This window comes from Amblyomma americanum, chromosome 5 (assembly GCF_052857255.1).
Source record: "Amblyomma americanum isolate KBUSLIRL-KWMA chromosome 5, ASM5285725v1, whole genome shotgun sequence".
NCBI classification, from domain to species: domain Eukaryota; kingdom Metazoa; phylum Arthropoda; class Arachnida; order Ixodida; family Ixodidae; genus Amblyomma; species Amblyomma americanum.
This window is the reverse complement of record NC_135501.1, coordinates 199,042,785-199,184,107: the sequence shown is the minus strand read 5'-3', so window position 1 is coordinate 199,184,107 and position 141,323 is coordinate 199,042,785. Positions and strand designations below refer to the sequence as shown.

Here is a 141,323-nt window from a genome sequence, read left to right as displayed (position 1 = left end):
TGGGCCATGAGGGAAGGGATGAAGGAGGCAGTGAAAGACCGCATAGTGGAGGGCTCTGGATGGATTTTAACCAATAGGGGTTCTTACACCGATATCGTGTAGCTGTTTTGCATTTCGCTAATGCTTGTGGAACATTTACTGAGGTTAGCCATTGGGTAAAAGCGTAGCAGAGTAATGTTTCACAACTGGCAAAACTTACACAATGAATAAACCATGTTTAGGATGGCCATGCACAGTTGCCATAATGAAAGATGAAGTGAGTCTCAGCCACCGCATTTGCCCACAGTGGTTGATGATTTCTTGAGGACTGTGTGTGCAACTTGATATCAGCATTATTGTGCTGGAAACAATCTGAGCATTGTCATGAAGGCCACTTTGTTCTATTTTGTTCTACTTTGTGAAAGTTTGCTTGCACCTAATGGGCGAGTTTGAGGCAAAAGGTGGAAATTGTGTAGATACCACTGGTAACGAAACATAGGTCACTTCTACAAGCAGTTAAATTGCCAGTGTGTGCAGTGACTACGCATGAGTGTGTCTTCACAGAAAATAATTCCAGCTGCTGCTTTCAGCAGGCAAAGTGATTCCCATTTTTCTTAGGCACAAGAAATGGGTGAGCCTTCTGAATTTCTTGGAACCCAGGAGAGTGTGTCCTGTCTGAACTCTGCCTCACAGCAACAGTTTATCTATGATGTATCGCTTCTCTTTCCATGAGCTTTCAGCAGTGTAGAACGGAGGTTTATGTGCACTGGTGGAAAAGTCATGTGTCAGTGTTGGCGACCATGTTGCAGGAATAAGGTGTTGCAGGTATCCCGGTGTGTTGTGCGGAGGTATTGTAGCACTGTTTGTCTCTGTAAGTTTCCGAGAGCATAAACAGGACACCTTACTCATAGGCGTACAGTGCTATGCTAGAGAGGTGCTTTGGGAAGCATAGAAAGAGGGTTTTGATCAATATGACAAGGCCTTTGTGGTGTGTAAGACCTCCAAAAAATTCTAATTTTTTTGCAGCATACTCATGAAATGTGTAACAGAAGATGAACATTGCCCATGTTCTGCTTTGAAACCATAGTAGTGCAACTTTTGATACCACGTTGCATGCCTGAGCCACACAGAAAGTTGCTGTATCTGCATGACTCTCATGGCTTTTTTCATCATTAACTTCTACAGTCGATGGTAGGTCAGGTCTGTCTTATTCACTCTCTCTGCACGTTTAATGAGTTTACAACTCAGAGTAAGGTGTACTGTGTCATACTACACAAATTTAATTACACTTCTTTCGTGATGCTTGAAGTAAACAGGCCGGTTTATTTTCGTTAGCTGTCGACAACAGAGGCAGACCTATGGGCAACCCATGGAGGGGGCGGTTAGGGGTGGGGTCCTATTTGCGCACTGCATGTTTTCAACTTTTTTTTTTATCGGAAAACTGGGTGCCATTGTAGTTTTTCCGTAAATAGAGTTTTGCTTACGGGAGGCAGTCCTCCTTAACATGCCCCTGTTTTGCAACGATGACAAAGGCTTTGATGGGGCAAATATTGTAAATTGTTGTGAAAATGGATGGTTGAAAAATTACATGTGCATGCAGTGCATGGATGCATGCACATGTAATCGAGCTATTTTAAATTTACGTTATTTCTTATGACCCCTGTGGCCACGGTATCTGAAGTGCTTAAAATGGCTGCAGCTTATATATCTGGAATATTTTGTGATGGCCTTGTGGCATCATTTGAAGACACGTGCAAAATGAAAGTAGTAAACCATTTTAGTGCTCACTAGATGCCTTGCTAGCAAAAAAGTCGTCCTGTCTGGAGGTGAAGCCTCAGAGCAACTCGGGTAAGCTTGGAGGAACATCATGCCAGCTGCAACCAAAGGTAGAAAGCTCGGGAAAGCTCTGGGGAGTCTTACCTCAAGCCAGCTGCAGCCAGTGGGAAGAAAGATGACGATGATGAAGAAGAAGATGAAGGAAGCAGACGAAGAGCGAGAAATGCATATTCAGGTGACAGTAAGAAGAGGCGAAGGATGTAGTTGCCGGAGGAATCTGCAGTGCAGTAGACAGTAAATCGCAGTGTTGGCGGTAACGCGTTACAAGTAACGGCGTTACCGGTAGCGCGTTACTTTTTTTGGTAACTTTGTAACGTACTCGTTACCATTTCGGAACTGTAACGGGTAACGTACTTACATAAACATTTTTCGGTAACGTGAGGTGTACACGTTACTAGTTACTTTTTTTTCCAATTGTAACCCACTCTGCCCCCTTTTTTAGAAAAAAAAAAGCGCAGAGCGCCTAACGTGATGTTGTAAATAAACAAAATATGCAGGTGCTCTCAACGATGAAAACACGTGCCCTTGACGACGCACCAAGCTAAAAAAAAAACAGAAAAACAGAATACCCATAAAGCACGAAACACGTGCACCAACACGCATTCACACACTTGCCTTCACCTACCTCCCCTTCCCGAACCACTCACACACACAACTCTCTAAAGAGTGGAAGCATGCGGAGCATTTTGGAATATCATATTTTTCAGAATTACCTTAAGTTTGTTGAGAGTTCAGCGATGTTTTCTTTGTGAAGTTAGAATTCATGATGAAATGTCATTTTGCGTTTAATGTCACATTCAGAAAATGGCTTCACCATGTGCCATAGTGCGGTGGAAACACTAGAGCACCTGCTTCTTCACTGTGCCGTGTAAGCCGATGCTCGTCGTGATATGCTTGCGGACTACAGGGCGCTGGGCGTACTATCAGACTCCATCAAGACGCTGTTGTAGCCGCAGGGCAGTGCGCGCACTTGTGAGCGAACCTTGGTGAGCCTCTGTGCGTTCCTCGAACAGAAGTGCTTGATGTCCTGTCTGTTCTTCGCCAGGTGGTTACACGCAGTGACCGAACGCTCCGCGAGTTCTACCTTGGACGATTAACAACTGGACGCCCCACTCCAGTTGTAGTCAACATAGTGCTGTGCGCTTGTGTTTTTATTGCTCCATCATTAACTAATCACGCGCACAACCTGGACGCATTTCTTATTGTGTAAATAGTTTGTACATATGACTTCTCCCCCTGTCCTCTATTCCTGTCCCCTCACCTCTTTCATTTCATTTCTCCATTCTGCCTGCTATCCTTTATTTCCGCTGCCCCAGCTCAGGTGCTTCAGTATTGATGGCAGATGCCAGAGCTAACAGAAATCTTTTCCTTCCTTTTTTATTATCATTTTAATAAAAACCACTTACCTACCATGTGCCATAGAGTTAGAAGCCACAACATGTATCCATACAGGGACCTTTAGGCCACTATAACATCTGTTTCGCGTTTTTTGGGTGCCGTTTGTAGATGGCGCTTTAACATTGCTAAGCTCCTGCACATTTGTGCAAAGTATTCTCGTAAAATCTGGATTTTGCGTAAAATCATTATTTGGGCTAGAAGTTTCATGTGAAATATGAGCTTTATAAAATTGTTTTCGTGAGTTCTTAAGGCGAAGACGCATTAATTAAAATTTATGCCCATGAAGTAACAGCAAAGTAACGTGCGGTACTTTATTTCGGTAACGGTAACGATAACGTGTTACCTTTTTTTGTAGGTAACGTAGGGCGGTAACGCGTTCCTTTTTTTTTTAGCGTAACGAGTAACATATTTAGTTACTTTTTTTCGGTAACACCTACAGCACTGGTAAATCATGTATGAAGCAAGTCCTTCGAGAGATTTCAATGTTGGACAATGCGCGGCGAGAACGTAACAGAAGAGAGTGCCAACGTGAGTTAGCCGATCCAGTGGATACAGCGAGGTGACAAGCCACAGAAGGTGAAGAAGAACGAGAAAGAGGAGGCTAATAATGAAGTCTCCCAGAGGAACGTGCACTTGAGCGGCATGTACAATGGGCTTCAGAGACTACCGAACAGAAGGAATGGCGACTCGAATTGCTACGAGCAGCTCAGGCGGCTTAATGCAAGAGAAAAGCAGAAGAACGACTGCAAGACCATTTGAGTGCAACTAGATTTTTTGAGCTTACAGAAAACAGAACTAAGTTACACAAAGCTAAACAAGAGCAAACATGCTAGCGCGCTGAAGTCGCATTTAGCTTAACCAGGTAGACTTTTTTTTTTTGAAGCGGCCTTTCCTGCACTGTATGGGAGCTCCAGAGGGTGTCTGTGTGTTCGTTTTCTTGTTTTGCAGGCCTGATATGCTTAAAAGGCTTAGAATCTGTTGATTTGTTTGCATAATGCCTTCTCATAAACTGAAGGGGATAAATACTGTGTTCACGCTGAAACTGCTGGCCATCTGAAAAGTTATCTTAACCAAGGAGTCACAAACTTCATGCTTTTGTGGCATTTCTCAAATAATCATTTCACAAATACACTTCACACGGCAGCTTGAAGGACTCAAATATCTTCAGCTTTGAAGGCTTGTTCAAGTTTGATGAAAAACTTCTTTAACGCGGATGCATGCGCTCTGTATTTTCTGAAAATGGAAGCAGAGGTGGTTTCTTCTTGGAGGAAAAAAACTGGATAGCTCTTGTCTAAAACAAAGCTTGAGCATTTTTCACCGTGTAATGAGCGTAAAGCATCTTTGAGTGTGCTCAAAAGGTTCGTGGAAGTGTGTGCCACATAGTTTCGGTTCTGCCTGGTATGCTACATAAAGCCAAAGCTTGTGTGGGGCTCGAGTGGTCACATGGCAATCACTGCAGGACTGAGCTTATTATTTCTTTTTTTGCTTTCCTGGTTTGTGCTTCATATTCCCTTCAGGCACTGTGTCCACATATATAGAGGCGACCTAAACATGCTCATATTTTTGCATACAAGGCAAATTTCCACCCTTGAATTCCGCGCCCTTAACATTTTGACCCTCCTTGTCAGGTTTGTGGCGCCATCTCTTGCAGTCGCAGCGAAATGTGTTTGTAAAAAAAAAAAGTAAAGGTAGACATCACAACATTTTTTGGCGAGAGGAGTAAATAGCTTTTATTTTTGTGTGCTCTCTTTTCAAATTGTAGTGAATGATGCAATTTACTGTTAATGCAGAAACAGCACACGAATTTTCATTGTCATTTTCATTGTCATTTCATTGTCAAAAAGCGCTGCAGTGGGCGTTCAGAGTGGCGCGTCCACAATCATGGACATGGTGCCTTAATGCCGAAAAACATAAGAATGGCGTTTTCCCGCTTCTATGCGTCATTTTTCGGGGCAAGTGTGGTATGAAGTGGGCTTATCGCTTACAGGGGCTGAAAACCACGCTTCTACAAGGGGAACGTTGGACGAGTTTAGAGCTGAAGTGTTGTTCATGAAAATACCCGATGGAGAAGCACCTCCAAAGAAGCGCGGCCGATTGCGCAATGAAGACCCGCAGATGGTTGCAAGGAGCACTCACAATGCTAAGCCGCTGCTGACAAACACAGTGCGCTATGATCAGTTCACAAAGTCAGGGGGGTCTCGGTGTGTCTTAGGCACCCCCCCCCCCAATATAGAAAAGGGATCTGAGACACCCCTGCGCAGAATGTAGACTGCATGAATTCGAAGCAAGCAACCATTTTTTATGTTTCTTGTGAGTGGTGGTCAGAACATTTCTTCTGTAATAAAAGTCATTAACTTGTCTTATTAAACCAGATAGTAAGAAAAATGCATCATGGGGCATTACACAAGAGGCGGATGAAAAAGGGAAACACGTACCTTCATGCCACGAGTCAGTTCAGAGCTGGCCACTTAGCTCCAAGGCTGCACAACAACAACCAGCACGCTGTTAGAGCGTGGGAATTGTTTGTTTAAGGTCCCTGACATAAATTTAGCAAACAACGACCTCTAAAAGTGACTTCACCTCTTTGTAAAAAGCCTGTCTAAAACAGGCTGTAAGCTGCTTTCTCTCTCTCTCCCTCTCCACCTGTGCTTAAGTCATTTGAGACTCCTTCGATGAACCAGACTTTAAGCACTGGCCATGATGAAAGCAACCATTGGCCGTTACTTCTGAACGTGCTAAATACATGATGGTGCAGACGTGAAGGCTGCACATCCAAACGCCACGCTTGGTGCCGGAAGTGCGGAATTTTCCGCTGCCTGTCATCACAGAACAGCTGTTTTTATCTGTTTTATAAATAATAATCCTCTGAAGCTTGTATTCTTGCAGTAAAAAATTTATTCATGTCTAGCAATCGGTTAGAAAAGGCAAGAAAATGCACGTTCATGTAGCAGCTTTGAGCGCTATGTCCACATATGTGAACGCTAATAAAATGCGCTCAAATGTGAAAATTTTCGCATACTTTTTTACGCTTTACTTCCATCTGATCTACTGATTGTTATTCATGCAAAAAAAAGATTTTTCCTTTCAGCAGCTTTAATTGGCGCCTGAAGGTGATATATCTGGTCTGGGCCTCAAGGAAGTACCTGATGAAAAGCGCATGTCCCGGCACGCCTGTGTTTTACTCCCACATGGTGATGGTACACAAGATATGTCCCAAGGACTTGCAGTGTCTATTGAAAGGGACTTGAAGTGAACGCACTTCTTTCATTGCTGATCCCTTATTGGCGAGTGGCGTAACCTGGAGATGTACCCTTGCACTGGTGCGAAAGCACACAAAGCTTCTCTGCGCTTGGGCTCTCACTTCCCTTTTAACAAGCATGACCCCATTGCAGAGGTTGAGGCAGGTGCAGGAAAACTGCATTGTTTGCCTGCTGTGGACGTTGCTACATTTCACGTTGAAGGTTCCGAAACATAACCTGGGGACACACTTATAGTGAGCGGAAAAAATGTGTGCACATATTGCTTGTCACAGCAAGATACCATTTTTCAGGTCCAGAATGTAGTTACGGAACCCAGATGCAACAGTTGCTTTTTAATGAAAGACTAAATGACGTTAATCAGGGGTTAGATGCCTTTGTCCTGCTGTGGAGCTAGTGGAACTTAGATGATGATGATTAAACAAAGTTCCTGGTAAAAGCAGGAACTCACTTTTAGTCCCCACAAGGACTGCATGGCTCTGCACAAGCAGGCTTATTGCTGAATAAATGCTTCTTCACAGTTTCCTGCAGCTTATGAGGAATGATTTACAGGTGCTTTGTTTGAACGTTATGGCTGGTCTGCACATTCATTTCTTTGTGCAACAAAGGTAGTTTTTGGAGTTGGCACATCCATTGTGGTCTGCCTGCCTTGTTCTCTTTTTTGTGTGCGCAACGCACAAACCTCCCATTTGGTTTTCCGATCGAAAATGAATAAAACATGCTTCTTTATTGTTTTTGCATTGAATTGCATTCTGGCTGCATTTAAAAGAGAAAAGAAGGTCCCTGTCTATGTGGGGCGATTTGGAAATCACACCAAAGCTGGGAAAAAGGCTGTGAATGGTCTGTCTCTAAGTGCAACTACATGGAAAAACACCAGTGTATTAACCACTCGTTAGCTTGGCATGACAGTTAATTAGCAGTGATTGTTTTTTGTTTGCAATTTTGCCATCTGTAGGGTGTGGGAATATTTGTACGAAATCATCTGCGTTTTAATTTTTTAACCTTTGCTTTAATGTTGCGTCTGTTACGCCACTCTGTTCCGTTGCACCTCCAAGTCTTGAATATATTCAGAACAAGCTGGCCAAGGAGGATACACATGTAACAGAGCTGTGTGGTGTTGCTATTACTGTACAGTACAAACGCCTGTATTTAACTTTTTAGGGACAGCTTCTAACAGATGCTGTGGGGTGTTGCTATTAGTGTGCAGTACAAATACCTGCATTTCAAATTTTAGGAACAGCTTCTAACACTAACTTGTTTTGATGGTGCAACTTTGTTCCCGCTTGAGTTTCATTCCTTGGTTATCACTTCACAGTCTCACTTACCTGGTGAGGGTAACCTTTTTAGGTGACATACCAACTTCAGCATCGCAAGGCACAGTCAGGTTGTTTTTTTTTATCATCCATTTCCACAACCATGATGCATCTGTGGCCAAAGGCTGGTTGTACTGCAGTACCATTTGCAGTAGTAAAGGAAAGATGTGGAGAACATTTCGCAGCAGTGTGCTTTATGGCCGAGGGTGATCTTGATGCAATGTTTCCGCAGTTGCACAAATGAACTTTGGAACACTCTTGGACCTTGCCACTGCATATGAACATTCCTTACTTGTGAAGTGGGGCGCTTAGGTCCAAAAATTTCAGAGGTGTCATTGCCTTGGACTCTTGTGATATACACCTGCAATCAAGTGTCTGCGTGTGCAGCCCTGACAAAAAGTGTAATTCATTTAAAACCCAAGTGCAGTCTGTGGAGTTTATTGGTGCACTTCGTAGTCACTAAGGCCTTCGGTTCAGCAGTGGAAGAATGATCTTTTCTCGTCTTTCTCGCACGCCATAAAGGTTTGACCACAGGTGCCCATGTTCACCCCGATTGATCAGAGAAAGTTCTCTGCGACTGTTGCTTTTTTTAAACTCTTCTTGTTGATCGCTTTTTCTAACACAGCTGTTTTACTTTTTAATCAAGTGATATTGTTTGTAGCTTTGTGAAAATAGCCGCAGTAAAAAACAAGACATCCTTTGGCGAGTGCATCGACGAAGCTTGGCCTTGTCAGCAAGCTTGAGCGTTCACTTGGCTGTGCAGTGACATCTGCAGTCACTCACACAATGGATCCATTACTACACACAAAACATGCCTTCCTTCAAAGGTAGATGTACTTGAGTGAGCCGGACGCGAGCTTTCATTCGCACACAATGGGCAACTTGGAATGCACGTCATCAACTCGGCCACCTATGGGCACCAAGGGAACTTTTCTAAGCAAGGCGCACCTATGCAAGCCTGGCTGCCTTGCAAAAGTGAATATACTGTGTTTCCCCATTAGCACGCTTCTCTCATTGCTTTTCAGAGAGACGTGCAGCGTAATGTAGTTGCAGGAAAATGTGCCGCGTGAAAATGGTGCCAACTAATATGTATGCGTGTGGCTTGATGCCATTGTTCTCCGAACAAATGCCATGTCGAAGGATTTAGTGTAAAATGTCACGACGTACTTGGCTGGGCTGACTCGCAGTTTTGAGATTACTTCGGTATATAAAATAAAATTTTAAGTAAAGATTGTCAGTAATGTGAGGATGGCAGAGATGTAATGGACGTTACAGGGATGACAAATGATGGTTGAAAAGACGGAACTGGTACCAAATTAACGCTGTTTCTTGCATAAAAATTGTCTGCATTTAAGCATTGAAGTTGTTCATGGCAATGCAATGTTTATCTCTCATGAATCTCGAGTTTTGGTGTTAAAAACCACATGTTGAAGGGTATAGATACCAAACTCTCGAGGAACTTCCATTACTGCTGTAATTGAGGCTGGTGCCATTAAATTTATCTGGGTGTGGGCAACTTGCAGTTTCAGGGTCGCATCACTTTAAACTGTCACATTCACATGCTTGCGTGGATTGACTTTACCGACTTCCACTGCAAGGATCCCCAGCAGGGCTGAGGTACTGGATAAAAATGTAACAATGGTTCCCTTCTCCAGTGTTGAAACATCAATAGCTTGTTGAGGGGTGCAATCATCTTGCTTTAGGAGAGCGGGCCGAGTGCCACAAGGTACAATTCAGTGGACAGGTGCTCTGCTCCGCGTCGTGCAAGCGCAGCTACCATTCATCACAAAATGCATGCTGTGCTGAAGCAGCTCAAACTAACCTCACATGAAGCTGACATTTGTCCATTTTCTGTTCTACAATGCACCCATCAATAGCACTGCTCCGGATTACTGCCCATCACCTTGCAAAGTCTGCACATTGTAATCAAATCCACAAGATTCTATACGCACGCTTCTGAACTTTCACATTGCTAGTAGGATGGGCAAGAACCCTGTGCTTTCTATGTTATGTCCACTCTGGTATGCTTCGTATCTCTCCTGCACATCAGGGGCACAAGAAACAAAGCTTGATAAGCACTAACACCACAGAGATGCTGTGTTATCTGGTATCATGGTGGAAGCTAAAGAGCAGTCAACAGGGACATGATATGCAATCTTTGAACAGATAGCGTGTGGCTCATGCTGGGAACAGGCAAAACCAATGGCAAGAAAATGAGCAATGGCAAAGAATCAGTGAACAACAAGGTTAATTAAATGCCAGTACAGTGGATAGGGTTGGCGCAGGGCACTGCAATAGGGGCTTTTAATTCTCAAACTTTTCAGATGTCCATCACAGGAGCATTAAATGATTGGAGTGTATTATTGAATTGCAGCAGTATGTTCATCCTACAGTGCAGAGCAAAAGTTTTTTTGTAGACCCTCTGAAATCCATGCAGGAACGCAACTCGCATGGCTCCGCAGAGCTGACTCAGTACAAGGCTCAGCTGAAACACCACCTCGACGGCAAGAAGCTTGCGGAGCGATTGACAAGCCTCGCTGAACGCTACCCGGGCTTCTGGCCCTAGTTGCTGCAGGCAGCACAACTAGGAGAGAGGCAGAGACCCTTTTCAGCAGCTTTGCTGCATGCTGGATGTTTTCCCTTTTTTTTCTCTTTATTCTCCATTTTATTAAGTGTTCTAGCAGTGATACAACAGTTTACAACAATAAAAAAAATAATGGTTTGCAGCAGCTCATGTAATTTTTTCCCTGACCCCGCTTGTAGACAAAGAAAAAAAAGGGTGTGGTGGTGGGCCTTGTGGCCAGCTCTGGCACGCCCTTGTTCTCACTTTTGTGCTCCCGTGTGATGAGAAGCGCCCAGGCAACAATGTCTTGTGTTTATTATTTTTTTTCTCTCATTTCTTTGCGGCTCGAGACTAGAGGCTCAAGGGGCACCTAGAGGATCACAGTCCCTGCCCTAAGTACTGCCCTTCCCCGCACCATCTGGCCCGAAAAAGTTGGTGTCCCAGTCAAGAGCCACAATTAGAATATTCCTAGCATAGAATGTGCAAGCAACAACTCGGGGGGGGAAGGGACAAAAAGGGGAAGACAAAAAAAACTGGAGATGCTCACAAAAATGTTCATGCAACCCTTGTTATGTGTTAGGAACAAGTAAACAAAAACATCATGGCAAAAATTGAAAAAACGTGTCTAACAGAAGAAGCACTTGCACCTAGTGATGGCAGCCGGCGGCAGCGGCGGTCACGGTGAACTCATTCGCATCCACGCGCGCGCGGCACACGGCACACCGTGGGTTCAACAGTTTCTCTCTCGCGCATCATCGGGATGCGTACGCACAGAAAGAGTGGCGCCACAAACACACACACACACTGCGGCCGACAGAAGGTGGCAGCGGCGGCATTTTCTTTAAAAAAGTCGAAAGAACAAAAAAATTAAAAGGTGTTGAGGAGGGGGGTGGTGGTGGTGGTGGTTGCCCCCTCGTAGAGCACGGAAAGCGTCATCAAAATTCATCATGTTAGCAGCAGGAAAAGGGCCCCTCTGCACCCGCGCTGAAGGATGAAGAAACAAGAAAAAAAAAACTGCGGCCCTCCCAGCTTCGAGAAAAAAACAAGGCCCCCTCTCTCTCTCAGCAGGCGCAGAGACCCTGCAATGCACACACATACACACATCCATGCACACATACACGAGCACACACACACACGCAGATGCACACGATTGGGAAGAGCAGGGCTTTCAAAATAAATAATGCTATGAGACATGAGCACGCGGGATACATCTCCAGCAGGCCTCTCCCCGAAAGTCCGACTGAGCAAGCACCGACCCCCCCATCCCTGCTGCTGCTGCTTCAGCCGAACGGGGGTCTCTTCTCTTTGTGGAGGGGGGGGGGCCACACACCAGAGGAGGTCTTCTTTCTTGTCTTGCGGCAGACAGGGCGTTGCATAGGTGCTACTGCTTGTTCTCGGGAGGGGGAGGCGCAACAATCCACAGCGGCCGTCAAGAGAGAAACCTTTTTTTTTCCCAAGGCACACTACGACGAAGAGAGAAGAGGAAAACCCAGCGAGGCACGCGCACCCGAGTCCGATGTGGAAAATGGCCCACACTTCTGCACCTGTACACACCCAGACATGCGTGTAGTATATATATATACATTATGTATATCCGTATGTTATATTAACTACTTTTTTATCATCACATTGCAACATCTTCAGAAAGAGAAGGGGGAGGGGGTGGGGAGGGGTCAGCCAAGAGAGAGAGAAAAAAAAAAGACCTGCTACCTAGCGCAGTACCCCGAGTGCATTCTGCTGTGACCTTTTGGCCTCCTCTTCCGCTATCTGTTGCTCAATCAGATACTGGGCCGTGGAGACGGCATTTGGCGTGCCCGTGATGCTGACGATGCGGTTGCGCGTGCCCGGTGCGAATGTGCCCTTCTTGGAGATCTGGATGGCGGCGCCGCTGAAGCGCTGGATCTCGACCAATGACTTGCCCCCCGGCCCCAGGATGGCCCCCACAATGTTCTCCCCCACCTCGAGGTCTCGCTTGACGGCGTCCGAGCACTTGTCGGCCGCGGCTGAAGGCGGCGGTGACTTGCACATAGCCCCTCCCGAAGGGACCAGTGCCGTGCCCAGTCCAAACGAGTTGTTGTTGACCGGCATAGCACCGGCGCCGTTGTTGGCCGCTCCAGGTGAGCCGAGCGCAGGCGAGTTCCGCCGGAACGGGTCAAACACCATGTCGCTATGGTAGCGCTCGGAGCGGGGCGAGCCGAAGCCACCGCTGCCGACAGGGCCGAAGATTCCCGAGCTACTGGCGACCACCGGCGGCGTGGCGTCCATCGGAGATGATGGGTAGACCTGCTGCGGCTGTGGTGGCTGCGGCGGAGGCTGCCCCATCATGGCCCCGTTGGCGCCTGCTAGGAGGGCACCGAGGCTTGATCCCAGCACGCCATACGTTGCCAGCGTCCCCATGGCAGTTGCGATGTCGGCCGTCGCCTGCTCTGTGTATCCGTTGCTGCGCAACACCGCCTTGACGTTCTCCAACAGCTGAGCCACGTTGGCCCCCGGGAACGGGGCAGCCACCATGGATCCCGCAGCGCCGCCGAAGTTGGCTGTTGGGCTGAGGCTGTTGAGGCTGCCGCTCGAGCTGTAGCTGGCCGACGAGTTGTTCACAGTCGAGTGCACGCTCGACGGGTTGGCATAAGGCGAGCCCGTAGGGTTGAAGTTGGCCACGGGCCCGGTCACCTCGGCGTATGAGACATGCAGGCAGCTACCGCTCTGCGGGTCCTCCACGATCTTGGCCAGGATCATATGACAGGCCTTCTTGTTGTTATCCATCTCTCCAATGACGGTGATGCAGCGTTCGGCCAGGGCGTGATCCTTGGACTTCTGTGAGATCTGCACGTAGGCGCCGCTCTCCTCCTTGATCTGCTTGATGTAGCTGCCCCCCTTGCCAATGATCATGCCCGCCGTGCTGTTGGGGACCAGGATCTTCACCTGCAAATGATAGTGCATTGCTATGAGCTCAGCTGCATTTGTTCTCTGGGAGTGTATCTACAAAGCGTTACACTAAGCTGCGCCACCAGACTAACTGAACTAGATCAGCCTCTGTGGCACTTCGCTGTTCATGATGTGCAACAGCAGCCCCCGTTACTCGCACTAGAGCTTGCGCAGTTACTGGCTATGCATGTCCGTGTCACATCCAGCATGCTATACTCCTCTTCATACATAGCAGGCAATGCTGTAGAGGCTGCGGAAGTAGTTCATCTGCAAAACCATGTTACTCCGCCATGTATAATTTGTTCTTCTCGAAGCCTTGGTCAGTGTTTGAATGAAAAGGAAGAGGTATAAAACGAAGTGGCAGCACTGAAAATCATGGTAATAGCTGTGAGCCGCTCTGTGTTTGGGGCCCTCTAACTATAATTTTCACCGAGTGTGGACTACTTTTTAGGCACGGATGGAGTAAGAGCGATTCACCCTATGAGCCGCGTATTATACCGCCACATGTCATTTTTACTTCTTGAAGTCTCGATGAGTTGCAGGACGAAAATGTGGCAAGAGGTAAAACGAAGCGCAGGAGGTTGTCATTCATAATACTTTGAGATTTGCCGCACGAAATATGTCTGTGGTCACTGTGCTCGTATGGCGAACTACTTTTTGGACACAGACTTAGCCTGCGCGAACAGGCATGCTGGCTTTGGCAGCGTTGCCTGCTATATATGAAAGGGAATTATAGTGGCATGGTATGGGACACTGCCGACGGTGAAGGACAGAACACTGGTGCAGCTACGAGACATTCAAGTCAACCATACTGATCAGGGCATTCCTAGTGAAATGAAAGCAGTAAAGAAAGCAACACTTTATCCAGAAGCAGCCATCTACTCAAACGACAAAGCAGACAAGCTAAGGGATAAATGCAGGCAATGAGATGGGCCAAGTCCGGAAACGCAACCCAAAGATGAGGTTTGCAAAAGTTCGCACAAAATACAATGACTGCCTGAACGAGTCGAAACAGCCTCACTTCCGAAGAAGCTGCGACTGCAGCGCACACTTTTGACTGCCTTCATTTTGCCCTCTGGGAGCTTTCCTATTCATCTCTGCTTTGCTACGTTGGGTGCCTACCTGCTTTTCTCTTTCGGCTGGCTGCTTGTGGTCAAAGTCTATGGCAATCTTGGCTGTTGGGTCTGGCTTCTCCTTAATTTTCTCCATGATAAATTCGTGGATGCGTAGAACGCCCTCAACACTGCCCGTGATGAGGCACACCCTCTCGGTGGTTCCTGCGAGTGTGAAACGCCCACAACCTGCTACAAGCGCAACGAGATGCCGGCAGCAGAGCTGTGAAAACTGCACGACCAGGCTGCAAAGCTTGCAACAAATGCAATCTGCATTCACCAATATGCATGTTGTGCATAGTATGCAAATGCGACTGCTATATTTGCAATTACGCACAGGGAACAGCACACGAAGAAATTGCGCAGAAGTAACTGTGGTGATTAAGGCGGAAGGCTGGACGAGTTGAACCGGATTCTCAGTGAAGGCAGCGTGAAAGACGAGGACGAAAGTAGCGCCCCGTGTTGCGTCTCCCTTCAGCCTTGTCTTTCGCGCTATCTCCACCATGAACTGTGTTGACAGCTACTTGTGCTGCTTTTGTATTTTCTGCATCTATTGACAGGGTTTCCTGTTTTTGCTTCAACACATCACAGGGACAGCTTTCATAAGAAGCTTTCATAACAACCTCTTGAAGAGCTTTTATAAGAAGTAGGAAGAGCTTTTGTAAGTGTCACAAACAACGCCAGCATCTACAATAATGCTAGAAAAGCTAGAAAGGAAATGGTGAAAATGCCTGCTATAATACCAACGCACCAACAGCATAAATATAACCACCGATTCCACTCAGTTACCCCGCTGGGTGGCGACACAATGGAGCCTCACCTGGGTAGAAGTCATTCGACTTGGACATTTTCACCCGGGCTCCCGCTTCCTTCTGGAGCAGTGCAATGGTCTCACCGCCTTTGCCAATGATGGCGCCTGCAGCCACTGCAGGCACCAGAATCTTGAAGTGGAACGTCCCATTGCCTGCAATGGAAAAAAATAAAATAATAAAGGCCACTTGGCACACTCGCGTCACATGGACTAGCGGACAGCGCCCGACAGACAATGGCACACACGCACACAAGAGGGGCAAAGACTACCGGTGCATGTATGAGTCATGGAGAAAAAAAGAAGCCATGGCAGTCGGTGAATCCTGAGGCCACGGGAGGTGTGGTCTGGATGAAGAATGATGGCGTGATGGGCGCTACGATGCAGCAACAAGCGGCCAACAGCAGACAAGGAGATGAGGAGGAGGAGAACAAAGGCCGTACCTGACGCTCGTCTTCGTAATTGCTCCATTTGCAAAGCTTTCTTTTGCGGGGGGGTAGTGGGGAAGGGCGCTCCAGGTTCTTTTCCTCTGAAACGTCTGTCTGTGTGCCCCTCCTCTTTTGCTCGCTCGCTCTAACTGCGTTTCTTTCGCCTGAGCATAGCGCACCTTGGCTAGCGGTGCCCGTCAAAAGGGCTGCGAGGCTGAAAACGAGAGAGACACGGTTTGTGGAACCGATTCACGGCCATCAGCCCAGGCAGGCCTTGCGCAGACGGGGTGGGGCAGATGGGCTCTTTAGTTCAGCAAGCCGAACAACTCAAACCCGCGGACCGGAAACACAACCCTGGCGACGCCCTACCAAGTGGGCCCCGTGGGCCCTGAACAAGCAGTCTGTGAGCCAAGCAACAAGCCGCAGGTCGACAGAAGAACTGCTTTTGTTTGCATTGGTATGTTGCAGAAAAAAAAAAAGGGCACAACAACAAAACTTCTCAGAACCCATTGTGACCAAGGATTGAAGGACTGAAAACCAGCTCTGCAATACCAAGTGCTGATGCATGAAAACCAACGAGCAAAAGTAGGTCAGCTTTAACACGTCTCAGCAGATCTTGTTTTGCAAATCAGGAATTTTGTCTACAGACTTAAACAATTCTGTTCTTTTGACTGCAAGCACTTATGTTCAAGGTGCTAAGTCGAAATTAGTATCTGAGTTCGCTTTGCCCATGCATGCCTGCAGTAGGGCCAAAAAGCTCTGCAAATACTGAAGTGTGGGATCCCATGCCTGAATGACACATCTCAAAGTTTCCTATCTTAAATATGCAACATGTCCTAGTATTACCTACAGCCATCAACAAATAAGGGGCCAATTTCAGAATCGCACTAGTTTCAGCTGCTGAATTAAAATTATGGTGCTTTGGCTGTCAGATTAGACCACACGATCAATGGGAGCTTTATGAGCACAATGTTGTGGTGCAGCTCTACATGCCGAATATTTCGTCTCGCATCTGCCACGATGGACCACCGAAAACCCAACCCATGCACAATGTGGAACTGGCCGTCCATATATGGTCCTGACTTGCCCTCTGCCGCAATCACTTTCGGGCAAAACGAATGGCTGCACCACCACGCCACGACAAAAAATAAACAAAGCACGAGGCCGCACGATGTACTACGGCAGGTATCGGTGCCGCGAATGGGGGTGGGGCGGTCACCGACGGAAAGAGAATGCGACCACCGAGGAAACGGGACCAGAACCAAGGTCGTGGCGAACTCCGAGCGACGACGTGCTGACGTTTCGCGAATGACCGGCTCGTATCTGCGCCGCTGGCCCGGCGAGGCCTGCCGACGATCGCGCCGTTCTGGGAGGGCTACACACGAACACACAACAGGGCCAAGCTCGAAAACGTTATCCGAGAAACGCGCAGCTCACACCTGCACCTTTCCTCAACCACGAGGCAAGATCTTTCGCATTTTCCGCAACGGCATGGCCGCTGCACTCGTGCAAGGTGCGGGTTAAAGGGCTACCGACAGGTCTCCCGCAGAGACGATAAATGCGATTACCGCGACGTACTACACGGACCCTCAGCGGCCGGGTCAACGGCAAGGACACGCAGCGGCCGCCGCACAAGTCCAGATCGGTGGCACTGCATTCCGCAGGTCGCGGAGGGCTGGCCGACGACGCGTAGGGCGGAATGGGGGGCAGCTCCGGCAAATGCCCCGACCGGTATGCGCTCGAAAAAACACGCGACTCGACAATTTCTGCCTGCCCCTGCCTCGCGTATCGTTTGGTTTCCGTTCGCCGCTCAAAAGCGTGCTAATGGGATTCGTCGAAATAGCTCGCACGTCGGGCAAAAATTTGCACGATAGGCCTAGGGGCGCCGTCGCGGGGATCGTGCCGGCGCAGTGCCTGGCACCATATGCAAGGTCTCCTTTGCCTGCCAACTCGAAAGTCTGCGGCGCAAGGGCTGAAAGATTCGCTGCATTCCTCCATCGGCGCTTAGCGAGCCTGATCGGGCACCCATCCACCGGAGAGGAAAAAAAAAAGGCAACAAAAGTAAAGGAAAGCACCGCACGAAAACACGATGGCAAGCAGGGGTCCGGGAAGACGGAAAATTTCCGACCAAACACGGGGCCTGCGAGGCGGAAGGTCTCGCTGGCCGGCTCTGCGGCGAGATGCAAGCCGCGGCTAGGAAACCTGTCGGCCACTTGCCTTCGGGGCGGAGAGCAGCATGAGCAGCACGACGCGAAAATGGTCGACCTTGCTCGAGGCCCGGCGCAACACCTCGCTGCAGGTTCGGAAAGAAAAGTCCGCTGTCCCACATATCGGGCCCAGCTAGTCCATCGAGGAAGAAAAGGTCGCGAATTAAGTGGCCGGTCCGTCGGGCGAAAAAGAAATCTCCGTACATATAGGTGTGCTACGACGAGAAAAAAAACAAAAAAGAGACACACTCGCCGGGTCCCTCCCGGCTGCTTGGAGGAAAAAAAGCCTCGGCCAAAGCAGGCAGATCGCACCGCTGTCACCGGTGAATGGACAGTGGTTTCAGGACTGATCCCCGACCGCAATACCATGGCCAAGACAGCAGCGTGCACCGGCTGATGGGACCCAGATAATTCGCCATCTCAGCCGCGATAAAAAAAAAAAAAATCCTCGGGCACCTGACTCGAATCGTTCGGGCTGGCCCAACATAAGAGCGGCTCGAAGACGTGGTTTTTCGCCTGCCAAGTGCGCATTTGTGCCATCACACCGCAGTCCAAGGCGGCTCGCAAAAACCAAGCCCTGCCTGCCTAGGTCCGGCCGCTGTGTCATATGGTGCGACCCACGTCACACCCAGTTGCGCTGGCCGCGCACAAGACGCGAGACGCCCCACGGGACGCAAATGGTACGCTACCTCCGCCATGGTGGGACCTTTTCGTTGCCCCAATATCAAGCTCGGAATCCAGGGGCCTCTTCCTAGAATCTCCAATATCGGGATCAGGACATCCATTCACACCTCCTAAACCCGTCGCCATCTTCAGTGCAGAAACGTCCGGGCTCTGACGTCACTCCCGACGTCAACACGAGGCTCCCGGAAGACGCTGCGGACCATCGTTCTTCCTGTTCCTTCGCGATTCGCGACGCCATCCCTCGTTGAAACGGCGAGCTACGTTGGGAGCCGCGGCGATCGCTCGTGCAACGCGGGCTGTACGCTCGCTGCGTATCTGCCGCTGTGCCGATCGCGGCATTGATGCTGTAGAAAACAGTTCACTGATTTGCCAGAATCCACGTTTGAAAAACCTTTCGTTTGACTAAGCCTTTTGCAGGCCCCCTTAGCTGCAAAGCGAGGCTGCCAGCGCGCGTAATTACGAGTTCGCGTGCCCAGCGCTGCATGCATTCACGCGCGCTGTTACGCTGTTGTACTAGTGATCGCTAGCGTTGTCACTACCGTGAACTGTGTGTTTTTAACCGCGCTTCATGCGAGTACTGCACGTTCATAGACCACACTTTACACTCGAGTGCTAATTAAATGAGATATAATTATCGATCATCGTCTTGTGTGGCGCGTCAGAGTGGTGGATTTTACAAACGTCTTGGTCGTTGGCGGATTGTAGAGATTAGAATCACTTTACTCGCTCAGCTACTTCAGAAATATGGGCATTGCTTTTCTTACTGTACTTGTGGCTAAGTACAGCTTTACCAGCTTCAATTTTAAACCGCCTCAAAGCCACGTGATGGGGGCTTTCCTGCACATTCCGCTTATCGTGCAGGGGAGCGACATTCGCAGAACACGCGGGAGACTCAAATTCGCTCACCTTGTCTTCCGCGCACCATCTGAGCTCCTCCTCTGCATCCAACGTGCTGTTGTTGAACATTTCGCGTTTCATTTTGCCTCTACAAATCGCCAAAAAAGGTTAATTTGGGTAAAGAAATGGTCCACCGACAATGCAGCTGACTGGGAACAGTTGCCAAGCTTTGTCACCAGGGTACGTTACGTGTACCCATCTCTGACAAAATTATTCTTTTTTTTTACGCGTAATTTTGACCGGTTCGCACTTAAAATTTACTGAAAAATTGAAATGAATTGCCAGATGCTAAATTTAATGCCCGGCGCGCACGAAATAATAGTTTGCGAAATACTGCACGCAAATGCGCCGCTGCGGAACTGACCTTCAAAATAAAAATAAAAAATGGTGGGAGAGAAGGGTGCGCCTTCTTGCATGGTGGGAGCGCGCAGTGGCTTCCCCCTGTCTCTTGACAGTTTTTTTATCTTCGGATTTTGTTTATGTCGCTAGGGTCCACCGGAGAGTTATGTCCGATGTAGAGCAGGCTTCAAACCATCGAATGCAGTGAGGGACTGCGCGCTTGCCGTGGAAGCGACGCAACCGAGCTGTCGGAATGATGCGGTAAGCGGCAACTTAGGCCTAGACGGTTTCGCATGGCCTATGAGAGCGCGCGCGCGCGCTCTAGCCGGTGGGCTTCCGTTATTTGCGCGCGCCGAAAATGGAAGATACGGTCACTCCCCATTCGGCAGCAGCAGTTGCAGCTGGCCATCGTGCGTGCATTGCTAGTTCCCTTCGTGTTCCACACGTGGCTGCCGATTATATGCGTGCGCCAAATTACTCGTGAATGTTGCAGCACGAGCCGCGCGCTTTCCACCTGTGTGCACAACTGCCGGAGCGTAGCGCCATGCAAAAACACCGCGTCTTCTTTGTGCCGTGCGCTTCAATATGCGTGGGTTTCGGTCGCAGAGTCTGCAAGAAGCGTGCTGGCTCGCGTATTGTGCCAGTTTTGCAATATGCTAGCCGCTTTATTTAGCGAGTCCGTCGCTGCGTTTGCGCAAACATGCCCGCACATATACGTCCTTATGGCTCGGCTGGACAAAGTTTTGAAGTTAGGTGCAGAACTTCGTGCTCTCGAGGTCGGCGGCCGAATATCTGGCTGCGATGAAGGCCTTCAGTTCCGGTCATGTATAATGCACCTCTCTTTGTCGATGTGTTGCTGCGGGTTTGGCATTACAGTATTCAAGAAAGATCGACAAAACAGCTTGGCTCCACTTTTTAATTGGGCTGTGTGCAAATTGTTTCTAGTAGTTACTGCTCATCAGCTTACCTACAGGTTAAAGTACCCTTTGCACTTTATTCAGCCAGTTGTAGACATTTTTTGAAATGAACATTTGGGTTGGGATTGCAGTCTGAAAAGAGCCATGCACCAAGCTAATCAAGTGTTTTGTAAGTATGTGCAGTAATTTATTTAGCACACTTTTTCATCCTGACATGTGCTTCACTTCTGAGTGCTTAGGTGTCGAAAAAAAAAGAAAATCGATAAAAATTCTGCCTTGTATAGGGTGGAGAGGTTTTATAGAATTTAGGTTCTTTTTTTTTTTTACTTCAAAACAATCATTACAGCCTGCTGTTGCTAATGGCCACAGCCTATGCACCCACTTAAAGCAAAAGCTCTGAGTGCTATGTACCATATTTTTCAGGGACAGCATATTGTCTAGGATGGATGGCTGTGCCTTTGAAGCTAGAGGAATTGTTTATTTGGTGGCATAATGTAGTTAGCGTTTTTGCTGGTGCCATTGGAATTGCTAGTTGCATTTCTTTGGCTAAATGGCCATGTTTTCACCATTTTATCAGGCAGCTATACTGCCACTTGTTGCTGAAACCACGTTTCACTTCGTTTTGAGCTGTACTGTCTGTACAGATCTCAACGGATTCCTACTAGTCCTGGAATCATTTTTCGTAATCCAGTTAAGGAGCATATATACCATATTTTGACCGCATGTTTTCTTCTTTATAATGATGCGTAAGACATTATATACATGAATCACCATGGGGTATTCGTCTATGGCCTCTGAATAATTTATAATTGAATTTCTTCTCTTATCTGTTTCGACTTTGGATTCAACAGCCAAGTGATAGGTTTGATGTCAAAAGTCAGTATAGGTCACATGAGGTGTGAAAAAAACTGCAATATAGTCATTGCTTCTTCACTCGCGATTTCGGCTCCTGAGGCAGGCTGGCTTTAGTGTTGTGGTGAATTAAGTGCTATGTTGCAGTTTTAGTGCGCAGGATTTATGGTGGCCATTCCCCACATTTAGCGGTTGTGTGTTTGTCTGTAGCCTGTTATGTGGCTCACATAACGCTCGGTGGTATATTTATGTACCACCGAGTATATTTATATACCCGGCATATTTATATACCTGGGCAGGTGAGCAGCCTGCCCACCGTGTCAGATGGCAGCTCAATTAATTGCGAGAGGCTGCTTGGGAAGAGCTACCTGGATTGCAACACAACCCAAGTAAACCACATTCCACCAATGGCAGCACCTGCCATAGAAGGGCAATGGCGCATCGCTTGACCTCCGCACCACTGCGCCAGGAGAGGTAGGAAGACTCTTAGGAATCTATGAACGTAGAAAATTACCAATTCCGCATGTATGGACACTAACCCATTATCGCTATCTGAAAAGCTGCCATCCGTGAACACTGCATCTGAACACCGGAACCGAAGGGAAAGGAACTGCAAGTGCACCTAATTTGTATTTGGCCTAACTACGCAAATCGACCATCTTTTTTTTTTTTTTTTCATGCCTACGGAATCTATACTGACCTTTGACGTCATAGGCATCGTTCAGGTGCTGAAACCGAAACAGATGAGAGAAGTGGTTGGATTATAAATTATTTAGTGGTCGTGGGTGAATACCACCTGCTAATTCATACTAATGTCTTAAGCATCATTACAAGAAAACATGCAAGTGAATATTAAGTATTTTATACTTGTCAAACCTGTGAGTAATTTTTCCCGTTTCAGTAGCAAGGTCAAGAGACCAAGGTGAAGTGCGTGCTGCATGGAATCGTGTTTGAAAAAGTACTTCTGTTAACTGTGTGATGAGGTGCCCTAGCAGTTTAGCATTGTTTGCTAACAGCTTTCTAACAGAGTTCTCATCTAGAAGGAATCAACACCAAAATATTGTTTACTTCTTGGAATCACATCTAGAAGGAATCAACACCAAAATATTGTTTACTTCTTGGAATCACATTGTTTGCAATTAGTATCTTAAACTGTAATGCAGAATCCACCATTATAATAGGGCATTCTATATTTCATGTTCATTTTTGTTGACTGCTGTTGGGAGAATGTGGCGAGTGACGAATCAGTCTTTTGCATTGTTTGTGAAGCCTTGCTTTTTTAACGGTTGATCACTAAATGGAACTCTTTTTCTTTTTATGTCTGCGGGAACTGTTAAGACACTTTCTGTGGATTTCAGTTGCATGTGAACAGCACTTCACTTCTTGCTTCATTCAGGCCTAAGGTAGGCAAGAACATGGGTAGGGAGCCACATTAACATTGCACAAGTTGTTGCGGTTTATTTAAAAGCTTGTGAGGGATTTTATCAAATACCCCTGGTAAAAGGTTGGGTGGGCTTGCAAGGCATTCTGAGCAAGTCTAGCGCGCCGGGCAATGGCGTTTGGACGAGAGGGTGTGAGCATTGTGGTGCATAGTCAGAATCAGTATGAAGGTGACCACTTCGGAGTTTAACCCACCAAGAATAAAGTGTTGCACTGAAGATTGTTTTGCAAGAATGCTGTGCAAAAGAAATGAGCTCTGCAAGCTCTTTGAGTCCCCGTGCAGCTTTGTTAGTCATGTGTATTGGAAAGCGAACTGCTGTTCTCACTCCAGGAAAGGGTTATTGGTGTTTGTCAGCTGACGGGAAACTGACCGCCTTCATATTGACCCTTTACTGTACTTGTGCAGTCTTGTGCCATCATCACCTTTCTTCACTCCATTTTTTTTCCCCGTCCCTTTACTCCAGCTAATCTCTATAACCTTCCCTGCATTAAAGCTATCTCTCTCTCTCTCTGTATGTCTTCCTTATGCACTTGAACCTCCACCCTCTTTTTGTTCAGCATTGCCAAACATTTTGGCGACAAAAGTTCAGCGTGTGTGTTTGAATTTTTGTGCAGTGCTTTCACTTTGTGCTTCTTTCGCTGAGACATGGTTGTGATGGCACCTTTGGTACGTGCGGTTCAGGTGATGGCAGCGCCTCCCAAGAAGGGGGGCTACCCTTCTCGGCAGCGGCGCTTCGGGCCGGCGCCCCTGGCCTCTTTCGAAGACCTCCCCACCGATGACCAGGACAGTAGCCCCGAGGCACGCAGCCCCGACACCCTTGTGCCCTCTGAGGTGTCCACACCACAGGTGGGTTGCATAGCAATGTACAGTTGGGCTCATCATGACCCGTAACGACGCTACATAGACAACTAAGTACAATTTGCACTTCCTAGAAATTAGATTTCTCAGTCCTTTTAGTCTTGGAGGAACCCTCACAGTTGAAAAGGGGCTGAGGAAACCCATGTGTGTTGCTTTCCGTCCGTACCTGCCTAACATGCATGAAAAAAAAAGTATGCAGATGCACAGCATCTAAAAATAAGTGCCGGAATTCAATAATAAAGTCATTGGTTATAAGTAAAACAGTCGTTTGTGAGTAGTTGCAGTGTGATTAGTCTCGAAATAATGCTGGTAGAAGAAATGTGATGGTAGAGGCATGCATGCATGGATTTTGGCACTTGGGGAATCCGAAAAGCACTCCGAGGAACCCAAGGGCTGTGTGGAACCCAGTTTGAGAACCTCTGCAGTTCTTAATCACACCATGGTGAACATTGCAGGAAGAACCCACCCTTTTGATGAATAGCAAGGTGCATAACTGGGTACCACCTCTGCGCTCCCCGTTTCATATAGGGAGTGCCGACTACACTTTTTGTTGCACTTCGTACTGAGTGCGAAAGTATCTCTGTTTCAGGGAAGCCACAAGTGAGGCTGTATTGACAGTCAAGAACCACACATACTTGAAAAGTAGTGACACAGATAGAAAAAAAGAACAAAAACAAAATTAGAAGCAGTAGCTGGTGAGCCAATTGCAGCTATGGCAAAGTAGCAGCATAAGGTGACAGGCAACAGATTTTCATGGGACACGCACTTCTGTGAACATCGTCAGGATAGCTGGGACATGTTCTTTGAATGTCTATACTTTGCCTTATTTCGTGCTGCGGCAAGACTTTGCGCCGTCGCTTCCCACAATCATATCCCTGATGGCTGCCATCTTGGTTTTGTATGAAAGCTGCGCCCCTTCCTTTCTTCCTTGTATTACTAACTGCTGTGGAATATTTTTAGAATGTCCGCTTTCTGCTTTTGAGGCCTCTACAAGTACCTCCGAATGGCTGGTGTGCGCACTTAAGATGTGATTTTCTCAGCTTCCTGTTTCTTGCCAACATGACTAGCCTTATGGAAGTTTTTATTATGTTTTGGTGGTGCAATTTCAATTAATCTTAAACCATTTAATTCAGGAAGAAACAAACTGTGGAGCTATGCTGTTTTTGCTTGGCTGAGTCAAACATTTCAGATTTTGTGAGCAATAATGTTACCTAACTATACTTCATACTCAACGTGCTTGGACAAAATTTAACATTTTTATATGATGACGTACTTCAACAACAATATGATTAGCATAGCTCCAGATGACAGGTCTTTGGCTACAGCCCCATTTCAATCGAAGCCAAAGAATGTAGAAAGAAAGTGTCTCAACAACCTTTAAGAATTTAACTAATTAGGTATTAGTTATTTTCTTATAATATGGGAACTAATCTAGGTATACTGAAACTAATTATATTTTTGAAAACAGGAAGAACAAAAACATATCCAAACCTAATTCCATTACGATATATTTAATAATAAAATTGTTAGTTTCAAGATCTGCATCTCCCTTCAATTGCCCCCTCCAATTTTTGTCGTCAATTTCGCTTTAATTTTCGGGCACATAGTTTTATGTTCTGTATTCTACTGAAAAAAATCTCACCTGATTGTCGCCGCAGCATACTTGTGGAAATGGCCGACGTTGGTGGCATCTGTGTATTTGTTGCTCTTTTAATGCATACAAGAATTCTGTCTTCTATGAATGCAGCATCATTGCAATTAGCAAGTGATAAGTCATCTACAAATGCTAGTTTCAAGTGCTCCTTAGCGTCCCCTTTAAAATGCGGCTATTTGCCAGTCTTTGTAGAAGCACGATGTTTGAATGTCAGCATGTACTTGTTTTCTCTCATCACTGTTAACAATTCCTCACTGTTATTCATTTATTTTGCTTTGTGATCAAATGTGCGATATTGGGTGGAAGATGTTTGAACACATCTTTCGTAAGAATAAGCACGAACTTGCAGTAGTAGTGCTCTGTATTTGTATCAGCCTTAAGCATATGGTGGCTTACATAATGTGCACCCATTGGAGCACGTGAATATAAAGAAAGAAGGGAGAAGGGTAAAGGGGACACCCAAAGAGTTGAAATTGACGCTTCTGTACAGAAATTGCTTTCCTTGAGAGTGTTAAAGTAAGGTGTGAAAAGCAAGGCTTGGAGCATCAGGATTGTAACATTGTGTTGTTCTTCCGTGGTTTAGGTGGAAGGGGACGTTGACTCGTTGGTGACGCTGACGCCATGTGGCTCGGTGCTCACTGCCAACGGGTCACCCTCCTCACCCGTGGCGCCACCGCTGTTGGAGCCCCCCACACCCTCTGGTGACTCCCTGACTCCCGAAGAGCCCACACGGCGGAAGGGATCATGGACTGAACTCTTTCTGCGCGGTCGCTCTCCATCGCGCAGCAGTGGGACCAGCCCCGAGCCCAAGGGCTTTTTTTCGTCTCTGCTCAAGCTTGGTGGCCGCAAGTCGCCCCGCAGCCCTTCGCCCCACAGCCCGTCACCTGTGCCTACCGCTCCCCGCCTTTCAGTCACTCTGCACGATGAGCAGCCGGATGGTGTGCCGGTTAGTTTGCTGAATACGCAGCCAGAAAGTGTGCCATATAACCAGCCAGACAGCTTGCCACATAACCTGCCAGACAGCTTGCCACATAACCAGCCGGACAGCTTGCCATGCAGGAAACTTGAGAACGTGCCACACAACAAGCAGCCAGAAAGTTTGCCGGATAGTATGCCGAATAAGCAGCCAGGCAGCTTGCCACACAACCAACCAGAGGGAAATCCGAAGAAGCAGCAAGGTGGTGCTCGAAAGAAGCAGCAGGATGGCGTGCGAGATGAGCCATGTGCAAGGCCACAGGACCTGGACATCAATGACCCCTTTGACCGATCATGCCTGCTTGAACGTGCCTGTCAGTCACTTGCAGACATTCCCAGTGCCAGCCGGCGAGGAAGCAGGGAGTCACCTGAGCAGCTCTCGTCAGAGTCAGAACTTGCGCTGGACGCCGTTCTGGCTAAGCAAAGCAGCCAGGATGAGTTCGAGACCCTGCTTGCCCAAGACTCCGTGGAGTCGGAGGAATTCCTGTCGGTTGCTTCAGCCGTGCTGGCACCACCTCCACCATCGCGCAGCCCCGTGCCTTCTCGGCAGCAGCGGCTCGAGGTAGTGACCATTCCAATAGAACGCCCGCGCAGCACAACTCCCATCAACATTGCTCCTTTGGAGGCATTCCTGCCGGTGTCCCCAGAACCGTGCCCTCCGGACAAGATCCGACTGTTCCTGCCTGGGGAGCAGTTCACAGGTCGCGGACCACGGAGCCCTCGTCGCAGCTCGCTCAAGAGCTGGCTCCACTTCTGCGAGGAAGGCCTGCAGAGTCCGAGGTGCCGAAAGAGGTCTGAGGACAGCCAGGCGGCCAGCTGCTGTGACTGCCCTGGCCGGGAGACCCCACAACCAGACTGCCCCTGCGACTGCCACCAGCAATCTCCTGGGAGCAGCTCCCTGAGCAGCCCCGAGCACGCCTCCTAGAGCACATCCCTCATCCGTGAGTGCCATCCTGGCTTCTTATGTCTGGTGCCAGCAGAGACCCTAGTCAGACCCAGAATTATTCTAATATTATTTATCACAAAATTCCCGATCCAAATTCAGCCATTTTCAGTGGTCAGTGTCCAGTGAGCTGTGTACTCGGCTGTTGGTGGCACCCTGTAACTTTTGTTTCTCCACAATGTTCATGTTTTGGGCAGTGCTGAGCAGTCCTGAATCCTGCAGATTAGGGTGCCTTGATGCCCGCTCGCCTCCGCTTTCAGGGTGGGGACTCCCTTTTGTACCACCCCGTGCCGCCGTTTCCCCCTCGTAGCTGCATGTTGAGTCCCACGTGTCACTTGCGTATAGTGCACTATTCTTGTGGCGTGGTTTGCATGCTGCTGCGTGGTGACTGAAATAATGCGACTGAACTGGAAATAGGCAGTGAATAGTTGTTTCGCTCATGGCAAGTATTCTGGCATTTATGACTGTGTATTATGCATGCTGCAGACGCTCTAACTACACAGCAATCGAAAAATTATGACTGAATGCTGTTCCCCACTCGCTGGTTACATTGAAAAAAAGACAGTGGTTATTTAGTGTTCCTTCGTATTTGTAACTTAGAGTATTAGCTAGGTCGCCAAATTCAGCGGAAGTATGGTGCACTTGTTGTAATGTAAGGACTGTTCACACGGTGCTAATTTTCTCGGGTATGGCTGCAGCGCGGAGGATGACCTGCCATATAGCTATTTCTGTGTAGTTAACACCCGCTTTTGCAACATTCTTAAACAAGTAATAACTAATAATAAGTAATACTAATAAATAATAAGAAAAAGATCCCTTTCTCTTATTACATCCCCATATGTGTAGAATTCCAAGTGGCAATGGCAAATTTCTCTTCCAAGCAGTCCGTTGCCACACTGCTCTGATTGTGGCGACGGACTAAGTGTGGCGACAAAAATAAGTTTAATTTTTCTTTTCAAAACGTGCAGAAAAAACCATTAAAAGCGACTGATTCACAAAGAAACCTCACAAAATAAGCCCCTGATAACCACTTCTTTTGAATCCCATTATCCCTGCTAAGAAAGGGGAGTTGGAGCAATGCGGGCTGCCTCCGTCGCTTCCGCGGAACCGTCAGCTCCAGTTTCCGAAAGATGCTGGCTCGCTCAGTAGTAGTCGGGCAAGGCAATAGATCTCTCATAAAAGTATATGGGTCTGGGCTATTTGGAAAAACGCGTTTGACGTAAAGCCCGCAGAAAGACACGGACGGGTCAACTCGACAGACAAGCTGTCATCCCCGCAGCTGGCATTAAGAGCAGAACAAAAAAAAAAACAACTCGAAAATGTCTGCGCAGAAAAACGCTTGAATTTTGCTGATGTGGCTCCTTGACACCAGCGAAAGGAGCCTTTTTTCTCTTGTAGAGGAGAAAAGAGGCTCCTTTCGTTGACGTCACATATCCACAACTTCTTTGCTTACTGACACAAAAAATGCAAGTACTGTGCGACGATTTCTAGTGAGCTGGCGCAAAGAAGTAGAAGGGGCCGGTGGGAGGGGTTTAGAATGCTTCTGTGACATAAAGATAAATAAACTGAACAAAATGAAGGACGAGAGTTCACGTACTTGCTTACCTGCGATAGTGCGCCTAAAATATATGGGTACCTTACTGGGAAACGTCTTTGTCGTCATGTTCTGCAGAAAGTGCTCGGCAAATTTTGATGTGGCCTGGCAAATTTTAATCCTCACCTCTCCTTGGCGCAATCAATGGTAGGATGATTACAGCTTACAGCTGTCCCGGTGTACGTCATTGGCGCACATGCTAGTAGTCTGGCGGACAAAACATGCAACTTTTGACAGCCTGGTGCAGAAGGTGCAATGTGCACTGAGAGTGCTGTACTGGGGGGAATAAAGGCTGTGGCGCATAATGATGCATCTCATATCAGGAGAAGGAAGGTGGCGGGGAACGCTCGAAACGCACAAAACCGAGGTGAAAGTAGGCAATTTCGCCCGTTGGGCAATGCCTCTTTGCTTGAAGTGAGCTCGCGTTGTGTGCGTGATGCAGCAGTCAGCGATCAAGCTATGAGGGACTGTTGTGTTCTTGGATATCCTGTTCACGCTGGAAAAGGACTGCGGCTATTTCGCTTTGCTCGGTAGAGAGCACAGAGAAAAAAAGTGAGAATCAGATGTCAAGCGAGACGGCTGGAAACCAACAGAACTCCAAAATATGCGAGGCAAGGCATGCGAAATGCTTTCATTCCAGAACAGTTTTTGCTAGGGGCAGATTTATAATGCGCAACTTTAACGTGCCATCCTCATAAACTGAAATTAGCAGCTGTCAAAGGTGACTTCTCGTATTTGACTTCACGGCGAACAAGAAGCTGTTTGAATGGCAGTCTTTGGCGAATATAAAAATGAAGCTCGAAATAAGTCTTCCTGTTTATTTGAAAAGTAATGAAATGTAAAGTATCCTGGTCAACAGATTCCACTGGACCATCGCCTGTTGTGAGGATGTAACGACTATTCACAAGGCACGGAGTTGCTCGGCAGATTAGCTGCGAAAGAAGATATATTTTTGCGTAACTAACTCTGATTCACTTTTTAAACTATCTATGGTACCACCCTGTCTTGGGAGGACACCAAATTTGTGGAATGTTATGTGGTAGCGGCAGTTTTCTGTTCGAAACAGCCCGCTGCCGGATTGCTCCTAATACAGCTTCACGGGAGAGTGGGACCCAACATGCCGCCATCGAGAGTGGTGTCCTCACCTTGAAAGCAACGCTGCCCATCGAGGCACCCTACTGCAGATGGCATGACAGTCTGCGAACCTGCAAGGTTTGGCTCAGTCAGAGTGCTTGTTTTGGATGCATGGGCCCTGTGGGCGGTTAAGAAACTGGTATGATCGGAGAGCTCTGGTCATATCGAGATACCACACAAACTACTAGCTATACATTGGTTACCGTATTTACACGATTGTAAGTTGACCCCCCCAAATCGCATGTTTGAAAAAAAAAAAAAGAAAGTTGACGTGAATGTAAGTCGACCCCCCCAATCGCATGTCCGAAAAAAAAAAAAAACACCGGTGGAGCGCTTCAAAAACGAAAATTTATTGCATAGATGGGCTATTCATCCTCACTTGAGTCATCTTCAGTGGTACTGCTGTCGTCGTCGCCGCTGCGATCCCACAGCACATCGTCCTCCATGGAAAGCCCGCACTTCCTAAATGACCGCACCACGACATTGCGTGGAACGGCCACCCAAGCGGAAATCACCCACCCGCACACAGCCGCCAGGGAGGCTCTCTTCACGCGCCCCGTTGGCGTAAGTTCCCGCCCTTCTGCCGCCAGCCACTCGTTGTACTCACGCCGAAGCAAGTCCTTGAATGGCTTGCTAATGCCAACGTCTAGCGGCTGCAGCTGCCCCGTCAGACCGCCGGGAATCACCAGCATATCTGTATCTTCTTTTCGGAGCTCTGCCTTCACTTTCGTGGTAAGGTGGCCGCGAAATGAGTCCAGCACGAGGAGGTTCGGATTGTGATTTTTGAGGGATGCCCCTGACCTCAAAAGCCACACCCGACGGTACCAATCAATAACTAAGTCATCCGTCATAAAGCCTTTTTCGTTCACTCGCACAATCACACCTTTCGGGAACATTTCCTTTGGCATAGTTTTTCTTTTGAAGTCGATGTACGGTCGGAGCTTTGTGCCATCTGCCAAGCATGATAGCATAACAGTGAACCGAAGTTTCTCGTTTCATGGCGTGAGAAGCTTAACCTCGCGAGCTCCCCTCACGCTCACTGTTGTGTTGCTCGTCATGTCGAAGTAGACGGGAGTCTGGTCCGCATTGCCGATTTGGCCGAGCAGGTATCGCCGCGAGTCGTGGAGCTTGAGGTAGTGCCTATGGAAGGCGAGAACTTTCTCCTCGTAAGCAGCAGGCAGCTTCTGGCATACACTAGTACGCTGACGAAGAGAGAAGCCAGCCGTCGTCATAAATTTCGAAGCCCGAGCCCTGCTGGCTTTGAAGTCTGTTCGGAGTATTCCAGCTTCCACAGCAAAGACCCGGGCTTGTTGCGTGATCATTTCGCATGTCACTGTGAGGGACCGATCACGTATTTCGGTGACATACGCTGCAAGCTTGACCTCCAGTTCCAAAAAGCGTCTCGACTTCGGCCCGCGGAAACCTCTTCGCTTGGAGTCGCAATCGAAAATTTTGTCTCGCTGCTTCCGCCACTCCTGCACCAACCGTTCAGAAACGTCGAACTTGCGGCCAGCCGCGCAGTTGTTGGTTTCTTCGGTGTAAATGATGGCCTCCCTCTTAAACGCTGCAGTGAATGAGCGCCGAATGCTTTTCGAACCTGGAGAGCTCATGGCGAAGCACGCGGCCGGCAGTCGAGTCAAAAGCACCAACTCCAAGCACCACCAAACAAAGAGTGATCGGTGTCGGGGTGTCGGCTCTTCCAGCAAACATCGGCATTCCCCAGAAGCGCCGCTGTTACGTATTGCGCAACCAACTGAAATAGCGGCTCTTCCATCAGCTAGCGACACTCCCTGGTGCTGGCGCAGACTCCGCGATTGGAACAGCAGGACAGCGGCCCTTCCCGGGAGTGAAATGAAATGAAATTGGTTTTGGGGGAAAGGAAGTGGCGCAGTATTTGTCTCAAATATTAGCGGAAACCCAGTTGTAAGGGAAGAGATAAAGGAGGGAGTGAAAGAAGAAAGGAAGAACGAGGTGCCGTAGTGAAGTGCTCCGGAATAATTTCGACCACCTGGGGATCTTTAACCTGCTATACTGACATCGCACAGCACACGGGTGCCTTTGCGTTTCGCTTCCATCGAAACGCTGCCGCCGCGGTCGGGTTCTAACCCGGGTATCCTGTTCACTAGCACTGAACCATTGCAGTGGGTGACTGTGTGCGCAGTAAAAATAAAAAAATGAAAAATCCTGGCCAAAAAGCCCGCAGAATACTTGAATGCTTGACTAGTCATGGACACGTTTCTTGTGTTGAAGTACTAGAAAGTTAATAACTACATCTACAGCTGACTGCAATTTTTTTGCAGCTTTTTAATTTGCTGTAGTTGAAGCCTTGAGCAAAATAGTGGTGGAGAATGTGGGCCCTCCGCGTCGGATAATTTTTTTTGTGTGCAAGACTAGCGTCACTTGTCCTCAAAAGTTTTCGTCTAAAAGCTTTGTTTTCTTGATCACATAAAACACATCTAGTTGTTTTTTTTTAATCAATAGCGTGTACAGCTCGTTTGGTCAAAAAGCTGTCTGCGTAGTCACCTCCGCCTGTCAGAAATAATTGGGGGCTGCGTAAAAAAAATCGTATCATGCCAACCGTTTGCCGCAGAATGTTCCGGATATTGTCGTTCGATTCAGTGTTTCATGCAGCATAAACTCACTAGTTAAGTTAGAGCCTAGTTCGCAGCAGGGAATTGAACCGGCGACCTATAATCGGGGGCTGCATAAAAAAAATCTTATCGTGATAATTTGTGCTTCTAGTGATTGTTGATTGATTGGTGCGTGATAGGCGATGAGGTAATGAAATCAGTGTAATTAATTGATGAAATATTAATTAGATGTTAGCATGCCCAGAATGAAAAGCCAATGTTTGATGATGGTAATTAAAATAATGTTATTGATCAATGAATTGAAACAATTGAAGAATGAAAAATGTGTCCAAAAGTGTCAAACTGCTCAGTGTCATACCCTTAAGGTGGAACTCAAGTGTCCTCTCCAATTTTTTTGTCTAAAATTGGAGAACACATAATGTTTTTTTTAGAGGTGTGTCCAAAGATTGTCCGACCAGATGTAGTTTACTTGAGCAGGTTTGTTTGGCCTTCATTCGACTCTTGGCGGGTAAAGGGACACTGCTGTGCACGCATGAAGCACCACTGAACTGAGTCGTGTTCCATGACAGAGTTGCATTTTAATGGAGAAGGGATTTATTAGTGTATTTTATTTTTTACTCCCAGCCTGTTCTGAAAGGGACTGAACACTGAATTTTAAGCAAAGTTTTTTGGCGTAATGGAAAGCTTGCTCTCCATGGTGCTTGATCCCACAACAGTTTTGTTAGAAATGCCATAGAAGATTTTTGTTGATAATTTTTCAATTTTTTTTTATTTAGAACATACTGCAGGCCTACAGTAGGCCCAAGCAGGAGGGGCGAGTACATAATATATGCAAAAAGAACAGGTTTAGCAAAATTGAATGAGTGCTTGTGTCTGTTCTTATTTGCATTTAAACCTGGATATAATGAAATGAACAAAGTTTGTAATTTTTCATTACATCCAGTTTTTGGGTGAGAACTCAAAAAAGGACTGTGCAGAAGGGAAGCCAGAATGAAAAATAAACATACTGAAGATTGCTTAGCAGATGTCCACAGTGTACGCTTGTTACTTGAAGTCGTGGGCATGGAGCGACACTTCGCGATTGCATTAATAACACCAGTGCAGCAGCAGCCGCCACTGTTTCCGCCGCAGCTTGCACGATGCTGCTGTGTGCAAAGGGGGGGGATTCGGAAGCAGCTGCCCCTTTTCATGTGCTGGTCTCTTATAAAAAATCAGGCAATAAACAAATACGATCTCGGCCTGCCCATTTGTCTCTGCTCTTGGAAAGTGACTTTTATGCTCGCCACCCTTATGTTCTCAACCTCTGTCCCCGCTCCTGCCGCGCATCAGCTGTTGGCACCTGAATTGTGCAAGCAGCTGAGCGGTGGCGATTGGCATGCATTGTTCGTCCTGTGCAGTCTTTGCCCTGTTCTGTTCCGAAAGCGAAAGCTGTGATCTACGATGCTGCAATGATACGAAAGCGAAAGCTGCGGAGGTTGCTGCGTTTTCAATGGAGAGGTGCTGATCACACTGGAGCACGGCGCGTTTTGCCAACTGCGTTCGCAGATGTGCCTCTTATGGTGCTTGGTGTTTTATCGTAATGAAACTTCCTTGTGATATGGCCAACTTTGAAGTAACCCAGTAGTAATTAATGATAGCAAAGCACAAGCTTGGGCTAGCTGGTTAATATCCATGTTGAACAAGTGCGCGAACTAGATGGAACACACAAGAGAAGGAAGAAACCACAAAGTGTTGGGGTGTCGTCTGGTTTGCACTGTTTTTCACCATCAGTAGTTAGTGGATAGCTGCTGTGGCGATTTCATTACATCAAGATTGACTGCCCTAAGACTTTCGTTGCATGTTGTTCACAAATGCATGCGCTTCAATGGGGGCGGCGTTGGGGAATTGAGAAATTCGTAATACCAAGGAATTTGCTACAGAGAGGTTCTTTACATCCAGGTTTAGCTCTCTCCTGATGCTGGAGACTATGATCATCAAGTGATGATGATTGCACATCAGTAAAAGTGATGTACTTTCCAACTAATGTAAATCTCAGTTGCCAGACAGTAATTTGGCATTTTTAGTACAGACTGGCATCCGTTTCAGTTTCCACACCCAAAGCTGTTATGGCACAGTGAGTGTGCCTCGTCGACAAAACTTCCAGCAAACCGGGGTTATCACTTCATCCAAGAAATGTAGAACTGTGGCGCCATCGAGTGCCAAAAGCTAAAAACACATCATTGTTGATGCGAAGGGAGCGTTTGTTTTCATCTAAAGGCGCACTGGGCCTTTAATAGGCCTTGAAGAAAAAAAAAAAACTCTGTATGCTGAATTGTCTGATTAGCAGAATAATTTTGGGTCCATTGCTTTGTTGTCCACAGACACAATGTAAAAAAAAAATCTTAAAATGAAACTTCGGATTGATACATGTTGGTTAACACAAGCTCTAGCAGTGCCACACTGACTAGAATCACACGGCAACATGTGGCCAATAGGTATCTGCGGCTGTGCTGTATTGTGCTTGTAAAGAAAGTGCAACAACGGGGTTGAAAATAATCTGGGAACATACCTGGCAAGCGTAGCGGTGAATTGTTGTCGTCGGCACGTGAGAGTTGGTGAACCTTTTTCCAGTAGGCCACCCCTCTCATGGCTGTCAGGCCAAGTGCATTTGCTGAGTCCCATGACCTAAGGTCCCCCGCATCTTTTCTGCAAAAATTCCTTTACAGTGGTGGGGTGGGCTTATTTTGAGGGCAGTTAAGAGCATTGCTGACCTCGCCTAGCCAGAGCAGAGAAGAGCGAGTCATCTGTGGATGCACGTTCTGTGCTGCTCTTCATCTGTTTAATCCCTGCATAAAAGGCGCTGGTGAACCTGACCATGTCTTCTCACTTGACGCTGGTGCGTGCAAGGACCACGCGGGCATCTGCGAGGGCGTAGAAGGCACTAGCACTGCACATAGTATTGTCCCGCAGTTCTTCGAATAATTCGTCGAGGAAATATTTATGGGAGTACATGTGCGTCGAACTGCTCCCCCCGTTTTCGCCCATAGAATGGTTTGCAAAAGTGGTGGACGAGGGGGCTTGGCGCATGTGTAGAACTCTACTGGAAAAAGGTTCATTTGGCACATTTTGCTCTTTTGAACAGCAGCGGCTTTTTCTGGATGGTGGGAGTGGTAATTATCTTTTCCTAAAATTAGGCAGGTGCCGTCCTGTATAGCAGGGAAGTATTGCTCTAGAAAAGGCTAAAAGGTGGAATGTTTAGGGAAAACCACCAAGGTGGAGTAAATTTGTAAGAAGGGAGCAAATTACTCATTGACATCCACCCAAGTGTAGCCATACAGCTACAAAGGAAAGCTGTACAGCTTCCACAGAAACTTCGTAGTTATAGAAAAATTCGTCCTAGTCCGGGGTCCAAACTCGGGATCGCCGCTTCACCAGAGCAGTCGCTCTACCAACTGATCTAACCGGAACGGCTAGAATATATTAGGGCGAGAGTGAATTGATCAGTAATTTGAAGTCGGAACAGTGTTGGTTGAATGTTAAGGAGTAACCCCCAAGGTGGAGTAATTTGTAATCAGGGAGCAAATTACCCATTGGCATCCACTCAAGCGCAGCCATACGGCTACAAAGGAAAGCTGTGCTTGGCTGGATGCCAATGAGTAATTTGCTCCCTGACTACAAAAGGCTAAAGGCTACCTAAACTGAAGGATTAACTTCAGGTAGTGTGCGGGATTTCTGCAAATATTTTTCGCTGTGATTAGTAAATATTTTCTCCCGGTGTCCGTATGCCTGCTCTTGTATGACTCACTATTTCAGCCACTTCTGTTGAGCAGAGCTGATAACCCCTGAGCAAAGTCACGTGGTCCAGCCATATTCTTCTGAGATAATAGACTATACTCGACCTCGTAAGTTCCTTGCAGCACTATGGATGCTAGAGAGTTCCTCAGCCGATCATGAGAGTGCGTTAAACTTGTCCTCTGCTTATCGTTCGCTCACGGCTTGTGATATGGTGGGAAAAAAGTATATATAGGTGCTGTCTGTGTATTCACGCCTACGTATGCTTAACACAAGCATTTTAGGGCAGATACCTATTGGCCACAAGATGACACCACAGGTCTAGTGGCGCCACCTGGTTTTCAGCACAGAAATCATTTTGTAGTGATAGCTACATTACGGTAGCATTTCGAGCCTTCAGTGTGGCGGTGCCGTGGCATTGGCGGCGCCGCCACGCTGTCAGATGGTGCGGAGCAGCTGCCGGCGGCGCGGCGCCATGGCTGATCACGTGGTTCCACTCGGCCAGCTGTAGCTATCGCGTCATTCCAGGTTTAGCCAGAGCTAAACCACCGCCAATTTTTTGTCAACAAACTGACATTCCTCTCTAGGACTATGAGCGGCAGAATAATCCTCGAAATAAAAAGTAAAGCAGATTTATTGCTCATGGATTTTGCTGTAGGTGAGATGAGACAAAACGAAATCTTGATGCCCTATTTTTGACCAGCGACTTATTGAAACGCCCATTAACAACGACGAATTCACTCCGAAGTAAGGGTTCCTTCTTCGAAGTGGGCCGCCATGTTGGAAGCGTTATTCTAGCATACATACTGGTGGCGCACCAGTGGAACAAGCAAAATGCAAATCCACTTGCAGGCTGTGGTGCTAATACCTAAACATTTTCAAAGTAACCACGGTTTCCCTGTTAAGAGTTGCCTGTCATATCTTCTCAAGCAGTGGGATGGGATGCAGGAGCCGTGTGATTATTGCTGCAGCTAAGATTCGGCAGTATTCGTAGTTTTATTTTCTGCTTTTGGTTCTGTAGTGGAATGGACGTTGAGCCTGAGGACCATCTAACTGTGCATTTAGGTCGATGCACTGTGTCAATGTAAAGATATCTATTTGCTATAGCTGATGGGGCAGCAATAATAATGCACTGTCCTTGCATAGTATTCAGGGTCTTTTCTGCCAGCTGCTTGGGCTTGTTGCTGTCTTCTGAGGGGAATTGTGTTCAGAGAGTACTGCTGATGGAATGCTTTCTGCATCAGATGCCACTTTATGCAAGCTCTCAGCGAGCGCTTTCAGCAGCATTCTTAATTGGCCTCGGCGTTTGTCGCAGAAATGCTGGAGGAATGCTTCGCGACACAAATACGGTCCTTTATCGCGGGCACGTCTTATGCTGAACTGCAGACATGATATGATGGTTTGTGCTTGAATAAAAGACAAACAAGGGCACACGGCATTTGAGAGTACACATTTAAAACTGCCCTGCTTCTTGGTGACAACAGGCCTGATTGTTCCTTCGCCAAAAGAGTAATGACAGGCTTGCTGCTTCTATAACTTTTGTAACTGCTTGCTTGTAGCTCTGTCTTGTCACTCTTGTTGACTGATGATGATGGATGGCTGCGTGCCTTTTGACGTCGCGGAGCGCTGTGCTAGGGCAATGCCACCTAACACTTAGCTTGCAACATTAGTGCGCGCCTGCAAAAGCATATCATTCCGCCGCGTATCACTTGTACTTCTTGAAGCCTTTGTGAGAATTTTAACGAAAACAAGGAACAGTATAACACGGCATACTTCGCATTGCAAATTACTGACTAGGCAGGCAGGCGTTCAGTCATTGAACTCTCTTATTATAACCTTTATTGTGATATAGTTACTGAACCCTCTCATTATAACTTTTGCTGATAGAGAACTACTTTTTGGGTGCGGATGTAGTTGGTGCATTTAGGCTTGCCACCCGTGTATCACTCCGCCGCATGTCACACACACTCCTCGAGGTCTCGATGATGGGTGGGTTGGACAGAAACATAGTACGAAGTAAAACGAAGTGCAGGACGTTGCCATTCATGATATTTGAAATTTGTCATGGCGATAGATCCTTTCTCGTACGTTGGACGCATGATGTACTACTTTTTGGGTGGAGACGTAGGTAGCGCGAAGAGGCGTGCTAGCTTTAGCAGCATTGCACACTATGTATGAAATAGTTGCTGCCTGCAAAGGCTACGTGCTCCATAGGGGACTGCTGCTTCCGGTCGCGTTTTTTGCACAAATAGGCGTTGGCGCAGCCATATGAGAGATTCGAACCCGCTACCTCGAGCCCACAGCGTCAGGTTTGTAGTGGCTCCGTCGCGTCGTTAGTGCACGAAAAATCCGAGGAGCACCAGTGGTGGAGGCCTTGCGAGCTTCAAAGAACAGAAGCTTTCCACTTTTCGCGGAGGCCACCAGGAGCGCTGCGAGTGAGTGTGACGTCATCGTTCGTCCTTGAAGAAGCGGATTCGAAAGTTTCTATTGCACACGGGGCCTCTGTTGCAGAGTGATGACATCATGTGGATGGTATAAAGAGCGGGCGCTATCGCATCTCCAAAGTTTTAGTGTGAAAAGCATTGCTTCACTTGCAAAGCTGAAAAACCCGAGGTATGTGTGAAGCCTCAACCTTTCACGGAGCGGCAGCGGCAGTGGCCTTGCGCAGCTGCTCTGCCTACATGCTAACCTCCCCCTGCACACATCTCGCGCGCAGCTGCCGATAGCGGCTGACGATAAAACCTTGCATGCAGTTGCCTTTGAGGCGGTGTTGCCTCAAGTGCTTTCGCATGCCCTACTCGGTTCAACTGCGTTAAGACCCACCATTTTTTTGGTTGCGTCTTTCTTTGTAACTATGTGTGAGATGTCAGTACTCATGGACCACCACGTGGTGTTTGCTTTCGACCACTAATTTATTATAGTTGTATTCTGTCATGCTGTTTCGGTTTCAACAGCCGAACGATAGCAGTGACCCCAAAGGTGGGTTAAGGTCTTGTGACTCGTGAGGCATAGGAAAAAAAAAATTACAGAGGACACTTAGGACTGCTTACGTGCTTGCCTGAGATCATTTTGGATTTTTCGTGACCACTTTTGTGGTCGACAACACCGGGTTTCTTTGCCGATGAGCCATATAGTGCTTTTGCATTAAAACTGCTATAAAATCTCTGCTTCGACATTTTAATTAATCGCAATGCTGGATCCACTTTGCCTCAAGAGCCGAAATTACTACGAATGAAGGAGCAGCGATTATATCATACTTTTTTCTTTGATGCCTCCTGTACTGACCTTTGCCGTCACCGCTATATTGTACTAGAGTGTGTACTATTGTACTAGATGAGTGTACCAAATCTAATACACTATAGCCACCCCATTCGTTCGGCTGTTGAAAGCAAAAGCAAAACAGCATGAGAAGAAAATCAATATAAATTATTTAGCAATTATAGGCAAATGCCACTTGGGGATCCATGTGTACTAATGTAGGTCTTAATGCACCACTATGACGAAGAAAATATGCAACCAAAAATTGGTATGTATACAGTATTAATAGCTGCCTCACAGCGTCTGCATCCCTGGCTAGCTTTAACGCGTCAGCATTAGAGCAGGTGTTCGAAGGAAGCCATCCGTGTCGTCACACTTATTCAGGATTGGTTGAAAGGTTTGTGATGTCACACATTGAGGTGAGGAATCAAAAGAATTAAAACTCCAGTTAAATAGTGACTGTGAGGTCATAGCATGACTGAAATTTCATTAGGATATATAAGGATGTAAACTAATTACGCTGAAAAGAGAACTTGGGTAATTAGTCGGAAATCGAACCCATGACCCTTGGGTTGCGAGTCAAGCACACTACCCCTAGGTACAGTGCTCTAGAATATGGGTAGTGGGTTCAGGAGCCGGCGCGCTCCATGCGATGCGGTGAGGCGGCGAGTGTCGACAGGTCCCGGATGTAAGCGGTGGCGCTGTTGTAGCGTGGGCTGTAGGCTCGGCGCGCCCGCGCGCGCGGCTAGCAGTTTCGCCAAGCTGCCTGCAGCTGTTTGTTGCTTTTTGTGCGGTGCATTTTTCCTCTTTGTGAGTTCGCGGCGTTAAGACTACGGTCATGCCGAATCGTCGGCGTCAACGGCATTGTTTTGCTCCCGGCTGCAAAACGGAATACCAGTGGACGAGAGGCGATCAGCCGTCGCTCTTCGCTGTGCCAAAGGATGAGAACCGACGGAAGCAGTGGGAACGCAACCTTCATCGAAAAGATAAAGTTTTGGACGAAACCTGCTGTGTGTGTGAGCTACATTTCGAGCCATCATGCATTGTGAGGGACTTTATACACATCATTGACGGCAAAGAAGTCCGCATCCCGCGTGGAAAGCCGGAACTTTTACCCGATGCGGTGCCAACTTTGCTGCCGAACGCGCCGAGCTATCTGTCAAAGAAAACACCGCTACAGAGACCACCTAGAAAGAGGAAAAGCACAAGTACATATCCTAATGAAGCGAAAAGACCACAAAGTAATGCTTCCGACGTTAACATGGAATCGAGGTGTCCGGGCATTGACACTGAGAGTAGCGTGTTGGCGAACGACCAAGACCCTTGTGAAGTTGACGAAGCATCTGTGCCGGACGATTTTTCTAAGCTGGATGTTCCTTCAAAGCCAGGACAGTGAGTTTACTGCAATTTGCGACAAAGGAGGGTTGCTCTACCCGTCTCGTGTGCTTTTTTTGATGGTGAGAAGGCTGGAAAACCTTTTCACAACTTTTTTTAGTCAGGAAAAGCTGTGCAGTAACAGCATAGTAGATGTTATGGTGCTGGGAAAATCTCAGATTTCATGTGGTGTAGGGTGCAGCCAGCACTCAGAAGCGCTCACAGTCAGCATTCTCAAGTTTTATGTTTTGACAAGGCTGCATTTTTATGTTAAATCAATCAATGAGTCGCGAGAAGCTCGCAGGAAAAAGAAGCTTCATGCTAAGATGGGCAAGTGCTCATAGTCGCGCAAACAAGAAAACACGGCATTCCTTTGAGAAATTCAAGAATATGTCTCACACTGTGCATACATAGTTGGAGCGCTGCAATAAAGGAGTGCTTTGTTTTATAAAAATTATTTTATCTTGTCGCATTCATCAGCGTCTATACATCGGCAGCAATTGACCCTTCGTTTTGATGAAAAAAATGCATGCATCAAAACAACAATTAAAACAGGGGCATGAAATCTAAAGTTCGACGAAAACTCGTCCCGTCAGGTAGAAGATTCATGTAAAAAGGAAAGGAACGCCGACCAAAGGTTGTTAGAAAAAAAGACGTTTCGGCTTCCCTACAGAAGCCTTGATCAGAGTTATCAAGGCTTCCATAGGGAAGCCAGAGCGTCTTCTTTTTTAACAACAACTTTTGGTCGGCGTTCCTTTCCTTTTTACAAAACAGAGGCATGCATACCACACTTAAAATTATCGCATTCACATATAGTACGCTGTACACACAACGGTCTCTAAGTGAAGCGTTTTTTTTTATTCCAATTTCTTGTTGCCCCGCCCCTCTACTAAAACACTTCCGATGGCTCAAGCTGGAGTACACTCGGCCACGTTTGCCGACAGCTTCGAGTTGGCCGCTGGATAACCCCGATGATCGATAGAATGTTTGCTCCTCTCCCTGTACTCAGCCTTTCCTATGGGCGGCGATAATACTAGTATGCACTAACGTTGAAATATGGGAGCCGTACCTGCAAAAGAGCACGATCAGCGTTGCGAAGCATTAACGGGGCCGCTCGTCCGCACCACCGCGCTATCGGCTGTTGGCTACTACTACATCTAATTTTCTTGATTCGCCGACAATATCTGTGTACAGCTTCACCTATTTGTAGGACCTGTTTTAAAAGACAGAGCCTTGCTTATTTCTCCGACGATTCTATGCACAGCGCGCATCCACGGCGCGGCGCGCCGCATTTCATACAGCCCATGCTCTAGTGGCGCCATCTGGTATCGTCGACACAAGTCGCCTCACCGCTGGCCGCTCCCTGAACCCACTACCCATATTCTAGAGCACTGTACCCTAGGGGCCTAGCCTTGAAGCACGTTCGTTTGACGTGGTCAGAGGAAGACCTTCTGTGTCTTGTGGCATATCACGTGGGTCTGTATGCCTACTGATGTATCCAATGAGTGTGTATTTAGGAATGCACTAATTAAGAAAGTAGCTAATAATAAACAATATCACGTTATGCCCTTATGGCGGAGCTTAATTGTTCTCAACTTTTCTTCCGTGAATGCTCTAAAAGCCTTATCTGAAAAAAAAAAATATCGGTCATAAAATTTGATCTTGGGCTGAGGAAAAGCGGCATCACCAGACCGGAAGTGATGTCACTTCTGGTAAAGACATCAGCTTCTAATGCTGCACTCTAAACATAAAGGAGTCAAAAGGGAGTAAGCTGTCTCTAGCACACTCCTTTCATAAAACTTAGTTTCATAGAGGACAGCTTACTCACCTCTTATTCCCGTATAGGCGTATTCATGTTTAGATTGTATCGCATTACCAGCACATAATGTATTTAGGTGTCCCCGTGAATCTTTCAATCCATTCTATTTTCTTCTATTTTCATAGAGACAAACGCTTTTCTGTTATCCTCATCGCACGTGACCTGATGAAGTCTATTTCCTCCTTTTGACTTCAGTTATTATAGTCTTGTCGGAGCCAAGCTGCTCTCTCTCCATAAATGGCAGAGGTTAACGCCCGTGTCGCCTGCGCTACTGTGGGATCTTTGTCGACACTGACGGGGCTTTACCGCGGGATTGTGCGAAATGCTGAAAGGGCGAGGAGCCGAGCGCGATATCCTCTTTGCATTCCTATTGGCTGGCGGCGAGCGCCCGTTTTTTCCTCCGGCAAGGATCGGTTCCGTGCCGCGCGCGCTCGCCGGCGCGTTTTCCGCCGGAATGTGCCGTGGCGGCGGATTTCGCTCGCTGTTGTCGCCGTGTGCGAACGTGCCATCTGTGTCATCGCGCGGGCGCCAGTTTTGCGTCGGATATTGTCCTTCAAACGTTTTCAGGCCGCTTTGCATGTGAGCGGGCCAGTCGGCGAGCCATGCGGTATAGTTCACTTCCCGACTTTTGCAGAGCGGTGCGTGTACTTTTTGAAGACACCGTCGACCAGTTTAAATTTAGCTCAGCTTCAGCAGTCCCGAAGACTTCTAACTATGCTCGAGTGGTGGCAGACATTTCAAAGGTGACTCATGAGTACCACCGGTCGACACGCGCGAAATACAAATCGAAGTCGCAAACGGAGGGGTTTCGCCTCCCAGACCGCTCGCTTTTCTTTTTTTTTTTATGGCTTTAAGCCGCTACGCTTCGCTACTGCGGCACAGCCGCCTTTCAAGTGGCACCCGGGTCATGCGGCGCGTACGGGCGTGGAGCCCGTGGAAAACCCGCGGTGAGCGCGAAGAGCGATCGAGGCGTCCGTCAAATACTACTGGCGCGCGTGCGTTCTAGCCGCGGGGCCGAGCACGGAGTTTCGGGTTTCGAGCACCGGGGGCGCATCGACGGCGCACCCGACCCAATCGGCGGCGGCGGGGGTCAGCATCGCGCACCGCGAGCAGCAAGGAGCGAGCAGAACATAGTGTCCGTGCGCGCGGATCGAAGGCGTCGTCCCGGCGGCTCTCGCGCTAGCTGCGAAGCCGGCCGCCGCTCTCGTGTCGGAACTGCGCGCCTGCGAGAGCCCTGGGTCCACCCGCCGGCTGCGGCATGCGTGCTCGGTGCGACGGCCCGCCGCAGGGACCAGGACGGGTGAGAGGCCCATGGCCGCCACCGACTCCCCCCTTTCGTTTGACGACGACGTATACCGGTTTCTGATGGCCCGCGCGCGCCGCTCGCCTGCGATGGTATCGATCGGGAAAATGGCGAGCTCGCGGCTTGGGCCGCGGGTCATCCCGCGTCGTGTGCGTTTTTCCCTCGATGCGGCCCCCGGATAATTATCTGCGGTGGTGGAATTCGCTGTGGGCCCCGCGCGGGCATGCTGCGTCGACCTCCTCTTATCCCAGGAGCCCAGTGACCGCGACCTCCTGGCCGGCGCGCCGGCGCGGACGTCGGCTTGCGGAGTGCGCGCGCGCGCTGGTGTACTGTGTTCGGCTCGTCAGGTTTGGTGTTTGCGAAACCCCGGTGGAGCTATGGCCTCGCGACAGATCTTTCCCGATGCCTTTCTTGTGAGGTGTGGGCACTTCAGGTGCATGGTTTAGGCCTGGTCGTGGTCCTTCCTGCTTGTTGAAATCCGCGGTCGGGTCCAAGGATACCGAGGAAGGGCACGGTTTCCACTGCTCACTAGATGTGCATTTGGCTGCTGGCCTATTCTAGGGAATAACTTCATTATTGACAGAATCTCAGCATATCTTCCTTTGGTCACATGCCTGTGTCATACAGGCGTGCCTCTTACTTACTGTGTTCAAGCCTTTTTAGAGAACGTCTGCAGTCTGTAATGGAGTTGCTGTCTTGCCCGGAAAGGACGCCTGGAAGTAATTTGGAGTGGCTTGTCAATGCAAGGGGCTCGTTAAGAAAAAAACTTACTGTAAAAACACTTACTACTGACCTAGGTAATGGAAAGTGTAGGCCTGTTTAACTCGGATTCTGTCAAATCGATTGTTCTCTAACCTGGCCCTCTGCTCTCAGGGATCAGATTATGTTTGTTGATGCGGAGGTGACATTTATGCAATTAAAGCTGCTCACCTGCTAGAAAAGTTTCAGTGGCATACTTTCAATATTTTTAATGATTGATGCTTACTTCCTCCAAGGGCAGATGCTGCCTTTCATGTTGGAGGCTGTGTATTGCATCATTTGGAGCGGGAAGAGCGCCGCAATGGCATGATTTTGGATTGTGAAAAATATTGCAGTATGAAAAACCCGAGAATAAGGAAGACAAAAAAAAAAACATCTACGGGCAGAACATATCTGAACATGTCTTTCTGCTTTTCTAATGTGCACTTAGGATTCTTATCCATGCATATTTGAAATGTGATGCTGTTACCAATAACTGCTTCATAAATGTCTAAAGTCAAGCACAGTTTGACAGCTTTATTTGCCGGTGCTAAAAGGTTGCGATGTGAAGCCGAGAAAAAGTGGGAGCTGTTTGTTCTTCCCTTTGCAGGGTAGTATTAGGAGATGAATTTCCTCAAGAAGAAGATCAAGGGCCACAAGCGAGGCGGCCTCGAGAACGACGAGGTTGAAGCGGCCATCTATGCCAAGCAGCTAGCTGAGGGCCAGCAGCCACAGCAGCCACCAGAGGGCGCCAAGGAGCGTACGGGCGAGGAGTGGCGCTTCTTTGAGCAGCTCACGCAGCGTGTCCAGGACACTGTGCACAAGACCCAAACCACCCTCACCAAGATAAAAGAGAGCTCTGCTATTAGTGAGCTCACCCGGCCTGACTATTACCTCGAGCCCACTGCTGCGCCTCCAGAACCTGCCAGCCCTGCCAGGTCGTGGGTAAACTTTGAGGAAAGCAAGGCCGCAGAAGGCCCCACCGAGCCAGCCAAAGAACCGGTTGGAGATCTGGTGAAGGACCTAGTGAGTGAGCCGGTTGGTGCACCAGTCAGTGAGCCAGCTAGCACACCGCAGGAAGTTCCTCCAGCTGCTGCCGACACTGAGGCCAAGAAGCTTCTAGAAGAGTTTGGATTTGGTGTTGAGGAACCACCGCCTACGCACGCACCTCACCTGGACCTCAGTGCCTTTGGCATCGAGGAACCACAGCCTTTGGAAGAAGCCCTTCACGTAGACATCAGTGACCCCTTTGACACATCATTTGTGGACGACACTCTCACCAGCACTGAACCCGACCCCTTTGACACTTCATTCGTGGATCGCTGCGTTGCCCCCAAAGAGGCGCCACCCGCTGAAGCTGACGGCAGTGAGGCCGGCCAAGAGATGAGCAACCCATTTCTTACCGATGCGTCTGGAACGACCGGTGAAAGCCTCTTCGCTACCAGTGACACCAGTGATGTTACACCTGATGTTCCCAATTTTTTCTCGGGCTCTCGGAGGTCGAGCACAAACCCTTTTGACAACCTCGAGGATGACTTGGCCTTCTTTCAGGCAACTCTTGTGGGCACGGCAGCACAAAGTGGTGAAGGCAGTGACCTTTTGCAGGATATTGCGGCCACGTTTCCCTGTGAGTCAGAAGACACTGCAAATCAACAGCCGGAGGGGGATTTCAGTAGTCACAGTGAAGTGGAGCAGCATCCCATGTCTGGCCCCTTTGCGAGTGAGCCCGAAACTGCCGGAGCAACTACAGCAGCAGCACCAGCACCAGATGCCTTTCAGGTCGCTTTTGGCAAGGCCAGCTTTGACCGAGGCCTCTCACCAGATAAATGCAGCTTCTCTGGTGGTGCTTTTGAGGACACATCTCCGGAAGAAGTTGAAGGTTCCTTGCCAGAGCATGGTGGCTCGTTCGACCCATTTTCTGATCTCAGTCGAGAGAGCCAGGAGCCAATTCCAGCTGCCCTGGCCAGCATCACACCACAGCGAGAAGACGTGAGTCCTTTTGACCTTGGGCCTAGTGAAAAACAGCAGGCACCCACTGCAACCAATGGTAACAAAGCTGAGCTTTTTGCAGATTTTGCTACGAATGAAGTGCTGCCTGCGTCTACAGAGTGCGATTTCTTCGGCAAAGATTCAGGTGCTACTTCAGCTGTGATAGCCTCAGATGATCCGTTTCATTCAGGCACGACTACTTCTCCACCTAAAATGGCTGATGATAACCTCTTTGGTGGGACCAGCCTGTCTGTTGCACCTGCAACAGCTGATACTGACCTTTTTGGTGCGAGCATTGCACCTGCACAAGGAACAAAGACCAGTGATGACCCTTTTGGTGCCAGCAGTATACCTGCCGCAGCTGCAACAGCCAGTCATGGCCCTGACCTGTTTGACATGAGTGACATTGCGGCTCCATCTACAGTGAGCACCAGTGACGTCTTCCACACAAGCAGCACCACTACTGCTCCTATTTCTTCAACCGTCGGTGACACCTCCTTCAGCACAAGCAGCATCGGTGCTCCCGCCACCACAACTGATGACCCCTTCCACACGAGTGGTGCTTCGGCTGGAGCTGTGACCAGCGGCAATGACCTGTTTGACACTCTTGGTTCTGCTGCTGCTGCAGCTGGAGAGACGAGTGATGACCCTTTCAGTTCTAGCAACGTTGCCGCTTCAGTTTCAACAGCTGGCGGTGACCCTTTTGACACAAGTAACATCCAGCTGGAGCCTGCAAAGAATGCTGTCCCTTTCACGGACACAGCCGCTTTTGAAGCATTTGCAGCGAAGTTTGAGCAAGCGATTGAAAAGTTTGAAGATACCTCCCTGGCACCGGCATTTGAGCCGCTAGATCAGTTGGCACAGGAGGACGGCGACACGGGCTTTGGCAGCATGGACATCTTCGACCCGTTCGCACCCAAAGCTCCACCACCTGCTAAGGCAACCCCTAAAGTTCCTCCCAAGGAACTTTCGCAGGATTCGTTTGACGATGACGACGCAGCACTAGACCTGTCTGTAGTCATTCGGCCAAAGATGCGGGAGACTGTGCCCGATGTTGCGAGTCTTGAGCCACCACCTAAGCTACAGCCGCCTCCAAAATCACCTGTGCGGTCAAGGTTTAATCCATTCGACAAAGGTCTGGCGATTCAAGACGAACCAGTGGTCGACGAAGTGGGGCCCACACCTGCACTGGGGGATGCTGCAGCCATCCAGCGGGAAACGGCGGAGAGCCCGTCGACCCCTCTCTTCGATGAGGACACATCTCAGCCGCTTGAAGAGTTTCGTCCGAAGTTTGAGGGCGACGGCTGGGAGATGATGCTGCGGCATCCGAACAAGAAGAAAATCACTGGCAATCGGTACTGGAAGAAAGTGTTTGTGCGCATGACAGAGCAGAACATCCTGTATCTGCACAACAGTCGGGAGGACAGTGACCCTTTCCAGGAGGTGCCCCTACAGGTGAGAGAAAGAGGTTGGTTAACGTGCTTGCATGGCTGGAATGTGCTGCTGGAGGGTGAAATAGTTCTTCAGTGGTGCAGAAGTGACTTCCGAGCCTTAACTTATTTTCAGGATTTTTGCATTTAAATTTGTGCGGCATATTTTGCATCCATTTTTTACTGGCGCTTAGTGGAGGTTTTACGTTCTTCTTATTAGCTCAGACATTTAGCTTAGCATGGTTTTAGTGCAAGCTGAGAAAGTCACGAAAGCATTGTTCGTAGAAAAACGTAATTTTTAGGGTAAACCAACATATAGATAATTCCGTGCTGAGAGCCTCTTTTTGTTTTTGCTTGCTGTTGCTTTCTGAGTTGTAGAGTTAACTTGTGTCTGCAACTATGTTTGTTTCGTTCTAGTATTTTGTTTATGCATTTCCTTGCACAATGGCCAAAACGCTTAACTAAAATTTGCATTATATGCTAATTCGTTTCTCCAGCAGAACGCAACTGAGCTTTGCTGTGGTAGCGTAATGTGTGTTGTAAAAATGGTTATGAAAAAAATGTTAATGATTGCTGTTTGTAACTTGTGGATCTGTGGCATAAGCCAAAAGAAGCATGTGTTCAGGTTGAGGTTGGGTACTGTACAAGCTGTTTTTTGTGCTGCTGTAGCCATAAATATGGCCTGGCACTGTTATGATTTTTTCATGTATTTTCTTTGGCGATGCCTCTGAGGCAGTTTTGTTTACATTGTCTTCAACAAAGAAATGACAACAAAATTATTAGAAGAAAGTTGAATTCACTCTTGCCGTGTTGATCTTCAATACTGCTGAGTGCAGGAAACAATGCTTTTTGCCTATTTTGGATATCTTTGCAAAGTGTGGTCGTCATGAGCTGGGTAGATCTTAAACATCAGATATTGAGGGACCCGGGGTCAGTGTGCTTATAGAACCACCATAATGTTCAAATGCCCCCCACCACCTGGTTGATTTCGCATTATAGGGTATGCGATAACTACCAGCCACACCTATTACTGTAGGTAGTGAGGATGCTGGAAGCCTATGGAAACATTGTCAGGAAATGAGACTTGTTCGTAAAGACCAGTTTTTATTGCTTCTGTTCAACTACGCTAAATGAATGAGAGCTGTGCTTTTTCATTAAAAAGCCAGCAACATCATACCTTCATTATTGTGGTCATGAAACGCTGCGTGTTTTGTAAGCTAAGCTTTTTTATAACAAGCAGTGATGGATTTGATGCTGTCACATTTTTGCCTTTCGGACCATACTGCTATAAGTCCAGTAGAAGTAAATGCCATTGAATTTTAATATAAATAGCCTCAATCTAACAGAAATAGCAATTTTTGCAGGTTTACATGAACACTCTTATTTCACTGTGTTAATGCAAGTGTGGAAAATTGAATAAACATTTGTGCTGATATTTTCTTTGGGACTGTTTATATATACAAAATTTCAAGAATACGTGCACTTTCAGAACTTAAAGCCTTAACAGCATTCATGGTTCAGTAAAGTCCAGGTGAAAGTCAGGCTGTATTCATATTTTGAAATTCATTTACTTATTATATTTATTGCGTACTTTATGTACCCACAAACATCAGTTCTGTCAGGACAGCAATACACTGGGTAATAAGAGAGCATGTGCATGCCATCGTCAGCACGCTTAACACGAAAGCTCCGCACCGCGGCCTGGACCGGCTTGGACTGACGACAGCGCCGCGAAGTGTTGGGCGCTGTTGCCGAGATAATATCTTGGTATGTTTGCGGCTGCTGATGACAGCTGGGGCGCAGCTTGATTTGACTAGTCGCCTTGTCTTTCCCTTGTGTCTGAATGGCGGGGAGAGTGTGCTCACTTGACAGGACCGTTCGCCACTTTTCACTAGTGGCTGCGGCTCACACGGCCCCAGAAGACACGTTGCGGTTTGCTTAACCCGAGAAAGCGGAATGGCGTGCTACAGCTCGCGCGCCTTTCGAGGTTGGCCTCAAAGCTGCTGCATGAAAGAAATGAGGATTCGGAAAAGCAGAGCATAAGCGTGTCTGTGGTGGTTGTAAAGGTTGGACAATAAATCTGCAAATCCGATGGCATCGTTGTGCAGGTTCTTCATTTCTTATATTCTCTGATAGCATGCATTGGAGAGTTCTTGCAGGTTAGTATCTGGCTTCCTGCTTAGTGCGCGCTACAGTGGAGATCCAATGTCAGGGCGTAAGTGATGCTCGTGTTCTGAGAAAGAAACACGTGGATGCGATTCAAACTAAGTTTTTAATGTCTAGTTATTAGCGAAAAATGCTAAGTGACATTCTGTCAGGTAAGAAACTGGCTTTTTACGTAACTAGAAAGACGCTGGCCATAAATGCAATGTATTGAAAGGTAGCAGTTTGTAAGTGCACATAAGATATACCTCGATGCCCTGGTCACATCTTGATGACTTAAACATTGCGTTCCCATTTTATTCACAGCGGAATTGTTGAGACTTGAACATAAGCTTAAAATTAAGAACACGAAGAAAATTTTGCGCGTTTCCTGTATGGTGTTTTCGCTAGTTTTTTATAATTCAAACTGCAGGTTGTATTTTATTGGCCATATTTTCCAATGAAAAAACATTCGGCAGGGACACTAAAGACTGCTCACGTGTGGGAACTGGATTTGCAGATTTATTGTCCAGCCTTTACAAACTCCACAAACCCGGGTTTGCTCTGCTTTTCCGAATGTTCATTTCTTTCAAGCGGCAGCTTTGAGACCAACCTCGAAAGCTGCGCATGCTGTCAAATGCCATCCTGCTTTGTCGAGAAAGCAAACCGCAACCTGTTTTCTGGGCCCACGTGAGACCACAGCCGCGAGTGAAACTTGGTGAAAGTGAGTGCACTCGCCCCGCCATTCAGATACAAGGAAAAGACAAGGCGACTAGTCAAATCGAGCTGCGCTGCAGCTATCGTAAGCGGCCGCAAACATACCGAGATATCTCGGCAACAGCGCCCAACACTTCGCGGCACTGTCGTAAGTCCAAGCTGGTCCAGGCCACGCTGCGGAGCGTTCGTGTTAAGCGTGCTGACGATGGTACTTTGCAAATGAATAAACACACTGTATGGTACATACATGTCAGAATAGTTATATGCAGACTTGCATGGGTGGTCATGTGCTACCATCCAAGGGATATAAAAAGAATTAGGTTAAAATTAATAGAATAGGAAGGCTAGCTTATGTAGTGTGAAACTCTTTTGCTTAAAAATGTCACCATCAAACTCTTTAAGCAAGGGAGACGCTTTAAACATGTACTGAATTCGCACAATGGGGCAAACACATTTTTGTATTGGCAGTATAGAATGGCCGATTGCTTCAGGTGTTTGTCCTCAGCACAGTAAGTTGAAGCAATTAGACATAAGTGCAGTGATATCGTGTGTAGTGTACATCTGGTAGCTGTGGAAAATGAATAGAAAAGTTCTGTTGCAACATTGTCATTAAACAGTGTTATAGAATACACTGACTTGGCTGCGGCTTTGTAGTTCCAGCCTTCTGTTTCCTGTTTCTCACAGGATTGACACCTTTTGTTCTCTTATTAATGTGAAAGCATTACTAGGCTATGTTGACACCGGAAGTGTTCGCAAAACGTGGAAGCAAGAGTGGTGTGGTGAAGTATATAGTCAGTGATTAAACAATATCGAGATACGGTCATTGGTCATTAACATGGCATTAATTAATGACTAAATAATCATCACAATTAAGATTGCCAATAAATGGAACTAACCAATGATTTTAATCATGGTGATTAGTGGGTGCAATTAATTATGCTGATTAATGAAGGCAGTCAATGGAGCTAATTAATGAGACCATGTGACATCGTTGGGGTGTGATGTCATACCATACGTCTGATGATGTCACGCCTACAACGAATTAGAGTAAAGCAATAAACAGAGCCCGGAATGTCGGTGTTTGAGAAGTAGGATGATATGCAGATTTTCAAATAATTCTAAAACATTCCATATGATGGCATATGGACACGAGCTACCAAAGTCGACTAGGCGCCACCAACGCTGTGGATGCTTCCACATTTCTTCAATGCAGCCTCTGCAGTGCTCCCTAAGTTTTTAAAACTACTTTATGGGCCTCCCTACAAGTGATTATGTAAGTGAAGGAAATAACAAGAGCAATACTTGGGGAAGCAGGTTCATAAAGAGCGTAACCAAATTCCGATGTACATTTTCTGGAATAATGGATTGAACAGATTGTCACATAAATGTTCACGATGAGAGGTCACGACAGCATTGTTGGGAAGACCATTTCAAAGTTTAATTGCAAGCTGCATGGAGCTGATGATTTGCAATAAGTGTGCATCCTTATAGATCTATCCTTCTAGACCTATGGATGGAACTAGTACACAAGGGAACCGTTTATGCAGTCAGTGATCAATCTGTAGAGGAGTATAGACGCTTAACGTTGGGGTGCGTGTTTTTGTTTGTAATGATGCATAGGGCACTATTATACATGAATTACCACCTGGTGTTCTCCTGCGACCACTAATTAATTTATAATGAATTTCTTTCTTGTGGTGTTTTGGTTTCAACGGCCGAATGAGGACTGCGACGTCAACGTGTGCTTACAGGTCACGGGAGACATGAAAAAACTGAAATACAATCACTGCTTCCACATTCGTTGTCATTGTGGCCCTTGAGGAAGGCTAGCTTCAGCACTGTAGTAAATTAAAACGATGAAGCAGCGATTATATAGACGTTTTTCTATGCTTCACATGACACAAAACCACTCTTTGACGTCATAGCCATTGTTTGGCTGTTGAAACCGAAACAGCATAACAGAAAAAATTCGATTACAAATTATTTAGCGGTCGTAGGTGAGTATCACATGGTGATTCTTGTGTAGTACAATCTTCTACATCAATGTAGAGAAGAAAATATGTCATCAAAATTAGGCGTCTATACTTCTTTAATTACTGTTGAGAAGCATGCTTTTTGTTTTTACAGTGTTAGCTGTTATGGCCATTCACACGGATTGTGTGGAATAGCCCCTTACACGTGACCATGACCCCCTTAACAGCTTACGTTGAAGCTGGTGTCCTATAACGTGAATGCCCCTTGAACTTTGTTCGATGTAGTTTTCTTCTAGATGAATGATCCACTTAATGCCTTTTCAAATTGACCACAGGAGCTAAATTCACAGACAATCAGTCCAATTCATGCGGTAGAGTATGATTTAGCATTAGCGTTTCCTCCAGACGGAGCAGCTGCTGCCGCCGAGGGATTCAGACAGTGAACGGGTGGGGTGATCCGGTTCATCAACCCCCTCTCCACTCTCCCCTCCTCTTGACTCCGATTGGAGACTCCCGGTGTCCCTCTCTCCACAAGTCTCCTCCCACCTTCCCTCTTCCTCTCTATTTTGCCTCCTGCCAACCGAGGCTTCAAAAGCCAACACCGGCCACTTTGTGCGATAATAGGCATTCTAATGCCAATACATTAAAAGTAAATTTAGCACCTAACTACAAACCAAGTGTTCCCTTCCACATTGCTTTTGACTGTGCATACCGGCTGCATGCCTCCACAGCCTTCAAAACCTTTATGGCATCCTATAACTGCTGTGTCGCAGGCCTGCTACTCGCTATCTGAGATGGGCGCCCAGCAGTTTGATGCCTACGGCAAGATCTTCACAGTGAAGCTGCAGTACGTGTTCTACCGGGAGCGGGTGGGCGTGCGTCCGGGCCAGATCCACAAGGTGATGCAGGGCCAGATCACGAGCATGGGCCAGTTTGCCAAGCTGGGCCTGCCCCTGGAGCACGCACCCCAGGTCTCGCAACTGCTCAAGCTGGGCACCCAGAACTGGGAGGACCTCAAAAGCTTTATCCAGGTACTTGGCCACAAGTGGTGGTGACAGTTGGTCCTTGGGAACCGGCTTTCAGCTCGCCTGTTTATATGCTTGTTCTGCTGATGGTGTTACACAAATTGTTGTCGCGCTGGGTAGGTGTGGGCCAGCAACAGTGGCGGTGACTGCCGTGCATGGTCTTACCTTCACCACACAGGTCGTGGAGGATGCCCTCTTCCATCTTCAGATCCATCGGGATCGAGCACTCACGTACAAGACTGAAGAGATTCAGGTCACTGTTCAGGATGAGTTTATAGTCGAGCAGGACAAGACGGGGCACGTGTGGAAGCAGAAGGCCCGGGTGCGAGTCTTCTTCATTGCATTTGTCACTGGTAAGTGTTCGTTAACTCATCAGGATGAAATGTTGCTCATGGCTTGGCATGTTGCAGCTTTGCAGCTGAACTTTATAAGCACTCTTGATGCTGAGTTGGCAGTTGCAGCACAAAGATTTTGGAAATAAACGATTTATTTAGTGAACTTGGGTCTTCATAATTACTAAATTATTACTGTCCTGAAATTAGCAATTACTACTGCATCCTTACCATTGGCACGTGCTGTATCACTGAGTGGCCATGACAAAAGTGCTGATAATGGTTAGTGGTTGTCGAAATGAATCGTCATATTGCGTCGTGGTATATTCTGCTGCATTTACCAGATACATTGACATGCTCAGAGCTTTTGACAGTGCCATGATGCATGAAGGTTATGATGTACTGCTGTAAATGACCTGCCTTTTTTTTGTGAGCTCGATTTTTCATGATTCCTTTGGAAGCTGAAATTTAAAATCATTCATTCTAAAATTTCATGTGGTGGCTAGGTGTAGGATGCCTGATGGCTGCTTTTCTGAGATAGAAAAAGTAGTCCTGAGGAGCTGTCATGGGATTTGAATTTAGCATTTAAGTATTTCAGTGTTTTTAGATAACGAGATTTAATATGTGAAACTTCTAGTAGTCTATTTGCTTGGTTAGCCAGCCACATAACCTGTTTGTTTCTTTGTGGCTCTTCATGGTTTTCTAAAGACAAGGTGCTCACAGTTCTGATTTGCAGTGGCGATTATGATGATGATGATGAGTAAATGCTGCTTATGTGCCCAGGGATGCCGGACATCGAGGTCGGCATCAACGATCTGACTCGCCAGGGCAAAGAGGTGGTCGGCCGCTATGACATCATGCCGGTCGTCACCGAGGAGTGGATCCGCCTGGAGAACTGCGAGTTCCACTCATGCGTGCTACAGGAAGAGTTCGAGAACAACCGTGTCATAAAGTGAGCTGTCTTACTGTTCACTGTAGGGCAGGGGTTCTAATGATTGTAGCCTTTGAGATGTGCTGAGGAATGCTGTGTGTTATGGTTTCCATCCCTTGCTGCCCGACATTCATTAAAAAGAAACATCATGCAACTGCACTGCCCGAGATGATATGCCCAAATTCAGTTGATAATGACTGGCTGTGGAATGAGTCAGTCTGCTGGGAGAAATTACAGTACTATCAGTTCCAAAAAGTGCAGATAGAGGAAAGCTTTGGGGTTGAAGCATCCATGTATTTAGGTGCTTGGGTAACGTGATAAACTGGGCTTGGAAAAAGCTAGTGTACCCTTAAGAAGTCAGCAAACAGATTAGGACTAAGCGGAAGTTAAACGAGCACTAAAAATTAATGTCGCATAAATTAAGAAGACTTCGTAAAGATGCACATTGGTTACTTTTACTGGCTGGCCTACTTGTTTTTTTTTGCATTTTCATATTTAAACTTTTATTTTGTGGTTCAGGATCACAATTTCGGCTGGTTGTTTGATGTGCGTAGTAAATGTGGTGAAGCTGAGCAATGTGATAACTGCACTAGAAGTGTTGAAAGGTTGAACTTGGAAAGATGTTGTTGAAGTATATGTTTGTAATTATGTTGTTAAAACAGTTCTCTTGAAACCATGAAATCTGTTGAATGCTCGGAAGCCTGACAACTTGTTAAAATTTCTGTGAAATTTGGGACGCTACCACGGTGGAGAGCTCACTTGTCATTGTGTGGCAGTGCTTTTCTTGGCAATGCTAGGATAACTGAGTATTGATGAGATCAGGCAAAATACTGGCAATAGTTGCAGAAGAGAAACCCCCAAAAGTTTGAAGTCCAGTTGCCTGCTTTGCGGCTGTTCTTAGGCATAAGCTCAGAATGTATTTGCTTAGGAATTCGTATCAAAAAATGGGTTTAGTTATGGTCACATATGATAATAGTGCTTTGGAAAACTTTGCCACAATCCAGGTTGCACCCTCCTGATGCTTGCCTCTTCGAGCTGATGCGATTTCGGATCCGACCGCCGAAAGCACGGGAACTACCCTTGCAGGTAGGCAGCTGCTTGCTGTGCTGGCATGACAGGTTTGAGGAAGTTTATGATCGATGTGGTGGTAGTTGCTATATATTTTACTGCTCAGGAAGTGACTACACCTTCCGGTGAGATTTTCGCTTAGGAACCGACAAAGAATGCTGCAGTTGTGTTCGGTGCTGGTTGTGGCATGCAGAGGAGGCTCTTGAACTCTGTATGCTAAAGAATTGCCGCAGCAGCACTTTCCATTTCTTGAGAAAAGTACTCAGCGTGAATGTGTCAGGCAACATGAAAATTAGAGGCTCACTTGTAGCCAAACAGGTGGAAGTGAGCATCCAGGATTTGTTTCACACTCTTGACAGTGGTGGTAAGTTTGGTAAGGTAGAAATGAACATCCTTGTTTCACACGCTTGCCAGTGGCAGTCAAGCTTGGTAAGGTGTTGCATGGTGTTTAAATGCTGCCCAGCCAACAGGAGTGATCTGAAACTGTTTCTCAATATTTTTACTAGACAGTACTGGCAACAGGTATCTGTACTTCTCTGGCTTTCATAATGTGGTTGTAGTGTGTCGAACATCCGCTGCTAAAATTTGATCTGCGTCGTACGTAATTTTATGCAGCGATGTTGATGGAGAGCACCTGGTTACAATTACCAGTCAGCTGCCCTTTGTGAGAGGGAGTGCCACTTTGCTCCTTTGTCCCTCTCAGCTGAAGGTCGTGATGCGGGTGTCGCCGAGGCATGTGGAGCTCCGTGCGGATGTCCTAGTGCCCGGGTACCACAGCCGCAAGCATGGCCAAGTGCCCTGTGAGGATGTGCAGATCCGCTTTCCCATCCCCGAGTGCTGGGTCTACCTGTTTCGGGTGGAAAAACACTTCCGGTACGGAGCCCTCAAGTCGGCAGCTCGACGACCAGGGAAGATTAAGGTGTGGCTTGCATGCAGCTCCTCGTGATAAGTGCGAACCCCAGCTGAACATGAAGCGGGAGGAAAAGTAGAAATCTGTGACAGTCAAGATGTAATAGCTATGTAATTCTGCAACTGTTGTATTGCAACACATCTGCGGCCTGTCTCATGGGATGTGTGTAACATTCGGTATGAGTTTTTTATTTTTTATGTAGTGGGCATGTTTTATTTATATTTTTTGCGGGGTAGTTCTTGAGTGAGTTCTGACACTTTTATACTCGATCTTTGAAAAATCTGCCCAAATATTATGCTTTTGCAATGGTCGGATTTATGAAAGTCAGCGCGGTATTCGGGCGCTGCAGAATATTAGTAAATTTTCGAACATTCGGAAATTCTCGAATATCAGTTTCTCGAATCAAGTATGAAGCGAATAAAAAACATACTCAATTTGTATTTGAAACTTCAAATATTTGCACACCCCAACGTTTGGTTGATGGGTTCTGAGGAAATAGGGATATTCCATGGCACTGATGACATAGCGTGTGTCCATTTAGTCTTTACAAAACTCAGCTGCACATGCAACTTCGACCTAGTCTGGCACTTTCACTGCCTTTGCGGTGCTGAGATCGGTGGGACCAACAGGGAAAGGTTGTTGCAAGGCATCACCTGCTGTTCAAGGGCTATAAGAGCTGATTCGTGTCTGCACTCTTGGTACTGTTGTGGCTCTATAGTTTTGTTGAGTCAGTTTCATGAGAAACATGTTTCTCTCTACATATTAATGTGCCACACGTGCCTAGCAAAGAGCAATTAGTACATGCCAGGTTCAGAAAACTAAACATGTAGTTTGCTTACAGAGTAATGTCCAAATGATAACTGCACAATCGGTCACTTAAGCATGTTCACTTTGTGGTGTTACAGCAGCAAATGCATTTGCTGTGCACCAAGCAACAGTATGTTCGTCGAACTCAACGGTCTGCCCTCCCTCTCTTCGCGTGCAGGGTCTGGAGCGCATCATTGGCGCTGCCCAACCGCTTGAGACCAGTCTCATAGAGGTGTCAACGGGGCAGGCCAAGTACGAGCACGCTTTCAAGGCTGTCGTGTGGCGCATACCTCGGTTGCCGAAGGAGGGTCAAGGTAAGGCTCGCGACCTCAGTGATCAAATCAAGTAAGGTCACTAGAAGCATTTCAAAGCTCCAACGTGGAATGCCATTTGCCTAGGGAGTGACCCTCCCCTCCCGAAAAGTATAAGCTACCGAGTTGTTAAAGGACTTCATGCGAAACCTTGTGACAGAGTAAAAAAGAGCATGTGCAGTGAATTTAACACTGGTTCTTGAGTTTTCAGATCGATCTCTCAGACCATCTTGAGCCGAGTCTTGATGGCGTTGCAGTGAATTGGCTGTTTCTGGCGCGTGGGGAGGCATGTAGTTTGGTGCCGCAACCTTAGCAGCACAACATTGTTGAACCAAACCTATCGGGGATAAGCAGTATGGTACACCTTCACTTCAACTAGTCGAAGAAATCAAGGTAAATTCTGCTTGGGGGTTTCTAATTGAGATTTTATTTTGCACCTCGTTACAGGAAATGGGTTGTTTGCTGCTAACAATTGCTGCCTGACAGCAGCAGCAGCAGCAGCAGCTTTAAAGGAATAGACACCAAAATTTTGGTTGTGTGTTCTGTTTTTCGGAATGGTGCGCAAGATATCTGTAAAGATGGGCCACCATGTGAATTCACCTAAGCCTGTTTAATGGTTTATAATTAAGTCTTTTTCTCTCAGTTTGTTTTCGTTTCAGCAGTCAAACAGCAGCTGTAGTGTTACAGTTGAGTTGAGAAATTGTTGAGGTCATGTCAGGCATACTGAAATTTTCATGTAATTGTTGTTTGTTCATTTGTTATCATTATAAGTCTCTTGAAGAAAGGTGGAGTAAAGGCTGAAGTGAATTAAAGAAACAAAGTAGCAATTTTATAGCAGTTCTTGTATGCGCCATGTGACCTCAACATTGTCTCAGCTTGTCTGTGGTGTCATGGTCATTTTTTGTCAGCAGAAACCGAAAAAGCTTTAGCGAAAAATTGATTTATATATTGTTTAGCAGGCGCAGGCCAATTCAACATGGGGATCTACGTATACCAATGTCTCTTGCACCATTTCAAAGAAGAAAATGCGCAACAAAAATTCGGGTGTGCATTGTTTTTCATATCTTTAACAAATGATGCACTTGCACCTCTCATATTCGAGAAAATATAGCAACTTAACAGCTCAGAAGGGGCTTTTACTTTTCATAGAGCTTTGTTGCCGTCCATGTTTTTGTATCGACGTGATTAAAAGATAAAAAAGGATAGTGATTGTTGTCAACCACTTTTGGAGGACAGTCAAACCTCGTAATAGCGAGCAGGTGAAAAATAGTAAAATAGTTCGATATAACCAAGATTCATAATATAAATTTTGCCAAAAACTCGTGTAAGAGAAGTGCAGTTTAGTTGGCGAAAGAATGGCAACTTGGAGAGGTCTTTCGCAAAGTTTTAGCGCCATGTCAGAGCCGCTCGCTGCAATTGCGGAAGCTACAACTAACCAAATGCCAGTGAGGTTGGCTTTCCCGCACAACACCGCCAGCTTGTGGTGGCGGCAGGTCTTATGCCAGCTAGGGTGGCTTCCCCGCATTACAGCGATGTCGCGTGAAAAATGGGACACCAGAATGAAAGCTATTGCAGTTTTTGCCACCTCCGAGACACCTCCGTTGACGTGAGCACAATATGGCTGCCGGGAGGCTACAACCAACCATGCCACAGGTTCTGGGGTGCCATTGACGGAGGCGAGAGGTGCGAATGGGTACTGACAGCCTGGCTACCGACTGTTCGTGCTGCAATATCTTCCATGGTGCTGTTAGCTAGTGCGAGATAAACCATGAACACAGTCGCTAACACTTGCCGCACGTTCACCAGTCTCTCTTGTAGTGAGGCAAAGCCCGCTGCCTGCCATCAGAGCGAGCACAGCTTGGTGCTCGGTAATTTGATACCTCCGTTTTTTCGCAAAACGCTTTTGATATACAAAATAACTGTGTGTATGTGTCAAAATTATTTACGAACAGTTCAATATAGCCAGTAATTGGTTCCATCCATGTTCGTTATACACTGCAATTATTGACAGTAAAAGTTTTCTACCTCTGTTCATGACAGGAGCAGAGGTAAATATTTTCTCACAAGGTCCTTGTTTGTGTGTGGCTTTCGTCAAAAGGCAGAGGCCTTGCTGGTTATAGCTGGAAAACTGGCACAGAATCATTTGTACATAGGTAGGGGTTGGAATTTTCGGTCTTTATTTAAAAAAATTCGACAGACTTTTATCACTGTTTATTTCAGAATGCAACTTCTTTGGCATATTTTTTGTGTTAGATTTTTGTGTGTGTGAAATATATACTAAGATCCCTGTGTGGTCAAAAGTGCCATACAGTTCATCTTGGCTTTTTGAATAGAAAAAACAGCTCTTATAGCAGTGATTAAAACAAAAATGGTTGTATTAAAAGGTACTCTCACAGAAGGAAGCCATACAGTCGTAATAACATAAAAGCATTGAAGGTAAGTTATCGGGCCGTGTAAGTTTACTTCTTAAAGCCTTATTGCTGTGTTCTGGTTGCAGTCTGTGCTGAACGAGAGGACCGCGCATAATATGGTCCGCTTGTTGAGGTGGTGAAATGGCTGCTTAACTGTTGCGGAAGCCACAACTTGACACTATCGTTCCGTTTTTGCATGGTTTTGCATTGATGGTTGTTTGTTACGGTTCCAAAAGTTGTCGCTATCTTTACATGCAGTGGGAAAACTAAGTTCAGTTGTATTGGTGCACGATGCCATTGATGCGAAACTGAAAGTGAGGACTGGACCTCTGCCATATGTCTTGAGAGTGAGATACACATATAAACTGAGTGCAGAAAAAATGCTGTCTAGACAAGGCAGGGTCAGCTGAGCACTGATGCTCTGTGTTGGGTGCAAATTGTTTATGCCCATTTTTCATTTGTGTTCTTGACCTTGTGGAACCTCTCTCAGCACTGTGCTTTACCATGCTACATGTATCCCTCCTCTATCTCTGTGTATGCTTTGAAGTCTTTGCAAAACTAACATGAAATAGTTGTAGTGTCACTGCTGCTAGAAGTATGGTTCACTTTCGCTGTTTGCAGTCAACAATGCAGGACAGGAGACAAAATTAATTCATTCTGTTAACTGCATTTGTTGCCATTAGTAGTACCATCATTCCCTATTCATTTGGCCTTCTCTTTGTTTACGTTGTTCTTTCCTCACAGTGACTTCGCCATAGACATGAAGCTTTTGCTTGCTTAATAATTTGTGCGGACTTTACTTGTGAAGAATGTCGAGTGATTAACCAATTTGATTGGTAATTTTGGAGGACAGCTTTGCTACTGGAACAGCAGCTTTCACTGAAAGTGGCATTCTGACTATCCTGAAATCCATCGGAGTGCATGGCACCCGTGGTGCTGTGAACACGGTGTGATTTCCCATTGCCCCGTCTGCAGGTGCCTACACCAGTCAGCTGTTCCTGCTACGACTAGACCTGACCTCATTTGACCAGATTCCTGCATCATTCGAACAACACGTTGCTGTCGAGTTCACTATGCCAGCAACCAGTGTGTCACACACAACGGTGCGGTCGATCTCGGTCTCCAACGAGAACCCGCCGGAGAAGTATGTCCGCTACCTATCCAAACATGAGTACCGAGTGGAAATGGAGCTCCAGACGGGTGAAGTGCCCCCCTCGGAGACTGAAATCTCTAGCCTGGCTGCCGTAGCCCAGCAAGCGCCCCCCTATGAGCCAGCTACGACTGTTGCTGCCGCTGCTGTTGCCACCGCCGCCACCAGCGACGACTCAGACTGAGTGTGCTGCAGTGCCATGCACATGTTGCGCCCCCTCGGCTGCCCTCACGTGGGGCGCAGTGCCCTATCTAGTCACAGCATGTATGTCAGGTGTTCAGTCTTCTGTGCTATGCACAATGTGTTCCTGTTGAAAGAGAGTTTTAAGATCCCGTTTTTTCTTGTGCATGTATTATGACTGCTTGTTTTCAAGTTTTTTGTTGACTCTGTACACGGGCTGTGTCATCTCTGTGATCGCTCAGCGGCATCCGGAAAGGGTTGTGCGGTCGAGAAGACGCGTGACTGCAGCCATAGTTCACTCATGCGTTGCCAGCTCGCCAAGAGCCATGGCAGAGCTGCTTTTGCCGTCAGGCAAAGAAAAAGGCTTCTGCCTGTGTTCCTGTTGACCATGTTGGCTATGCAAATGGTCTTGGAGCACTTGCTTGTACGTGCAGGAGCTTTGGAGTGTCTCGGCATCTGTTGTAGCAGTGTGCGCTCTGCAAATAAAAGGTCTCTACAATGGCAGCTGGCAATGGGGCGACCAAGTCATTCGTTGCACAACTGTATATCCATGGCCGGGAGGTTCTGTGCACAAGGTGTGTCTGTATGGGCACCAGTCATTACGGAAGGAAAATAAATACAAAACACTAAGCACAATTACTGCATTTCATTTTGATTTCGTTGTCTACTGAATCTGTGACGAGCTGGAAAATGTCTGTTTTCTTTTGGTTCCTAATAGGCCTTTGTTCACCGCCGCGGTGGCTCAGTGGTTATGGCACTCGGCTGCTGACCCAAAAGACGCGGGTTCGATCCCGGCTGTGGCGGCCCAATTTCGATGGAGGAAAAATTCTAGAGGCCCGTGTACTGTGCGATTTCGGTGCACGTTAAGAGAACCCCAGGTGGCCAAAATTTCCGGAGCCCTTCACTACGGCGTCCCTCATAGCCTCAGTTGCTTTGGGACGTTACACTACCATAAACATAAACATAATAGGCCTTTCCCACAGGCCAAGGTTTGTTATCGGTGATATTTAATTGTCATAAGGTTGGGATATGAGCCCTCAAAAACGAAATATCTTCCTGTTTCATTTCATCGCGAGGGATTCTGTGATGGGTCGGGAGAATGATCAGTTTTTGCTCTTGCATTGGTGTGCAGTTTATCCAGCTGGAAACCCTCGGCATAAGTAGAGAATGTGTTCTGTGTCTGCCTTGATCTCTGGACAGTTGGGATAAGATTGCCCTGCATTGGATACCTGGTCACGCTGGGTTCCAGGAAAATAAGTTGGTTCATCAACAGGCCCGCGAAATCAATATCCGGGCACCTTGGATCCCCTGGCCAAATCCGACATCAGTGGAAGATGCCGCAACATACAAAGAGCAAATAGCTGGACACTTCCAGAACATTAGGGAAAATCGCACATTTTTACTCCAACCTCGCCCGTCGCTGAACATGGAACAAGCACACGTCCCTCGCAAAGTTCACTCTCCACACTCCACTAATGCCCTACAACTTCAGACGGCATTCTCTACTTATGTAACACTGCCATTATCTCCTCTTATTTCCCTTATCTTCTCCCTCTTTCCTGTAGTGCTTGGCTTAGATTATCAGCAGGACTTGGCGGGACAAGCACTTCTTCACTGGGCCTTAGCGCTGGCTCAAATAAAGATTTTTTTTCCTCCTCCTCCTCCTCAGCATGAAGAGAAGCGTGGCAGCTGTTATGAATTAAATGGTGTGCGAACAGCACAGGGACACTGAAGACAAATTGTAGTTGGCATGTATTGATATGGCCCCGCATTCTACAGCTCTCATCGAAAGTGGAGCTTTTATAAGCTAGAAAACGCCAAGAAAGGAAATATAGGTGCCGCCATTACCAGTAGATTTTATGAGTACAATGTATGCATCGACAGATTTTTTTTTGAGCCGATGCTGGAGGCTACCCTTCACCATCATACTTTTCAAAACTGTGGCAACTCTGTCCTTTTCGGCAAAAATATCGCAAGTTTCATTTGACTGGCGGGAAGATTGTTTAGTGCAATTTTCTTGCCAATAAATGCATGTTTCGCTGCCAAACAAAAGTCAACATAACCAGAAAGAACCAGCAAATGGTCTTTACTGAGCACTGAGCAGAGCACTGAGAACCATATTTTGTACATGTGGGAGCCTGGAATTTGCACATGGAAGGACAAAATTTTTGAGTTGCTGGATTATATGTGAATGTATTTTGGCCAGTGCAAAAGCTACTCTTGCTGATTGTAATTTTTGGGCAGGCCACCTTCCTAGAGGATTATAAATGACTTGTAGTTTTCTGATGCTATTCTCTTGGCACCTCTTTTGCAGCAGCATTGAAAAAGCATATTGCAACAGGATCTGTGGTGCAAAGGCAATGCCTTTTTTAGCATGCCCCAGTGAAATGCACTTTATGTCAAACATTGCTATGCTGAGCATGTCTGCTGGCATGTGTGCTGGCTAGGTCCTTATAAGAAAACTCAAGAGCAGCGGCACTGTTGACTGGCAGCACATCACAACTGCTTAAAGTGAATACTGCAGTTCTGAATGGCATTTGAAAAACATTACTGCGAGGTACTGTTGCGAGCCAAATGCTCCTGCTTACCTGCAGCCTCTGAACCACAAGTGGCAGCTGTAATGTCGGTAGGAGTGGCATCAGATATCTTAGGTTTCCATAATGATCCACACGGAACGGGACAATCCAGTTATTTTGGACTATCCAAAAAGTGCCATGCTTTCAAAAATGCTACATGGGGATGGTTCCTTGACAACATGATTGGAGACCTCTTGGTATAGAGCGATGAAACTTTGTCCATGGCACATTCTGTGCAGCTAATATGTGTGCCACTGAATGACCTTTAATCACCTGCTCAAAATCCCAGATATTAAAAATGTCCCAGAGAGTTGCACTATATTTTTCCCGGTTAATACTTTCCCGGAAAACACTATTTTCCGGCTACCACGTTTAAAATTTCGAGAAATTGTGGTCGTATAATACGTTTATTGACCAACTGCACATGTGCAAACATTCAAGTTTTTTACGGGTAACCCGCCGTGATGGCTTCTCTGCAGTGCCTCGATGCGACGAGGCGAAGCACCACCACCGCCGAGAACAAGAAAATAAACCGCGCTAGCATCGCGACGGCCGTTTCTGCGGGGACGCGATGTGAAGCGGAGAAACGCTAAGGTTTCTTCGCGGTGCATAAGGGAAAGGAGGCGAAGCTTGTACGAACTACAGCCATGCGCTTATATACGAACGGGCCGGGTCTGGGAAACAGCTTAAAAAGCAGAAACTGCGGCAATCAGCCGCCGCGGTGGCTTTCCCACGGTACTTGGGTGCAAAGGGGCGAAGCTTTCGAAAATGACAAGGAAGAGATTTTGGTTGCTTTCGTCACTGCCGACGACGGACCGGATGAGTTACGAATTTCCTTCCGCGCTAAAGACAGCGCGAACGCGGACTGAATTCAGCGAGCACTGGAGTAGGATCTGTTCAGCTGTTTTGCAAAGGAATGCCGAACGACGTTTTTATAAAGTGAAAGTGTCAATAAATAGCTTTTTACCTCATTTAACAGTTACATTTCTCAAAATCAGGCAGTTTGGATCATACGTTTTCCGGGATACGTTTTTTCCCGCAATTATAAAAAAGTATCATCGAGGTTTTACTGTATTTAACTAAATAAAAATTTAGGAATGCCCTCCTGAATGTGCAGGATCCTGTACCGCAATAACTTTGGGAACTCCTCTTGGCGTGCTTTGTGTCCATTGCAGGTCTGTGCTTCTGGTGAAAGCACTACTGGTAGTGTGGCTGGTAACTGCCATTTTAGTCCCCAGATTACTACACACGAGCTCGGGCATGTTTGGCATTGCGAGGAGGAGGTTGCAAAGAGAGGAAATATGCGATAACTTACAAGAAGCCCTTTGCCTTCCCTCACTTGGTGGTTCGTGATACGACCACTATGGGCGCCACAGTCTGTTTTTCGCTCAGTGTATCGCGGCGCAACAGCAAGGGACGCTGCAGTTTTATCAAGTGACTCCAGTGTGGATGTATCCGACGCGAAGTCCTAGGATTTGCTCATACAGCTGTCGCGCGAGACTACATGGTAGCAGGGGCTACACACACGAGGAATATATACCTTTCGCAATCCTTTCAGACACACATTATGTTCTACTTTCGAGCAAAATCTGAAAATTTGCATGTATATTTGAACGCCCCATTTCACAAAAATATCAATGGTGCAAAAACTCTGGAATTAACGCATGCCACACACTTCCACACTACCGATGTGCAGCCCTATTCTTCAAAGAGACATTTGTGCCCATTATTTTCATTTTACCAAAGCAGTTTCCACAACGGAAATTCAGCTACAACCTCTTTTAGTGGAACATTCCATTGCATGAGACAAGAAAAATGTTACAGCAGCAACAACACTTTCTTGGCGCACCATAGAACTTTACAATGCCCATCGTTATTTCTTGCTTTCGAAAAACGATCCTATTTTCTAGGCACTAAATGGCCCTACCGTACTGTCCAGCAGGGATTTCAAATGTAGCTGGCATCACTAACTGCATGAAAACAACTGTAGACGCTTAAAAAAAAAATATTTCAAAAGTCTTGTGCCTAATCATAGACACCTTGGCAGACAAAGTGCAACACCTTTGCACTTTCCTGATACATGAAAAGATTTAGTTGTCATATGAAATAGCACATAAACTGAAACAAAGTCCTTCTTGATCACAAGAGCCGCATGAGCTCTTTTTATTGTTGGAGGCATAAGAAAATGATGTCGTGAACAGGGAATGAAAGCTTCTGTGAAGGAAAAAGTTCTAAATGTTGCAACAAAAGACATCTCCTTTAACCTATTTAGGCTTGTGACCATTCATAATGACACAATGTGGCTTTTGCTAGAAATGATGTGTTTGACGAGTTATGCAGGAATGGCAAAGGAGGTATCTCTTTGTGCACCATAAAAATGATTTCAGCATAGCAACAACATAACCAAAACAGAGCAGCCACAACACTCGCAGTAAGACCATCAATGACATTTGGAATGAGAGCTCTGTAGCAGCTCGCACTGATGTATTTGCGCAAAATACTATTATTGCATAACTAGAGCAGTCGCAGTGGCTTGGCGGTTAAGGTGCTCGGCTGCTGACCTGAAAGATGCGGGTTCAATCCCAGCCACGGCGGTTGCATTTCGATGGAGGCAAAATGCTAGAGGCCGTTAAAGGCACGTTAAAGAACCCCAGGTGGTCTAAATTACCGCAGCCCTCCACTACGGCGTCCCTCGTAGTCCAAGTCGCTTTGGGACGTTAAACTCCATAAAACCAAAACCTATTCTTGCATAACTTGCATAATGCTAGTACGCAACAGAGACAGGCCGAGTGCCATATAGAGTGCTTCCCTGCATCACAGCTGTGTTGTGTGAAAAATGGCAATCAAAGAGAAAGCTATAGCCATTTTCACCGCTTCCGTGGCAGCTGACGTGAGCAAACTAGGTACGGTTACTGTAAGGCTAAACTTCTGGGGAGCTGCAGATGAGTGTGAGAGTTGTGAACACGTGCTCACCACCTAGTTACCAACCCTCCATGCAGCTGTATCTTTCTTGGCATAGTTTAGTGAGATAAGGAAATTAGTGCGAGATAGAAGTGGGAACCTTAGCGCGACTGCTTGCCGTATACCACCAATCGCTTGTATATGCGGCGAAGCCTGCTGCCTGCCATCCAAATGGGCACTGCGTGGAGCTGGGAAGTTCGATATACCCGTTCAAGATATACAGTAAAAATTGCATGCGTTTGTTAAAAATATTTGGGAAGAGTTTGGTTTAGTCAACAAATATCCACATTTGTTATACCAAGGTTTGATTATTTACATGCGCACTAGGTAATTGGAAGGTGACCACGTAATAACAAGCAGGGCATTATACAGTTTATGAACTTGCATTAAGGTGCCATATCACGCGCAATATATGGATCTGGTGTAAGGCCATTATGTCATGGTGGTTCACTCCAAAATGAAAAATTTTAATATATTACAACCTTTGTCCGTAAAGTTATGAGACTGAGTCCATTAAAAAAAATGCGTTTAACATTGAAATCATTTGTGCAGCACCCCTTCGAAATAGTCTCCCTTGCCGTCTATACACAGCTTCCAACGTTTCTTGAGGTCTTGGAAACAGTTGGAAAACGCTTCTTTTGGCAGGGCTGTCAGCTCCTTTGTCGTGGTGTCTTGAATGGCCTTTACGCTCCTCATCCAGCGACCTTTTAGGGCTCTCGTCACACGAGGAAACAGGAAAAAATCGCATGGGGAGAGGTCAGGCGAGTATGGTGGATGGGGAAGTACAGTAATGCAGTGCTTGGCGAGAAATTTTGTCACGCTGAGAGCAGTGTGCGGCCTTGCGTTATTGTGGAGAAGGCTCCATTGTCCAGATGCCCATAAGTCAGGGTGACGGCGTCGCAGTGCATCACGCATGTGTTGGAGCACGCGGATATAAAACTCTTCATTCACCATCTGCCCTTGTGGGACAAACTCTTGGTGTATGACACCTCTGGCATCATCTTTGTTTTGGTCTTCTGTTGCCGCACCTTTCTCGACGGCGGAGAGCTTGTGGACCACCATTCGGCACTTTGCCTCTTGTTTGAGGATCGTATTGAAAACACCATGTTTCGTCTTCAGCAATGATGCTGTCGACGAATGCAGCATCCTTCCCTGCCTCGGAGAGCAAATCAGCGCTTACTGATGCTCGTGCGCCCTTCTGGCCCTGTGTGAGGGAGTGCGGCACAAGTCTGGCATTCAGCTTTCGTTTCCCCAAGTTCTCATGCAAAATTTGGTGGCATGTTGTCTTACTAATGTCGAGAGTATCTGATAGCATGCGGACTGTAATGGTGCGGTCTTGCTGTACGATTTCCCCGATCCGAGCCACGTGTTTTCATTCCATGAGGTTGAAGGGCGCCCATGCCTTGTGTCGTCTTCCACCGACTTTGTCCCTGAAACGAACCTCTTGTGCCACTCGAAAACTCGCGCCCGCGATAATGTCTCGTTGCCATAAGTGTCACGAAGGAGCTCATGCGTTTGTGTAGCTGTCTTGCCAAGCTTCATACAGAATTTCATGTTTACACACTGTTCGAAGTGGATGTCCATTTCTCCACATTCACTCACAGTAGAAAGCGCAGAGGACTAGTGACGTATTTTTCTACACGCAGTGCCATCTAGCGGCTGCCACAGCAATTAACATAAATAGCTCAGGTTACCCCCAAAAAAAGGTGCTACACATACACACCAACATTTGTTTTGGGGAATCATTTCTAGAGAAGAAATTAAATGTCTCGAAACTTTACAGACAAAGGTTGTACATTATGCAGTTATGTAGTACAAACTTCAAACAATAAATGCTGTAAACAACACAGCTTCCAGATCTTACTTCATCAGCATAGAGCTTGAATTTCCAGCAAATTATGCTTATCAATGCACAACTGACACCAAGTGCTCGCCATGAAATATAGGGCTCACCAGAGATATGCAGCGTTTGGTAAGAATGCTGAAGCGATCTATAGTATGCCTCAATTCCAATTAATTTCATTATTTGCCTCAACACAGGAAAAGTTCTAAAGATAGAAAAAATTTTAAGAGAAAAAAAGAGAATGCTTGCACCAAGCAAGCTATGCCAGGCGAGACTATTCAGAAAATAAATGAATTGGGGTAATGTGCTAAAGAGAGCAGTCCTGAACTTCCCCTCTGCCCCGGTAAGCTGCATATAAATAACCTGACCTAACAAGCAAAAAAATGATGAGAGAAGCCCATTGCAAACAGACCGACTCCCAATAGATGCATATGTGAGCCCAGCTCATTTTCTTTGTTCACACACGATTCTAACGATGCGTCAGTCATCGTCGTCACTGTTATCTTCAGCAGACCCACGGATGGTCTTGCGCTCAACGGAGAGCAGTGGCCTGCGTTCCTTCTGCGCCTGAGTAGGGGGAACGCTCAGGTCTCCAGAGTAGTTGATGACGTGGGCACGCGCAATGCGCCATTCCAGCATTTCAGTGCTGAAGTCGTCTACGCCGCCAAGGTCGTCAAAGCCAACAATGAAGTCCTTTGACTTGAAGTCTTTGAAGAGCACGATGGTGGGAAGCACGCGAATCTTCATGCGCTCGCACAAAAATGGAGCCTGTGCACAACAGACATGAGGCAACAGGGTCAGTGAGATGATCTAGCAGCTGTCTCACCAAAAAGACAGAGCTCAGAAGGAAAAGTATGTTCTTTTGCCCCCCCCCCCCCCCCTCTTCTCAAAGTACTACGGTTACTATGCCAGACATAAAACACAGGAGTGGGTACTTCAGCACTGCCTGGCACTATTTAACCAAGCGTGGTCCCATTATAAATAACCAATTAGAATTCTTCTCTTAGCATTCCCACGCTTACATTAGAAGTGTTATTATGGTCTCTAATGCAATGCATTCACCAACATTCTGCCTCACATAAGCATTTACAACATCTTAGGTTAGCTTTTCATTTGTCATTTGTTCATTTCATTATTAAGTTTCTGGTTTGTTAGCTGGGAGGACTGACACAATCAGTTGGCTCAAATTTTAGTGTGGGAAGAGCCCTCAGCAATGACACTATACCTCCAGCAAGCAAGTGGTGTAAGGCTTGCAAATTATGCACATAAAACAGACCACAAATATCACTTTAAGAGGTTAAAATCCAAACATTATTTTCATTTGTGACCTGGGTTCAAAACACTGTTGAAAAGACGTTGCAGTGAACCTGTGCAGAACTGTACTACAAAAAAGCGAAACGTAATTTTCATGGGCCACCATATCTCACAATAGTGGTGATGAAACTATTCATCTGCCCATCCTGTGTGCTTGTCATAGCAGCATTAGATGGCTGAGCAGCAAACCTGTGTGTGCTAGCTGAAAGAGATTGAATACAGAAGGAGTTCCTTTACACTGCACTACATGGCACTAAGCCATCCACTGCCAACCATTTCATGCCTGCACAAAGATCATCCCCAGCTACTAGCACGGTTTGGTTCATCACTGCGAGGTCTCTGCGGACTAACACCTCATCATCATAGCCCACCTTATCAACACTGATCTTGCAGAAACGTGTCTCGACGTGCTTTATGGCAAGGATGGCCAGATGCTTGTCCACGATCTTGCAGCGGAAGGCGCTCTGGCGGTAGAAGTGGACGACCACATCCTGGCTGGCCTTGCACGCCTCGAAAAACTCTGGCTCAGAAGCCAGCTCAGAGTATTCGCCATGGCCCTTCTCCAGCCACTCGCGCTTCTTCTTCTCGTACTTCTTCATGGCATCCAGGCGCTTTTGCCTAAGACCTGCAGCACATGCAGGTATGCCATTTATTCATTCAGTTATGTACAACTGGAATGCCCTAAAAATACATGTCGTTAATTATACCCTTAGCTATACAATGCAAGCCCATTTTGAAGTGCGACTGTGGTGCGCCTGACAGCTTTGGTGCACCTGCATTTTACTTTGCTTGGTTTTACAAACTTACGCTGTACAAACTTACGCTGTACACAGCTGCCTCAGCAAAGCTCTGAAAATGCACAAAATTTTGTCAATAAATTCTCATAAAGCAATAAAACATGCTTCAATTGTTGTTTGTAAACTGGAGCGCCCTCACCCTTTCATCCTTTTACGTCAAGGTACCGTCAAGGCTCCAACAGTAAAGTTCTGTGTCAAGCCATATGCCAACAAATGATGAAGGGAGAAGAGCAATGGTGATTATTTGTGCCTATAACAGTGTATTACACATTGCAAGGGGGAAAAGGAACTGTGAAGTAGTGAGGGATGAAGGTCTACACTTTACTTCTTCTGTGCTCTATGTGATGCAACCAACCAGTGCAAAAAACCACCATGAACCAAAGCTGATGAGGGAAAAACTTACCTTCAAGGTCTTCGTCAGCCATTTTGTCGAGCTTCTCAATCTCTGCATCTATCTGTTCTTCAATGACCTTAGATGCCTCCAAAAGGTTCTGGGCCAAGGCTGCCTGAATGTTGGCAGCCATCTGTGTACCATAACAAGCCAAACTAAGTCAACTGGGACGCCTTAACGTGCAAACACAATCTGCAACATTCTGATTAGAAAGGAGAAACTATATGACAAGTCTTTTAGCTAATCTTACCTCCAATCGCTTCATGCCCCTTGGTAAGCATAATTTTGGGCATCAGATGTTTTGGGCACAATAGAAAGTGCAAAATGGCTAGCGCAAACGAAGCAACAAGTGACCTGCTTTTGCGTGCCTATTATCTCAGGAAAGAGTATCATTGCTCACGTCACAAGGCACACAACCAATTGGCTGTATCTACGCTGCGCGGTTAAGAGGTGCGATCCTGCGTCATCAGATGCAAAAGCTGTTAGCCACGTGAACAATGCATTACAAATGTTGACAGCGAAAGCTACTGTTAAGTACTTCAGGCAGTGAAGCTGCAAATTTCCGCTTGCTGCATGACATCAATACTTTCTGCTTTTCTTTTTTTTCGCGACCGGCAACATTATGGAGTTAAAAAAAAAAAAACAGCCCGGAAGCGCAAAGTGCCAGCTGCGGTAGTAGTAACAAAGCAAGCCGACTCGATTGAGCACAGCGGATTGATCCGCAGCCGTCTAGCCACCATAAACGTCATCGCGCATTACTCGCCAGAAACATGACGAAACCTCGACGAAGTAGCTGTGCGTCGTTTAGGAAGCCAAGAGCGAAATGCATGTGAGTGTTTGCTCAACTGCGAATGGGCAGCTCACATCCACCGACAGATTTCGAAGACAAATTTCAGGTGATCAAAGACCAATGAAAGTCGCGTGCATATAAGTTCCTGCCGGCTTTGCCAGCTAGTGTATCAAAAGTGGGATGTGAACAGAATTTGTGATTGACCCCTTAAGAGACCAGCGAGCATTGGTTCAGGTGCGTACAGCGGCGCCAATGCAATGACAAATATGGGCATAATTTAACTTCTACCCTTGCCTGTATTCTGGGCGTGGGCGCGATCCGCGGCGAGCGGGTGACAGGTGCTTCAAACAGAGCTAACGCCACAAAAGCTGTCAGCTACAACAGAATGAGAGATGAGAGGCAAACACTGACCTTAATCTGTGGCGTTGAAAGCAACTGCAACCAGCACAATTCAAAGGCAAGACTCACTTTCGTCAACAACGCAGCCACACACGATACACACAACGGCGGGATGCGGTCACTAAACTCGGCTACAAATGGCTTAATGGGACACTGCAGCCGTGCAGCCGTTGCGAGCCAAGCGCGCGGGTAACGCCGTTGTATTCCAATTTCCAAAAGCTGTTAACAAAACAACAAACCTACTATTAGGGACAATACAATGTATATAGCTGCTTTAAAAATGAGTGTGCAATTTTTTTTGAGACAGCGTTTTATTCTGGCTTGCCAGTAGTTATAGTAGTTATATTGATTGCCGTGACTGACGCTCGCGTCACCGTCGTTGAGCGCGTTTTTCAATTCCATGATGTAGTCTTCAGGACAGTTGCCGGGCCAGTTGGTACATGATCTCACCGAAAAACAGCGCGCTTACACGGGACACGAGAAAGGAGACACGCACATACACAGCGCTGACTTACAACTGCAGGTTTTATTGCATTGCTCACAATAAATACTAGAAAGGAAAAAACAAAAACAGTGGAAAGGCGAGGAAGAATTCCTTCTGTCGCATCATGTCGTCAAAGTTATTCAAGATATTGAATCTCTTTTCTTGTTAATGCTATCGATGGTGCGCTAACGCATGACGCGGCTTTCCTATCTATGATGAAAGCTTCATACAGCTCGCGCTTGTGCTGGTGATTATATCGCCTCAAAATCTGGCTTCGTCCAAAGTTAGATGTGCAGTGACAGCCAGACACGTGTTTTGCCAGCGTGCTGCCGTATCCCGTGCGGATGTTAGTGGCGTGCTCTCGTAAACGGTCGTTTATGCAACGTCCACTTTGGCCCACATACGATGCACCGCATGACAGCGGGATCTCGTAAATTACCTCCGTGTCACAGGTGGTGAACATTTGTTCATGCTTCTTACTGCACCGCGCTGGTTTTGGGGCATCTTCGTTCACCAATCTGCAAAGCAAATTGAGCTTTCTGGGTGCAGTTGGAATCAAATCCACTCCAGCGCGCCCTACTATCTTCTTCAACGAGTGGCTGATCCCGTGTAGATACGGCATAGCAGCCCTCTTCTCTTTTTCTTTCCGTGGCTTCTTCGGGTGGCCAGATTGGCGGAGATCTTTCAGGAGCTTGAATCCGATCCCTGAAATGAGGGCATCCGGGAAGCCCGCTTCGCGTAGACGTTTCAGCTGGGACTCTGTGCTGGGACTCCTGAAAGATCTCCGCCAATCTGGCCACCCGAAGAAGCCACGGAAAGAAAAAGAGAAGAGCGCTGTTATGCCGTATCTACACGGGATCAGCCACTCGTTGAAGAAGATAGTAGGGCGTGCTGGAGTGGATTTGATTCTAACTGCACCCAGAAAGCTGAATTGATTTTTTGAGAATTGATATTTTGAGAGATTTTTTGATTTTCTGAATTGTGATTTTGAGGCGATATAATCACCAGCACAAGCGCGAGCTGTATGAAGCTTTCATCATAGATAGGAAAGCCGCGTCATGCGTTAGCGCACCATCGATGGCATTGACAAGAAAAGAGATTCAATATCTTGAATAACTATGACGACATGATGCGACAGAAGGAATTCTTCCTCGCCTTTCCACTGTTTTTGGTTTTTCCTTTCTAGTATTTATTGTGAGCAATGCAATAAAACCTGCAGTTGTAAGTCAGCGCTGTGTGTGTGCGCGTCTCTTTTCTCGTGTCCCGTGTAAGCGCGCTGTTTTTCGCTGAGATGATGTAGTCAATTTCAGCAAGCCAAAATATGCACTAACACAAACAAATAAACAAACAAACAAAGAGGCAGGGCAGCCAGACGATGTTTAGATAAGCTTAAAGGGTACTATCAGTGCTCCTCGACACGACTAATGGTGTCAACGTTTCCTGCTCTTTTCGGAGCAACTGTATTCCAAACGCAGATCTGAGGCACGGATCGCGTCTTCCAATCATAGACAGGGAGCGGTTGCCGAGCCGAGATTGCTCCGTGCAGCAAATCGGCGGATCCGACCGGAAGTTTGCGTGACGTTCTTTTTCAGCGGCGATAGCGGCGCCTTATATGCTCTGGCCAGAGCAAATGTACTCCAATCGCAATTTCAGGTCGCGCGCTCTGCGCCGGATTCAGGCGCTCTGTCACAGAGCGTGCAGACCGCTCCGGGCCTGCGATTGGAATTCATCATAAGAAACAAACCCTGTGGCTTGGTTACTTTTGACACAGACCGTACTTCGGGCGGATCCGATCAATGCTTTTTAATGCCCAAGGTTACTCAAAAAGTGTTTTTTTTTGCTCGTACGTTCGGCATCACGGGTGTGCTGTTGTGTTTTACTCCATTAATCGGCCCTAGAAGTGGGCTGATTCAAGTTGATATGACTGCGTTCAGTATGCGTCACGCGGTGGCGTAGTTTGGATTCTGAAGTATATATATTATATGTCCTGGGTATTTGATTCCCGCCCGGCGGTCTGATGGATTTAGTCCTCATTGCGCTTCTCTAGATTACCATCTACGAGGACAGCTATACATCTTTGATTCATGGATGTTTACCCGATGCTCAGAATCGGGAGATCGGCGTTCAATGCATGTACAGGGTTGGTCAAAAGCTCCCAAGACACAGGGTCCGCTTTTCAGTGGAATATTCTGCCACTTATGATAGTAATAAATGTATGAAGTTTCTCAGAGTTGAGAATGGTACTTCTCCTGTCCTCTACACAGATTTTGGGCTTCGGGGGTGCAGTAACTGCCCGACTATTGCGCTCGAAAGCAGACCCTGTGGCCGGGGGACTTTTGACCGACCCTGTACTTCGAGTGCGCCAGCAATTGAATCTTCTTTCTGTCACGCGCCTGAAAAACACCGTGCCTTCCAGTTGTAGCGCTTCAGTCACGTCGTTGTGGTGCCGCGTGCGAAGCGTGAAATTACTCCGGCCTATTTCCATGCAATATGAGGTCATGCGTTTTTCACCCCGCTCGTCCTGTTTATATGGACGCATTACTGCATGGACATACCATCCTTGATTAAGCTTCGGGTGCCTGGACAGTCCGTGCGACAAAGCCGTGTGTTTGACGTGTCACCGTTCAAACTAAGCCCCATTGTGCGAATGGCATGTATATTCATATCAGAATACTGCAAACCACTGTTTGGCCCAAGCACGAATGAATTTACATTATTACATAACCAAAAATCATGCCATGGCACCATGTGGCCCTGATATAATTTGTTAGGTCGCCCTAATCTCCTGCAACATCCTCTGCTACTGAAACAGTTACACAATTTTTGTTAGGTCATCCCACTCTTGCCATATGCAATCTGCAATTTAAATAGTCACCGCCTGGTTATGGCCAATCCCCCTTGTGGGTATATGCCATTTTGTGAGGGGACCAACAACACCACCAGGATTTTACTCTTTCAGACGAAACCTGCTGTGCTCACTGGGACGCTAACAACTTTTTAATGTTAAGTGTTTCTATCATTCGTTGTCTTTGACATATCGCCTCCATTGCTTCCATTGCTCCTTTGTTATCCTTTTTTCATCCTTTTCATATATTGTTCTTTTCTCCTGAGCTGCTCTGAGTGCACCACTGTAAAAGGCCTATGAGGCCGTTAGTGGACACCTCGCAATAAATGAATGAATGTATAAAAATTGATATTTCGCTACTTTGTCGAGAATTGCCGCACTCCTAACGCACCCTCTGCAGTATAGTAGCTACATTCCCTGTACTTTAAACCGGCATCCGGCTTACTTGTCACATGGCCTGAACTGTTTGAAATCGTGTCACGTGACTTGGTATGACGTCATATTACGTAGTTGTCACGTGAATTGGTATGACGTCACATTACATCGTTGTCACGCTATCTGCCATGACGTCATATTACACCAATCACGTGACATGACGTTGACCCATGACATCACATGGCTTCGTTTTTTGCGGACATGACATTGAAAGTGAACCATATAATGCTTCCGCATTAAAAACAGTTTAGTAAGGCGCGGGTTCGATCCCGACCGCGGCGGTCGCATTTCAGTGGAGGCGAAACGCTACAGACCCGTGTACTGTGCGATGTCATTGCACGTTAAAGAACCCCAGGTGGTCGAAATCATCTGGAGCCCTCCACTACGGCGTCCCTCGTAGCCTGAATTTATTTCTGACGTTAAACGCAAACCAAAACAAGCCTTAGGTTAATAAATGGTGTAATTATTGATTCATGCGATACACAACGTCTGCCTTGCTGTGCAATCCAGCTCAACACACCGCTCCGACGTACCTCTCAGCGTTTTTAAAATGAAAATCTGTAAAGGTTAAAAAAAGGACTCGGACCTGCAGACCAGTGAATAGCTCTAAGCAGGATCAAGGACAGCGCACCGAGGTACTGAAATGAAAAGGAGAGGGCAGAAACGCTGCATTAATTAAAGAACGAAATCAAGTTAATAGTGTACCGACCGAGAGGAGTAAGTAGACTCGGAGATGACACGTAACGGAAGAGCGAGGCAAACGATGGCCTTTAATTGGCAATATAGTGGATACACTCTAGACACAAAAACCCCTATGTGGGAGTAAAAAGGGAGTAAGCAGTCCTCCAGCGCAAGGGAGTGCACTCCCTTTGTAGTCATTTCTGTTCACAGTGTTGAGTCAAAATCGTGTATTCAGGGGTGGCAGAGTCAAGTATGCAAAACGAGATTGGGGTTTTTCCGGGGTAGGGGATGGCTGCGTGTGGCGCAGTCAGGCCTAAATAGGCATCGCTGGAAAAGGATTGCGGGCTGATCATGGCGTCGGCGTCTCAGGGGGACAATGGTCGTGGCCAGCATATTCGATGACGGTCCAACTTCGGCTGCGGCGGCAGCTTTGAAAAATAATCTTAAAAGGAACAAAACGCTGCATCCTACGCGCAAATAATAATAATAATTGGTTTTGGGGGAAGGAAATGGCGCAGTATATGTCTCATATATCGTTGGACACCTGAACTGCGCCGTAAGGGAAGGGATAAAGGAGGGAGTGAAAGAACAAAGAGAGAGAGAGAGGTGCCGTAGTGGAGGGCTCCGGAATAATTTCGACCACCTGGGGATAAACGCAGTTTCATTTTCAGTTAATTCTGAAACGAGCCCTGCGGTATTCTACGAAAGAAGCGAAGCTTTTGTCGCATACGACTATCATACGCCCCAATACTAGAATACGCAAACGTCGCCTGGTTCCCGTTCACGCAAGATAACGTAGCTACGATTGAGGCTGTCCAACGAAAAAGTGTGCGCTTTATCTGCAACAGATATAGGCGCACCGATTCTCCTACGCAGATGCTATCTGAGACTGGGCTTGATAGGCTAGCTACTCGTGCGATGCTTCACCGACTGGATTTCCTGTACATGATTTTGCATAACAAACTTAAAATTGATTCTGCTGCATGCATTACCTTGAACACTTCCAGAGAAACGCGCCACAAATATGAACTCACCATAAAAGAATATTACTGGACAAATAATACCTTTATGTTCTCCTTTTTTTCCGATGCGGGAGTGGAACTCCCTTGATGGATTCAGTGATTATACAGCCAACTACTGAGAAATTTTTGGCGCTAGCTGGCAAAAGTGTATTGTCAGAAAACAAAATGATTTTTATTTACTTCTTCTTACAATTTTGGGGGTTTTCCATGTATCTGTATTTCCACGTATTTATTTACATTTTCTCGTGATCATTTATGGAGGGAAAAGGCGATGATTATTCATGCGTTATCTTTGTATTGCTTTTCCAATGCCTCTTCTCATTGTCCCCATAATATTCACTGTCCTTTTTGGATAATTGAAATAGTGTTTATGCCTGGTCGGCTGTTTGTCTGCGGCCAGAACCCACCCTGTAAAAATCATTGAAAAAGGGATTGGCAGTATAAATAAATAAATAAATAAATAAATAAATAAATAAATAAATAAATTTATTGCCTGCTACAGGGAACAGTGGACCTCGAGAAAAAAAGTTCTTGGTCGACACGCTCCCGAGGCCCACAATGTCCGGCGACAGCGACACTCTTGAAAAAAAAAAAAAGACTACGTAAAAGTAAACCGCAATCCATAATCTAGTAACAGCGTTAAAGTTACAGAGAACGCACTAGAAAAACCAAGTAAACGCGCAGTATAATACAAAACGCAACTGCAATACAAAATAGAGAGGCTGCAGTGAATTCCAATTCGCAAGAAGAAAGACACAAACACAGTTGCAAATGCACGCGTATATTGTGCGTGCAGCAACGTATCAGCTGTTCCTCACAGTTTAAGACAACATTGATTGAAACGTATACCTTATAATGAAGAATTGAAATCGAAGATGCTCATGCTATACTGAAGCCAAGAGAGGTCTTTACAGCAGTTTTGAATGGTAAAGATGATGGCTGTACAAATTCAGTCTCTCGCATTGCATGCCAAATTGAGGTGCAAAACGCTATAGGGGCAGTGGAAGATCACGCGTTGTGCTTCTACGGATTCATGCAGAGTTCACGATGTCGAGCCAGGTCGGTGCCCCGCCGTGTGATAGGTACGGTGAGGTATTAGGGCAAGTTGAACTTGGACTTGAAGAACGTGATGCGGTAGAACGGGGTCCACTTGCACTCGCCGGAGAAGTCGTCCAGGTGGACGTCGAATAAGAGCCACGCGTACGGACGGCGCGGTGGAAGGTTCTCGACGTACTGCACCTGCGTACAACATGACGCGAGAACCCTTGAATGCAAGAGGTGCCTTAATGCTCTACACTATACAAGTAAGACACGCAGGTTGCACTTTTGTGAAGAATTTATGAGGAGCAGGTTAACAACATTTTAAAAGAGTGGTCAACAGTCGTATATTTCTCGAGCACATTTGAGATAGGGGCGGAACCAGGAGGATTGCATAGCTTGGCATGAAACTGACGACGCAGAAGGATATGGAAACGAAAATGACAGCTGTAACGTTAAAGTACACAGCAGCGTAGATTGGAAAACGCGGTCTAGTAGCATCTTAGCGAAAATAAAGAATATAAAATGGACTTGGGCGTTACATATGCCACAGGGCACAGCTAATCTATGGTCGCTTTGGGAATGGAGAGGGGTTACAAGAGAGGAAGAAAGTAGTTGCGTATGTGCTACTCCTTCCTATTTGCGCTTCGTGTTTTTCGCGCTGCTTTTAATTTAAAAATGGATCAGTATGAACTGACTCAACTGTCCATTCCGTCCCGTTAAGAAGACATAGCAGGATATGGCCGAAGGTCAGGTGGGGAGATACCTTAGGAAATTTGCTGATAAGCAGTAGCCGTGGAGATCACTGAGAGGTCCCTTAGTACAGCGGATGAAATCTGGCCGACGGTGATGATAATCACGGATCCCACTGTTTTCACAACGAGATATGTACGAGAGGTTTCCTCAGACGTAAAAGGCGTTACTGCTGGCGTCGTATCAGATGTTTCATAACCGAAAGCTCTGACAGTCACTCGCTGATAAGTGACAGTCATGTTCCACGTGAGTCAGGAAGTTGGCACTCTATAATGTGGCCAGTACTGGTTATGCCAGTACTTCTAGGTGGGAATGGCCCTCGTGGTCTCTGGTGTGCACGCTGCCAGCCGGGCTGGCATGGCCCTTATAGGCACTTATAGGATTGGATGCTGTGCTGGTCATGCCACACGGGTGGGCATCTCTCTCGTAAGCATTGAAGTAGACATTGTGGTGGACATGCCACATAGATAAGCATGAGCGTCATGAACTTTAGAGTGGGCGCTGTGCTGGTGATGCCACGCAGATGGGCATGACCTTCATGGGCATTGTAGTGGTCGTTTTCTGGTCACTCCTCTTAGTTGAGCACGATTTACATTAGCATTAGAGTGGATGCTCTGCTGGGCATGCTCCCAGGTGGGCACGATCCTCTATGGGCATCGGAATGGATGCTGCGATGGTAATGCCACCGCAGTGGGCATGAACCACCGGATTTTGGAGTGAACAGTAGCACAGGGCGGCTTCAGTAAGACGGCGAGTTGATATAGTTGGTACATACTGACTGTCTGCTTCCTCTGCCCCTTGTCTCTGCGCTGTTAATCCCAGTCAGGGTGGATTTGGGTGTTCATAAAGCTATCATCTCTCTACTTCACACCGCAGGAAGTCCGGACGCTTTCATTGCATCCAGATAACCTAATCTTCTAATCCAGTACCCGCCGCGGTGGCTCAGTGGTTAGGGCGCTCGACTACTGATCCGGAGTTCCCGGGTTCGAACCCGACCACGGCGGCTGCGTTTTTATGGAGGAAAAACGCTAAGGCGCCCGTGTGCTGTGCGATGTCAGTGCACGTTAAAGATCCCCAGGTGGTCGAAATTATTCCGGAGCCCTCCACTACGGCACCCCTTTCTTCTTTCACTCCCTCCCTTATCCCTTCCCTTACGGCGCGGTTCAGGTGTCCAAAGATATATGAGACAGATACTGCGCCATTTCCTTTCCCCCCAAAACCAATTATAATATATATATAATCCAGTCCAGGCATATCTTAATCATTCAAGATTTATTTCGATCTGAAATGTTGCTGTTGAGAGTAAAATTACGATTAACCTCTGTTGTTCATTTACCATTACCTTACAGCCTCCAACAATTGAATCTTGCGTGAGGTGCAAGAGGGTTTTGAGGAGCCCACGGTTTCAAAATGATAAGATAGTGACTTTTTGTCCCGAAGTCACAGCATTTTAACTTCTTCATTGTCTTCATCATCAGTCAAGTTTCACTTCTTTTCTTCTTCCTTTTGTATTCATGTGTTCGCTCACTTTTTAAGAATTTCTGGCTCTGTCTAGAACTCGGGGTAGCGGTTGCCGGCTCGTAAGAGAGTACTATCATCGGTATCCACATCGGCATCAAGCCTCTCCGATATGATCGCCAATCAAGCCGGTCAAGTAGTGCTTTTCTCTTACCTTGTCCCAAATGGACTCGTGGTTCTCAAAAGTGATAACATCCTTGAGGGAGCCGGGTAGGAACGCGATCCACACTTTAGACTGGGGCACAGATTCGATTGCCGTGGTTGGTGGGCAGGCCTGCGAGTACAAATAGGCGCCAAAAGTTGGTATGCACGCGCTCAGAAGAGGGCGCCACTACAAGTCGAAAAGTGCGGCTGTTTTGAGATGGATTGAAGGGACCCTGAGACGCACTGATGTTGATCACGAAATTGTATATAGCTTGACAAGCAATGGTGTGCCGAAAAAAATATTCCTTAGGTTTACGATGTTTAGCTTTCGCCGTTTGCCTAAGCTCCGGCGTTCTCCTAGTTTTTCCTTCCCGTTGCGCCTCCGGGATCATCGCCCTGCTCTCAAGGTGACGGTTCTGTTGCCCGTGCCAACCCAGCTGCGGCCGCTTTCTGGAGCAGTGGCGCTGCAGTCAGCGCGGGCGACTGAAAGCGCTAAGCTAGTGGCTTCTAGTAATAAAAGACCTCTGCACTGCTACTGTGATGACATCGCAGCATGCCCGGCTGACCATTGCACAGCATGAATTTGGACCACAAGGCTAAAGAAGCGACGGCTTGGCGGCCGTTGCCTCTTGAGCCTTGTGGTCTTAATTCATGCCATGGTATGGTCAACCGGGCAAAGGTCGTTGACGTCACAAGAGGGGTACATAGGCTTTCTAGAAGCCATTAACTGAGCCTCCTTTTCTGAGTACCGGCTACCATGGCGGCTGGAGTATTACGTCACAATGACGCTATAGAAGAGCCGGAAAAACATCAGAGCTCTTATTGTCGCGATCCCTTTGTGAGAGACTCGCGCCGTGGTAAACCACGTTGTCATCATCATCGTCCTGACTACTCCCACTGCAGTGCCAAGGCCTCTCCCATGTCTCTCCAATTAGCCCTGTCCTTTGCCAGTTGCGGCCACCCAATCCCCTCAAACTTCTTACTCTCATCCGCCCACCTAACCTTCTGCCGCCCCCTGCTACGCTTGCTTTCTCTTGGAATCCACTCCGTTACCCGTAAGGACCAGCGGTTATCTTGCCTTCGCATTACATGCCCTGCCCAAGCCCATTTATTCCTCTTCATTTCGACTAGGATGTGACTAACCCGCGTACCTCTGCTTAAATGTTTACAGCAGTGCGGTCTACCTGTTGGATTTGACAACTCGTCAAAATCAATGCGAAGGGGGAACGGGGGAAGGGGAAGTTCTGGAAGCCTTTAATGAGTCTTCGGAATATCTCGTCAGGCGGTGCGACTATAGAACACGTTCTCAACCTGAAGACGTTCGCATGTTTAGTGCCACCGCAGGCCCGAGCAAAAGCCATTTGGGCTCGGGCACATACGCTTTTGTCAAGCATGGTGCTTTGTTTATCCTTTCTTCCTTTCTCATATCCAGCCGCCATGGTGGCTCAGTGGTTATGGCGCTCGGCTGCCGGCCCGAAAGACGCGGGTTCGATCCCGGCTGCGGCGGTCGAATTTCGATGGAGGCGAAATTCTAGAGGCCCGTGTGCTGTGCGATGTCGGTGCACGTTAAAGAACCCCGGGTGGTCGAAATTTCCGGAGCCCTTCACTACGGCGTCCCTCATAGCCTGAGTCGTTTTGGGACGTTAAATCCCCATAAACCAAACCAAACCTTTCTCATATCCCTGTTTCCATCCCTTCCACCCGCCCTCACAGCGTGGTTGTGTCCACGCAAAGTAATAAGGCCGTTCCTCTGCAGACCGTTCCCTTCAGCCCCTTCATTCCAGTGTTTGAGCAGCAAAAAAGTTCATATTGCGGTTTCGTAGTTGAGAAACAGTTCCACGAGCTCTATTTTGCGAATTAAAGCAATTCTTTGCGTAACGTGATTAATAAATCAAATTAGTTTTTTTTATAGTTTTGCTTTAAGCCTGATCACCTTCACCAGAAGAGCTGCATAATTGACGTTACTTTCAAATAAATGTGAGGACTTATCTAAATCTTTTGAAGTTCACTGAAGTAGAACTTGGCACAAAAAAAGGCGAAGACAGAGAGGAACACAAAGAAGGGGGGTAAACGCCTCTCCCATCGTGCTCGTTAATTTCAGCTGCTCCTCTGTCTTCTTTGCCAGCTTTTGAGTGTCTCTTTTTGCGCGATGGCTCAGTGCCGAAGCAGCAAGTTCGATAAATGTGAAAATGCCTCGGCGCTGGGCGTAAAAATGTTCGTAAGCCCGAGTTGTCAAAATCAGTCCGGAGCCTTCCACTACGGCATACTGCTGCTGCTCATCGATCAATAAAAAAAAATCATTTGGACACCTATAATACATTATGTGTTGGCAATACGATAGCATTAGCAGCTGTTGATACACATACCGGAAGTGACGTCACGTCCGGCCTAATGGCATCACTTTCCGCCAGCCAGTGGGAATGCTCCAGTCTGGTGACGGCACTTCTCTACAGCCAGTGGGAATTTTCCTATCTGGTGGCGTCACTTCCCTCCAGCCAATCAGCCAATGGGAATTCTCCGATCTGGTGACGTCACTTCCGTTCTGTCAATGAACGAATTTAGCTTCCGACGACGCGTTTTCTTCCTGATGAGGCTTCTAATGCTATCGCGTGAATAAATAACTAAATAAATAAATAAATAAATAAACAAGCTGATATTAGCAGCCTCATAAGATAAAGTGACGTTACCAACTATGTAAGCACATATGAGACTGGATTTCAGAATGAATTTATTTGTATTCCATAATTGATTTCCTTCACTCTTTAACGACTAGCTCTTTTCATTTTAGTCGGGTATGTTTGAATTTCAAGCTAACTTATCACTATAGTACTTCATGCTCTAATTAAGGGGCGTCTATCGACTGCCTGAACACAGTTTTTTGTTGGGCTAGTTGGTATTCCGTGGTAAAATGTTCAAACAAAGCACACAGACGAGGAAGGACAGTGAGGAAAACGAGCACAGCACTGAGTTCGTTTACCTGTCTGTCCGTCCTCGTCTGTGTGCTCTGTTTGAACCTACACTTCTGATCGTGTTCAAGCATGTTTGAAGCAGGCGATAAGTGTATCATCTCGGATATATCATGCTGGCTTCAAGACGCAGCACTGCAGTTCGTCATTGAACGGCGCCCTTCACCTCAGCCGTTTATGCTTTGATATCTTGGCTTCCTACTGTCTTGTAGAGTTTAGAAGAACTTCTTGTTGGGCTAGTCGGTGCATTGTTTTGAAGAACAACGTTGCGAATTCAAAAGAGACAAACTCCAGGAAAAAGCCAAGAAGACGGAAAGAGCGCAATTTGCGTTCTTTCCGTCTTCTTGGCTTTTTCCTGGAGTTTGTCTCTTTTGAATGCGCAACGTTGTTCTTCAAAGCCTTGTAGAGGCTCGCAACATGTGCATAATGGCAGCCTGTAGTTAGCTGGTGAGGTCTACATGGTGTCCAAACATGCAGCGCCACTTTGGGAGTGACCGGCGGCTCACAATGTCCAGGCTGGTGATGCCGGCGCGGAGGCACTTGGCGTACGGAATGTTGACAGCAGGGCCACTCGCGTTCTCGCTCAACAAGTAGAGAAAGACGCCGAATTCGAGAGACAGGCCCAACGTGGTATTGGGGCTGGTGTACGTGGTACCTTCCTTCACCAGCTCGCCGAAGCGCTCCTGCGAAGGTGGTGGATGGAATGATTGAAAACGTCTTACAGCATGCAAAAAACACTGAGTATACCTCCGCTCTGAGTCACACCTCTGTGCTGGAACGGAAGATAAGGAGCCACGCGGTGAAGGCGGCGGGGAATGGTACAAGAAAACTAGCAAGAGTTCAACTGCCTATAGATGACTGAGAATGTGCGACATTTTCTGTTTTCTTGTCTCCGAATGAACACCTACCGGGAATTCCGAGTTTAATTTTTTCAATTCAAGAGATGGGGCCATCGACACGGGATGCAGTCTTTGCCTATGTCTCTTGAGAATATGCCCTGTGCGGTCGTGTGATCTTGGCACACCTGAGCCTTACGGGCCATTCAGTGGGCGCTCCTGAAATGTTGGTGAGGGTGTTAGGGGTAGGATACGACACAGTAGAAGAAAACGAAAGATCTGGAAACCATTGAGTTAATCTTAGCTTACTCGGGTCTAAGAGAGAGTAGCCTGTACAAAACCAAGCTGAGCTTTATAGGCCAATATTTTCTCGAAGCCAAGTTATACCTGCCAACATCATAGTGCACACGATTTTCTATGCTGTATATAGTGCAGAATGCTTGCCTAGATCGGCTAAGCTGAGTCCTCTGGAGGTGCTACGGATTGCACATGTGATGTCTAGTCATAACAGTTTTTTGGAAACACTAGATGTCAGCTTGGACAAGTACAGTTATGGAATTGCATACTCTTTTCTGGCCTTACCGGATGCCGCGGCTTTGACAGCTGCTTTAGTAATCCGGAGTGTGCAGGTCTTGCTTTTTAGACAACTGACATTTGCCCGCTGTACATGCAAGACCAACTTCGGTATCCGGAATTGAAACTGCATTACAAGGAAGGCGAAATAAAACAATCAAACAAAAAACGCTCTAGTACAATGAGGCTTCCTGTGTTGGTTGGGGGAGTCCAGGCGGCCAAAACGACCATCTTCCACATGGAGTCTTTTATAGCTACTCGGCTCTCAGAAGAAAAAACAAACAAATCAAAGTCTCTTCTCCATGTTAGGTGTGCACTGCCCCAGTCCATTAATATCTTATGACTCAGACTCACGCAGAGAACATTTCATTCCCTTCTGCCAGCAGAGAACGCGGTACACTCTAAACAGAAATGAGTAAAAAGTAAGTGAGTTGTCCTCCAGCCCCTTCCCTTTTATAGAAAGGAGTACAGGCTCGTGTTCATAGTTAGTTTCGCGTCACGATATACTACACCGGAACTCTGATGTACCCGATCCTTCTGCCAGCCGGTGAAGCTATGGCTCAGTGCAGTGTCTGCCTCGGCATCAACAGGCCTTTTCCATTTCCATTCTTGAAGACAGGGTTCCTTTGTTGTTGTCCGTTTCAGCTGTAAATTTTTTGTTGTGTCTGTCTCTATAGGTAACCCTCCTGTCTTTAAAAATGAACTGTCGCAGTTCGCCCACATGCCCGTACTGCAAAGAAATTCATTTAGTTTGTGCTTCCCGCCATTTCTCAGAAGATCATGCCAAGCCCACTCACGATGGTCGGAAGGCCGGCGCTGTTCGGATGAGACAGCACGCTGGGCGGTGCCACGACGCACGCCTGCTCGCGCTCCAGCCAACCGGTTGAGCTGATGGCGATCACGGTGTCCGCATACCCGTCGCTGCACGGGGAGGTGACAACGATCCTTTAGAGTCGGCAGAAAAGCTTTAAGGATTACGGATTGCTTTTCAACGTGCTCCAGCCCCTTGCAAGGCACGTGGCAGAATTCCTTATTCCTATCAATTACGAAACTCCGAATCGAAGTCCGGGCACAACCCCTGCGGCTAGTTGAGACAGACAGACAGACAGACAGACAGACAGACAGACAGACAGACAGACAGACCGACAGACGGACGGACGGACGGACGGACGGACGGACGGACGGACGGACGGACGGACAGACAGACAGACAGACAGACAGACAGACAGACAGACAGACAGACAGACAGACAGACAGACAGACAGACAGACAGACAGACAGACAGACAGACAGACAGACAGACAGACAGACAGACAGACAGACAGACAGACAGACAGACAGACAGACAGACAGACAGACATACATACATACATACATACATACATACATACATACATACATACATACATACATACATACATACATACATACATACAGACAGACAGACAGACAGACAGACGGCCGGACGGACGGACGGACAGACTGACAGACGGACAGACAGACAGACGGACAGACAGACAGACAGACAGACAGATGGACAGACAGACAGACAGACGGACGGACAGACAGACAGACAGACAGACAGACAGACGGACGGCCGGATGGACGGACAGACAGACAGACGGACAGACAGACAGACGGACAGACGGACGGACGGACGGATGGACGGACGGTCAGGCAGGCAGGCAGGCAGGCAGGCAGGCAGGCAGGCAGGCAGGCAGGCAGGCCTGACCGTCCGACTGACGGTCGGACTGACTGATTGACAGATTAGAAAGAAAATAGGTCGGCGGCAGCCACGGAGCCTCGAAGATTCATGCAGGGTTGCTTACATTGCGTAGGCTATGGTTCCTTGTAACACCATGGACCCGAGCAAAAGTGCTCGGCACTGGCTAAACTACCCACACTTGTCCTTGCATCTATCTCGCTCTCTCTTTGCGCCCTTCCATCCTTTTCCCTAGCGTCACGGTTCAGGTGCCTACCAAGAGTGACGCAGTTGCCGCACCATCCCTTTTCCTTCATATCCTCCTCTTCCTCCTAAGCCAGGGGCGACGGGAAGATCGGGATTCCCAGAAAATATGCTGTGTCATTCCCCAAGCAGCACAGGCAATCGACATCGACCCAGTATTGGCAATTTATTGGCAAAGGTCGGTCCTACTAAGGACTAGAGTGAAACCATCCTATTCCAGTATTCGGTCCATTACCTGTTCTGCTTGGGTCAAGTTTACACCCTAAACACGAATGTGCCCATATGGGAATAAAAAAGGGAGTAAGCTGTCCTCTGGCGCACACCCTTTCATAAAAGGGAGTGCACTAGACGATAGCTTACTCCCTTTTTTACTCCTTTCTGTTTAGAGTGTAAACTGTCGACCCAGGGTCATTTTTTTCAGAACAAAGAGCACATCGAGCGTATCATTACAACGCACAATATTATCGGGATACTTCGATTATATCGCTACACGTCACGAATAAAGCTTCACCACTAATCACGCGCGCAGCCTGTACACATTTCTTATTGTGTAAGTAGTTTGTGCATATTACCTCTCCCCCCCCCTATCCTCTCTTCCTGTCCCCTCACCTCTTTCATTTCATTTCTCCATTCTGCCTGCTATCCTTTCCGCTGCCCCAGCTCAGGTGTTTCAGTATCGATGGCAGATGCCGGGGCTAATAAAAAATCTTTTCCTTCCTTTTATTATTATATTAATAAAACCACTTACTACTACTACTACTGCGGAGGGCCATATCGAATGCGAGCCGCCGCGAAAATTAAGCGCAGCCGGATTTCGTAGGGAACTTGAAATCGACAATCGTCCGCAGCTGTGACAGTGGCGCACTTACTTAACGGCTGTCGTGAATAGATTCTTGTATGTGGTCCACGCCTGCGCTGCTGCATAGTCGTAAAGGCCCAAAGCCAGGATCGTTTTTCTCACTGGGTCGTTGGCTTGGGCATTTCGCAGTTGCTGTGGCAGAGAGATAGGACAGAGCGATGAGAATGAACAAAGGCTGATTGAACCTTGCACGACCAGCACTGTCTCTGACTCAATAAGAGCATGTCCGTATCCTATTCTGCGTAAGGCTCTGTAAGTTCGAGTAAACACTTGGGCTGCTTGGTACAGAATTTTCCTTTGATTAAGCGCACAGAAAATAAGGGGCAACAGAAAGGCTCCAATCGACAGTGTATGTCGTCCCTTCTTTATCCTCGTCTTCTGAGCATAAGATATTCCATAACATACTCCATGGGCATAAGATACTAACGCCGCACAGTTTACACAAATTCGCAAGGTCGGACACAATGATGTGTTCACTATGAGTAAGGACATCGCATGTGTTTGGGGGCTTGCTTGAGTTTACGAGAGAGATCCTTCATCGACAAATTGATTAGCTGACCTTTACGCGCCAAAGCGACACTGTGGGCTGGATGTCCCAGTGACAGCACTGGATTAACACCCTGCTGGTTATGTTAACGTGAATAGAAATTTCGTAATACATGCATATGTCGCCGTCGTGGCAGGAATCAAACCCGCGACCTTGGGACCAGCGGCCGAAATTTTCATGCCCATACAAGCGGGTTAGCGCTTACCTTAATTACATCCCTCGCTGTGTCGAGCCACGTACGCAGGTTGGCAACTTTGGCCACTAAGTTGAGGATGCCGTAATGCTTGATGTTGTTTTGCTGGGCCAGCTTGTTGAGGTGGTCGACGAAGAGCGGGTTCTGCACCTTCTGCACGTTGATATAGCTGGAAGACAAGTAGTTTATGAAAAAAAAAAGGGTTCACAGGATTTGAATCTTGGAGCGCGTTAAATGTTTTGACAACAAAAATCTGACCTTATGGACAAGCGCACTAAAAGATTTGGAACGCTGTGTTTGTTGAAGCGGTGAAGGTAGGAATCCAGAGGATTAAAGCATAAAATAGCGTTTTAGGGACGCAAAACAAAGAAATACGCATGCGAGGGGTGCGGAGTTCGATCCCCAGTGCGACAGCGTACCAAAAGGTCTTACAATGAGCACAAACTTCTACCTGTCTTTCCCTGTCATGAAGCTCGGCTTCACTGGGGTGATTTTGTTGCCCTATGCCTTGGAGTTCTCTGGCCAAAACTGCTTATGTTACACTAAAATTAATCATCATAATCACGAGAAAAAGAAAAATACCCTCTTACAAAAGTACAACGTGCGCATTCGAAGAACGATGTCGTCGAATCGATTTGTCGTAACGTCGCGTTCAACGCTTCCTTTTCGCGACAGATTCTCTGAACTGAAAAAAAAGGTAACGAAAGTTGAAAACTTTCTCATTTTCACTTCAAATCGTCGGTTATACATGACCCTGCTGAGAGCCAATCACAAGAAGAGACGTGGCGCATGATGGCGATCATGCCTATCGAAATTACCACTTCAGGCATTGCAGTCAAAAATTTTGTGCAGCTCAGGGCACCGTTACCTCCGCTAGTAACTAGCACCTTAATATCTGCTCACGAAGTTGAGGACGCGTGGATCGTAGTAGTGGACCGCTTATGTAAAGTTCAGCTGCAAGAATATACGCGAAAATTCTGGAGAAAGTCATTTTTAAACATGAAACATTTTATGAACGCATTGTTTTCATGTATTGCGACATTCCACGATAACAGTCAATATGTCCGCAGATTTCCAGTAAGCAGGCTTGCATTTTATTGCTATTAATGTTTTTGCAGTCGTCAAAAACGTTCTCTCGTGTCTCTCGTGGCAGTAGCTCCTTGCGAGCGATGGAAAAACAAGGAAAGATTTTCCTAAGCATCGAAGAATGGACCATTAATTAACTTAATATTTCCATAACAGTAGCTTACAATAATGCTATATTCAAAATTTTCTTTAAAAATGCTGGACATATGGAGGAAGCGTGACACCTATTATATCAGAGTTGGAAAACATGTGCAGTACGAAAGGTCAATCAACCCTTGTAAACGCGACTTCTCCGCCACAATGGCGGATAGGATGCACCCAAACACAACCAAAATTAGAGGACACTTAAACTCTACCTTAAAGGTATGACGCGATAGCAAAGTTAGTGGTTATTTGCTACTTTCTTTCTTAAATAGTACCTCTTTTTAATTACACACGCTAATTAGCATACGTCAGCATAGGAACACAAGACCACATGATATACCACGAGACACACAAGGTCTCCCTTTAATCAAGTCGAACGAGCGTGCCTCACTGGCCTAGCGTTAGTGTGTGTGACTCACAACCCAAAGGTCATGGGTTCGATTCCCAACTAATTAACCTGATTTCATATTCAGCGTAATTAACATACTTCACGTCCTTATACGTCATAATGGCATTTCAGTCATGTTACGACCTCGTAGTCACAACTTAACTCGAATTTTAATCGTTTTCATTGCACAGTTCAACGTGTGACTTCACAACCCGCTCGACGAATCCGGAATTAGAGTGACAGAGCGCACGGTTCTTCCTCCGAAAGTAGGTTCTAACGCTATCTCGTTAAAAAGATTAAAGGAACACTGAGGAGAACTCTATCATTTTTTTGTTAGCAAAATCTGATAGTTCGGCATTTCATGGTTTTGTTGCCGCTGGTCCGGGCGCGAAAGATGCATTTATTTCAAAGAAATTTGGAAAGTTTTTCCCGCCCCTCTGATTCAAACTCAGGGAACTCTTATGACGCCACGGCAACTCTTATGACGTCACAAAACGGAGTGACGTGAATCGTGACGTAAACGCAGACTCCGTGATTTCTACCGGCTAGCGGTGCGGTGTGCAACCTTCCTTTGCAAGCCTCAGAGATTCGTGACGTCCATGAAGTAAAGAAAATTCCTCCAAGGTGGCGCCTCTTGTCCTAGGAAGTCATCACGCTTGTACTTGCGAGATTGGCCTGTGGCGGCGATACCTGTATTTTGGTTCTTGCTATTTTCTACATTACAAGAGCTTTGTTTTCAGGAAGAGTGGCGTTTTTGTGATCAGGAGCTGCTATTCTATGGATACAAGCCAACTTCAATTTCTCCTCAGTGTCCCTTTAACATCGGGACACCTGACAATATATCGTGTCAGTAATTGCATGTAACTAGGGGTCCAGCTAGCTTGTCAGTGGCCATATGTAGTGTTCAACGCTCCATGGCGGCTGCAGGGCTTGTTTAAGAGAGGTGCATCCAGCTAATCACAACGTGCCCACCGTATGTCGAAGGCGGCTCCGGCTCCCGTGGCGTTGTAGGTCTTCGCCCGCTCCTTGAACTGCGCCCAGCTGGTCTCAACCTCGATGGCCTGTAGCTTGTTGTCCACCACGTCGACGTCGCCGTAGTAGATGTAGTGGCAGACGCCGTCATCCGGGAACATGGCAGGAACAACAGCCGAGCGCCCCACGGTGCAGTGAACAGTAAGAGCTGGGAGAAAGAAGATGGTGCAGGATTGGTTTTCTGCACAGCACATTCCTTATGGAGGCAAAACGCTAAGGCGCCCGTGTGCTGTGTGATGACAGTGCACGTTAAAGATCCCCAGGTGATCGAAATTTATTCGAGAGCCCTCCACTACGGCTCCTCTTTCTTCCTTTCTTCTTACACTCCCTCCTTTATCCCTTTCCTTACGGCGCGGTTCAGGTGTCCAACGATATATGAGACAGATACTGTGCCATTTTCTCTTCCCCAAAACCAAATATTATTATGCACAGTCCAACTTTTACGGTGCCTGTGAGGTGAATAAGGTCCACAGGTGTGAGGACCAGAGCCTTACTCACCCTTCAGAAATTTCGAGCTTCGAGGATTTCACATATGCCCAACTACAATACTCAAGAGAAGACCCCGTGGCATGGGAACTTTTAACCAACTGTGTACACGTGGCTGAAAGTGTCTGAAGTACTCTTTCGTGTTGCAAGTTTCTGTCTCGAGCACCACATGCTGGCAAGGAGAGCGCGGTGTTACGAGATAGCATAAGAGCCCCTTATTCCCACACCCACGGTGGTGTCACACTTTTCCACCTGCCATTTGGCAGGTGAAATGGAGTTGAACACGGGTGTGCCACCTAGCTGCTATGGGTGGTACACGGAAGAGCCACCTGCGAGCTGCCACCTGCCATGGTTGGCAGGAGCGAAGCGGAGAGAGGCAAACACTACCCTCCACTAGTAGAAGAGTGGACGGTGATGACGGAAGGTGGCTGCCAGGAAAAGAACCCAGAGGGTGGCCACCCTATAGAAGGAGGAAGTTCTGACGTGGGCGGAGGAATGCGCTACCTGAGGGAGGTTGGCACGCTCACAACGAGGTTCTTATGCTATCAGATTGTTCCAGCTTATGATAATTAGGTATTCTGTATGTAGTTTTCAGTCTCGAATGCGCGTTACCGCTGCAAACATTCGCGCGTTGCTGTAACGACGCAAACACCAAAACAAACCAACACTAGAGACATTAGCAGCGCTGTTCAGTTCTGTGTAGATTCCTTTTTTCTTCACAGCAAAAACTCAATGAGGAACTCTCCCTGGTGTACACACAGTTGCTGCAACACCGGGTGTTGCCATGGAAACAGGTAGCCGTACAAGGCCGGAGCGAGTTTTCTGCCCGCTTCCAAAAAATACTGCTCAGTGTGAACAATGTTAACCCTTTAGTACCCATATTGAGAAGGAATAAAAGAAAGACAATGACCTCCACAATACGCTATTAAAAAAGTCCAAAGTATTGTTAGCGCTGCTAAATTTTTAGAAATCGGCATGTCACCAATTAGCAACAGTTTGCGTCTGGTCCATTATATGCCGCTAGCCCCGAGTTGTGGGAAAGGACCTATCGAAGGCCTCGATTAAGCAAGCAATTTTTCATCTTCCTATTTCCTCCACAACTTTCGTCAAACACTGATCGAAACGAGAAGTTTGCTGGACGCTGGATGGAAGTCGCACATTCGTGTCTTCTTTTTTCTTCATACAGCTTACCCACAGCGACGCCAAATATTCTGACAGGAAAACGCCGGCCGCTAAGAACATGTTGGCCTCAAACTGTGTCTGCAAGCTCTGTTTATAAAAAATGAGTGCACGACGTGCAAACGGTAGTGTGTTGTCCGTAGACCTCATCTCTTTCCTGCACAGTGTCGCGAACTGGCGACATTAGGCAGTAAAGGGGTAAGGTCTGCAGACAACACTCTAACTGCATACGTTTGTGAACATCAACACCTTATGCCGGTACACCTTGTGTGTAGCTCCCTCACCGATCGGCCTCTTGGTAGTAGTCGTGGTTGTGGTCGTGACTGTGAATGGAAGTACTGAGGGCGGCGTGGGCGGGACCACGCCACCGGAACCACCGTTACCGGGACTGACAGTGACGCCTGGTGGCAGTGTGGCTCCGCCAGGCCCGTTGGGTACCGGCGGTGGACCGATGGGCGTCGCGCCGCCCGGAGGCCACGAAGTATGGCCAGGACCAAAATCTGGACGATGTATGGCGCCGTTGCCGCCTCCCCCTCCAGAGAGTAGAGGTGGCGTAGGGCTGCCCTGGCCGTCCAGGTCGATCTCGTCGCCTACGCAGAGGAGTCGCGTGAGGCTGCTCACGTCAGCACAAGGCTTAGCTTGAACGGGAAAGTCTTATAAAGATTTATGAAGTGTCCCAGATACAATGGACAATCACCAGGGACCCTGGAAGACCCTGGACACTTATGGCATGACAGAAGGGAGGTGCAGACACCGACTGTAAGTAGGGCTTGAGCAGATTTATTAATTTCACTGAAACGAAACAAACATTCCAGCCTTAAAGTGACAACGATAACAATGTGTAATAAAGTGCTCGTATTCTACACGTTTTGCTTCTTGGAAAGGGGCCTCATGATAATTCTCTCTTATTAAGCTCCCAGCTGGAAACCGCACTTCCGGAGGTGAAAGAACAAAATTTTGACTTAACACTTCCAAAAGCGTGGTCTACAGCCGACAGCTAATATATTAGAGGTATCGGCTTCGTTTGTGGGACACGAGGCTTTTTTCCCAGACTGTGCGAGCAACTAGCCCGAACATTGCCGCTGCTGAATTACATTTTTAGCGCTTATATACCTGGTGCACCGCCAGGATACTGTAAGTTCAATCACTGCCGCTTTTCTCTACCATGTCCGTGATTTTGCATGTTGCTGATGTTGATTTTTACTTCTCCGTGCTCTGAGACATCTGTGTTCTCTTTCTCTTCTAGTTATCAGATCATTGTTTATTGTTAAAGGGACACTGAGGAGAACCCTATGAAAATTTTTTTGTTAGCAATATCTGATAGTTCCGCATTTCATGGCTTTGTTGACGCTTGTCCGGGAGCGAAAGATGCATTTATTCCAAAGAAATTTGCATTCGAAGTTGAAAAATTTTTTCCCGCCGCTCCGATTCAAACTCGAGAACACTTATGACGACACGGAGAACTCTTATGACGACACAGAACGGAGTGACGTGAAACGCGACGTAAACGGAGACTCCGTGATTTCTGGTGGGTAGCGGTGCGTTGCGCAACCTTCCTTTGCAAGCCTCAGAGATTCGTGACTTCCATGAAGTAAGGAAAATTCCTTCATGGTGGCGCCTCTTGTCCTAGGAAGTCATCACGCTTGTACTTGCGAGATTGGCCTGTGGCGGCGATACCGGTATTTTGGTTCTTGCCATTTTCTACATTACAATAGCTTTGTTTTCAGGAAGAGTGGCGTTTTTGTGATCAGGAGCTGGTATTCTATGGATACAAGCCAACTTCAATTTCTCCTCAGTGTCCCTTTAACGTAGAATGCATGAGTATGTATCGTAATTATACCTTATACATGAAAATAAGCACCTGCCATCATGGGGCAGTAAAATTTCACTGCTTAGGGTTGTACTGTACACGTAATACCGCGCAGATACCTTAAGGCGAAAAAAAAGCTGCGTTCTTTCGACCGCCTAGGGAATGCCGAATCCAAGTGCCAAATTGGTATATGCCTTGGCTAGCGTTTGGCTAAAAACTTGCATCCACGTGGATAGACATGTCTTCATCTCGAAGCAAACTACTCGAAAAGTGATGCGTTAATTTCGAAGCACGTATACGTCGAATACAACGTGTACATCGGGTAGGCAAGGCTTATCATTTTTTTTAACAAATTCAAAAGGCAGCAAACAATCTTTGGGTCTTTTTAATTGCGAAAATCCTTGCAAAAATTTTACACCGCAGTTATTGTAGAAATAAATAATAACCTGCAATGCGCCGCGGCTATAAAACCGAAGCTGAATTGGAGGTTCTGGCCAAGCACTAGCCAATGCAAATACGATCGCATTTCCTTGCCTTTTCTTAACGGCACTTTTCAAGAAACTGGCGTATACAGTAGTGCCTATGTTCACATTCCGGCTGACCACTGAAAACTGGACACAAGAGGCCCGCGTATATTGAATGATAATTTTGAAACCCGTAAGTTTGATGAACTCAGGTGCGAAAAAGCTCCGAAAACATCTCTTGTTTTGTTTTGCCTTCGTCGCTTCCGGACGAAGACCTCAGTAAACTACACTCCGTGACAACTACTCTTGGCAATGCAGCCAAAGCTACACGTGCAAAACACGCCCTCTATTCCCACGCAACGAAGTATAGTCCCTGGTCGGAGTTAATAATTTCGTTTTAAAACAGTATATTACTAAGAAAAAGGCTAATCGGCAACAAAACCCGGTGTTCTTGTCCAGACGAAAAGGTCCGAAAAACTCAAATGACGTCATCAGACAGGAAGTGTCACAAGCTAAACAGTAACTGAAAGTCGCAAGTGACGTGGCTCGTGACCCTTGATTTGCGAATGATACACGCTATCTTTAGACCACGCAGGCACATTCGTACGGTTAGGTTAAAGCAGCGCTTTATATGTATACGCATATGTCGTTTGGTCTTTCCTAAAGGCCGTCACCCTAAAGGCCTTTGAGGGATTAGTACTTGTTACTAACTAGTAAACAAATATAGTTAACTAGTAGTCCACGATGAGAGACAAATGCTTTCGCGTTCACTGATAACGCTTGTTGTTTAATGCACATTTCTGGCATAGCTGCACATTTTCAGCGTTAAACCATGGCTTCTTCGATTTACAACGAACTGTTTAGGCAAGTCCTGTTACAAGAAGCTTCCACAGGTGGAGTCAGCTACACCATCGATGGTGCGAAGACATCGCATGTCAACCCTTGCAAAAATTTCTTTAGGCAGTCTATAAACTGCCATGTACTTTTGTCTGTCACGTCTGTAGACTTTGTACAGAAAAAACCCCGGAGAACGGTCTATAGGCATTACAAATCCTGTAGATGGTCTAGAAAATCGATAAATTATGGCCATATACACTTGTAGTAGACTTTTGTCTATAGGCAGTCTATAGACTATGACTAGACAAAAAATAAATGCCTATAGGAAGGCAGTAGAGTCTATAAGAAGTGTGCAGACTCTCTAAAGACAACTTTTGTAACGGAAGCGGTCATCCTGCAGCCGAATTACTGCTAGAGTGACACAGTCACAGAAGCTCCGCCTCTTCACTGCCGAAAAAGTTGTTGCCGAGTATAGCTTGACTACGACGCGTACACGGCGGTCCGGCTAAATCGTGCACTCACTTTGGTTGAAGGTGTAGACGAAGTATAGAATGAACAGTAGCAATCCCAAGAACAGGAGGCAGAAGACAACGGCCACGATCATTTCCCTCTGGTCGCTGCAAGCGAAGCAAGCGAGGCAGAGGCGACTAATTGGGCCGGCTGGATGCGCTGAGACCGTAAGAGCTCTTTGTCTGCTCTATGTCGTGGGGATGCGGTGGTGGCGACATCTGCAGCGTTCCTGTTGTTTATTCTGGGGTTTAACGCCTCGCAGTGACATATGGGCTATAATGGACGCCGTAGTGGAGGGCTCCGGACTAATTTAGACCACCTAGGGTTTTGTACCGTGTGCTGGCATCGCACTGCCCATGGACGTGTCTTGAGTTTCGCCTTGATCGCAATAAGGACGCAGCGGCCGGGAGCGAACTCATGACCTTGGGGTCAGGAGCCGAACGCCAAAGCCATTGAGGCAATAAGAACGGATTAGCCAGGAGAGATCCTCGCTATCCGAGCTGGACGCCAAAAAGTGTGCCGGAAGTCACGCGCTTTCGCAAGGACTACTGGGAGTCTTTCGCCGATGGCGCAGCCAATAGTAATGCTGGGCGCAGTAGCGTCGTCTGCTGCGATGTCTGCTGCGCATGCGCAAGCGTGCTATGACGGCGTCCAAGTAGGGGGGGCAAGCAGGAGGGAGCCGGTTAAAAAAAAAAATGTGACGTAACCACCTCTCCCGAGTTCTTTCCTTCCTCCATGGTATTAGATGTACTTGGAAGTGCGTATCACCTGCAGTTTGCCGAAAAAGCCAAATGAACACCCACATAGAATGTGTTAGTTCATATTAGTTGGCACCCTTAAACAATTTATGCTGGGTCTCTGCATTTCTATTTTTGTATTTTGGCACTTTATGTGAAATAAAAAAAATCATATACCTCTCTTTTTTCCTGAGTACACAGGAAACGTTTAAATAAATTCCACAGCTTACGGCAGTACGGGCGCGAGGCCATGGTTTCAAGATGCACCTTATTCTTGCGCGTTCGCAAGACATCCAAACTTTCCTAGAAGGCCTCTCTTCTCTCTCGAAACATCCAACACCTCGGAGATGGAGTATAATTTATAAATCAAAACTATCCTCCTTTTGCCCGGAGTGACGTCACCCCGATTTTGTTCACAAACGTGAACAGGAAAGACTGGCGTATATTACGCACACACCTTACGCTAGAAACTTGAGTTCGCCAGGCGCTATTCGTCAGAAAGCGTAGAGACGCTACTTGTTGATGAGTTACTACAATGTTACAAACTGGGACAATGCAGCCTCACTGTATTCTGCTGCTATTCATGTGAGTAGAGCTTTTTTTTTTTCAACTGATCTGTATGTACTTTAAAACAAGACTTATCTCACTCTTCTAGACTTTGTTAGTCTGCTCCTTCTAGTTGAATTGTTTTCCGATTTGTTGCAGCCTCGCTTCCTACGTGACAAGAGCGATGCGCATCTCGGTGTCTATAAGCGAACGTGTAGGCTCAGCCCATTTTTCGTCGGTTCATGTTGCACTGAAGGCGTAGGTAACGGCCTGTTTAGAATATCTTCTTATTGCTTAATTATGAGTGTAAAAAATGCCTCTGATAGAGAAACTATACAGCAAGAGTAATCTTATCTTTTCTTTTTAAATTGCGTAAAGAGCAGTTCTACGATTTCTCGTGAAAAAAGCAACTAATTATACAAAGTGGTGCAGGATGTCGCAGTAGAAAATATATTCCTTCCTTTTAAACAGCAAGGCAAAATACTTACTCCTCATCGCCAGAGGCTGAAAGCGGAGAAAAAAAGTCGTAGTGGCATTGCTACTCGCTGTCACAACATTTGTATCGATCGACCGATAATCAATCAATCAATCAATCAATCAATCAATCAATCAATCAATCAATCAATCAATCAATCAATCAACCAGTCAATCAATCAATCAATCAATCAGTCAATCAATCAATCTTAATATGTCTGGAAAAAACTCACGTTCGATCCTGGATGTCCGAGGACCTCGTGTTTTTACTAGCGGCAGATCTGATTCGTCGTCGTCTTCTCCTGTCAGAATAAAACAATATCGTATTGAACGCCGAGTCCTACACGTGAACCGTAGGGGCGACATCCAGCTGTGCCCGCCTCGTTATCGCAAGTCAGGTCTCTCAGTCAGGGGGTCCTGAAGAAATATGCAGTGACCGCGGAACATGCTGCGCCTGCCTCGGCAACGCGCCGCGAACACCGTTCAACCACAGCGTTCCACTAAAACAGCATAGCACAGCTGATTAAAAGTCTGAATAACCGCGGACTGGGCGATGTAAAATTTGGGGTCGACGACGAATCAACACGAGTGTTTTCCGTGCTCTCCTCATTCCCAGCCTCCTCCCTCCTCAACTGTGTCCCTTCCCCAACAGCGCGCTGCATCCTTTACCCTTCCCTTACGGCGCGGTTCAGGTGTCCAACGATATATGAGACAGATACTGCGCTCTTTCCTTTCCCCAAAAACCAATTATTATTATTATCCACCCTCACTCACCACCTGTCTACATGCCCTCTTCTCTCTCATGGTCACGTGACCATCGCTACGACACTGGCCGCGGTAGCTGTCCATTCATTTAATAATATCAAATTACATCCAGCATCGTCGGAATATGACTGCAAGGAGGAAGGAATTGCACTGACATGTTCCGCATGGCGAAGACATGCGCACTGTGTACAGGCCACGAATAAATACGAATGCTGCTCTAACCTTACATTACGCGACCGCTGTTCATGTGTTCTGTAGGATGCTGACTTTTGGCGTTACTCAGAAATGACAGTGCTGAAACAACGATGTTCGACGCGACCAGCGCAACTGAATAGTCTAATAAAGCTTGTGAAAGTGGGTAAATGTCATCTGTTCGGACAGGATTTGCTCCTTTCTGTTCATTTACTTCTTGCAGAATTGTCTGCACTGTTATTTCCACGTTGTCATTCACCACAATGCCTCAGAGGAATAAGTTTCGACGACGCTTAACAATCCAATTAATTAATTTCATTACATTGGTGATTGGGAGAGAATGGGGAGGGCGAGAAAAAAAAATCCTGGTCGTCGTCGACATGCATTCAGCTTGACGACATTCAACTCGTCGCGGTGGCCCAGTGGTTAGGGCGCTCGCCTACTGATCCGGAGTTCCCGGGTTCGAACCCGACCGCGGCGGCTGCGTTTCTATGGAGGAAAAACGCTAAGGCGCCCGTGTGCTGTGCGATGTCAGTGCAGGTTAAAGATCCCCAGGTGGTCGCAATTATTATTCCGGAGTCCTCCACCACGGCACCTCTTTCTTCCTTTATTCGTTCACTCCCTCCTTTATCCCTTCCCTTGCGGCGCGGTTCAGGTGCCCAACGATATATGAGACAGATACTGCGCCATTTCCTTTCCCCAAAAACCGATTATTATTATTATTATTATTATTATTATTATTATTATTATTATTATTATTATTATTATTATTATTATTATTATTATTATTATTATTATTATTGACGTCATTTCATTCCTGGGCTGGGTTCGTATTGCTAGACAGGGAAAAAAGTGCCACGACAGTGCTCTTATTTAAAGCAAATGCTTTTAGGTTTAAAGCAAATGCTGGCGCTCTTAGGAGGTACGGACTACTGCCCATCACTTTGCGCGAGTAGGAACTGTTACGTGTTAAATTGGTTCACGTGGATGCCTTGTACAAAGTGACTAGGCCTCGGAGGCAAAGTACTGACGACGCAAGGTTGGCAATGACATACCCATGGGTAGAACGCTCTGGGCACAGCAAAGCGGGCACTCTGCAACAAAAAAATTTTCAAAGTATAAGCCCCAAACCACTAATGCATGCTTTCGCTGGACTTACAACTGAAAGCCAAAGCGTGCGCAACGAATAGTTTAAACCATGACCGGTAGCCAAACCTGCTCATCGCCACTATAGCTATTCAGCAGCCGTCAGGGAGTAAAAAGGATCAACAGCCAGCGCGCAGTACTGAAGCGTTCCGGGAACGTGTATGTCAGTATCAAGTGTGCGTTTTTATCTAGGAGATTGGCGATCATGACGCAACAAGGGCGATGAAGATCTCTACGTCAAGCGAGTGTATTGCGCGCGATATTCTGCAAACACAGTTTTTTTTAGCGTAAAAGTAAACCGCTTTTTAAGGTGGTAATTATTGCCTCGATAATAAAAGCAATTAGTTATATGAATTAAAAATAGCGGACGATTTTTTTGCATGGCTAAGCGCGGAAGACGGTCCTTACATGCTAAAGGCATTTCACGTAAACGCATTTACCATAAAGGCCTTTGATCTAAAGGCCTTCTACCGAAATGCCTTAATCGGAAGGCATCATTTACCATACAGGTCTTCATCCTAAATGCCTTAAGCCATAGGGCACTTACTCTAAACGCCTTTGGATAAAGACCTGGGTAAAGGCCTGCACCCTAGCAGATGAACCGCTTGCCAGTAAGCAGGCTCCAGGGACGTACAGTCTTGGTCAAATGTCTTAAGGCCACAGCATTCATCTGCAGCGAAATGAATGTTCCTATAATGCTCCGTGTAGCGGATCATTCAAAACGCAAATCAAGCAGGAAGCTTGTCTACCGCGAGAAGAAACCTTCCGCTAGCACTTAAAGGTCATTCGGTCTTTGTTAGTGCCGTAATTGCTCTGTTATGCGGCTGAAGTGAAAAGCCTTTGGCCTTAAGACTTCTGAACAAGACTGTATGTCTGTCCTATATCGGGAAATGCTCTTAGTAGTAGCTGCCCAATCCTGCCAGGTCTCTGTACAGAGACCCACAGAAGTAAGCTACTGCAATTCCTAGCAAGACTGGTCACTGGAGGCGCTGCAAGCGAAGCAGCATAGATAAACAACTTGGCCTGAAAATTGCACTCTGCCATAGATAGATGAGCTGAGTCAAGATTTAAGTTTGTTTTACAGCACACCACTCCAGCGCTCTAGGCAGGTATTCTGACGACTGTACGTCGAGTGACGGCAGGTGTGGGAAAGTCATCTGGACTCGAGCGGCTGTACCACGCCATTCAAGGGTGCAACGGAGATGGACCAAAGCCAATCGAAGAGTCACACCGCCTTGCTATCATCGCAAACGAGACAGGGATCTTATCTATGGTGCTGGCGATCTTCTGTCTCACTATAATATCGCTCCGACATTCGACCTAGGTCACCGCGTTGCAGGGGGCCCACCTGATACCTAGGTAACGGGACGTTATGGCGTCATCGCAACCTACCCGCTGGATTGTGACCAGGCAGCATAGGATGCTGTTCTGTCTAGCAGGAGACCCGTTGTTGCCAGCTGCCGAATTCTGCCGGGCCTCTGTACACATAATACCCACAGTAGTAAGCTACTACAATTTCCGGCAAGACTGGTCTTTTGTTAGAGTGACGCTCACTCTAAATCTCATTTAAATCTAAAGCTCATTTAAATCTGCTTAAGAGGGAAATGCGAAAGTCTTTCCCTTTCCTCTCTTTCTCCCCCTCTTTCATTTTTATGTTACGGGAAGTAGGCTTAGCTATGTCGGCGTCCATGGCTATTGTGACGTCCGTTTCGAAGACGGGCAAACTATGTCGACGTTCATGGCTATCGTGACGTCTGAATGACCTTCGCGGGACTCGAACCCATCGCCTTCACGGGACTCGAACATTATTTATTACCATACAACTTATGATTGACAGTTCATGCGGAGACTTTTGCGGACAGCCTCTGTCTACAACTTCCGTCCACGCCACTCATGAGCCAAGAAAGGCTTTCGCCTTAATAGGGCTGCATGGGATTATTTTGAGCGAAGCCACTGAACGTGATGTAGACAAGCAGATTAGTAGCGACGCCTGTATAGAACGGTCGTCTGTGGAACTAAACTACTACTCACATGTCGGGAATAGCGATGTCCGCAAAAAAAGCAAAGTGGAGTCCTGAAGCGCCCAGCAGGACGCGACGGACATGCAGTCCTTCTTCTTCTTCTTCTTCCTCTTCTGCAGTTTGTCACCATCAGACGGAATGGACTGCGTCCCTCGATTAGAGTTCGGCATCCGGTTCAGATTCGATTCGGCTTCTATCTCTTAAAGCTTAGCTTCGATAAGGGCAGCGTTTTTTAAAGGTCCTGTTCCCCGCCGTAGGTCTCGCGTGAAAATACGGCACTGCGCTGAAAGACTGACATTTAAGACGCAAAAGCACTCGAAAGTTTGTACCTGATCACGTGACCACCCCACCGATTTTCCCCATTGAGACCTACTTAAACTGTCTTCTTTCTCTTCAGCCTACCCTGCCTCGAGGCGCGATCGCCGCGATCGGTGAAGAAGAAAATGGCGACCCGAGGCTCTGCAATTGGTGCTACAATTTTGTCATCTTCCATGGAAACTTCTTTGTTTATTCAACTACACCTTGGCCAATCCCCCCGCGTGGGTATGTGCCATATACCTGGGGTGAAGAAGAAGAAGAAGAAAGAAGAAGAAGCAGAAGAAGAAGAAGCAGAAGAAGAAGAAGAAGAAGAAGAAGAAGAAGCAGAAGAAGAAGATAAAAAAGAAGAAGAAGAAAAAAAAGAAGAAGAAGAAGAAGCAGAAGAAAAAGCAGAAGAAGAAGAAAAAGAAAAAGAAAAAGAAGAAGAAGACAAAAAAGAAGAAAAAGAAAAAGAAGAAGAAGAAGAAGAAGAAGAAGAAGAAGAAGAAGAAGAAGAAGAAGAAGAAGAAGAAGAAGAAGAAGAAGAAGAAGAAGAAGAGGCTCTGCAGCCACGTCTTTCGGGCTCTAGCCCCTTGTCCAGGCCCGGGTCTATCTCAGCTTTTCCAACGCAACCTCTTCGTCCCGGTTCACGTCAGGTTAACCCAACGTCTCCTTCTGTATTTTTTACTTTTAGGGCTCCCCATGGCCATCGTCATCTCAAGGCAAGCGTGCGCATAGCCTCTCTATATCTATGTGGCCTGCGTTACTGAGAGGCTTTGTTTCTACAGGTTCAGCTACGTGAGGCTTTGAGTTACATCCGATAGGTGCAGGCGTTACCTTCTGTTTTATCGAGTCACGACTTAATTGTGCAACCCGCCGCGGTGGCTCAGTGGTTACGGCGCTCGGCTACTGATCCGGAGTACCCGGGTACGAACCCGACCGTGGCGGCCGCGTTTTTATGGAGGGAAAACGCTAAGGCGCCCGTGTGCTGTGCGATGTCAGTGCACGTTAAAGATCCCCAGGTGGTCGAAATTATTCCGGAGCCCTCCACTACGGCACCTCTCTCTTCCTTTCTTCTTTCACTCCCTCCTTTCTCCCTTCCCTTACGGCGCGGTTCAGGCGTACAACGATATATGAGACAGATACTGCGCCATTACCTTTCCCCCAAAACCAATTATTATTATTATTATTAATTGTGCAGTGCAGCGTTACAGCTCGCTTTGCATCGCCGTAACCATAGTCGTAATCGTTTTATTATTTCGTATTTATTTCTTTACTATGGTTTGATCAAGACCGCGCCATCAAGAGGATATATGTGAGCGAAACCAAACAAATTTTATTTTCACGGTCGTTTGCGTGCTTCATCGGTTGCAGAGGACGTTGCGAAAGTACGAGCGCACCATATATGTTTTCCAGCGCTGGTACCTCTCCGTATGAATCGGCGTGGTCAGGTAAGCATGGACGTGGGTCGGGAGTAACGTAGCTGAAAGCAAGCAGTAACTATCCAACACTGCAAAGCGGACGTCTGTGAATAGCGCCAAACGAGAAACTGTGAAGAGATGCCCTCCTTTATCCCTTCCCTTACGGCGCGGTTCAGGTGTCCAACGATATATGAGACAGATACTGCGCCATTTCCTTTCCCCAAAAACCAATTATTATCATTATTATTATTATTATTATTATGCTTGAAGGCTTCGCTTGTATAAACGCTGCGTAACGACGAAAATATGACCTCAGCCTTAGGCCTAACCACAGAGTTCAGGTGTTTCCTTGTTTTTTTTATTTCTGTCGTATGCAGGCGCTGGATTCAGCCAGGTAGTGGAGGACACGTGTAAGTACTATGAAAACTGCTTCGTGTGAACGGGATTATAGACGAAGGCAGTACGGTTCCGACGTTAAGGTTGCCCGCTATTGTGCGTTCTTCTACGCTTAAACACCAATATAAGTACTGTGCATGAACCTAGCAGAAAATGAACGTTCGCGCTCCTGGTTACTGTTAGAACGGCGGTTCCTCGTGGCCGCCCTTAGTTTCATGCTGGTGTTGCCCGCTGGTTTCACTTGTGTAACTCGGCTTATTTGAAATGAACAGTATTTAACCTCTCGTGTTCCTCGCGGAAGCCTCAAATTGCTTTTCTGAATATTTCAGCCAGTAAAACAGAGTAAGTCCTGGCTGAATTTTCTATCTGGTCACACTGCGGTCTCCCAACGCTGCCGACAAAGCAGGCCAGTATGAGACAATACAATACAATACAATACAATACAGTACAATACAAATTTCCCATAAACGACGTATGCTATAGAGTAAATTATGGGCGGGTTTGAGGAAAAAAAGCTGCGGAGAGCAGCTTGACGTGTCCTAAAACCTGTTCACGGCAGCAGCAGGGCGGGAACAGTAGGGATATGAAAAAAAACAAAGTAAAAACAAAGAAAAAGCTAAGCAAAAACAAAGCAACACAAACAAATCAAAACAAAAACAAAATGAAAGCAACACCACAGACGAATGCACGTTCACTCGCCTATCATAAGTATCTCCGTGCCGCATTCAATTCTTACACACGCGATGACAAACCTGTCACCTGGAACCTGGCTGCACCCGATGCTTCATCATGAACTAATCACGCGCGCAACCTGTACATATTTATCATTGTATAAATATTTTTTGCGCATGTTACCTCTCCCCCCTATCCTCTCTTCCTGTCCCCTCACCTCTTTCATTTCATTGCTCCATTCTGCCTGCTATCCTTCATTTCCGCTGCCCCAGCTAAGGTCATTCAATATCGATGGCAGATGTCGGGGCTGGCAAAAATCTTTCCCTTCCTTTTTATTATTATTATTTTAATAAGCCACTTTCTACTACTATACTACCTGGAACCACAACATGCTGTTCTGGGGCACGTTCACATACGAGCTGCGGCGGAAATGAAAAGCGGGAGGCTTCACTGCGGCGAACCATGCTGAAATATATACAACTAACGAACATAGCGTGGCGGTCGTCATTCCTGCCCTTGCCATAGCCTGCCGGGGCGATGCAGACTGCCGTAGCGCGTTAGTGTTCATCAAAGCCTTGCACATTGCCGCGTGCCATTCCTAGTATGTCCTGCCAGTTCTCGTTGTGATGCGTTGTCGTGGGCCTAAATACGCAGTTCGACGCTAATCGTCGCGCAGGGACTTCGAGACCAGAGCGACGATCAGTGCCATCGTCTTCTGCCTGGTTCTGGTTGGACTTGCTGCACTGGCCACCTTCGTATACGCCGGAACGATGGCCGCTGGTGAGGATTCTACGATTGAAGAACGTTAGCCGCGAAGACCGCCTGAGCGTCCTTTGCCAGATGGCGCTGAGGTTGGGGTATACCTTTAACCGTGAAAAGTGGGAACACTACGTTTGAGGTATACCGGGTGTCCCAGCTAACTTGAGCCAAGGGTTAAAAAATCACTTATTAGAGACAGGCGAGTGAAACCAATTGCATATTGGTGGCAGCCATCTTGCGCACCACAGGCAATTTTCTGTTTTGCAAATAATTAATAATTTAATTAAGTTTAATTAGTTATCGTAATTAATAAATATTGACTTTAGACGACAAATTGCACTCGAAGAGTTGTCGAGCACCTTCCGAAACCCCTATTCCGCCATTTACGATAAGGAAATCCTCTCGTGCGTCTTTTTTTCCCAGCTGTAAAAAAAGCCCGCTAAATACGAAAGAAACAACGTGACTAACGCACTTGCGTGCCACGATCGTGCTGCTCTCGAGCGTGGTTTGAGCAAACGAAATCGCCTGCAGCCTTTACTCGACGGCCCCGAAGCAGCGGCAGGCCGATATGTTGGCGGTAGTTTCTCCTCTGCGTCAGGCAGTGGCACACATGACTGTGCGAGTTGCCGCCGCCAACATATCGGCCTGCCGCTGCTTCGGGGCCGTCGAGTAAAGGCCGCAGGCGATTTCGTTCGCTCAAACCACGCTTGAGAGCTGCACGATCCGACGCGCAAGTACGTCAGTCACGTGGTTTATTTGCGAAACAAAAAAATGCCTGTGGTGCGCAAGATGGCTGCCACCAATATGCAACTGGTTTCACTCGCCTGCCTCTAATAAGTGATTTTTTAACCCTTGGCTCTAGTTAGCTGGGACACCCGGTATATAGAGCGAGTTGACCTGTGAAAACGCCGCGACCGGTTTTTGGAATGCGTAAACACGTTTAGGTTCACTCTGTGCAAACACTGGACTGGATCTCGCGGTGGTCATGGTAACTGACGGCAGAAGGTTCGCTGAAGGAAGTGACGTAGAGGGATATTCTAGTGACTGTCCGCATGATTTCCTTTCGAGAGGACTGAGGAATGGCTCAGACTACTCAATACACGATATATATACCGGCTGTGGTACAGTTGCATTCGTACGTTACAACGTCGATGTGCTGTCATAGACGATGAAAAGGATAGTAAGACATCTGCCTGTTGAGAAAGATTACGAGCCAACTGTCACCAGAGGTTCCGAACGATGCCGTAGTGAATGGCTCCGGAAATTTCGACCAATTGGGGTTCTTTACCGTGCACCGACATCGCACAGTACACGGGCCTCTAGAATTTCACCTCCACCGAAATTGGACCGCCGCGGCCAGGATCTAACCCGCGTCTCTCGGGTCAGCAGCCGAGCACCGTAACCACTGAGCCACCGCGGCGGCCTAAACACAAAACACTTGAACCATAACCGCAGCGTATACTATTACGCTTCAGTTCTCGGCGCTTGCGCACTGCAAAGGAAAACTACTTTTAACGGTCACACTCGTCCTAGTTATGTCTGGTCAGGCCATAAGTATGCTGGACATCTGTGTGGACGCCATTATGTGGTGCGTGTAGCACGGTAAAATGCAGCAGGTGCATCTATTCGGTGGCTTTCATGACTTTCACTGCTGAAGCTGCGCGCTGTACCACAAAATGGCGCGAGTGAAGTCCCGTGGACACATCCTATTCCATACTAATATGGCTTGCGATGACTCGGTGCGATGCAGATGACAGCCGCGGTGAAGGCGTCGACGAGGAGATCATCGGAAGCAGAAGGATTGGCGGTTCTGTGCCCATCGGAAGCAAACGCTACACATCGAGGCCAGCAGGTAAAAAATGCTCTTCCTGGCGATTCTTAAGGCTTTTACGCGACAGCGTATGAAGCTATTTCGGTTGAGAAGCTGTCGGCGTAGTCAGCACCACGTGTCGGAACTAATCGGGGGCTGCGTACAAAAAAAAAAAAAATCGTATCATGGTAATTTGTGCTTCTAGTGATTGATGATTGATTAGTCTGTGATAGGCGATGACGAGTTAATGAAATCGTTGCAATGAATTGATTAATTAATTAAATAAAAAATTGGATAAAGGGGTTCAAAGGTGTGACCTCCTTCTTCCTATCTTCTTTCACTCCCTCCTTTATCCCTTCCCTTACGACGCGGTTCAGGTGTCCAACGATATGTGAGACAGATACTGCATAAAGTTGAATGGCGCAAGGGAACGAACACAGGAAGACAGAGGCAGAAAGAGCGCCTCTCTGTGTCTTCCTGTGTTCGTCCCCTTGCGCCATTCAACTTTATGATGAACCAACTAGCCCAACAGCAAGTACTTCTGCAACAGATACTGCGCCGTTTCATTTCCCTTAAAACCAATTTTCATTTTTTTTCAAAGGTGTCAGAATGATCAGAATGAAAAGCGAATGCTCGATGATGCTAATTAAGAAAATTTTGAGTGCGTAATTGATCAATTAAATAATTTAAACAATTGAAAACAAAGAAAATGGATTCAAAGGTGTAAAAATGTTCAGAATCGAAAGCCTAATCCACTAAGCATCGCGTCATATCTTTAATGCGACGCTTAAGTGTCTTCTCGTGTTTTTTTTTCATACGCTGCGAGTTTCAACCGAAAACAGCGCGATTACGGTCGCTTTGCCGAACGGCCGTCGTTTCGGTCGTGAAAAAGTTGGCCGCACTCTCTTCAACGTCGTAGCAACCAAGAAATTTACTTGTTCGCTAGCAATAATGAATCTGCTGCCGTTACGTCTCAACGAAGGAAAAAACGAGCAAGAGGTTTCGAATGAGGGCGCTTCTCTAGTGAGAGAGGGGGTTACGAAGAAAGGAACGGGCGTTTTAACTGTGTTACTCTTAGCGGACACAAATTATTAAGAAAGAGAAGCGAAGAAGGAGGTGAGAAAGAGAGATAACGTGTCATTGAAGTGGTTATAATATAATTGGTTTTTGGGGAAACGAAATGGCGCTGTATCTGTCTCATATATCGTTGGACACCTGAACCGCGCCGTAAGGGAAGGGATAAAGGAGGGAGTGAAAGAAGAAAGGCAGAGGGAGGTGCCGTAGTGGAGGGCTCCGGAATAATTTCGACCACCTGGGGATCTTTAACGTGCACTGACATCGCACACGCACACGGGCGCCTTAGCGTTTTGTCTCCATAAAAACGCAGCCGCCGCGGTCGGGTTCGAACCCGGGGACTCCGGGTCAGTAGCCGAGTACTCTAACCACTGAGCCACCGCGGCGGGTTGAAGTGGTTAGAATTTGGGATTTTGGATGGATTTTTTACTCTGTAAAAATGCAAGGGCAGGGCCATGCGCTTGAAGGGACAATTCCATCCAACAAAAATCGAATGTTTTGTATTTTGGGGGCATGCTGATGTTTCTTGAATAGCAAAGCAAGCATTTATTAATGCAGAAACATTATATGGTTATGTTGCGTCAGTAAAAAGTGTCCTCAAATTTTGTCCGCACGATTATGTGGTTTTGTGGAGATAAATGTGCAAAATCTAGAATGTGTTAGATAGTGCGTGAGTAGATCTTGAAATGGGAAAAGTTTGGTTGATGAATTTTAATTATTTAATTAACTAAAATGAATTAATGAAAATAAATGCCGTTTTTGTAGCAGGTTTTGTGTTACTGATTCGATGAAAAAGTGTAAGTGCGCAAGAAGGCTTACTTAGTATATATGAAAAAATAAAAATAAAAATGAAAATATAAAATTGTAATAAAAATGAAAACAAAAATTTCAGACATCAAGAAAAATAAAAAATGGAGATAGAAAAAGGGGAAAAAGAAAGGATTTTGCATTTACGCTCTTAAACAGATTGAATTTTTTTTTAATTTTTTTTAATTGGTTTTGGGGGGAAAGGAAATGGCGCAGTATCTGTCTCATATATCGTTGGACACCTGAACCGCGCCGTAAGGGAAGAGATAAAGGAGGGAGTGAAAGAAGAAAGGAAGAGAGAGGTGCCGTATTGGAGGGCTCCGGAATAATTTCGACCACCTGGGGATCTTTAACGTGCACTGACATCGCACAGCACACGGGCGCCTTAGCGTTCTGCCTCCATAAAAAAGCAGCCGCCACGGTCGGGTTCGAACCCGGGAACTCCGGATCAGTAGTCGAGCGCCCTAACCACTGAGCCACCGCGGCGGGGAAGATTGAAATGCAATCCTGTAATTTTTGCTTGAGAAAATTGAAGTTAAAATTAAACATTTTTCTTTCGTCTCTCAATTGAAATTCGTGACGTCACTAGCAAAAAAAAAATGTTTCCGTGATCCACGTTTAGAAGTGAATGGCGGTGCAGCTTGGCCTCAGGGATTCACGCCTAAAAATTCCTTGACCGCACCGCAGTTTGCTGGCGGATACGGATGGTAGAGGCGACAACAAAATTTAATCTTCCTGCTTTTTATCTAGCAAATAGATTATTTGTTTTCGTCGAAAGTATATACCTTGTTGTTGATTAAAATGAGGTAAGATATCGGTACAGGCAAACTTCAATCAGTCCACAACGTCCCTATTATCTGTGCAACCACCAAAGGTGTACCCGCCCTGAAAAAATTTCTTTAGACAGTCTATAGACTGTCAATAGACTTGTGTCAATAATGTCTACAGGCTGTCTAGTGAAGTGTCTATAGGCAATACAGATCCTATAGACAGTCTATAAAATATCTTTAGATTTATGGTCATACACATTTATTAAATGTACTGTGCGATGTCAGTGCACGTTAAAGAACCCCAGGTGGTCGAAATTTCCGGAGCCCTTCACTACGGCGTCCCTCATAGCCTGAGTTGCTTTGGGACGTTAAACCCCCATAAACCAAACCAAACTTTTATTAGAACTTTGTCTATAGACAGTCTTTAGACTATGAATAGATAAAAATATCTATATGGAGGCAATAGAGTCTATAGGAAGTCTATAGACTGTCTATAGGCCATTTTTATAAGGACGTCGTCTTCCTGGTACTAACCTTCCATTCGGTGTATCTCTGTCCCGCCGACAGTGACCAGAACGAGGAGAGCTCCAACGTCGGCAGATTTTACAACTACGCCCCTTCCGAACGGAGCTGAAGTCGCTGCACAGTTAATAAAGGAGGCGCTCAACAGGACCTACGCACCATGCGACGACTTCTACAACTTCGTGTGCAGCACATTCTCAGGGGGACAAGACGCCATCAGGAAGGTGTGTTCGTTTTCGACCGACCGCTGTTGTTGAGACGTGCGCTACCAAACCGACTCTGTGAAATATACAGGGGTTGGTGGAGTAATAATAATAACTGGTTTTTGGGGAAAGGAAATGGCGCAGTATCTGTCTCATATATCGTTGAACACCTGAACTGCGCCGTAAGGGAAGGGACAATGGAGGGAGTGAAATAACAAAGGAAAAAGAGGTGCCGTAGTGGAGGGCTCCGGAATAATTCCGACCACATGGGTATCTTTAACGCGCACTGACATCGCACGCCACACGGGCGCCTTAGCGTTTTGCCTCCTTCGAAACGCAGCCGCCGCGGCCGGGATCGAACCCGGGAACTCCGGATCAGTAGCTGAGCGCCCTAACCACTGAGCCACCGCGGTGGGCTTGGGGGAGGCACAAAACAAATTTTTTATTTCTGTTAGATTTTAAATCCGTGATTAGACATCTTTTATTTTGGTTGTTTTTATTTTGAATTGCTACTTCTTAGTCACGTGCATTCGTTTTCCTAGTGTTTTGAGCTCTCATCTGTTAGGAACTTGATGTTCAGATTGTTGCTTTGAAAACATAATTCTTTTGTGTTTTTGTACTTCTTTAATATCCAACTGAAACATGATTTCTCGGCCTATATTCGTTTTTTTTTCACATTTACACAGCCCACATATTATACTATCTGATCTTGACAACAAGTTCTCTTTCACATTTGGTCCTAAGCAATGCTCGACTGGCCTTCAATATATTTGAGCTAAATGAATGAATGAATAAATAAATAAATAAATAAATAAATAAATAAATAAATAAATAAATAAATAAATAAATAAATAAATAAATAAATAAATAAACTAAGAACGTATTGGCTTCTATCACATTTTACGCACTGCCTAATTGAAATTGTCCCGTATGATATGCGCGTGCTGGTAGTGGCTGCTAGTGTGGCTTCTTATGCAGAAAAATATTTCTGGATTTCTGCTGGGGAAGACAACATTGCGCTCAGAACCCAGTAAAAGAAAAGAGCCACACTGACATATCCTAATCAGCTAACGTAGCCGAACAAAATAGTCTTCAGGGCTACTTACTACTGATGCCCCCCTCTTTCAATCAGCTGGGAGCCCGCACGGAAGAAGCCATCAAACACATGCTGACCACCATGGACATCCCGGCCAGATTTCAGAGGGCGACGGAGAAGGCGGCCGGCCTGTACCGGGCATGCGTCAGCCTCGCATCCAACCCCAAGGGATACCAGGTAAGGGTTGATTAGTGCCTACATCACTTGAAACGATCTCCATCCGCTTAACAGTAGATCCAACGTTCAGTGATTGCGAGAAAATACGGTAATTGTTATACTAGTATAACGATTACTGTACTGTTGGGAAGGAGCGGTCTTACAAAGTACCAGCATTTGCCAACACGTTTGAAGTATTCGGCCGATGCCCTGTGCTGCAAGGGCTGATACCTGCATCCATGCAGGAGTATTCATACTGATACTTCCCAACTGGGAAATATACGTATTCGCATCTTAATATTATGGACGAAAAGAAATGTTATTGGCTGGCTTGAGCTTCAGCTCGTGGCATGTAAGGGGTTTGTGGTTGTGTGCAGTGGCTTTAATGAGAAACATGGTCTCTATTTCACATAGCCTACGTACGGTTCATGCTACCCTGGTGTCGGTGGCTAGAGGATACAGTCATGGTACCTCCGCCAGCTGCTAGAACAGAAGCTTGGACCAGCTGGTTTACCATTGCGATAAGCACTGCGAAATGAGGCAGGGTCCAAGTGTGTCACCTCCTTGTCTCTGTCCCAGTTCGCTCTTTTACTGCGAAAGCAGAGCTACTGTCACCCCACCCCCTCTATCCGGGAAGTGTGACGTCTGTTGAAGTGACCTTTTTCCTCCAGAAGCACCCGCTCCCCCCAAACAGCCGCCTCCATACAGTACTGCCTAGCTAAGAGATTGCATGCCCGCCCACCCACCACCACATTGGATCCAGCGCTCCACGTCACCCCCACCCCTGCCAACCTGAACTCTGCAGGAGCGCCATTCACCTCCCATCCAACGAACTGTACCTTCCAAAAGCGCCACCCACCACTAATACAGCTACACTCGCCCTTCACAAGGCCTACACCTGATTGAATCTCACGCAGGAGCGGAAAGAAAAAGCGACCGCCAAAACGAATTCCTTGAAGAGGCAGTGGGAAAGCAGAACCCACCAGCCACGTCCCCACCCAATCTTCCTTGCTCTGGGACTGCCCAACCTCCCACAGCAACTCTCGATCCACTTTCTACATCACCTTCCAGATAAATTTTGTTGCGTGTGTGCAACCATGGTATAGAGAAAAAGCATTCAGTAAAGTCACTGGAGTAATCAGCCAGGGTAAATTCAACTGCCTTCACAAAAGTGTCTCATCAGATATCTGATCATCCCTTCATATTTTGTGAACCGGACTTGCGCTGATGAACCCGTGATGACTTTATTTCACGAGAGCGACGAAATATATGTACAGGAATTATTGAACAGATGAGGTTATAACAACTTTATTTTTTTCGTCCCGCCGCGGGCCGAGTATTTGGTATTAATACAGCACATCGTAAATTGAAAAAAAATTGAAAGCTTGGTTTTTGGGTAAAGGAAATGGCGCAGTGTTTGTCTCACATATCTGCGGACACCTGAACCGCGCCGTAAGGGAAGGGATAAAGGAGGGACTGAGAGAAGAAAGGAAGAGAGAGGTGCCGTAGTAGAGGCCTCCGGAATAATTTCGACCACCTGGGGATCTTTAACGTGCGCTGACATCGCACAGCACACGGACACCTTAGCGTTTTGCCTCCATCGAAACGCGGCCGCCGCGGTCGGGTTCTAACCCAATAACTCCGGATCAGTAGTCGAGCTCCCTAACCACTGAGCCACCGCGGCGGCTGTAAAGTACATTTCTGAGGTGAAGAGAGAAAAAGCCGTGTAACAATGACTTGAGAATGCTCACCATCACCTATGGTGTGTTCGGCAGGGTGGTGCTCAGCAATGTCACGAAATATTAGGGATCATAATAACTTCAAGAAATGATAATGGATTCATAAAACACGTGGGTAGCTTAACAGTTTCTACAATTATAAATCAGTTCTGACTTGGACTTTTTTTTGCATTTCTGAAAGAACCCGCCGCGGTGGCTCAGTGGTTAGGGCGCTCGGCTACTGATCCGGAGTTCCCGGGTTCGAACCCGACCGCGGCGGCTGCGTTTTTATGGAGGCAAAACGCTAAGGCGCCCGTGTGCTGTGCCATGTCAGTGCACGTTAAAGATCCCCAGGTGGTCGAAATTATTCCGGAGCCCTCCACTACGGCACCTATTTCTTCCTCTCTTCTTTCACTCCCTCCTTTATCCCTTCCCTTACGGCGCGGTTCAGGTGTCCAACGATATATGCGACAGATACTGCGCCATTTCCTTTCCCCAAAAACCAATTATATTATTATTCTGAAAGACTGATAATACAGAAAACACAAAAACAACTTGAAACAGAGGTTAACAACACGAAAGTGAGGAAGACACTACGGAAGCAGCCCGAGCAATCTCTTTGAAGATATGGTTGAAGAGTTATCTTTGGTGAGACCAGATTGGTTCAAAGCAGAGGGTAATGCATGCCTTAGGGCTTGGAAACCATAATTCGTGCGTGGTCGTGGTATGTACCAATATTCATGTTGCTGTGTTAGGTGAGGTGCTGGATTTTCTCTGAGGTTAGATATGCAGATAAGTAAACTAACGTTCTGACGAATTTGGTTCTTATACACTGTTAATAATCGATATTACTATAACCTACATACCTTTAGAATATTGTATCCAGAAAATAGCTGTGCCGAGGGCGATAAATGTGAAACGTTGGCTATCGCTTTTAATGGCTTTATCTGTAGCACTAATAGTTTGTTTATTTTAGTTGGAGTGGTACTTCTCCTTATTAGGTGGCAGTAGGGAAGATTAGGTTGAAAGAGGGCATGATAGATCGAAAGCCCCTTATCATGGTCCTAGGTGCGCGACAAGAGGTCCTCCAACGAGGCTAACATTGGCCCTTCAAACCAGGACCACATGAGCAGGCGCTCCCTGTTACGCCTCACTGGGTACTAGTCTATCGGACAGTAGCACAAGGCGAGAGTCATTTAGTACATGGGCCGCTTGAAGTGGCATGTTTCCACAGGTGTTTCTAGGCGAACTTCGGGCGTTGAGATGTCGTTGTGAAGGCTGCTGTAGCGTTCGCAGCATTATATTGGCCAATGCCCAGTTCAGAATTGTTTTTTCGGCGACTTTTGCGCTGTTGAATTCACCGTCGTTAGCATCGAACACATGTGATAGGTATAGTGCTGCATAAAACTATAGCTAGCCAAGATTTGCATTTTTTCGAATTACAGTTACAGGTGGTGACATTCGTTTAAGTTAGACTAATGTACAAGTATACGAGCCTGATATGTGATTTATATAGATGTGATATACCGCTTACCCTCCTGTGTGCGACGGTTACACCCACTGAATTGACCTCCGATAAAATGCAACATACTGCTGACGCTGAGCTAGTATTTTATATTGAGGGCGAAATGCTTTTAGAAACGAGCATTTTACATGTTTTAATTTTTTTTTTGGAACGTAAGCCCGAATGCTCCTAACTGCATAAATTGTAAGACGAGATCTTTGAGAGTAGTAGTAGTAGCAGTGGTTTATTTAAAGTAATAAAAAGGAAGGAAAAAGATTTATGCTAGTCCCGGCATCTGCCATCGCTTTAGGAAGCACCTGAGCTGGGGCAGGGGAAATAAATGGATAGCAGGCAGAATCGAGAAATGAAATGAAAGAGGTGAGGGGATAGACAGAAAGGAAAGGGGGGAGAGGTACAATATACAAGTATTCTATTTATACTATAACATATGTATAGGTCAGGCGCGTGTGACGTCCATAGGGCTTCGAAACCAAAGCGAATAATAATTCGGGACGAAGTTCTGAAACGCGGGTTGAAGCATCGGGCCTCATCATACCAGTGTGGAGGGGTCCCTGTCTTCATATTGTTGATGAGTCAGCAGCGCTTTTTCCTTAATTCCCGCTGCTGGCGATGTTGATATCAATGTTGTGCGAACGATTAACTGCAAAATTATGGCGGAGAAATACCTCCTATGTGTGAGATGCGACTTAGGGAATGTGGATGTATGGGTGCACGGAGGCCTTTACGCTTGCGCTGATGAATATAACAAAAGAACGTCACCTTAGCCGCCGCTGACACCATGCCTTGTATGCATCGAGTGCAGGTTGGTGCGGTGAAGGCGTTCCTGTCTAAGCTCCGCCTCGATATCTCCAACATTGACCACGCCCCAAACTTCGACATCGTGCGCCGGCTGGTATACCTCAGCTTCGTGTACGGCTTTCCAGCCTTCGTCAAGTTCAGCGTCAAACTGGGTCTCTCTCAAGAGCCGATTCTGGACGTACGCTTGCCTCGTCTCTGCCGCAGGTTCACTGTGAAGGCCTCATGTTCCAATGACACACGGTTCACCGTTTTCGAAGCGAAAAGCTTCACTACGCTAGGTACAGCAGTCGTCGCGTAGGCCGGATAATGACCTTGAACGACCTTGAGCTCAACCAACGATAGCCTTGTATGACCATATGGGCTACAGTTATGGTGTCAAACCCTTGACCTTTGACCTTGGCCTATGACCGGTAGTTGACCTTTGACCTTTAACATTGGGTGTCCTTTGGGTTGATCTTTGACCTTAAGAGCATCCGATGGGGTGATGTGAAGCCAGGTGATGACGTCCGATGTGGGCGTCCTAAGACCACGTGTCATAGTCACGTGGTCGTGTGGGTATTTATAGAACGGCTGTCGCGAGCGTGTAGCGGAGCTGCCATGGACGAGCCTCAGACGCTTAGCAAGCGTACTTGCTTTTCGTTCAATCCCAGGGTTAGCAAAGTTAAGCCGCTGCCATTTTTTTTAATTTTATGTAGTGTGAGTTGCTAGTGCTTGCTTTAGAAGCTGTCACTCGCTGGAAGAATCACCGTTGGGCAACGTGTCAAAGGAAGATCAAATAACAAGGTTTATAAATCTATTTTTTCTATGTAAGCGTATAAATGCAGCAATATATACGTAGGCACTCATTCTAGATACTCTTAACGCCAAAACCAAAACATCGTCGGCCAGCTGTAGCGCCCTATTTATATATACGGTTCTTCGTTTTCGGGCACTATATTTTTACAAATTCGAGGATAAAAATCGGGCGCCATTTTTCAACTTTATAGGAGAAATCAGTTTTTTTGTGGAAAAAATATAATAAAAAATTCCGAAATTCGTGTTTTTTTGGGGCTAAACTCAGAACTTATTCGATTTTTTAAAATGGGAGGGTAACAATTAGGGCTACGTTTAAGAAAATTGGAATTTTCAAGAAAATATTCCGCAATTCGGCGATTTTTTTGCTAATTAACAATTACTCTGAATAGAGAGACTGGATCAGTTATGCGACATGAAACAATTTATTCACAGAAGCTGGTCATCGAGTTTTTTTACACGTCCTTGTTAGCACACCTAATCATCTACATGCGCAGCATTTCGGTTTTCATACGAAGCTTTTCCGGTCTTTGGAGGTATCTCGGCTGAGAGAACGTTCTCTCAACATCACAGCTGGCATGAGCTGTGCATAACATTGTCAACGCAGCATTTGCTAGCCTCGGATAGCACGCGGTTGCGTTGTGCGACTCGTGCCAATAATCCATGACTTCAACATGTTATAGGCGGTGGAGTTTCTGCAAACCTGCTAGCTTAGTTAACACATCATTACTTTTTAATATTCCAAGTGTATAAAGGCGGCATAAATTGTAATTGTATAAAGATGTAATAGGAACGACATTCTATTTAAATATGTGTGCAGTATGGGAGCGATATACGGAACATTACAGACCAGGCGTAAGACCCGTTTCTGCAATATTAACAGTTTGCTAATCCTTGTTGCTGTTGCTGTGGACCATACTAAAGAACATAGTTTAATGAAGCGGAAAATAAACAGTTACATAAAAGTACATTAACTGAAGTAAGGAAATAACAGGGATGACGCATGATGCCAATAGTTCTAGACAACTTATTAACGATATACCTTACATGTTCATTCCATGCCATATTTGCTGAAAAGTATACACCTATTGATTTCAAAGTTTTTACTATTTCATTATTGGTATTGTTTAAGAACGGAGCGTCCCTCTACCACCGCTGCTTTCCGTCCGTTGCTTTCCATAACCTTGCGGTATTCTTCTGATGTCGAAGGCACACTTCGCCGTTTTCCCCACAGAGCGAGGCATTGAGCTTGCTTTCTCGAGGCAGGAAACGTCAACATCGTCAAGTTTACTGTTACTTGTACGGGTAATCTTCTCTCCTTATTAATGCGAAAGCATTTCTGGGCTATGTCGACGGGGTCGTGTCACCAAAGCCTGCCACCGAAACGCGTCCGCAGCGATTGTGACGTTCTCAGAAGAGGTAGCATAAAACGAATGGTTGTGATCGTTAGAGTACGATGTGAGGGTGATGCGCAAAAAAAATTGATGCCAGTGGGATGATTAGTTAATTAATTAGAGCCAATAATGTAAAAAAGGTCGAAATAGCGCGGACGTCGATGTAGTGAGCGGATGGGAAAACAGCCGTGGACGGCAAAATAGTGGAAAAATAGGCAAAGAAGTGAAAATAAAGTTTGAAATGCGTTTGATGACTGATAATTAATCTAACAAGAAGTTTGACTTACATATATTAATTAGTTAATTAATTAGAAGCAAATGTAAATGGACTCAAATAGGGGCAAAGAGAGGCGACGAGTGTCGAGGAGGCGTCAATGCTTTCGCATTTCTCCAATGTGGGTAGCCGCAGCGATCCCTGACGTTTTTTGTTTCTGTTATGTGAACGGAGACCGAGTCTGAGAATATGCGGCTGAGTTTGGTAAACTCCACGTTGCCGCAGATGTCGATCAACAATGAGGACGAAGACTGGATGGAGACGACCCGCTTGAAGTTCAACGGATTGACGCTAAACCTCTTCTACATGAAGTACTTGTATATTTACGACCGACACCTGGACTCCGATCCAATCGTCGAGCGCATCCTCCGCGCGGAGCGGGTCGGTGGGTGCACCTATATGCTGCTTTGCAGTGATCGGAAATATACCGAAAAGTTTTGAACTTGGATAAGACAATGTTAATAATGTTACGCTCACGGGCTGGGACCTGATTCTCGTGCAGGCCGGCTGTGTTGTTCGTTCTGAAAAGTGCTGCCGCGGTATGCAGCCGCATAGCCCTTCAAAATTTCTTTAGACGGTCTATAGTCTGTCCGTTGACTTCTGTCTATTAAGTCTGTAGACTCTACTGGGACCTGATCCTCATGCAGGCCGGCTGTGTAGCTCGGTCTGAAAGTGCTGCCGCGGTATGCAGCCGCATAGTCCTTACAAAAATTTCTTCAGACAGTCTATAGACAGTCCATTGACTTCTATCTATAAATTCTATAGACTCTCTATAGACAGTCTATAGACAATCTATATATTTATGGCCGTACTCTTTTAGTAGACTTTTTTCTATAGACAGTCGATAGGCTGTGAATAGACAAAAGAATTATCTACAGGAAGGCAACAGAGCCTATAAGAAGTCTATAGACTGTCTGTAGACCATTTATGTAAAGGAGGTGTTGCTGAAAAATGCGGACTCAAACAGGGGCCGTTGAAGCCCTGAATGCATTTCTTCCCAGGACGAGGCGTGGACTCTAGTGAACGATCAGGAGTTCCTGGTTATCATCGGGCACGAATAAACAATGATGGCTGACGGCTTAACGACACCCCTGCGTTCAATTATGTGCCATTTATGCACCAAAGAGAATATTAATGCTTGCACCCTCGACGGGAGCGTTGTGTGCTAACGAACCTCTGAGACATGTTCTTCTCAAATATCTTCTCTCCGCTTCCTAGGCAGGTGAGAAAAATGAAAACTTTTTCGCACATCGCAACAGTCCACGAAGTGCTTGCAACTGAATTATAGGGCAGCTTAGGGTTGTGGGGTTTAAATAAATTGATAAATATGTTTTTCCCCATTTAATCATGGCTGACACTATTCTAAACGGCCAGGACTCCACCCCGTGATCGCGTACACTACCATGCGCACGCCAACCACGGCGGGCCTTGCTCTGAGGGAACAAAGGAACGGCACACTGGTTGGCAGAAACAGGCATTTATTGCTGCAACAACAATAACGCCAGCTAGCAACAAGATACGCTAAGGAATCTAGGCCGTCTGACCCACCAGCAAGGTTCCGAGCGAATGTTCGCCCACGCTAGGGCAAGGGATACTCCGAGGCCGGACGGGACGAGATGCGGGAGCAAGTCTCCCCGCCATTTTATCGCCCCGCTAGCGAAGAGCGGAGGCCGCGGGCGAAACGTCCGCTCGCGCCGACGATCGCAGCCGAAGAGGGTTGCGCTCTCCCTTGTCCACGCGCAGCAATCACGCCGTCCGTGGCGTCCTCCTTTGTTAGTTAAGGTAACTAACCCGGAAAAATCACGTGGCCGTGAGCCGAGGCGATGCCGTGGGAGGGTGCAACGCGGGAAAGCAAACTACAAGAGTAAGGTGCGGGGCTGAGTCCGCACAGGGTGAGCGTGAGAGGGAGGGTCGAGCAATAATCCTTTCCTGTTTCCTCGATAATTAAGTTGCCGTTCGAAGAGCTCACAAAACTACTATGTTAGAGTTTAATCACTCAGTACGAAGCTGATCGCCTTATCCATACGAAAAATTCCATAGACTTCTTTCTATAAAGTCTATATACTCTCTATAGACAAATCCTATAGAGTACAGTCTGTAGGCAATACAAATCCTATAGACAGTCTATGGATTTATGGCCATGCACTTTTAGTAGATTTTTGTCTTTAGACAGTCTATAGTCTATGAATAGACAAAAAGACATTTATAGGAAGGCAACAGAGTCTATAAGAAGTCTATAGACTGTCTATAGACTGCAACGACACGCGTTTTGCTAATAACGTTAACTTTTTACTCCCTAAACCTAACACTAATTATGGAAAGCAAACAGTTCGTTTCACTGCCACCACATTATGGAACTCATTACCAGCTAGCATTAAGCAATCACCTAATGTCTGTGCCTTTAAATCCGCTCTCCGTCAGTTTTTACAATGCCCCTAATAGTATTTTACTTGGTATATGGTACTAGTTTTGTCATTTATATTATTCAATGAGTTGTCTTTTGTATTGGTCTGTATGATATTAGGTGTGTAATCATTTTTCATTCAAATAAGGGTTTGCATTATTTCTCGTATTTCACTCACTGCTCATTTATGATACCAAAAACTTTAATTTTTTTTTGCATCTGCTGTCTGTAATTCATTTTTACAATTGATCTTACAGGAGGTCCCGTCCACAGTCTCTGACTTTGGGACCTCCTTCTGTATTCCAATGTTTTTCTCTAACCTTGTACCATAAACATGTAATAAACGAACCTTGAACCTTGAATTAAATGCTCCGGTGCTCGTAACATTTGCGGGGTTGTAAAAGGCGGATAAATACGTTTTCCCTGCTCATTCACGGCTGACACATTTTGAAACCGCCCGCAACCCACGCTGTTCTAAGCTGCAGCATTAAGCCAGTGTGTGTGTCAGTGCTTTTTTGAAGGCTGGTGCAGCTTCGCTCCTGGTGAAAGCACAAGGTGCCATTATACATCTTTCCTCTTCTTTTACTGCAGTGATGGACCATTTGACAACTAACAGGCCGCGTCGTTTAGTGCACGTGTTTGGAACTGTGGGCAAACTCGGAAACTTCACGAAAGGTTACGCTTCAGAAGGTGCGTTCTCGTTCACTCGGCACCACCTGCTATGAATGTCCAGAGCTGGTCTATGTATTAAGGACCTCTTTAAATGGATCGACATGTTATATGCGTCTAACATGCATTTAATTGCTTGAACTCCTCTGTTCAGCACAAGAGACGCGTGAAAGCTCTAGTCTGTGATCATACCGATACTAATATCTGCGGTTGTGTATGCTCCTCAACGATTCTAGAATTTTTTTGTTGCGCTAGCACTAATACCCCAACTCACCTGATTTCGCCACTGCTTGTATGGTGACGCGGGTTGCTCGGGTAGAGCAACCTGTTTCTCACGAACTCTACCGCTGCCGCCAGGAGTGGCATGAGGACTCCCAGCGATATTTGAATGTCAAGCAGAGAACGATCAATTCCACGTACAAGGGCATTAACCCACGCCGCACCACCATACCATACCATACCAAAGCCGCCGCGGTGGCTCAGTGGTTATGGCGCTCGGCTGCTGGCCCGAAAGACGCGGGTTCGATCCCGGCCGCGGCGGTCGAATTTCGATGGAGACGAAATTCTAGAGGCCCATGTGCTGTGCGATGTCAGTGCACGTTAAAGAACCCCAGGTGGTCGAAATTTCCGGAGCCCTTCACTACGGCGTCTCTCATAGCCTGAGTCGCTTTGGGACGTTAAACCCCCCTAAACCCTAAACCAAACCATACCATACCATACCATATACCATACCACACCGTACCACACCACACCATACCATACCGTTGCCATGCCATATCATACCATACCATTGCATTGCATTGCCATACCATACCATACCATACCATACCATACCATACCATCCATACCATACCATAACATACCGCACCGTACCACACCACACCATACCATACCATACTATGCCATGCCATGCCATACCATACGATACCAGTTCATATCATATAATACTATATCATATAATTCCATATCACATAAATTATATTCCACCATACTTCACATGTACCATACCATCGTTCAGATATATGGGCTGTCCACTGAACTATCAACACAATGGTAATGGCCTCACTTGGACACTATAAACATGGAGGTGCAGAAGCCGGCATCGACAGTTTCATATCCAGTGCATAGATATGAATATGTGTAATTTGTCGCCAACGATGAGCCACACCTTGCGTTACTTCTCAATATGGCAGGGCGACTCTTTGTGCAAGGTGTTACGGCGACCATAGGCAAGTGTGAGGGTGTCTTGTGCCCCTGCCACGTGTGTACTAGATTAGGCCGAAACTTGTGATGCCGTAAGCTTTAATGGAATTCTTGATGGCAGGTGACCTGCAGCCGTTCGAAAAAAATTGGCATAGGTAATCAGATGTCCGTTTAAGAAAAAATAACATCCCACCAGAAAAAACGTATTCATAGCCCTATACAGTACGAGGCATCTTTCCATAATGATACGGTGTGGGAAAGGATTTTTACCGACGTTTCGGAATAATTCTACTCTCGTAGCTTCGGCTGTGACCATCAGCACGAAGTTAAACGCATCACGTGTCGTTCATCTGCATTTGCGAAGTCATTCATACCACGCACTATCATAGAATGGAACAATTTACCAGTGCATATAGCCATTGAATCTAACGTCTCCACATTTCTTGCTGTCACCCGCAGCGACATTGGCATTTGAAACGTTTGAAATGTTCGAAATTTTTAAATGTTTTTCTTCCAGTTGCTGTACTTTTGCGATTACTTCTGCTCTTTTGTGCCTAATGCGTACACTAGTATTTTTCATTTCTGTTATGCCTAATCGTTTTCTTTAAACCAATATTTTGTATTATATTTTTTTATCGACTGCTTCTTTATCTACTCTTTGGTGCTTAATTTTTTTTTCCACGTTATACCTAGCCTGTTTATTGTTCTTTTGCTTGTTAATGACGTTTCTTGTACATGTTTTTACACCACTGAGGCCCCCCCCCCCCTCCCCCATGCAATACCCTCGAAGGAGGGCCTTTAGGGGTATGCTGCTGTATGCTGGGGAATGCTGCGGACTTGATGCACGAAGCACAGGATGTCAATCCTTGAGGTCATTAGCTCATGTCAGGTCTCCACTATCGACGGCTATTAACGGCAACTCGATAGCCGCCGGACCGGGGTTTGTTACAGTACACTAACGAAAACCTATTTGCGCGTTTCAGGCCATTGGGTGCGCCTGATCGAGCAAGCCACGGCCAACAGGTTCAAAGCGAACAGCGTTCTTGTGATGCGAGACAACGCTCCGGCATTCGTGGTGTTGCTGCTGGACCGGAAGCGGATGGCGCGCAATGACTCTCGGCTCCTGGTCGCTTGGAGCCTTGTTCACCAGCTCCTTCCGCTTGCCTTCGGCAAGATGATGGATTCGGAGGCCAAGAAAAGATATCCCGGCGAGCCCGACCGCGTCACGCAGTTGTGCTACGAAAAAGTCGTCGGCGTGATGCCCCTGGCTGTCTCCCAACGCTACTTCAGCACTTGTTCGTCTGACAAACTTCTTTCAATGCGTCAGAGAACTTTGGAGAATGTGCGCGTTTTGTGGGCATATAGCGAAAATCGCGGTTAAGGAAGCTATTAGGCGTTGTTATCATACCGGAGACGTATGCCGGCTTACCGGACGCCTCTGCGCATGCGTAGAGGCATTGCTGGGGTGAGGGGGAGCCACTGCGCATTAGCAGCGGGCGTCCGGTAAAGCAGTATACGTCTCCGGTATGCCTCATTCCCATCATGCCTCAGCTTATTCCGTAGTATAATGACGCTTTAAAGCACAGAGAGTGAGGGTGAGAAGGCCTCTTCCTTTAAATACGAAGATATTGCAACTGATGGGAAGCGAAGAAAAAAAGCTTGCTTGCAGTTTTGACATTGTAAGTGGTTGCGGAAATCTTGAGCCATCCTAGAGAGAAAAGTTTTTGATGATTGAGAAAGGACAACTATTCTTCAGTGCTTTATCAAAACTCCAATCAGAGTAAAGTAGTCGTGCGTATTAAAAAATACGCTGAATCACTCTTCAGCTACACTCCTTTTTTTTTGTTTCGCTCGCCCAAGTGATAAAAATTTCTTAACCTTCTTTTCGATTCAACCATAGCTTCTCCGTCCCATAGCGCTCGTGAGTCTTGACGCCACTGATCTGTCGGTTCGTTCCGCGAAGTTAGAATTCTATTACAGTTAGTGTTCATTATTCCTAAGCCTGCTCTTTGTGCTGCGGCTTTTTTTTTTTTTGGCCTTCATGCTATATTTCTTCACTCTGCCACTTCGCTTACTCCGTTATGTCAGAGTAAAATCCGCTAGGCATATATATATAAAAAAAACGCCACCTGACTATGCCCTAGCGAGTCGGTACAACAGTGCACTTCAGTGTGCATCTTGTGAAATAATCTCGCGTCTAGCACAGATCTCATATGCGGCAAAGGCGACGGAGCGATGCCAATGACGCAGACACAGGCAACGAATGCTAAATTAACACCAGTAACTAGCGCGATGATGTGCGGCGATTAGGTGGCCTGTAATGCGAAGGCAAGATAACCGCTTGTTCTTGAGGGTAACGGAGTGGATTCCAAGAGAAGGCAAGCGTAGCAGGGGGCGGCAGAAGGTTAGGTGGGCGGATGAGATCAGGAAGTTTGCAGGCATAGGGTGGGCGCAGCTGGCAAAGGACAGGGTTAATTGGAGAGACATGGGAGAGGCCTTTGCCCTGCAGTGAATGTAGTCAGGCTGATGATGATGATGATGATGATGATGATTATGAAATCTCGTAACAATCGTTTATTCGGCACGGGGTCGGCATCCAGGCTGCCGCGCATCTATGTCAAGCAGTGTCCGGGCGCTCCTGACTACAGTGATTTGGAAGTGGCACGCTAGTCCAATACCGAATAAATGCCGCTTTGGGATTAGTTTCTTACCGTTACCAAAAACGAAAGTGCCGCATGTGGACGCGTTACTGGCATGAATATTTATTTCGTCTCCAGGACAGTCGTTGTAGTTGTAGGATAGCGCAAACCGGATAGAAGTCGGCTAATTAAGAGAGCGAGAAATGTTTATCAGCTGCTAGCGTCAAGGCGTTGCTGTCATTGCGTGCGAGCGGGCAGTCACGTTGGCTTTCTTCGTATTTCCGGGGCGTCCCTTGCGGTTTTCTTTAGTGTTATGCAATGTTTGAAAATTTGAAAAGTCGCACCAACTAGCGGCCTCCAACCGTTGTTAGGCAGACCGAATTCATCTGGTGTACAAACATAGCGTGCTGTAAACTTACGGCAAATACTGTGCAGCTGAGTCACTGCTCATCGTTTGACGATCACTAATCGCAGTAGTTAGCCACGCTGCATTTTAAGGCGAAAGCCTTTAATGGCTCGTACTCGCGGCGACCGTCCGTCCGTTACATCGCCACCTAGGTCACGTGGCGCCACGCTCGCGCCAGCTGCTCTTCTCTGTCGTGGAATGAATTCAAGCGTGGCAAATTCAAATCAGTGCAATGAGTGGCGAACAGCTTTCGCCTTCCCGCAGTTAAGAGATATCTAAGTGCCTACAACGAATTTTTTCACATTATGAAATGAGTTGCCTTTAAGCCGTTAGCCCCAAAATGCCACAATACAATCGGTATGAATATTAGGAAACCTCGAGTTGAGAATTCCGCATTAGGACTAACTTATAACCCTGACGACAGCTTGCGGGGATGACGTGATCCTGCCCCGCATTTCGCGATTCTTTTTTGCATGACGACTCACTCACGCTCCGTCGTTCCTCAACTGGCCTGCTCTTCCTCAGACCTGCTACCCTCCGCGCTGGCTTCCGCCGCTCGACTGACTGAGAATGTGGTGCAGACCCTAATGAAGAAGCTCAATGAGACCGAATGGATCCAGGGCTCTTTGTGGTGCATGATGCATGCGAAGGCACAGCAGCTGCGGGTCATGCTGGCCTACCCGGAAGCGGTCGGCACGGAGTCGCTGATTGAAGAATTCTTCCGTGAGTATCTATAGCGACCTGCGAGTTCACCGGTCGCCTGGTTCCCTGCCGCTCTACGTGTATGCGTTCAATCCGCATTGCAGTGTTTCCAGGTGTGTACTGATTCACCAACTGATTGCCAGAACCATGAAGTGACTAACATTTTCGCACATCTAAATCGACTAACGAGTCCTGTACAACCAGCTTACTCGACAACAGGTACCTTTCCCGAAAAGTAAGAAAAATAAAAAAATTTGATGTTCTTGGTTTATTCTTGATGAGACCTAGCCCTTCGTCTATTGGCGTAGTAGGCTAGGCGTTAGGAATGAAGACTAACCATAGGCCCGGCCTTTGTCATCGCAAGGCCTAGCCTGCCCTGTATCGGCACTCTAGAACTACTGGTGCTCATTTTGGAAGGTCTTGTGGTGTGACCGCTTTACCAATAACACCGTAGTTTCACAGTCAAGGCATAACTGGCTTTCACATTTTCTTCAGCATGCAGTGCATTACACCTTCAAAGGAAAAGGGAGCACTTTTAGTTCTCTGTATCGCATTTTCTTCCGATGGAGCCTAACCTTAGCGGGAAGAGCGTCACGCAACGCTTAACCTTGCTAGGAAGACTGCTTTTTGACGATTAGCTGTACATGTTTCACAATGCCTCCAGAAGCGCGCCGTAGGTGCTCGGCTGAAGCCTGCGGTAGACACAACTATATGTAGAATCTTAAGTTATACAACGCTTAAGAAAGATAAATACACCGATAAACAAGGTACATGACGGGTGCTTGTGTGTTCGTCTTCGTTAGCGCTCTGAAATGTTATGTTTATAAAGAATGAACTAACTAGCCCACCAGCTGGTTTCACAGCTCTACAATCGTTGAGTGCTTTTGTGTGCATGGATCCCCGCGCCATGTTAACTGACTCGTAACGGTCGCCCCATTCCTCGCTATAGTTGTTTACTGATGCGCGCAGATAAAAGTTCTTCTTAACCCGCGCTTAAATCAGCGCCACTTTTCTGGTTGACGTGGGTGCAGGGGACGTGCCGGACGTTGGCGGGAACTTCACCGCTCCTTACCTGGCCGCGCGGCGTATGATGACGATGAACACATTTAGGAAGGATTTCAACGTCAGTTTCAACACAGCTCACGTGAACGCTTACTACAGGCCACGTCGGAAAAGTGTCCGAATCATGGGCGGCATGCTACAGCCGCCGGTGTTCATACCCGGTGCTCCGGCCGCGGTCAACTACGGAGGTATTGGACAGGTACGCTTGGTGGTGCGTGTGACGTGCTGTCACAGGAATCTGCCCTTACGAAAACTTCTTTAGACAGTCTATAGACTGCCCATAGACTCCTGTTTATAAGGTCTATAGACTATCTATAGAAGAATTTCAGAGAATAGCCTATAGCAACCGTCCTGTCTTCGCCCTTGTTCGTCCTGTCCATATGACCAACTGGCCCCTCAGTATACTCTGTTAAATAGCCTATAGGAAATATAAATTCTATAGACAGTCTATAGACATTCTATAGATTTATGGCCATACACTTTTAGTAGACTTTTGTCTATAGAAAATTTATAGACTATGAATAGACAAAGGAAAATATCTATAGGAAGGCAATAGAGTCGATAACAAGTCTATAGACAGTTTTTATAAGGGTGTAGAGTTCATACAGTAAAAGAGGTTCACGAGAAAATTGCAAAATTTGAAAGAAAACTTAAATGGGTGCCCGTGACACAAAAATGGCAAGGTTAAAAACCTTGGCAGGTTGTTTCGGGCTTTCGTTGGATGAAATAGAGTTAGCTTTGTAGTTTAGAATGATGGTGCCCGTAGAGGCGGCGAATTGTCGGCCTCCACTGAGCTCAGTGGAAAAGACTCTCGGTGTTGTTTACGAGTTTATCGTGACCATTGGTCTTATACAAAACAACAGCCGTATTCAGTGAATGTACAGCAGTGTTGATTGCTCGTGTGGAAGATATCGCCTCAAAATGTATGTGCTTGTCTATGCAGCGTCTTCAATGTGTCAGGAGATTGGCAGAAATGTTAATAAGCGGAAACACACACACAGAGCACTCTTGTGGGTCAACTTTCTTTAGTCGTCGTCTTCTTTTGCGCTATTTGTCCAACATGCGAAAACGCCAACTCGCCCAGTTTTGCATCCTTGTGATTGGCAGAAAGTAATGATGTACGAAACCAAATATCTGATGTTACCATTTCGTGTGAGCCCTCAAGAGCTATGTACGAGTTATACGGGACGCAAAAGTAATGCTGAAAGCAGGTGCTGCTTTCGTGACGACGAGTTAGACAGTGGAACAATGGCAGCCTTCAAAGCTAGGAGGTGCGCATCCTGGGGATTATAATAAGCACACCGCTGCATCTATGAAAGGGTGCAAGTGTGTGTAGCACCGCAGGAGCAATGGAAACAGCTGGCAGGCTTCGCGAAGGTACCGTCTTTGCCACGAGTAACTGCGATGCCCTTAACGGTTCTCATGTTGTCAGGATACTTTTTATCTACAGGAGGATAAAAAGGCGAAGGTTCATGTTACACAAGATATCTTCGCAACTGACGGGGATCTCGTTTGTTGCTGAAAAGAGACGTCCGGTGCACATCCCATGGACGTCCAAAGTGGGTCACGGACGTTCGGATCTGAATCGGATGTCCTTCGGACATTTATGGTTCAATGGGCGCTTTTAACGGAATCACGGCAGCTGTGTTGCACTTGGCAAATACGATACGCCTCAAGGTCACAGCTTTATTGCTTCTTGAAATTTAAGCTTCTTTTTGGGATAGGGCTACATATCTCACGTTAACCTTCCTGCGTCATTGTTTCCACTATCGCCAGATTACATTTGGTTACATTTACATTTGGGGTAGAACTCTGGACACGAAGACAGACTCGGAAGGGTTCGTCGACTACGCCGGAACCCAACTTCGACACACTATAAACAGTTTGAGAAACTGTGCGCTGAGACTCAATCCTTCTAGTGCAGACATTGCAGAATCCAGCCCCTAAGACACATGCACCCTAGCTTTATCTCAGCAAGACTGAACACTGCAGATAACGATTCGCATGTGAATATGTGACCATTTTGTCTCTAATCCGGAGTCTTATTAGAGAGTAAAGTGAGTTCCTTTTCGTTTCCAAAATGAGCATTTCACTTCGTGTTCTTTCTGGGACGTTCGCAGATCGCCGGCCATGAATTGATGCACGCCTTTGACGTTGGAGGCATCGCACTGGACACCTGGATGAGACCGGTCAGTTCCGAAAATACGACGACGAAGCAGTTGTACACATCGAAAGTGCTCTGCCTCCGATCTTCTTACAAACAGGTTTGTAACCAACATGATCGTTCGACGGCTGCATGGTTTGGTTTGGTTTGTGGGGGTTTAACGTCCCAAAGCGACTCAGGCTATGAGGGACGCCATAGTGAAGGGCTCCGGAAATTTCGACCACCTGGGGTTCTTTAACGTGCTCTGACATCGCACAGTGCACGGGCCTCTGGAATTTCGCCTCCAACACAAATCGCCTGCCGCGGCCAGGATCGAACCCGCGTCTTTCGGGTCAGCAGCCGAGCGCCGTAACCACTGAGCCACCGCGGCGGCAACCTGTTACAGGTTTAACGTAATGAGTTAAGGGGAAACACCTAAGCCGTGGGACGTCAAAGTACGCCATGGTAATTGCTTCTGAGAGACGAAAAAGTTAAGACGAGCTGGTTGGAAATTGATTATATATTGCTACAGCGCAGAAGGCAACGAAAAAAATTACTGGCAAAACTAGGCTACGGCTTAGTTGAAACAGACGGCGAAAGCCGTCATTTGCAGTGCTTTCCACGACGGGCTCTTTCTTCTTTTTCTTCTTCTTCCTAAAGCAAGGCACAAATCCACATGGGAGGTATTGGCCAAAGTGTAGTGACAAAAATAAGGAAATTTCTGTAGGACTCTCAATTTTTCTTCTTCCTCCTAAAACATGGCACACAATGTGGTCCGCCTTTTTCTGATGGATATAAAATCAATCAAGCAATCAATAAATCAAGCAGCTAATTAATTAATTAATCAGTCAATCAGTCATTTAGTCAATAAATCAATGCTTCTGGTAGTAAAAGCAGGAAAGGCCAGACAACATATGTAGCTGTGGTGTGCTGCCTCTGCTGTTTTGTTTGTCCTCTCCGGCTATTTTGTGGTAATAGGAAACACCAAAGCGAGGCGAAAAACTGAAGTTTTGGAAACAGTAAACTAAGGAACCTATTTAAAAGGTGCCGATTTTACTATCGTGGGGTCCAAACTGTGAGCGGCCACTGATCATTTTTCACAGGGTTTGCGCGATCGCTGTGGCCCTCCAAGTTATGATAGAAGGGGTTTTTAAGCTGATTAGGAAAAGAAAAGCATTTACTCTCTAACGGTATGCCTTAGTTGTAGAAGTTATTGTTGGCACGAATGGTGTGAGAAAAACAGTGTGCATAAAACGATATTTTTGACGTACCGGCTTGCGTCAGGTGTTTTGAAAGAACCATGCACTGCACAAAAGAGAAGGATGCATATGCTTCTGCAGCGTTTAAACGACATGTTATTGTTAGGAAAGGCTGAGTGCTTTTTGAATCCAGCGGATTACTTATAAATAAGAGCAAAAATGAAAAATGACACGTAATAGATGTTTAATAGCTGCTGGTTTAACAGACAAAAATGAGGCATACTGTTGGTGGATTTTTATGGCGCAAGGGCATCTGAGGTCAGAGAGCGCCATGGCACAGGGTATTTTTTCTCTGCTCAAGGTGGGATCAAAGACCCATTTCCGAAACACCTCACCTTAAATAAGCCGAGCACCAGACCAGGGGAAAGCTTGTGTATCACCTGTGGGTACCCGGCGGCACTGGGGATCGAACCCCGCACCTCGCGCATGTGAGGCGCATGCTGAACCCCTTGTTCACCGCTGCTGTACAAAAATAAAGCATACGTAGCACATTTTGTGGATCACGCAGATTTGAAAACGAAAACTAAACAACTATTGAATGCAACTCGAAAAAAATTGGTTCGGTTTTTGGTTTTTGGGTGAAGGAAGTGGCGCAGTATCTCTTACATATCGGCTGACACCTGAACCGCTCTGTAAGCGAAGGGATAAAGGAGGGAGTGAAAGAAGAAAGGAAGAAAGAGGTGCCGTAGTGGAGGGCTCCGGAATAATTTCGACCACCTGGGAATATTTAACGTGCATTGACATCGCACAGCACACGGGCGCCTTAGCGTTCCGCCTCCATCGAAACGCGGCCGCCGCGGTAGGGTTCGAACCCGGGTACTCCGGATCAGTAGCCGAGTCACCGCGGCGGGCAAAAAAAAAAAAAATTCCACACTTAACGAAATATTCACGATCCACAAATGTGCTTAAGGTAAGCTTCCCTATTACCCATTAGAATGGTAGCTGTTGAGTCCCTAATATGTGTCATTTTCATCGCCTTTGGTATTTTTTAGAGCACCAGTTCTATATAAGTGTTCCCTTGAGCCCAAAACCGTTCGTAAGTTCCTGAGATTAATATTTGATTTAAACGGTGCGAAAGCAGCCCAACACATCGCGGCAAAATGGCAAGCCAACCAACCCGTCCAGTTCACTTACCTCGTCCAAGCTGCGAAAATTTGTTAGGCCACAGCGCCGAAGGTAAAGGTGTTTTCGAAATTCTAAAACCTGATACGTATGTTACTTGCATGGGCTACGCGACTCTGAATAAATAAGGAGACTACAAATAATGGCTAAAAAGATAACTATTCGCTATTAGTTAACAAGCCTAGTAGTTAGCACGTCTTAGCTGCCTTCTGATGCGCTATACCGCTGAGAATGCTATGCCGAAAAAAGCGCTCTTCCAAGTAAAAAAAGCCTCTTTTGAAAAATTGAAGAAACTCTTCGGTGAAGCATTCGGTATAATGTACGGCCAATGATAAAAAACTTCACCCCGTCCACTGTCCTTCACAGGCCATGCACAGGCAGGCACCCACGACCTTAATATTTTGGGTGCAACTATATCCCTTTCGCATGGGAGCTTGGAGCCTCAAAGAACAAGAATTTGGTTTCAGGCTTTATTGATATCAGTAATTGGACAGGATGCAATTGTGCAGCTTTTGCGCTCAGTCTCGATACTATAGTATTAGGAGACAGGTGTCAACTTGTTTGTTTCTCGGCTGAGTGCCAGTGCCTACGGTCTGTTTGCTGACGCTTGGGGTAAACAAAGCCGGCTGTTTCTTAATTCCATAGAACTACTACCGTTAAATGGAATTGCACGGGTTTTAGAAATTGACGACATTAAAGGCGTCGAATGTGTGAAACTTTCAGGTAAAGCATGCGAAGTCCTTTCGGGCTAGCATTTGAAATAGTGACCTAATCACCGATTAAAATCGTGACGGTCTTCAAGCTACTCCGCGGCGCACAGCGCCAGGTGGGGGCACATGATGACGTTATCGTAGGTACCGGTACATTTCCAACGCATAAATGCTTGCTTTGAAGGAAAAAAAATAACTCCACACCACCGAAGACAAAACCCACCGGGCGTTGTTTGGCAGCATCCAGCTAGGCATGTCAGGGTGTGGTTGATGGCAGCGGTAATTGGAAATATTACCTTGCGTGACGTCACACCGAGCTTCCCCGCAATCCTCAAGGGCTTTGAGGAGAAGCCTAAAATTCAATCGTCGTTTACGTCACTATTTTAAATGCTAGCGAAAAACCGCTCGGCATGCTTTGCCTACAGCCTCTATAGATTCAACTCCTAGAATATCGCTTAATTCTCAAAAAGTGGTGCAGTTGCCCTGTAAGACGTCATGCGCTGTTACACGCGCTCGCTCTCAGTGATGGCACAATTTATTTTGCGTGTACAGGCGGAATCCGAGACAAGGGCTAGAACTCTGAACACGAAGACTGACTCGGAAGGGTTCGTTGACTTCGCCGGCATCCAACTGGCTTACGCCGCCTACCGGAGTCTTCCGGAAGCTGAGCGCAGAGCCACATTGCCAGACGTTGGACTCACCGCCGAGCAGACATTCTTTGTGTCGCACTGCCTCAAATGGTGTACCACAGTTCCAGGAACTCGGCGTGCTCCGCAGGGGTTGTACTGGCACAGTCGGTCACGCTGTATTGTGCCGTTGCGAAACATGCCCCAGTTTGCAGAGGCGTTCTCCTGCAAACGGGGGGACCGTATGAATCCCGTTAGGAAGTGTAGCTTTTGGTAGCGTTGCGAGGCTGGAATGGACGCTGCTGTGGGCCCGCTTTCGATAATTACGTCAACAAAGTGCTTTTGGGTGCATTGTTTCATCATTATAGTGAACACATTTAATATTTTGAGTGCAGCCTTCATTTAATTTCATCTTTATTTCCTTTCCGCTCGAAAAAGTAGGAGCTAAAAGCTGTAAAAACAGCTTGACAGGGGCCCCGGCCCCCTACATAGTGGCACTGCAGTGTGTCGGAGACAAATACCACCATAACAAAGGAAAAATAAATACAGATACAAATTAGAGAGGAAATATAATGAAAGTGGAAAAAAATAAATACAAGTTCTACATCGCATGACCACAATAGTTTTTAACGCTTCCGACAGAGAAAAAAAGAAGAAAAAAGCAGAAAAAACAGATGCAGGTACAATGTGTTGGACATTCTGGACACAGTATATAACTAATTGAAGCAACACTAAATTTATACAAGGGGCATGTGTACAACAATTACAGCACAGGAAACATCTCACATGACAAGATCTAAGAACCGGTAATAATTTCTGCCGACAGAACAGACTGATATGTTGAGGTTCGTATGCTGGGTCACAATTCGATACCCCAAACTATTGAGTAATGCGGGAATAGTATATTTCTAGGACTGCGTATTGTATACTGTGCCAAGTGCAAATACAAGCCATTTTTTCTTGTGTATATTATTTGTACATATATATTCTTTCAGTCTACCTTTGTGTTATTCGTTTTTTAATTGCCATGTGCTTGTCATATTTGCATTTTTAATGATGAAAACGTATCCTGAAGGTCCAAAGAGAGTAGTAAGGTAACAATCAAACACGCACGCTTTTTTTGTTTGGCCTCTGCCTTAGGTCCTTCTGAATTTTACGTGCGGCTCTTAAATTTGTCGGCGCCACTGCAGCTGGAGGACCTCTTCATGGGGCCCTCGGGGCCCACGTCCTCTTCACGGGGCAATCTCCTGCAGCACCTTCTTACCGTTTAGGGGGAGGAATCTTAACTCCATCTCCCTCAAGAACACGGACCCGGACACGGGTCGTTCAAATAAATATATTTTGTTTCTCTCTGCGTCGAAACGCGGCCCCCGCGGCCGGCATTGAGCCCTCGTCCTCGTGCTTAGCAGCCAAGCTCCTAACTATACTAATCCACCGTGGCGGTTGTGGTTCGAGCATCTGGCTCTTACTCCTCCCCTTGCACTCGAAAACACATTAGCCGCGGTGCTTATGTCCAAGCTGAAGGTGAGCCGAACACGCCGCGCCACCATCAAAGCACCGTCGTCACTTCGGCAGTGTGAGATGATGATGATGATTGATGATGATGATCTCAGGTTTAATCGCACATACTCACGGCGGGGGATTGGCCAGGGTGTATTGCGGAGACAAACACACTCATGTACAAGGAGTGACGTATTAGGATAATTTTGTGTCTTAGACTAGAATTTGTTCAAAGAATGAAGAAGAAAACGAAAAATAAAAGACACTGAGACTGGCCTTCATTGAGTTTTTTTCTTCTTCCAGTTCCTGTCTCGAGATACAACCGTTGTCGGCTCGCGCTCTGTGAAGGAGAAGTAGGTCCAGACGGCACACATCTCATTATTATCGCGATATATCTCTCTTGCTACAGGCGGTCGCTGCACTCTGCAATCGTCTCTTTCCCACAGGCCAAATCTGCTCAGAATTACCTCTTCCCTGTGAGCTGAACGCCCTGTTTGTTCCAGTGTGTTTCCTTCTGCGAGACATCTACGTGTCGACTACAGCTAAGGTGAGCACAGTGTCTGCATCCGACTCTTGCGATCCCCAGATTCCACGCCATCCTCAACACGGATGCGCTAGGTTTTTGCCTTTAAAGACGGCTGCACGCTGGCTTCTAGCAAGGTTCATATGTCTCTGGAATACATGGACATGGTTCTCCTTGGCACAGAATCGTGGTTCCTAATAAAAGGTGACGTGTCATGCGAAAAGAGTGTAGAAAGCGTGGAGTGGGTATACCCGAGGCCTGTGCATTGACCAGTAAAGGATGATTGCACTCGCCGTGATGGCTGTGGACTGCTGCTACTGCTAAAAAGGTCGCGAGTTAGAACCCGGTCGGGGCAATAGCATCTTGTTCCCTAGTGGTTACAAATATACGCTGACGCGCTGAGATTTTGGCACAGGTTAAAACGCTTCGTGTGGCAAAAATCGACCCATAACATTTAACTACTACGTGACTCAGCCGGCAGTGCAGCTTTCACGACAAAAATATTATTGAAATGAGGTATTGTATTGTACGGCTCGCTGCTGCAGCCATTGCTTATGACCAACGTGAGGTCGGTGCAACATCTGTTGCGAGTGTAGAAGTGTTCCTGTCGGCACCAACGATCATGTTGGAGGAAGTGCGGCACCCGTGTAGTTGTCGTGGCTGCTGTCCCTACTATGTGGGCTACTATTCTCAAGAGCGACCCTAAGGCCTCCGGAGAGTCCCCCCCCCCCTCGCGCGCAGAGAACATTAAAGTTTTGTCCTTGTCTCGTGGACGTAGATGGCATTACTAAGGACGGTACTGTGAAGGAAAGCTCCTTCAGTGTTCACATGCTGTCCATGTCAGCGATTAAGTGAGCCGGGGATTCCTTCATACTCGTAGGTGAAAAAGCAGTCCCGTGATTACCCAGTGTTGGAAATGCCACAATGGCGCCTTAAACTCTGAGAATATTTCGTGACACAACTTTCGCTTCAAATATCCGCGAGCACGTTCATTGTCTTGGAGCATCAATACACAGGCAGAATGGTAATATATTTTACAATGAACTAGAAACAAACATACGTTAAGCTAGAAGAGCACACAGAAACCAGGTACATAGATTAGAAGAAACCAAACATAGCTTCACTGCTATCTGTCGTCTGCTTCCTGTTCCAGGACACGTGCCATATTTGAAGTACGCCATGCCAATCATCGTTCGGTCATTGTCACACCACCGAGTACCGGAAGGTAAGTGTGGATAATGACCAGCTAGACTCAAAAGAAACGTATATTCATGACGGGAGCTAGGGGTCGCTCTCGAGGCATGTTGCGGGGCACTTCCGTCGATGGCGTTGATTCGGCAGAGTTCCTATAAGGTGAGGACAACAACCCTCCGGAGACTCAGAGCTGCAGAGGTGCTTCAAGTGCCCTGCTGCACGGTTGACCGGTGGAAATTTAGTCAAACTGTGCCTGCGCCAATGTTGGTAACCAATAAATCGTGATCGATGGCCCGTCTGCGAGAGGCTGGGTGGGCAGGCGGAGAGCACAGGGAACTCTGGGCGTGCGTCTTCAGCGTAGCATTGTCGGCTCGTTTCAAATGCAGTGCGGAATGTCCTTATACAATCTTGTTTTCCTTACTGAGCCGTGGTAAGCATCAGCGCGAAATGTGTGCCTGTCATTAAGCACGACATAGAGTAATTAAAGAACGAAGTTGAGCTTGCTGGGGCTCATTAAATGGCTGCGTAGTGGTTAATAGCACGAAAAAAATAAACACAAGTGGAAGCAAAAGTGAACACAAGTGGTGTGTCTCATGTGCACTTTTTCGCCGTCACTTGTGTGTGTGCGCGTGTGTTTTTGAGCTAGTAACCCTGTCTTCCAAGTGAAGGCAAGCGTAGCAGGGGGCGGCAGAAAGTTAGGTGGGCGGATGAGATTACGAAGTTTGTGGGGATACGGTGGGCGCAGCTGGTAAAGGACAGGGTTAATTGGAGAGACATGGGAGAGGCCTTTGCCCTGCAGTGGACGTAGTCAGGCTCATGATGATGATGATGAACCATGTCTCAGTTTTTCATGGAATAAATGTTCTGCTTATTCAATGAGAGGCTCCGCTTGTCAGGGCTTTGTCCCTCAGCGGAGGTTTGACCTCATTGGCTGTTGCTTCTCTACTGATCAGGTCGTGTGTACAGCGAATTCATAGAAGACCCGGGTAAGTATTGTTAATCTGTGTTCTTGTCATGCGAAAACTGATACACCTGCACTTAGCGAGCGCGTAGCCCAGCTATACGTTATAGTCTTACAGAGGGCTAGAAGTGGAATGAAAAATGAGTGCCTCTGTAGTCCAGACAGTAGGATTACGTGCCGTTGTCTGCTGCGTTTGCAGAAAATGTAAATATGCACCGAAATGGCGTGCATTTCTTGCAAAACGGCTTGCATGTTACTCCCCCCCCCCTTCCCAGAAAAAAAATATTTCTTCAGAGCTGGATTTGATTCCACGCTGTTGTATGTAACCAACGCTCGCATGCAGTTGGGAGAAATCGGATTCAACCTATCTGCACCCACTTCGGAATTTAATATGCCACTTGTCATCTGGTCTTGGGAAGCTAATTCTATGCTTATTGCATTTCAGACATCAAAAAAGAGTAAGTACAGCCCGTCGCTCTGAATAGGATTTCGGGGAGTGCAGGGCTTTTGTTATCAACAAGCGGCCTTAAGCCATGTATATGCACTAACCCTGTCGCTTCCCATAGCTTGCCGTATGGTGCCATCTCTGCGCAGTGGCATTGCCTTTCGGCTGTGGCCATCACATGAATAAAATGCCACCCCTTGTCCCTCAACTTCTCACGTAGAGACTGCCGAAAGGTGGCATTGCATGCGTACCAACCGAAGGGCAGCCCTATGCGTTTTGAAGCGAAAAACTTCACTACGCTACGTAAAGCAATGATCGAAAAGGCAGCACAATGACCCTGAATGACATTCAGCTAAATCAAGGATAGCCGTGTGTGACCATATGTGGTACAGTTATGGTGTCGAACCCTTGGCCCCTGACCTTGACCCAAGACTTTTAGTTGACCTTTGACCTCTGATATTTGACTTTTGACCTTGGGTGCCTTTTGGGTTGACGTTTGACCTTAAGAACATTCGATGGGGTGATGTGAAGGCACGTGATAAGTAGCCGTGTGCGCAGAAGCCTTTCGCTGAATTCTAGGGTTAGCCAAGTTAAGCCAATGTTAATTTTTTACCCTAGACATGTGGGCGTCGCTCTTGCGCCAGTGGCAACTTGCTTCACGTTTCACGTTGTTTTTCCACTGACGTGTTACATTGGAGTGTTACAACTTGGAGGAGCGAGCTCATGAGCATGGGAATTATTGTGCTAACATTGGTGGCGTGGAACTCTGCCGTTTGTGGGCTGTTAGGCGACTTGGGCTGTCCTGGGGTGTATCATGGATAAGCGTGTTTTGAGCTAGACACACACACACACACACAAAATTCTACACTCCGCCTGTAAGCATTTTGTGAAAATTGAAATAGGTTGCAGCAAATACCCATGTGTCCAAACCATTGAAGTTCGCAAACGTTCGCGTCTGCCATATTTAAATACCAGAAAGCGCTGCTTCTCGCGCCAACTAGGAAGCTCACTTTGCACGGTTTTGATCCTCACACTGTTTCATTTTCCGGTGATGAAATAAAAAATCGAGCTTTTTATTTCATTCCCCCACGGAATGCCTCGCAGAAGGCAGGTATCTCTTATTTTGGTATTTCAGTCGATTAATCAAGCAGTCAATAAATAAATAAATAAATAAATAAA

The 141,323-nt window shown here is 46.7% G+C and overlaps 8 protein-coding genes and 1 long non-coding RNA gene across 14 annotated transcripts in view; 5 read left to right on the top strand and 4 right to left on the bottom strand.

Moving 5' to 3' along the window:
- LOC144133366 (uncharacterized) overlaps positions 1-10,748 on the top strand; it is a 23,419-nt gene extending 12,671 nt beyond the window's left edge. The window contains exon 6 of one of the 3 annotated variants that reach the window (XM_077666439.1): positions 10,201-10,748. In XM_077666439.1, the coding sequence (XP_077522565.1) occupies positions 10,201-10,209 (9 nt within the window). In that variant the 3' untranslated portion in view covers positions 10,210-10,748. Of the gene's footprint in view, positions 1-5,200 lie in introns of all 3 variants that reach the window. The other 2 variants (XM_077666438.1, XM_077666437.1) reach the window with 2 other exon arrangements.
- ps (RNA-binding protein Nova-1-like protein passilla) lies at positions 10,654-18,674 on the bottom strand. Of its 2 annotated transcripts, none has more exons than XM_077666435.1 (4): positions 18,516-18,674; positions 15,204-15,347; positions 14,394-14,548; positions 10,654-13,268 (listed from the first exon to the last, which is right to left on the bottom strand). In XM_077666435.1, exons 1-4 carry the CDS (start codon positions 18,634-18,636, stop codon positions 12,057-12,059), a joined length of 1,632 nt encoding a protein of 543 aa, XP_077522561.1. In that variant the 5' UTR covers positions 18,637-18,674; the 3' UTR covers positions 10,654-12,056. The 2 variants fall into 2 exon arrangements, with proteins under 2 accessions (XP_077522561.1, XP_077522562.1); XM_077666436.1 differs by lacking the exon at positions 18,516-18,674 and adding an exon at positions 15,635-15,833.
- A 7,417-nt stretch (positions 18,675-26,091) lies between these two features.
- On the top strand, positions 26,092-62,980 carry stnB (stoned B). Of its 2 annotated transcripts, none has more exons than XM_077666433.1 (9): positions 26,092-27,384; positions 45,579-48,412; positions 53,993-54,250; positions 54,423-54,597; positions 55,360-55,528; positions 56,512-56,593; positions 57,279-57,494; positions 58,471-58,606; positions 61,990-62,980. In XM_077666433.1, exons 2-9 carry the CDS (start codon positions 45,593-45,595, stop codon positions 62,346-62,348), a joined length of 4,215 nt encoding a protein of 1,404 aa, XP_077522559.1. In that variant the 5' UTR covers positions 26,092-27,384; positions 45,579-45,592; the 3' UTR covers positions 62,349-62,980. The 2 variants fall into 2 exon arrangements, with proteins under 2 accessions (XP_077522559.1, XP_077522560.1); XM_077666434.1 differs by lacking the exon at positions 26,092-27,384 and adding an exon at positions 44,017-44,227.
- A 7,170-nt stretch (positions 62,981-70,150) lies between these two features.
- On the bottom strand, positions 70,151-73,595 carry LOC144133361 (thioredoxin domain-containing protein 9). Of its 2 annotated transcripts, none has more exons than XM_077666432.1 (4): positions 73,485-73,595; positions 72,239-72,359; positions 71,410-71,663; positions 70,151-70,492 (listed from the first exon to the last, which is right to left on the bottom strand). In XM_077666432.1, exons 2-4 carry the CDS (start codon positions 72,357-72,359, stop codon positions 70,205-70,207), a joined length of 663 nt encoding a protein of 220 aa, XP_077522558.1. In that variant the 5' UTR covers positions 73,485-73,595; the 3' UTR covers positions 70,151-70,204. The 2 variants fall into 2 exon arrangements, with proteins under 2 accessions (XP_077522558.1, XP_077522557.1); XM_077666431.1 differs by having other exon boundaries at positions 73,428-73,575.
- Positions 73,596-79,880: 6,285 nt separating this feature from the next.
- On the bottom strand, positions 79,881-93,065 carry LOC144133360 (uncharacterized). Its single transcript, XM_077666430.1, has 7 exons — positions 92,866-93,065; positions 90,288-90,444; positions 89,546-89,667; positions 87,508-87,631; positions 85,808-85,984; positions 82,346-82,465; positions 79,881-80,121 (listed from the first exon to the last, which is right to left on the bottom strand). The coding sequence occupies exons 1-7, from the start codon at positions 93,024-93,026 to the stop codon at positions 79,978-79,980; spliced, it is 1,005 nt and encodes a 334-aa protein (XP_077522556.1). The 5' UTR covers positions 93,027-93,065; the 3' UTR covers positions 79,881-79,977.
- Positions 93,066-94,809: 1,744 nt separating this feature from the next.
- LOC144134515 (uncharacterized) lies at positions 94,810-98,309 on the bottom strand. Its single transcript, XM_077667424.1, has 2 exons — positions 98,224-98,309; positions 94,810-95,180 (listed from the first exon to the last, which is right to left on the bottom strand). Exons 1-2 carry the CDS (start codon positions 98,303-98,305, stop codon positions 94,810-94,812), a joined length of 453 nt encoding a protein of 150 aa, XP_077523550.1. The 5' UTR covers positions 98,306-98,309.
- A 9,339-nt stretch (positions 98,310-107,648) lies between these two features.
- Positions 107,649-126,233, top strand: LOC144134514 (uncharacterized). The gene is made up of 8 exons (XM_077667423.1): positions 107,649-107,658; positions 109,388-109,489; positions 112,666-112,844; positions 113,956-114,096; positions 118,121-118,294; positions 120,802-120,961; positions 123,572-123,670; positions 125,836-126,233. Exons 1-8 carry the CDS (start codon positions 107,649-107,651, stop codon positions 126,231-126,233), a joined length of 1,263 nt encoding a protein of 420 aa, XP_077523549.1.
- A 2,195-nt stretch (positions 126,234-128,428) lies between these two features.
- LOC144135489 (neprilysin-1-like) lies at positions 128,429-135,806 on the top strand. Its single transcript, XM_077668140.1, has 4 exons — positions 128,429-128,620; positions 129,631-129,860; positions 131,782-131,925; positions 135,448-135,806. The coding sequence occupies exons 1-4, from the start codon at positions 128,485-128,487 to the stop codon at positions 135,796-135,798; spliced, it is 861 nt and encodes a 286-aa protein (XP_077524266.1). The 5' UTR covers positions 128,429-128,484; the 3' UTR covers positions 135,799-135,806.
- Positions 135,807-137,407: 1,601 nt separating this feature from the next.
- LOC144135488 (uncharacterized) lies at positions 137,408-139,724 on the top strand. The gene is made up of 3 exons (XR_013315515.1): positions 137,408-137,568; positions 138,698-138,769; positions 139,692-139,724. It is a non-coding gene; the product is annotated as an uncharacterized LOC144135488 (long non-coding RNA).
- The last annotated feature ends 1,599 nt before the right edge of the window (positions 139,725-141,323 follow it).

What these genes read in the sequence shown, in the direction of transcription:
- ps (XM_077666435.1), bottom strand. Translation starts at nt 18,636, where the DNA reads ATGGCGACGGGTTTAGGAGGTGTGAATGGATGTCCTGATCCCGATATT. An exon ending in AAGGTCCCACCATGGCGGAG is followed by an intron (nt 15,348 to 18,515) that starts GTAGCGTACCAT and finishes TTTCCATTGCAG; the next exon opens with GCAATGGGACGTTCCACTTC. An exon ending in GTCGAATGACTTCTACCCAG is followed by an intron (nt 14,549 to 15,203) that starts GTGAGGCTCCAT and finishes TCACACTCGCAG; the next exon opens with GAACCACCGAGAGGGTGTGC.
- stnB (XM_077666433.1), top strand. Translation starts at nt 45,593, where the DNA reads ATGAATTTCCTCAAGAAGAAGATCAAGGGCCACAAGCGAGGCGGCCTC. An exon ending in CTTCATTGCATTTGTCACTG is followed by an intron (nt 54,598 to 55,359) that starts GTAAGTGTTCGT and finishes TTATGTGCCCAG; the next exon opens with GGATGCCGGACATCGAGGTC. An exon ending in CACGGGAACTACCCTTGCAG is followed by an intron (nt 56,594 to 57,278) that starts GTAGGCAGCTGC and finishes TGTCCCTCTCAG; the next exon opens with CTGAAGGTCGTGATGCGGGT.
- LOC144133361 (XM_077666432.1), bottom strand. Translation starts at nt 72,359, where the DNA reads ATGGCTGCCAACATTCAGGCAGCCTTGGCCCAGAACCTTTTGGAGGCA. An exon ending in GGCTGACGAAGACCTTGAAG is followed by an intron (nt 71,664 to 72,238) that starts GTAAGTTTTTCC and finishes CATGTGCTGCAG; the next exon opens with GTCTTAGGCAAAAGCGCCTG. An exon ending in GCAAGATCAGTGTTGATAAG is followed by an intron (nt 70,493 to 71,409) that starts GTGGGCTATGAT and finishes TGTTGTGCACAG; the next exon opens with GCTCCATTTTTGTGCGAGCG.
- LOC144133360 (XM_077666430.1), bottom strand. Translation starts at nt 93,026, where the DNA reads ATGTTCCCGGATGACGGCGTCTGCCACTACATCTACTACGGCGACGTC. An exon ending in GGAGCCGCCTTCGACATACG is followed by an intron (nt 90,445 to 92,865) that starts GTGGGCACGTTG and finishes CTTGTCTTCCAG; the next exon opens with CTATATCAACGTGCAGAAGG. An exon ending in CAGCGAGGGATGTAATTAAG is followed by an intron (nt 89,668 to 90,287) that starts GTAAGCGCTAAC and finishes TCTCTGCCACAG; the next exon opens with CAACTGCGAAATGCCCAAGC.
- LOC144134515 (XM_077667424.1), bottom strand. Translation starts at nt 98,305, where the DNA reads ATGATCGTGGCCGTTGTCTTCTGCCTCCTGTTCTTGGGATTGCTACTG. An exon ending in CGTCTACACCTTCAACCAAA is followed by an intron (nt 95,181 to 98,223) that starts GTGAGTGCACGA and finishes TCCTCTGCGTAG; the next exon opens with GCGACGAGATCGACCTGGAC.
- LOC144134514 (XM_077667423.1), top strand. An exon ending in CTACACATCGAGGCCAGCAG is followed by an intron (nt 109,490 to 112,665) that starts GTAAAAAATGCT and finishes TCCCGCCGACAG; the next exon opens with TGACCAGAACGAGGAGAGCT. An exon ending in CCAACCCCAAGGGATACCAG is followed by an intron (nt 114,097 to 118,120) that starts GTAAGGGTTGAT and finishes CATCGAGTGCAG; the next exon opens with GTTGGTGCGGTGAAGGCGTT.
- LOC144135489 (XM_077668140.1), top strand. Translation starts at nt 128,485, where the DNA reads ATGAAGAAGCTCAATGAGACCGAATGGATCCAGGGCTCTTTGTGGTGC. An exon ending in GCTGATTGAAGAATTCTTCC is followed by an intron (nt 128,621 to 129,630) that starts GTGAGTATCTAT and finishes ACGTGGGTGCAG; the next exon opens with GGGACGTGCCGGACGTTGGC. An exon ending in ACTACGGAGGTATTGGACAG is followed by an intron (nt 129,861 to 131,781) that starts GTACGCTTGGTG and finishes GGACGTTCGCAG; the next exon opens with ATCGCCGGCCATGAATTGAT.